Source organism: Perissodus microlepis, chromosome 18 (genome assembly GCF_051167445.1).
Source record: "Perissodus microlepis isolate ML-2025 ecotype Zambia chromosome 18, ASM5116744v1, whole genome shotgun sequence".
NCBI classification, from domain to species: domain Eukaryota; kingdom Metazoa; phylum Chordata; class Actinopteri; order Cichliformes; family Cichlidae; genus Perissodus; species Perissodus microlepis.
The window spans coordinates 22,386,898-22,531,076 of NC_140478.1; the positions used below are offsets into that span (position 1 = coordinate 22,386,898).

The window sequence follows — 144,179 nt, forward strand, 5'->3', positions numbered from 1 at the left end:
CACAAGCTCATCTTTGATGATACCAGCCCAAACCAGTACTCCACCTCCACCTTGCTGGCGTCTGAGTCGGACTGGAGCTCTCTGCCCTTTACCAATCCAGCCACGGGCCCATCCATCTGGCCCATCAAGACTCACTCTCATTTCATCAGTCCATAAAACCTTAGAAAAATCAGTCTTGCGATATTTCTTGGCCCAGTCTTGACGTTTCAGCTTGTGTGTCTTGTTCAGTGGTGGTCGTCTTTCAGCCTTTCTTACCTTGGCCATGTCTCTGAGTATTGCACACCTTGTGCTTTTGGGCACTCCAGTGATGTTGCAGCTCTGAAATATGGCCAAACTGGTGGCAAGTGGCATCTTGGCAGCTGCACGCTTGACTTTTCTCAGTTCGTGGGCAGTTATTTTGCGCCTTGGTTTTTCCACACGCTTCTTGCGACCCTGTTGACTATTTTGAATGAAACGCTTGATTGTTCGATGATCACGCTTCAGAAGCTTTGCAATTTTGAGACTGCTGCATCCCTCTGCAAGATATCTCACTATTTTTGACTTTTCTGAGCCTGTCAAGTCCTTCTTTTGATCCATTTTGCCAAAAGAAAGGAAGTTGCCTAATAATTATGCACAGCTGATATAGGGTGTTGATGTCATTAGACCACACCCCTTCTCATTACAGAGATGCACATCACCTAATATGCTTAATTGGTAGTAGGCTTTCGAGCCTATACAGCTTGGAGTAAGACAACATGCATGGAGAGGATGATGTGGACAAAATACTCATTTGCCTAATAATTCTGCACTCCCTGTATACTAAATTGTATTTTTTGGCACCTTCCAAAGCAGTCTAGGTCACCTTACAACACAAAATTAACAGACATTAAAAGACATATAAAACTAGATGATTACAGCTGATATGCCGATGAAAACAGATGGGTTTTGAGTTGCCATTTGAACTATGCCATAGAGTGGCTGATGATGGTGAAGTGGTGATAAATTCCAAAGACAATGTCCAGCACAGCTAAAGGGTTTGACACACGGTGTTAAGTCTGAAGCGAGGAGCATTCAGGAGAGCAGATGAAGGTGAGCAGGTGACGTTTATAATAAAAAAATAAACAAAGAAAATATCTCAGCAATGTTTCTTTGGTAAAATAGAAACATTTTCAAAATGTTTCCTTTCTTATTGTTATTCTTCTGTCTGTTCCTTTCAGTGGAGCATCTACCTCCATCTCACCCTATCCCTAGCCCCCTCTGTACCCCCACCTTGAACCCATCTGTCACTCCTCACCACTGTCTCAGTGTCATACATGTTCTACACCAACATGACAAACGTCTCTGGCACTCTTGACTTCTTCATGCTGTACCTTTCTCTAGATATACAAAGACTGAAGCTCCTTCTGACCTTCTTTATACTTCTCCATCAACACTCACAGCAAACATCTCATCGTTCATCTTCTCAGCACACTCTCTTCACTCATTAGTAAAGTGATAAATGACAGCCAGAGTGAAATACATCAACTCTGACCATGTAAAACAAATAGAAGAACATAAAGCTGATGACAGTTGACAGTTTTTGCAATTCTGGAATTATTCATGGAGCAATAATTTAAATACGGATTTCTCCTTTCATGCTTGCATCACCAAAGTTATAATTAATAAAACTTCCTACATTAGCACCGTCCTTGACTTATAGCCCTGTGAAACAATGCTTTCTCTAAGTTGAGTATCTTCACTCAACTATGGCTAATCACAGATGTATTATAAAGATCCTGACCCCTATTATACTCATAATTTATCCAGCAGCTCTGCAGGCCGGTGATTGATTCAGTTCATCTCACAGTGAGCATTGTCCATATTAGAGACGCTGCATGACTGATCACTGTACTCACTGGCTGCTCGCCAGCAACGATAGAACCAATTATACCTGCAACCCAGCCAATGGCCCTCCTTAACCTGTGAAAATGATGATCTGGTGCTAATGAAGTGAGTGAATTAGAAATCCCATCTGTTGATGCTTCGGCACCTTATCTCTCATTGGCTGCAGTTTTCAAGGTCACTGTAATAAAAAATTTCAAAAGACAGAGGGGAGGAATAATCTCAAAGCCAATTAGGAATCAGTACTAATACACAAGGGTGTTGTAATTAAAGCTGACTGGAGAATTTTAGCATCATTCTGCACCTTTGTTTTCATCTTATTACTCCCATTTGTTTTGAAAATTGTTTGAGGCTGGCGTAAAAGGTTACAGAGAAGTAAAGCTTCCGGCTTTGGCACAAGCTTGGAAAAGGTTAATAAGAGTGCCTCCCTTATGCTTTGAGCTGAACACTATCATTTCATTTCCATGCACAAAGTGAGTTTAGCAGGACATTCGGATATATTTTTAATCACATGGCTGGAGCTAAATATTGTTCTAACAACAGATGCTGATTTTTTTGTTTTGTTTCAATCTTCAGAAATTATTGGAAAATATCCTTCTCAGTTAACAAAATCCTGACTACACATTGATAATTGAAGCAATTAAATAATTATATGGAAAGACCTCTCAATTCTCATGTTTGAGAAACTGGAAGAATGAAAACATTATACCAGTTATACACTGTTAATTACTGGAAAAATCTTTTCAGTTGTAAATACACTAATTAGCCACATAATTAAAACCACTGACAGGTGAAGTGATTCATAAACTCGTATAGCATAATGACACCTTCTTTAGGGAAACCTTGAGTCATGGCATCATATGGTTGTTACTTGGACATGTACCACTCAGCTAAACATTCGAATAAGAGGGCACAAGGTCTTGAGACTGATCAGTCTGTCCATGAACGATTCCTGAGATGTACTGAGATAAGTGTGTAATAAATTCATGAAGCATATAGATACAAAAATATGTGCTTTAAAGTTCTCTAATTCAGTGACTGTCTCTACCAAAGGTAAAACTACAGAATATCAACCTCATGGGGATCCTAGATAAAAAGTCAGCAGGCTTACCAACGTTATTAGGATTGGACCATACATATCTGTCGAGGTATTAAATCTGGACCGACAGATTTGAAAATGGCTTGAGAGTGGAGGACGAAGTTTTAGATGAGTCTTACAGAAACTTTCTAAATCTGCTACTGGTGTCATAAGAAGTTAAGTGAAAGTTTCTGGAGGGGAGAGTGGGGCAAGGTTAGCTGATCTAACACCTGTACCTATGCAACCCTACACACCTTTTGTTAACTGACCCTAAACTTTAATTAGCACCTTCCTTTTCATCTTTCTTTGAAAGGAAGAACCTTATGAATGAAGCATTTGTTTTTCACAGGTTATTGTGTCCAAGGTTTTTGTAGAGTTATGAGTTATATCAGGTTTGTCAAATGCTTTTTTTTTTAAATCTCAGGTTATAAAGTTCTATATTTTCATAACATGTATCTGCATTATTAAAAAGTTTATCATTAGTTTCTAGACTAAATATTTTATTTTTTTTATTTAATATTGGCTGTGGGGCAAAATGAGCTCGAGGCTTAGGGGTCAGTTTAGTCAGTGGTTTATCTAACAGCAAGACAAATAAGTGGTCTTAAAATTTATGCGGCATCATAAAAATGAATAGATCATAATAACTACATTGGATATTTGCTTGTGCTACATAAGAAAATAAGATAGACACAATGCACCCTTTTTGTCAACACTCATAAGTTCTAGTATTTTTCTTTTTTGTTCTTCATTTTGAGCAACGTTACCTTCAAAACATGTGATGTGCGAGTGTTTATGTCTCTGCCTCCAAAGTTTTCTATTATAAAAATATTTGCAGCATTTTATTCCATGTTGGTGTTTCTCAGCTAAACATGCAGCTGTCTGTATAAACTGAAAGTAGAAAGAAAATCATCTCCAGCTTCTCACAATGTTGAAAAGCATGAAAAAGGCATTCAATTTAAGACTTCAGTGTTTGTTTGTTTTTCTTAAGAGTTGGTAATGCATATTCGTTGTATGTATTTCGATGAATAGGGAGGGAGAGCGAGGTCTGGGCTTCTCTGCTTAGGCTGTTGCCCCTGCGACCCGGCCCCGGATAAAGCGGAAGAAGATGGATGGATGCAATTTTCCCTAAGCCGCGTGCGTACGCAATTGCGCACTGCTGGCACGGTCTCTGCGCACAGAAAATCTGCGTTGCGCACAAAAAAAAAAACATGACACATGAAAAATTAGTGGGAACATTGGATGGATGGATGGATGGATGGTATTACATTTTTAAAATTAGAATACAAATTTTTGGTCACAAACTTGAGTTGTCATATACATCTGTGAGTTTATGTGCACAACAGTATGCTCATGTACACACATGAAGAATTTGACCTTTGTTCCTTAAATATATGGCATTGTTTCTGACTGATATGCTGCTCAGAGTCTTTTGCTCCTTGCTTTTAAATCAAATGGCACTCTCGACATAAACACAAACTACTGCAGCTCAGCTGTCTTAGCTGAGGAAACAAAGGTACAATTGTTCCTTTTTTGTAAAATATTGTGATGATGTTACATTATATTAGGCAGTCAGTTGCCCACATTACACTGTAACTATCACCAGTTTGGTTATCTATTGTGAACACCTCAGCTGGAAAAAATTCTAAATGGTTTGTACAGTTGGCCACAGGTCTGCATGTCAACGGGAGGTAGAAGATTGCTTCATATTTTGCTATATATAACGTTAGTGTTTCTAAAAAAAATTCTTTATTAACAAAGTAAACTAAAAATACACTTTATCATATTTTATAGTTTTAAAATTGGATAACAACTGACTTGAACACAATATGAAATGATGTGTTTTCACTATAGGAACTTTGGATCCATTGATAGGTTTACTAATCTGAAAGCTTTCTAAATTTTATTTTTGTAGTTTTCCATTTGTAGATGTGATTCTCTGATGTGTATGTGTTTCTACCTGTGCTGACACTAGCATGACTAAAGCTAGCTAAGTACCAGTAAATATGTTAAGCAAGGCAGAAGCATGAACTCATAAAATGAACAGAATCATAAGAATATAACATGACGAGCACTGCAAATGTAACAAAAATATGTTGACATCAAATGGTATGTTATTTGAAATCTATATGAAAAAATGGCACATTGATTTTTTCCAATTTATTTTATTTATTTATTTATTTATTTATTTTACCAGTTGTCCAAATGAGTCTGTGATCGGCCTTAATGTCCCTGGAATCAAATTTATATACAACTAAATATGACTTGCAAATGTGTTTTAAATGGATGATTTCTCATTTAATCACGAATCATCCAATCACATATTTGGTGAGTCCTAAATTTGATGCTGGTGAACTTTTCAGTGGTTAGTTTTTAAAAAGCCCCCAAATCCCCTATGAGTAAGCACTTGGCGACAGTGGGGAGGAAAAACTCCTTTTCAATGGGGCGAAACCTCCGACAGAACCAGGCTTAGGAAGGGGTTGCCATCTGTTGTGACCAAGTGGGGATCAAATGTTCACTGACAATTGTTTTTTTGTTTTACACTCTCAGAATGAGAGAGGCATTGAGGCACCGCCTTCTGCCCCCCGGCATCACTGCTGTGCCCCCTCCTTCTTACAGGAACTGTCTACAGAGCAGGTATGAGTGATGCCTGAGTGCACATACACAAGTCATAAGTTCCTGGCTCTCACGACTCCTCTGCAGAGGGTTTCCCTAAGAAGGGGGGCATCGCAGGGGGCGCCAGGGGACGGGGGGCTGTGCCTCGCTGCCCTCCTCGGAAAAACCCTTCTACAGAGGACTGGAAAGAACCAGGAACTTCTGAGGTGTGTATGTCCTGGTGAGCCTCCACCTTTTACAGGTGGTTGCAGCCTGGATACAGACACTTCAAACCTCATCTGAGGACAAAAACTACAAGAACAACATAAAAATGAAGAAAACATACTTTATAAACATGCAGGGTTTCAGGAGACGGCAGCACTGCAGAGGTGAAGACAGGCAGCTGTTTTAAATACACAAAACAATATACACAAACACTTACACAGACACACACACACTCACAACAACAGAAGAGAAACAAAGAGAGAGAGAAAAAGTGGTTATCAACCACATGAGGTGAGGACATGCAGCCAGGTGAGCCTGTCTGATTGTGAATTTCTCTGCAAAATAAAATGCTCACAAATATATTGTAAGAACAGGCTTTTATTTTTTTTTAGTATATGCTGAATTAACAGTATAAAAGCTACTCTACCTGAATTTCACAAAAAAATTAAATAAAATTCAAGTTTTAAAGGAAAAGTTTTAATAAATGATTGTTTAAAAAAAAAAAAAAACTAACCAAAGTAGAAGACAACTGTTTAGTCGAAAAGTGTTAAACATTCAAGATATTCTCACTCATAAAAACTTCTTTCATAATGTAAACTAGGACATGTAGAAAACTTTCATACTTACTGAAAGATATTTATTAACACTATCTAATTACCAGCATATTTTTCTGAGTGTTACTGAATATGTGTAGGCAGTAGGATCTTGGTGGTTGCCTAGGGGACAGAATGTCAGCTATAGTTTGTTTTAAATTCAGTTTCATTGCTGAAACTAAGAATCAACAGGCTGTAGAGGGAGACTTTAATTGAGGTTTACTAACTCTTGCTTTCAAATCCAAGATGGAAAAATCTGTGCAGATTTAGCATATATTAACCATTCATTGGAATAATAATAATAAGTATACAAACTAAATATCACAGGAGAGCTTATGAGGCCACAAACATTGATGAGGTCCAGTTCAGAGACACAGGTTTAGCAGAAGTGAAGCCTAGAGGACAGCTGGCAGCTGCACACGTCTGTCAGTACCCACCTGTCACAAAGAGCAGCCTTTTCATGCCTGACTCTGCATAACTGTCAGCACTAAAAACTGTTAAATGATGAATAAAGAAATCATCATGTGCATAGTTGTTTTAAGGGAAAAATAAACTAAACCCACAATTTCATTTCAACATTATGAGTAAACTAATGCAGGTATGAGACTCAGGCCTATGCTGTTGTTGTCTCATACTGTTATGTCCATTGCTGTTAGCTTGTTAGCTTTCCTCTTTCTTGCTTTTTGCCTGTTGTTCCCTCTGATTTTTTGTGTCTTCCAGCTGTTATTATCCAGACTTTGAATTCGTTATTTAATTTGTTTGTAAGGTGCCGATTAAAAAATTTAGATTTATTTCAAACAAAACCAGCATTTTTGAGGGTTCAATTATCAATATTTAAATCCGTCCTAAAGAAAACTTAGTAACTGTTTTATTTAACAGTAGAAATATCTTGATAGTGTTAGTGCACTGGTAAAGTTTCAAATGTTTGCATTATGCTGCAGTCACACAAGGGAAAACAGTGACTGGTGACCACGGCACAACCGTGCGCAATGAACTTGCGATCTTATTGGAAATGGTTGCTGAGAAGAATGGAGTCACGTTTCTGTCTTGAAAAATTTTTGGTGTATCAAGAATTTAATAATATGGCAATAAGATGATTCCGTCTTTAAGTATGATATTGTATTTAATTGTCAGTTTGACCTCAATCTGGGATGATAAGATGATTAAGTGAGACAAACCTGTGAAAATTGCAAATCTGTTGTCTTTAAAACACACAGAAATTCAAATGAATTGCTTACATTCAGAGTCTAATCAGAACTCAGTTTTCAAACAAATAGTTGCGTAATTGCTGCAGAACAGTAGTTTAACTTTATAATGACATAAGTGCACAGCAACCTTGTTTTAATAGGAATATAACCAGAAAAAAGACACTTGGAAACTAACTTAGATGAACCCCTTTTTGCAAAGAAACATGATACAGATGAGTTGCAATCATCGATGTACACCGACTCAGACTGATTGCAACATGTCAACAATCTGCCTGCATTTCTACATTTAATGGGAAATATTTGTAATTCAGAAGTCTGTCTGACAGCATTTGGAAACACTTCATCTCCCACTAGGTGACCTGTGCAATTGCCTTGTCAGACACATTGAATGCTCATCCCCAGCCAGAGACTGTCCATGCAACACAGACTCTGGGTGGGGATGAGCACTACTTTTCATCAGTTAGCAAATGCGAAAAAAATTAAATGCAATCAGCAGTCAAACTAGATGCAAGAAGTATATCTCGTCTTTCCTTAGCTTTAGGTCCATTTAAATAGAAAAAGAAACAATACATTTACAAAAATGCGAGCTACACCACTCAGTTTTGGGGAAGAAGGACACAAGTTTATGTCAAAAATGTTTATTATCCATGGCTGTACAACAGAGGCAATGAAATGATCCTTGATAGCCACATTTTTAACATGCTGACAGCAAAAATTGCTGTTTAATTTTTTAAAATTTTAAACAGAAAGTAAAGAATTTCAAATACACGTTGTCATGTAGAACAAATTACAAACATGAAATGCATTCAATACCATGTGGCGACATTGTGAATAAATTACATACTGTACATTTGCTCAAAATGAATGAAAACAAAATGCAGAATTAATGAGTGTCAAAGAAAATATGTTACTGTTACATTCATATTTAGCTCTCTGCCAGCAATGCAGCTTTTCACAGTTTTCAATGCACAGAAACAGAAACAAACATCTGAGGTACAACAAAAGACATAAATTTTCTTCTGATAGATCACATAACTGTATTTTTATACACAATACAGACCACAATATAATAAGCACACAATATACTGTATTGTCCGTATTTTTCAGAACAGCAATCAGTCCGAGGGGAAATGACTGACTGCTGGTTGCGAAGATCTTGCAGTCGTCTGGAGAATATTCATACCCAGGATTTTGATGACGTATGCATCAGCAGTGGCATGTTCTAATGAGGCAAACAAGCAAAATACAAGTCTGACACACTCTTCCACTGCTGTCTGTCACTTCCTTTCCTTTAATGTCAAATGCACCTCCTTGATCAAGAAGATTTTGCTGGTATCTGTCCTCCCATCTTCTGTAATGCAAGCTTCATTATTCCCCAACTTGAAAGAAAAAAGAAAATTATTATTTTTTCATCTCTCACAGCGACCTCATGTGAAAAAAGGTAGCTGCAGGTTTAAATTTTCCTGTGAAGCTTGGAAACTCAAGAGGACCAACATTAAAATTTTCTAACGCTGCTGTTATTACCTGCAACCACTCAGATATCCACCAGAGGACAAGCAGTTCATTAAACCATCATCTTAACAATCTATCATGTTCAGACCGCCTGAGGAAGGAGAAAAAAAAAGGAAAAACTTCCACTCGCAGGCACTTAAGGACAGCAGGGAGGAAATGTCAGCCAAGAGGCAAATTAAATCTCATAGCTATTTGTTCTTAAAAAGAAAATCAGGGGAGATTTAAATGTCGTTTGACAGGAAATGCACATGAGAAAGAGTCTCATCTCTGCGGCTGTTCAGTCATCAGCAATCACTGCAGAGAAGCTGCTTTTTCTTTTGCTCCCAGATGCAGAGAATGACCCCACATTTAGAAGAACATTTTGGAGGATTAAACTCCAAGGATGAGCAATGTTTCTTACTCTGTTACTCTTTTTAAAGCAGGAAGCGAAAGATCCTTCGAATTGCTTTCAACTGCTGGACGCTAAAATGTTTCTATGATTCTGTTTTTCGTACGTTATTCCCAAAAATAAATTCAGTTTTGTGCAAAATGTGTGTTGTTAAACCAAGATTAAATACTGACCTTACTCAGTTGTCAATGTCCGATATGTGGTTCTCTATCTGCAGTAAAAGAAATAAGATTGCTTTAAATCAGTCAAGAATAAATTTTTATAACTAGGCAGCAACATAGCCTTCCCTTTTCTAGCTCAATCCACAGTCATTAAAAAAAAGGAAACACTTCCAGTTCTAAGTCTGAAATACACATCAGTACATATTTAAAAAATTAACTGGTCCGCACAAGTTCTGTTATTCATTTAACAAAAACCATAAACATGAAAAAATGGATCCATGCTGCATTTTATTAACAGTTCAAGCTGCTGGTGGTGTAATAGTGTGGGGAATATCTTCTTGACACATTTAGTAACACCTGAGCATTGTTTCAACAAATAACACTCAGAGTATTGCTGCGGACCATGTGCATCCCTTCATGACCAGTGTTCCCAGGAGGATGACGCACCATGTCACAAAGCTCAAAATGTCTTAAGCTGATTTCTTGAACATGGCAGTGAGTTCACTGTACTCAAATGGACTCCACAGTCATCAAAACCTGGTCAATACCTGAGGATCTTTCATGTCCTGATTTTTAAAACCTTAGAAATGGCTGTACTTTCTTTTTTGTTTTGTTTTGTAAATCTTTTTTTTTCCTTTTTGTTTGTTCGAACCCTGAAAATGTGCATCAATTCACATCTCATCCATGTCCTCTGAGACACATTTTATACAGTGTGTTTTCACTAAATCAATATAGGGATTTGGGGTTTTTGTTTATTCTAAGCCTTTTGGCCACAGTGTCTATTGGAATAACGCATATAAGCTTTAATGATTACCAGTAATCAATAGTTTAGTCTGCTTGCAAAATGAAGCCAATAAACCACCCAACAGTGGGTCCAGATCTCATAAAACAGGAAGCAGGTATGATTATATAACCTTATTATTTCTTTAGTGTCAAAGTAAGGCAATAGTTTTGAGAAATAAAACTGTCACAGTAATAAAACTGGAAAGCAAATGTTCAGTTAGATGATTTCTGATTTTTAAAGTAAAAATTGGTGATATGCTGCATGCATTACGCTCTTTTACTGCATTACAGTAAATTAACACCACCCAAAAAGTTTCACAAGTGTATCCAGAGAGTGATGTAGTTAGTAGCAGATCAGTTTCAAACACCCTGTGAGAAACTTTGCTCCGATTTCATTCTGCACACGGCGAAGCGTCTGCAAACAGCAGCCTAACTTCACTGAGGAGCTGGAGGTGCATAGCTTGTCACCTGCAGCTCTTCATCTAACAGCTTAGTGTTGTTGCTCCGTCTTGTTCCGTTACTCCAGCTGTCTTGTTTCATAGATGAATGACAGCAGTAATTGCTGAGGTAGCTCACAGATGTGTCCCATTTCTTGTAAATATCTTGTGAAAGTCAAGTCTTGTTTTGTCAGTTAAATGATTTTTAATGCTTGGTGGCATCAGTAGAAAATGTTTGGTTTGCCATGGCAGGTTTCAATACAGCAGTTTTTCCAAGTACGTCGCCATGGAAACTAAGTATAAACGCTCTCTTCATCAGTGATCGTGCGTTACCTCACTCAGCGATAGATAGTGACTTTAAAAAAAAAAAAAAAGTCTGGCACTTTTAACTGCATAATTAAATTATTTACTCTTTTATTAAAATAAACAATGCTTTCAGAGATTTATAAAACTTCTATGCCTGAGGCTTTGCGTATAACACAGAGAAGAAGTTTGCCTTTGAGTTCTTCTGGCAGATGGGCTCAGTACCACACATTTTATTCAATCTGAGGGAAAATTATAAGGGTCTCTCCCAAACCTAAGTTCTGTTGCCTGAACCTGACCAAACTAAGAGTTTAAAAATGTAAAATACATTTCCGAAGACAAACTCCTCCCATTCAGGTTTGTCTGAGACAGGGTAGGAAAGCCAAAGTATTCACAGACACCGTTACGTGCTGCTGACTTTGGTGTTTTCATGTGATTTGGTCAGTTTCATGGCGGTTTGTGATAGTGACAACCTCGAATTATTTTGTCATTGATGATATTTATTACTTTGTAATACAATATTAATTCAAAACACATTAAGATTAAGCTTTAAAACAACAGCTACTACTTTTCTTGGTTGCCACAACAACGTGTCCCCACTTTGCAGCATGTATGTTGTTCAGACAGAGACAAAATACACCTCACTCAAAAATAATATAAAATAAAAAATTGCCCTTCTGACTTCAACTAATTTAATTATATGTAATTTATCCATGTAATTTTGTTGCATAAGTACAATGTAAAATGTTATATTTAATGGGATATGGTCAAACTAAACTTAATTGATTGATACACATTTAGTTTGTACCAGGCACATTATCCTTTTTTTTTTTTTCTTTTTTCTTTTTTTTTGTGTCCCGTTTGGATCTTTAGCCATCAGAATTGTTGTCTTAAGGCCAAGAAAGATGCCAAGCGGATTTATTTTACCAAGTGGATCATCATGGCCTTGCCATATTGGTCCATTTGATTGACCTTTATTATAATTATGAATTTATTTTATTTTCGGTTGCTACAAACGGGACAGACATGACTGGGGGATAGGACAGGGAGAAAGAATGAAAGAAAGAGAGGGAGAGAAAGAAAACCAAAGGGGAGAAGAGACGGTGAGAAGGGGGGGAAGAAAGGAAAAAACAAACAAACAAACAAAACAAAACACCTGGATCACCTGTATGGAGAAAAAAAACAGAAGAGAAAGCAAACACCAAAGAGCAACATAATAAAAAACAGCACCATCACAATAAACTAGCTAGCAGTAGATAACAGTAGATACTAAATAATAAACGATATTGTGCAGCACGCAAGATAGACAGCGCACAATGTGCTTTGAGGCAGCAGCCAAGAAAGGTGTAGTCCGCGTCTGTGAACACCCGTGTGTACACCTGTGTGCATACCTGTGTGGATCAGCATGCTTGTATTCCAAAGGTTTCTCCATGTAACGATCTGCTAGGGAGTGTGGGGAGCCATAGCCCCGTCCACCAGGGTATGAAGCAGGCACATTATCCTTAATTATTAATTAATTAAATAAATTCAAATGTAATTTTATATATATTTCAGAGTATTGTATTGTGTTTATTGCGGGTGAAGAATCATTTTCTGAGTGTTTTTACTCATATAGTTTAGACTTTTCAAATCATGCTGATTGTCACAAAAGACAACAAAACTTTGTATCCATCACCACGAACAATCTGATTACTTTTTCATGACCATTTCACCTTTTAGTTTTGAGAGAATCCTGTATGACTCAAATGGTTCCATCTAAGGCAAAGTTATTTATACAACAGAGTTGAATGTACATTATACTTACTGTTATTATTGGCATATTATGTCAGTGGAAAACATTTTCCGCATCATAGTATAGATAAACTACTATGCAAGAGTCTTGAAACACCCCTCATTTCTTTATATCTTGCTTGGAAGATGGGATGGGAAACGTCCAAATATACATGGATATACAGAAAAAGAGGCAAAAACAGAGTTTTTAATAATTCTGCTGTGCTTGAAAGTTGATATTTGGTGTGAGCACCTTTATTCTTCAACACAGCCTGAAGTCTCACAGACAGCTTTCATGTAATTTTTTTTTAAGTATTCTTCAGGAATAGTTCTCCAGGCTTCTTGAAGGACAATCAAAGTTCTTCTTTGAATGTTGGGTGCCTTTTATTCTGTTCTCTCTCAAGATGATCCCACACTGCTTCCAAAATGTTGAGGTCCAGGCTCTGGGAGGGGGGTGATTCATGACTGTGTTTCTCCTCAGCTACTATCGGCTTTTACGGCATTGACAGTGTATTTGGATCACTGTCGTGCTAAAAGAAAATGACATCAGCTGTGTTGCAGATGGTATTGGTGGATTGAAATTTGATGGTTCTGTTCTGCATTCATAGTTCCATGTTCCATGTAGATGCTCACCACTATACCTCTCTCCTGACCTCTGTGCATACTGGCCATGACTTACACTAATGATGACAACGATTTGGATTCATCAGTCTACAGGACTTGTTGCCAACGATTTTCTGTCCCCTTCTTGTGTAATTTGGAAGCTAGGGAAGTACTGCCAATACTGTGCCTCTACACAGGGGGGGGAGTGGACTTTGAAAAACTTTGAAGGACCTTCAGAAAGCCTGCACAAATATGAATCAAGACCACTTTAAAAAATTACAAGAAAATCTGTAGGAAATTAGGACTTCTTGTGACTTTTGCAGACACGCACGCACGCACGCACGCACACTTCGCAGCTAAATTGGAACCAAAATAACTTATTAATACTGTACATGGGTACTTGGCCTGCTCACCATGTCGCTTGTGCCTTCATCTTCAAAGTCGTCTTCACCACCGTCTGTCATCTCCCCTGCCTCAACCTCAGCCGTCCCCTCCACTTCCTCCCCCCCAGAGTGGTCTGCTGCATCACCATGGAGACACTCGCACACCTCCTCCTGCTTCCTCTGCATCTCTGGCAAAAGTCATCAAGAGACAAAGACTGGCAGTTAACATCAGAGCATAATAGATTTATTGACTTTCTATCTTGTTTTGATAATAGAAGAACCTGTATTTCAGACAAGCCTCTGAACAAGCATTTAATATGTTCAGTATCATTCCGTCATCTCTCCTCAAAGACCGTTTGTGTGGCTTTTATTTCAGTCAACATGGCGGCCTCTCTCAGCATCTTCCCCATTTTTCTATGCATGCTCATCAGACAGGTCCTCCCCTCCTGGCTGTCAAATCTTACCGGCATCAGAGCGATGTTGCCTCTCTATCTTCTCAAGCCTTCCCAGCAGTGAGTCGATCTTGGTCTTGATTTGCGACAGTTCCTTTTTGATTGTTAGAAGCTGATCTGTCTTCACTGCAAGCATACATTAATAAAGTTAAAAAGCATAATTAATGGGGATGTTCTACAAGAGACACTGTGACAGCAGCAGACTCTTCTCAACAGTCAAGTTCTTCACTGAAAATGTGGCACAACTGATGAAAAGCAGGAAATCTCACTGTGTTGCATTGAGGGGAGAATAATAATAAGCATGCGAGAGTTTGAACAGTACACCAGCTGCTAAAGCCATAATCTCAGTGTTGTTGCTACCAGCCAAAATGTTTCTTTCTTAGCCGTGTTTTACCTCAATTTTTGTAGAGGAAAGATCTGGCTCTTACTATTAGATTTACCACCTTGTTACTAGCTTAGATGATGAGAAAACAGCTGCCTGCCTGCTGTAAAACAATAGAAAGTGATGAGCAATATGATGCAGAAATGCTACACAGAGCAGAAAATAAAAAAATAACCAAACAACTAGCTGAGACTCTGATCTAAGATTTATTCTGTAGAATTTTGGCTTATTCCCAACATTTCTGGTGTGCTTACTTTTGTTTTAACATGAATAAAAACTCTAGTTTAAATGTGTTTCAATGCATCTCAAGAAAAAAAACAAAACAATTTACTGTTTATCCCAGTCATTCCTAAAGTGTGTGGCGGTGGTCTGCAGGAGGTCAAAGTTTCTCATGTACAAACATGCAATTAGCTTGAAGCTACAATGGAACAGCTTAAATATTTGCATTAAAAAGGTCATCAGAACTACTAAAGAAAAGATGTGAGATTCAAATGATTTGTTTTTCTTTTCAGATGGCAAGGGAAGGGAAAGTGTTTAATGAAGATTCAGCCTCAACGAGCAAATCACCAGAAGATCAAAAGGAATCAGAGAAAACACAAAGAAGGAAATACTTCATCAAGTCTTGTGTTTCAATCAGAGTTTTGATTAAAGGTTCAGTCGGCGCAGGTTTAAAACTTGGCCAAGACATTCTTAAGTTTGACAATGGCTGGCTTTGTCACCTGACTGAAGATTAATCAGCAATGATTGTTAAAATCAAATGATAATAAATGCCATAATAAAGTAATTTTTCAAGAAGAAAATATTTAAAACATTCACTTTTCCCAGCTTTTCAAACGTGACAATTTCCTGTGAATCTGTTTGGTTAGCTTAGGAAGTCATTATGGGCATTTTTTTCCTCCCCATTTTATTGCATTATTTGACAGTTTTTGCCTCAACAATCAAAATAGCTTGCACATTAACCTCTTATTAAAATCAAAGGTGGTGTTTTTAAAAAACTGACTCATTTATTCAAAAAAATGAAAATGATTCAGCATTTGGAAATCACTACAGTTTTTTACATCTCCAATGTGAGGATAAGCCACTTTTCTTTGTTTTGTATGAAAATCTCTTATTATTTTGGGGTTTTGGACAGTTTGGTGAAAAAACAAACAAACGAAGTACTGTAAATGTCAGTTTTGGCATCTTAAAAATTACAATAATTTTTTTTTTAATGCAATCACTAGACACATAGTTAGGTACACCTTACTAGGACCAGGCTGGACCTCCTTGTGTCTTCAGAACTGCCTTCATTCTTCATTCTCTGTGTTAATCAACAAAGACTCATTAAGATGCTGGAAACATTCCTCAAAACCTTTGGTTCAACGCTGACATGATAGCATCATGCAGTGCACACTGCAGATTTGTTGGGTGCACATTCATGATGCAAATCTTCCCCTGCATCGCATCCCAAAGGTGCTCTATTTGACTGCAATCTGGAGACTGTTGAGGACATTTGAGTACAGTGAACTCACTGTCTTGTTTAGGACACCCGTTTGAGAAGATTTGAGGATTGTGACATGGCTTTATATCCTGCTACAACCAGCCATTAGACGATGGGTACACTGTGGTCAAAAAGGCACTGGGCATGGTCAATAACGATACTCAAGTAGTCTGTGGCATTTAAACAATGCCCAGTTGATATTAAGAGGCCCAAATTGAGCAAAGAAAGTTTCCTCCACGCCTTGGGGGCGACCGTGGTTCAGGGGATTGGGAAGCATCTGTAACCGGAAGGTTGCCCTTTCGATCCCCCTGCTCTCTCTGTCCTGGTTGTTGTGTCCTTGGGCAAGCCACTTTACCCTACCGCCTACTGGTGTTGGCCAGAGGGGCCGATGGTGCAATATGGCAGCCTCGCTTCTATCAGTCTGCCCCAGGGCAGCTGTGGCTACAACTGTAGCTGCCTCCACCAGTGTGTGAATGTGAGAGTGAAAGAATAGTGGAATTGTAAAGCGCTTTGGGTGCCTATAAAAGCGCTATATAAATGCAATCCATTATTATTATTATTATTATTATTATTATTATGACAGCACCAGCCCGAACCATTAATTCAAAGCAGGATAGATCCATGCTTTGTAAAATTGTGAAATTCTGACCATACCATCCAAACTTCATTGCAGAAATTGAGATTCACCAGACCAGACAATGCTTTTTCAGTCTTTTATTATCTGGTTTTGTTCAGCTTATGTGAATTGTATCCTCAGTTTCCTGTAGTGCATCTGCTTCGAGGTTAGGCATGTTGTGTGCGGTTGTAATGTCGGTTTATTTGATTAACTGTTGTCTTCCTAATACCTCAAAGCGATCTGGTCATTCTCCTCTGTGCTCTGGCAACAAGGCATTTTCCACCAAAGGACTGTCTCTCACTCAATGTTTTCTCTTTTTCAGATTCTCTGTAAACCCTAGAGCTGGCTGTAGATCAGGAATTTCTGAAATATTGAGATGGCTGGTCCCATGATGCCATGTTCAAAGTCACTGAAATCAGATTTCTTCCCTATTCTTAAATTTGGTTTAGTGAAGTTCAAAACCAATTTGTGAATTTGCTTGTAATTACATCTAATACAGTGCATATGTTCCTAATATAACAGATTTATTTTGACCATGTCATGTCTAAAATCTTTGAGTCGCTGCCATGTGATTGGCTGGCTAAATATTTGAGTTAAAGAGCAGTTGAACGGGTGTACCTAATGAAGTGTCCAGTGAGCGTATACTCTAATCAGTTCAAGAGGGACAATCAAGACTACTAATGAAAATAATCAGGAATTGCAGGCCTGACCTTTTTCGATTATTAACCTTTTTTTTTTTGTTTCCAGAGCTTAGCATTTACACTTGCTGAGTACATTTCCATCATAATGGGCAGAAATGATACCCGCTAACATGTGTTCAAAGTTATGATAATAGGAAATGTTCTTTGTAGCGGCTGAATTTATTTTCTTTGCCATTAACTTGACTCAAACCCCAAAAATGGACATGGAGGTAAGTTCAAAACAAACAATCACATAAAAATCACATTTAGAAAACATCATTTGGCAATCACAACATCCTTTAGAGATGGCAGGATACTATAGGAACAAAAAGGGACAAAGAAAAACCACCAAACATACGTTTAGGGCCAGTGATGGAAGAGCCGACATTGAGTGCTCGGGAGGAGGAAGAGGAGGAGGAGGAAGAGGAAGAGCAAGCCCTGACTGGAAAAGAGGATTTGGCTCTGCGTGTGGTTGGGACAACTAGCCGTGAGCGTTTGATGGGGATCACAGCTCGGGTCGGAGGCACAACACGGCCGTGGTACTCAAACAGTCTGAAGACACATGAAGAATAAAGTTGTAGCAACAGAAATATTCCAAGAGTATTACAATGCAGAGAAATAACAAAACAAAAAAAGTGGGGATATAAATCTGTAATCACTATGGGACCTGAACAGCAAGTGGAGTTTTTGTTCCCTTGTTTTTGGTCAGATGTTTTTATTCAAGCAGCAAGGAACACTTACAAAGCACCTAATAGACATGCTGCAAAAGATGTCTGAATGATAGAGGTACACATTGAACAATGCCACAGCAATTCAATCAAAGCCTGTTCCCAGTTGCCTTTGACATATCAAATTGCCAAAATAGCAATAATGACTCAAAGCTGAAGGATTCTGCTCTTGGGGATATTGCAAAGAAGAGGAAGTAAACAAACCAATGAAAATGTCAGAATGAAGATACATTCTGTGCCTTGCCAGCGCAAATGACCAGCCGGGGGACTATCTGACATTCAGTACCCGGCTATACGGATAAAAGCATCATTAGTAAGCCCAACGGAGAGGAATAAAAACCTCCTCAATATGACATTCATTATGCCTGTGATAATGTAGTTACTTTGCCTCAGAAGGAAATGGGGCCATTCTGCTCAAAAATCATCTTTATTCAAGATGGGAAATGGGGAGAAAGGATGTGTATACTAAGGGCAAAATATCGGGAGGAAAGGGACTGGTTGAAAAAAGAAAAGTTGCAAATGACAAAGACATGTGTTATTTACCATTGAGCCAACATTTTTTTTTTAAACATACCTACTGTAGAAGTCATCTCTGTAGTAGTCGTAGTCAAATTCATAGCCACTGTGGAAATAAAAGAGAACATTTCTATTTTTCTTTGATTTTTTTGTGCACAAAAACATAAAACAATAAAGGAAGAAAATGACAGTGCAAATACATTTAGAATGAATTCTTTATTCAGTGCTGTCCTAAAAGACTATTACTGGAAAATTCCTTCTTGTTAAGATTTGATGTGTGGTTTCTTAACCGAGCTGAGCACTGGAATCAAATTTCCTTTAATCCATTTAAAAAATGAAATGCAACAACAACAAGTTTGCCTCATTATGTTGCATTTCTTTCTTGGTTGGCCATAGCGGTAAACTTACCACATTCTCATCAAACTAGAAAGCGAGGTAATGCAGGCTATTTCTACAAACAACTGCTGACAACAGGAAGCTTCCGTTCCCGGCTACAAATTACACTGTGATAAATCTGACACAACAGGAGTGGCCTTAAGACTTCTGCCACGATATGCACGAGTTCCTGATGGTTATATTTTGATTACTTTTCAAAAATTCAGGATAAAAGAAAGCAGGAATCAAAAGAGCTTGAGAGACTGTGGGTAGCTCAACACTGCTCACAGCTACAGAGCTTACTCTTCCATTCTGGAAAAAGAAAGGAAGCAGCGACGGTAAAACTCGAACAAACTTGATAAATGTAGAGAAATTAAAGCACTGTCATTTACAATATTGTGCCTAACGAATTCATTTTCATGAGTATTTTCAATAACTGTGTGTGTGTGTGTGTGTGTGTGTGTGTGTGTGTGTGTGTGTATTAACATCTTCATGTGGACCAAAAATTGGTAGTTTACTATACTTGTGGGGACAAACAGCCCTCGTAGGCATTTTTGAGACTCAAAATGTGGTTTTTGTGTCAGGGTTACAATTAGGTTCTGATTAGTTTTAGGGTAAGATTCAGGGTTAGGCATTCATTTTTGATGGTTAGGGTAAGCGGCTAGGGAAAGCATTATGTCAATGAGATGTCCCCACAAGGATATAAATACACACAGTGTGTGTGTGTGTGTGTGCGTGCGTGCGCGCGTGCGTGCGCGCGTGCGTGCGTGCGTGTGTGTTGCATAGTGCTGCCATCTTCCCGCCCCTGACACACAGGTCCGAGAGAGCGATCTCTTTTCTGGATTTGGAGGCAAACATCAGGCACAAATGTTTGAATTCTTTTGCAAATTTAAAAAGAAGAAGAAAATCTGAGCTCTATAATGATGCAGGCCACTCTGTTCCCGTTGCATTGCTCACTGTGATGTGAAGAGTATTTCATCTATTGTTACCCCAGCACCTCGGTACAGCCTTCACATTAAAGTTGTGTGATTAGAGCGCCTGACTACCAAAAGGCGCACGGTTCTAATCAATTCACAAAAGGCTGAAACAAAGGAAATTTGTCCAGCTGCTAGCTGTCGTCTTCCCAAACCTCCCCTCCTGCCTTTTAATAAGCATCCCCACTGGCCAACGGCAAGAATACAGATGAAAACACTGTGGTTCATGACAGCTTCCTTCCTAATGTAACAGATTTGTGTTGCTGGATAGTTGTTAAGCTTGAAGTACACTTTTACAGCTATTGGCCTAGCAACCAATTAGCAGTAAAAGCAAGACAGCGCACTAGAATCGTCAACTATGATGAATAAGTAGCTCCCTTTACAGATACGATCTACTATGAAGATTGGATCTTTGACACATTTCAGCACGTTTTACACAGGCAACATGTTTGATGTAATCTCTTCAAAATCAGCCTGGCACATAAAACTGCTACAAAACCACAACATGACCGTTTTACTTAACATACAAACATAAAACATGTGTTTTGTCAGATTTTATTAAATTTTAGTGAGATAGTTTAAATAGGTAGAATTTGTTATGTGTATGTTGTGTTCCTTCTCATTTTCAAATCCTCTAGTAAAGGAGTTCCCAAACTCTTGTTCTTATCTTATTATCTTTTAAATAACACATAATCATGCAAAAAAATAATACTAATAAACCTTTCATAGCCTCATGACTCAATACCAGGTTCTAAAATTATTTAAACACACCATCTCACTTATTTAACAACAAATAAGCAGACATGTTGAAGCAGTGTGAGAAAACCAAGGAACACCCAATGATTCATTAGCTTCAAGTTATTATAGCTTGTATAATAAGAGACTGTTGTAGATTTGCTGCTAGGCTTGATATGTGCATTACCCAGATTCAACCAAGCTTTAGCCGTAGGACAGATGGCCTTACATTTGACTAAAACACGTTGGTATACAGAGGAGTTTATGGTAAACTCAGGGACTGCATTTTCAAACCAAGTCCAATTAACCACCCCTTCACTACGGTGCTTGACAGTTGGTATGAGGTGTTTGTGCTGATGCGTTTGGTTTTTACCAAACATGACACTGCATTATAGTCAAACATTGTCAGTTTGGTGTCATCTGTCTAAATGACATTGTCCTAGAAATGGTTTGTTCACAAGATTTCCAGAACAATGCAAACCAAAGCTGTGCTGCTGTTTTCTTTTTAGAGAGAAGACACTTTGTTGTGCAAACCTCCCAAACAAACCATACTTGTTCCATTTTGTATTCTGGTGAACTTTAACATTTTAATAAGCTAACTGAGTCGGAGATGTATCTTGTGGATTTTTTTGATAATCTTGAATGCTCCAGACCAGCAAACTGTCAAAACCTCTGCTCTTATGGGGGCGCTCACACTTGCTGATTATCAGTTAATCAAGTGCGTTTGATTAACAGCACCTGGCTGCTACTTACCCTTTTAATTCTGATTGAAGCAGTAAGTGTGCACTACATTTTTCAAAGAGTCCTGCCAAACCTGTCTGTTTCACACGACTTTGTAAGCTTTTAACAGAGGGTCTGCTGGGTTGATCCTGTTACTTTGGGACAGAATTTGGTCATGTTTCCAGTCTGTGTCTTAAACTATGTAAATCATATTCAAAGCCCCCGCACGAAGAGACATTTCCCAAAACTCTTCCTTTAAAAGCCTGAATAAGGTGTTATTTTGTATTTTTATTATACTGCCAAGCAACTTTGTGTGGACTTTTTTTGGTTTGTTTTGTTGTTGTTTCTTTCAACGAGATGACAAAAGAGCAAAGTGTGTAACAGCAACAGACAAAAAAAATGGCACTAATAGCACAAGTAGGGAATTGGCTGTTTCTCCTTAAGAGCACAGCCTGCCAGAGAGGATCATAAACACATATTTTACAGACAGCAGAGGCAGAGGGTACAACAGAAAAAGTAGGTCAGGAAAGGAACATCCACCTGACACTCTAAAATAAGAAAAACATGTTTCACCTGTAGAGGGATGAGAGAGGCCTCTTGGAGCCCATCTTAGGCCTGTACGGTTTGGGCTCTCCAGCCATGTTGATATCTGGGGGGGAAAATGAGAGTTGAAGTCATGGTGTGATAGAGAAGCAGTTTATAATATAAAGATCATCCACAACATACAGTTGGATCCACATATATTTGGACAATTGCACCAATTTGTGTCATTTTGCCTTTGTACACCATCACAGACAATAAATTTTCAACTTCAGTTCAAGGGCTTTAACAAAAGAACTGCATTAATAGTTCAGGGGACAAATGTTCAAAGGCTCAAAGGTAACTGGAAAATTGTTAAAGAGTTTTATGTCCAGGTGAACACTTAAATCAAGAACACTCCCGAGGAGGTAGGAGTATCACTGTCAAGGTCTACAATCAATAGAAGCCTTCATGAATAGGAGATGAATGCAGAACAAGGTGCAGACTACTGGTTAAACTCAACAAGAAGGCCAGATTAGAATTTGCCAGAAATCATCTGAAAAAGCCTTTAGTTCTGGAAAAATATAATTTCTACAAATGAAGGCAAGATAAACTTGAGTGATGGGGCGACACAAGTATGACAGAGAGAAGCAGCTCATGATCAGAAGCATATTATCTGTCAGACATGGAGGCAATGTTACGGTGTGGACATGTATGGCTGCCAGGGAAACCGAGCCAAAGCGCTGGTTGATGTGACTGCTGGTAGAAGAAGCAAAATGTGCACGGGGCTGTACTCTCTGCTCACATTCAGCCAAATGCAGCCAAACTGCTCAGACAGTGCTTCATAGTGCAACTGGATAATGACCCAAAGCAAGCTGCACCCAAGAAACCCAAGAGTTTCTCAAGAGACAGAAATTGGATATTCTTCAATGACCAAGTCAGTCAGCTGATCCCAGTCTAACAGAGCATGCTTTTCAGCTACTGAAGACAAAACTGAAGGCAGAGACCCACAAACAAGCAGCTACTGAAGGTGGCTGCAGTAAAAGCCAAACAGAGCATCTGAAGGTAGAAAACACAGCAGCTGGTGTTTTTTATGCAAGTATAAAAAAATAATACTTATATCTAAAATTATTTTATCTTGTCCAACAGTTTAAGCCTCTGAAGTGAGAGACTATATAAAGACAGCTGCAATTTAAAAAATGTTCAAGTGGGTTTTAATTAAAAACAACCAACATGATTTTTTTCTGATTTTTTTTTAATATCAATGCAAATATTGTAGATATTTTCTCTGATAAAACATAACTTGATTTTCCAAGCACTGTAATTTTACCTAAATGTTACACAAAAATTAGTTTTCTGCTTAGACTGGAAATATTGTACATGTGTGAAAAAAATAAATATTTATATTGTAATGAAGCACACAGATGCTTAGATCACAATATTATTTTTTATTTGAATATTTGCATAAACACATTTTAATCCTCTATATTCATATACATGTTATGACAGATGGAAGTAAATCTTCAATGTTTTAAGTGCTTATTTATGATGGTCATTCATGAGTCTTGCTTTTTTCCCCCTGGATGACCATAAACTTTTATTTTTATGAAACCAAAAGACTTCAAAGCAACTCACACCCAAAGCTTTTTAAAGAGTGGCAAAAATAAAATTATGTTGCCAAGGAGACAATAGGATAATGGCAAATAAAGGGTAAACATATCTTCATATGTACACTGTAATCATTTTTACAGTTATATTCTTATAAAAGCACTATACCTGCCTGACTCCAGGAGCTATTTTTTAGCCTGTCCTGCAGAATACCACATCATACGATGTAGCACAGTCTTTATAAAGAGGCTCTCTGGGCATTTTCAAGCTCCTAAGAATTTTTGTTTAAAGGTTTGAACAAATTACAAACTGCATTTTTATGAGATTATCAGTGTGACAGTGTTTTCATTCAGAATTGCCATATTATGGGCCAGGACTCATGTACTGTAGCAGTGTACATTCATCCTCACTGAACTAGACATTCAGCAGAAACTGTGAATTTTTAAATTGTATGATCCTCACCCTCAGATCTCATGCATTAAAAGGAAGTTTATTTAAAATTTCTTAGCTGAATGGTCAAAGTGGGTTTTGAAGATGAAAGATTCTGTGAAAAGTGGGCCAACATCGTTTTAAATTAAAGAGCAGCAGTAAAAGTAAGAGGGTGGTTGCTAGCTAAAGCTAATTACGTCTCGTAGCATTTCTGAGTGCATGACCATATCAATGGGATCGAATAAAGAAGAGAGAGAGCGAGAGAGAGAGCAAGTGAGCGAGAGAGAGAGCGAGCGAAGGTCAGTTTGTGTTTGTCATTAAAAACATTTCTAACAGTCAGGATGTTATGGAGTATTCATTGCTATTTTACTGTTCCCGTTTCCTTATTAACGCAGTTATTCGATTTTATATGAAGAACAAGGATATAAAAGTGTAAACCTGCATTCTTTCTAGTGGCCAGGAGGTGGCGATCCTGGGGAAATGAAAAACAAATCCAGTTGTGTAGAAGTCTATCAGAAAACAACCATCTAAGTCATGTTATTTATGATCTCCTTAAATGTTTTCCTGATTAATGTTTAGTGTCTACCTTTAACTTTAAGACTTCTGTAATAAAGCAGAACGTATATTTTTGTAAATTATGTAAATTATGGCCCCATTTAAGTAAAATAGATGATAAACAATGCCATGCTTTGGGGCAGGCCTGCATTATAACTAGAGAGCTGCTGCCATATGAGCATTTGGCATTCTTAATTTGTAGGTCAGATTCAAATTCCTCAATTTAAGCTTTCCAAAAACAGCTGATGATGTCATAATAGCTACGTCCACCCTTTATATACAGTCTATATTTGGAAAAGAGCCACAAATCTTATCCCAAATGTTCTTATAGTTTAATTAGTTAATAGTCGATCAATGAAAATTCATCTTTTAAGACTTATCTATAGATTGTCTAGTGTATAACATGTAAAAACCCATTTGAAAAAGCCTTCCTCTATTTTCTGTTTTAAAAGGTGTGAAATAGCAGCAATCTCATCAGAGATGAGGAAGTACTGAGAGTTTTTCTTAGTTTGAGCTGTCTGAGTGCCTATAGGGCTCTGTGTGATGAAACTAACCAGGTGAACTGGGGTACAAAACATTGATTCATTTAATGATTTCACTTCACTTCATTGTAACGCTCAAACAGACGGTGCATAGTTTGCAAGATTTTGTAAGAGCCTCGAAACAACTGAGACTCTGACTGTGCAAAAAAGGGAATTCAAAGAAATATTAGGACACTCAGCTAAACAAATCAACAAAGAAATCCCCTTCAAATGCATTAGCAGACAGCTGTGACTCATCTGCACACACCTCATGACTACTGCCATGATTGACAGCCCCTTCTACCTGCCAAGAACGCCGGCGCATTAAACCCGGCTGGTATCACACCGCGTTTAGTCTGTCGGCTTTCCGACGTTGCTTCTGCTCAGATTCTGCTCAATCAGCCTCGAGTGCTGCTCAAGGTCATACACAAAAAACACTAACAAAAATCAAAACGCCACCTTCCCACGCATACACACAAACAAACACAGGGGTGAACCGACAAAGCAGCAACAGAGATCCCTTTCTGATGGATGAGTCACCCTTGAGTTGCAGAGATAAAACATCAGCTTTGGGGATCATGCAGCAGCAAGTGTCATGACTGGAGCTGGAGTCAAGTTGTTGTGCCTAAAGGGTTGCAGTCGCAGTTTTTTGGGCTTTTTCTTCCAGGGGTGGGGTAAGCATGAACTCCCTGCTGCAATATTAATGCACCAAGCTTATGAATTAAAGAATAGAAAATATCTCAGATAAATCCAAGGATTCACATTTTCACACAGAGTCCTGCAGCTGCAGATGTGTCTGGATCTTCCATCACATTGTCTGCAGAATCACCATGGGTGCAATGGTTGGAGCCCAGACTGTCTCGCTCTTTCTCATTCTCTTGATTTCCTCCTTTCCTTCCTTGCTCTCCCTAATGGACTAATGGAGTGGGGGGGATGTATCGCTAGCTCTCAGGTGCACAGGGACAGCTGTATCATTATCATTAGGACACAGGAAGACGTGAGGAATGGTTCGCACTGTAAAGCCTGCTCTTCTTTGGGCCCCTGCTAGGGTCATTAAAGAGAGAGTGGAGCACTAAAAAGCACTCTAAAATGAACACTGTCACCTCACAACACCCCTTCCCTCCACATCGCAACAGACACACATAGAGTCTCTGATTAATTACAGTCATTATACTAATCATATACAAAAGTCGCATGAATAAGTATATGTGTGCTTGCAGCCTGACTTGTTTGTGCGTGTATTCATAAAAAGTTGAAGCGGGAGATAGAGGAGATAGAGCCTGTGTTGCTAAGCAATAGCCACTTAGGACTTGATTGATACTATAAACTGCATGCGGCATCGCATTGAAGGGGAATATAAAAATGTACTTTGCTGAAGCCATTATGTCCAGGTTGGCCACAAAAACCTATCACAGAGGTGAACTCAAAGTAGAAGAAAGTCTGTCTCAGACACTGTAAAAACACTGGCCGCCCTCTTAACTCCTGAGAGCATACTCCTATTGGCGCTGCTACAATGCAGAATGCACTGCTGTCAGAATATGATGAACAACGCACATCTACTCACTTTATCAAGTATGCCTGTTCAAATGCTTTTTAAAGCAAATATCTAATCAGCTAGTCACGTAGCAAAAACTTAAGGCATTCAGGCATGCAGACATGGTCAAAACAACATACTGAAGCCCAACACGAGCATTAGAATGAGTATGGACAGTGATTTAAGTAAGTTGGTAAGTGTCATAACTGAAATGGTTGATGCCAGAGAACTGCTTTGAGCTCACAGGAAGGCGACAATAACTAAAATACCAAAGGTATCCAGAAAACCTTCAAACAGATGGTCTACAGCAGCAGAAGACCACACAGTGCCATCAGTGTCAACAATTCACAAAGGCTCAAAATTGGGTGTAAACAACTTGAAAGCATTGATCCATGCTGCCTTGTATCAACAGTCCAGTAATGGTGTTAGGGATATTTTGTTGGCACACTTTGGGCCTCTCAGTATCAGTTGAGTATTGTTTTAAAACCACAACTGGCCTAAACATTGTTGCTAACCATGCTTATTTCTTTATGAAGAGTGTACCAGTCTTCTGACGGCTGCTTCAAACAGGACAATGTGCCTTTTCACAAAGCTCAGATCATCTCAAGCTGGTTTCTTGAACATAACAATGCGTCCATTGTACTCAAATGGCTGCTATAGTCACAACATCTCAATCCAATAGAGCACCTTTGAATTTCCGAGGAATGTTTCCAGCACCCTGTTGCATCTATGTCATGAAGAATTAAAGCTTTGAAGGCAAAATGTTACAGTTTTATTGTTCAGAAATATTTAGTTTCAGTGTTCATGTCATGGTTCACTGTGTGGCAGACAGGAAAAGGACCTCAGTGCAGGAGACGAGACTGACTTAAACTTGCAGCTTTATTGCTCTACTTCAGCAGAAACAAACAAACAAACAAACAAAAAACAAACAAAAAATCTCAAATCAGGCAGAAACTAGGAAATAACTAGGCACTTGGGAAGAGACTTGGAACAATCTGCAAACACAGCTAGAGGGTAGAACGCAACAAAGAACAGGAGGAGATGCATACAATATATAGACAGCAGGAGATACACAAAAGGAACTAATGTAATAAAACAAGAACCAGGAAATAACAAAGTCACATTTACAAACACTTGAAACAGTCACACAGACACAAATTTATAAAATTCTATATTTATTTTATTTTATATTTATTAAATAACATTTTTTATAGCTTTTCTTTATGTTAGCTAGTTTAGTTACATTTTGTTTGGTTACAGTGTGTTTTTTTAAATTTTAATCTGGTTAAGTAAATGTTTTCATTGGCTGTTTTTAGCTAACTAAAGCACTCAACAGACATTTTGTCGTTAAGTGCTCCAGTATGCTCACCAGCTAGTTACTAACTTCAGCTGTCTGCTGAAACAACCAAAGACTTTTATACACTTCATAGGGAGGGTGATAATTATCGGCAGGCTGATAATTCTTATGTTCACTTCACATTTAGACACTGGTTCAAGTGTTAATAACAGAAGGACAAGGACATCTGCCAGGGCCGATGACACTATCTCACTATGTGTTAAAAAGTCATTCAGATCCACACAAAAAATTCATCAGACTTCTTCCTCTTCCTTTCCACTGCCTGTACAACAAGTCTCACAAAATATCATCTTTATAGTCTTTGTGCGATTCTGCTAAAATACACAAACAGATAGTCAAATGGTACTGAAAGCATTACCTCCACAAAGCATCTGCATCCTTTCAGGAAGTAATACGACTACAAATAAAACTACCTCTGTGGATGCTACACAAGTATTTCCTAAACCTGAGCACTGCACAACAGCAGCTTCTCACTAATGTGTAACTGATATTCCCTGTTTACACTTTTTAAGACTTTAAAAATCTGGGAATTTCAGTACTAACATATTTACTTTTTTTGTGTAATTTGGTGCATTTTCTCTCATAAACTTCTCAACTAACCTCCCTCTTCTACAACTCCATATTAACATTTCTACCTACAATGGTACGTCCTATTATTTACTGTACAATGTGAAATATTCCAGCCATGTTTTTCTGTCTCACACAGTCAGTTTGTAAGTCACAGTCTCAAAAGCTGAAGTGGTGTTTTCACACTGTCTTCCTCTTCCTCGTCTGTGTAGAAGATGAAAGGGCCAATAGCCGACTTTACAAGACCTCATTTCAGCTCAGCGTCTCCTACAGAAAAGCTGCGACTGAGCTCAGTAACAGTTCTATCTATCCACAGTGGCTCCTTCAAGAATACAATCATCTGCACCTCAGGGGCCCTCTGACTCACTTTGGATTTATTCATATTAATGAGGCTGTGCTGAATTACCTATGAGTGCTTCGCCGTGTTACTGCTTGCATGCGTGTCTGTTTTAGTTAGATACTGATCCCTCAGCTCACCGTGTCCTTCGTAACTTTCCCCTCCGGAGACATGATAACTGGACTGGGCACAGACAAAGGGAGTCATAGCACAGGCTAAATCTGAATCAGACGAGCCTGCTTTTAAAAGTAAAAAGAAAAAAAAAAAAAAAAAAAAAGGAAATGGATGCATAACCCCTCCGCTGCCTCTATTTAGCCAAGCGTAAGCTGAATCACAGAGCACTTGCAATTTTCCTCTTGAGTGAGGTTACTTTGATATGTGATAATACATTTGAAGAGACTTTACAAAGCAACTGAACATTTAACACTGCTGTCCTTCAGTGTTCTCGCTGCAAAAACAAAACAATTATGACAGAGGAGGTGAGTGCTGTAGTAATACAATATCACCTGAGAAAATAAATGGGAGAAAACATTTCCTTCCTCAGCTAATGCCAAAACATAATCTTTTGGCAAGCAAAGGATCAATTCTGGCACAGAACAAACTCCCATCTCTGCGGAGTCTACACGCATCCTGAGAGCAGGTGAGCGATATTTGATTAAGAGATCATCCAGGCACCTGCATGAATACAAATGTACCACTAAGAGACATCCTGCAAGACAGCGGCCGCAGATTCAATCTAGGCTGTGTTCTCGCGCCCTGTAAATCTGACAGAGCAGACTTGAATAATCTCCGATCGCAGCTCATCGGCACAGGCAGCTCATTTTTTTTTTTTTGCGACACCTGAAAGTGCATTTTCTCAAATGGAGCAGGGTAACTGAAAGGTTGAAAGAGGAGACACGGCGAATGTGCCGCTGGGCGTTTGACTGCTCACACATGCGGACATCATCATCTCTGGTTCACATAATTATATTTAGTGGATTATATATTGTCCTAGAAATAATACCAAGAAATGATGTTAATGTAATTTTCAGACCGTTTTAAGCCAGTTATCCAATAATATTAATATAAAAACAAAGACCTATTAATTCTTAAGGATATTCAGTCTGGAAGTTGATGACCTGATTACTGTAATAGAACGAGACTGCTACTGCTCACAATGAAAATGGAGCGTGATTTACAGTCGCAAGGGATGACAATGGGATTAGATCTGAACTGAATGTTATTACAAACCATCTATTTTCATGTTAGGCTACATATATTGTAGACTACATTACACGATGCAATAAAACACTATTTCTTCTCCCGATTTAACACACATTTATTCAATTTAGAGCTGATTTCACAAGAAAAGTCTCTGAACTGAGTTGTGGATCACAGGGATAGTCATGTTCATAAATGAATCATCTGTGGTGGGAACTTCTTGAGTGTTTTAACCGAGAAAAATTTCATGATGTTAAGCCGTATGAAGCGAAGCAGACTTAATAAGTTGCGGCATTTTAATTTGGAAAGGCTCAAAGCTTCTGCTGAATGGTCAGCCATGTTAAGGATATCAACCTGGTCTTTCCGGGTGGATTTCGGATGCTGTCCTCTCACTGTGTCTGTGTGATTCCCCTCCCACTCTGTTTTTCTCCGACAGTCCAAGGACTGCGAGTGTGTTTGTCTGAATCTCTGTTTGGTGGACTAACGATGCTAAGTTTGAAAAGTTGGAGATAAAAAGAATAAATGGATGTGGTGAGAGTGCCATTTAAAGACAAACTCTACCCAGGCATCACATGCGTTCTCCCATGGATTATACTAAGATACCAACAATCCTGCACACTCATATATTACAGTGGTGACTTGTCAATAACAAAGTATCAATACTTTAAAGTGTACCCTGCTTTATCATTTATTTACCACACCAAAAATTACAGTAGATGACCTTAAACTTTTGCCTGGAAAGCCTAATCTCATCAGGCAGTGTGTAACGAGAAATCACCCACAAACAAGAAGTAGGAACTTTCTTTTGTACAGTTGGACTCTTTTTTGCAACCACAGAAGTCGCCCCCTGCTGGTCAATACTGGCCTCTCTTTTAAGACCAGGAGGCTACATCCTATCTTTTGTATATTTATGACACCCAAATGTTTGCCCTGTTGTTAATACTTTGTTTCAGCCTGTAAACTTTTACCTGAACACCAGGATTCAGGAGTATTCGCCTTTTGTGTCTACCATTTCCTGAGTTCTGGCAATTCAATCAGCGCTAGTTTAAAAAAAGGCACATCTCCATGATTTGACAGCGTGGATTTGTTGTGACAGGCAAGATACTGAAAACGTGTGTACTGCAAAACACAGAAATCGGTGCTGTGTGAACTAATTTTTGAAGGGCTCAGGTGTGACTGATGTTCATTTATATGTAAAAGTCCAGCAGCGTTGATAAAACCATCAAAGCCGGCAAAGAATCTGAAGGTAAACTGATCAGAGATATAAACTGAATTATCTACTGCATTAACATATTCTTAGTATGTATGCAGACATAACACTAAAGCAGTGAATCCTTTCCTCAACACACCTAGGAAGTCTCGGTTAATATCTTGAGGTACAAGTTGTTGATGATGATGACATGTATACCTTTCTACTTTTGTTCTGAAAAATATCGCCATTCCTATAAACACACACAAAAAAAACCAATGCCATGCACTCTCAATAGCATTGCCAAAGCATCAGGTGATGATAAAACCGAAACGTAGGCCAATCAGAAACTTGCAAACATTAATAGTGCACACAGTCTGACCTCAGAAAAAAAATACATAAAGGCACATGCTTTTGAAAGAAAAAAAAAAGTATTTTCCCTAAAATGCTGCTTATATTAGCACAGGGCCTAAAAGAGAAATAATAGGGTGACATCTCGTTATAGATTGTGTTTTAAATGTCCCAGAGTTTACTTGTACTTTTTATTGAAAAATTCATGCCGCCCAGGTGTAGCACTGAGTCCTTATTCTATATTCTATGAGAAAAACATCCATAAATTATCCTTCCTGGACCAGCAGTGCCCAAAATAGCTCCCCCCTCACTCCAAGCTCCATAGCAGCTTAACTAACATAGTTACGCTTGATTTATAGTACCCACATCCAATCTACAGCGTAGGCCTACACCCTATGCTGTAGCTTGACCTGCGCCTCCCCAAAATATGTTACTACATGTCGCAGCGATGCAGCAGCTGTGACAGGTCTGACTGGTGGTAATATGCACACATTGATTAGCACAAGGCTCGTGACTCTGTGAAACAAAATGTAATAGGCTGTAATTGTATTTAGTGCGCCCATTATTCTACTGCAACAGCTAGTATTCTGCCAGTGTGGACACAGGCTGTTTTTCTTGTTGTCACAGCTGTGTGTGACATTATGTGTATAGAATCAAATATGTATAAAGTGTTCTCTCCTCCCTGCACTTGATTAAAAGTAACAGTTGTTCAATATTTACCAGCTCCGAGTTGAAAACGATCAGCCGAGTTTCACTTGTAAGGACGGAGCAATGCAGACGGATCAGCTCACAACGTCACGCACTGTGACAGGGATTCAATGCAGTACTATGAATGAAGCTGTAACTCCACTTTTTTGTTAGATCTGTGACCAGGTAATTACTGGAAGATATCTTTTATCTCAAAATTCCCTGTAAGTCGCTTTGATTTAGCTCATTCTTACTAAGAGGAATTTGAAATAGCTTGTTATATATGTTTCAATGTGAAGTCAAACGCAGTTAGAGTGAATTTAAGATTGGACTGCTTTAATGAGCTACTGACATATATGAATCATCCTGTCAATATCAAATACTTTAGTCTTAACCTGCTTGCAGGACTCCCACCCAAGAAGTGTACTGTAATTAATCTGTCAGCTCTCTTTGAACAGCATGGCTCCGTCTAACCATGTAGTTATTCCAATATGGATGAGGACCTCGGGGCTTAGACAGTTTTTGTTGTGGGGATACGGGGATTAATCGCTCAACAGCTTGTCCTTCCTTAATGAAATCCGTGTACTTTACTCTTTTGCCCTTTTCAGGAAAATGGTTTCCTGGCAGTGCATAAATTTGGCAGCCTGTCTTCAAGCTCCTGAGCATCTAATGAAATTATTTGACCTGCTGATCTATGAGTCATTTAGAAGAATGTGATGTTAGGCCACTGAACTTCCAAGTTGACTGGACTCTAAATATCACATTGGCGATATAACTATTAGTAGGCGGATGTTCGTAAGCACAAAAGGCAATATTCTGATGCCACTGTTGTACCTCCCAACATTGGTATGTGTTAATTTTTTTGCATTAAAACATAATGAGCATACAGCTGTAGCCTGAGGTAAAGATAATTTAAGAGTCTTTCATCTCTCCTGAGCTGCACTCCTGCACTAATGCACTTTCCTCCTTTTCCAGTTTGGCATTTTTTTTTCCCTATGATGTAACTACGTGGCTCTCAAGTGCAACACTTTGAAACACTTTAACCCCTGGAGCCGGTCCATCACTTCCACATAAGCACACGCTTGTTAATCTGTGCAAGCAGCTGGAAAACAAAGCGGCAGCTGCAACCTGCTTGAAACTACTTGAACATCTGCTCCAAAACTTGTGTACTTCATTCAAAGGTGGACTGTAGACAAAACCACCTGCCTAAACTAATACAAACCTCCCGTGAGACATCTTTAGCAAACATGAATTGTCACCAACTCTGTGATGAGCTACTTTGATAATTCATTGTTCAAACCAGTAGGTCCCAACATGTTGGTACTCATCCTCCAATAAAAGGCCAAAGTTTAATCAGACAAGCTGTGTGGAGGTTATTTGTATTTGAAAGGAGAAATATTTTTGTGACATTTTCCTCCTTTGCAAGCTAATAAAAGGTTGAAAACCACTGGCTTAATCACATTTAAGCCAAAATAGAAATACAAAAATTCACATTCACATTTACTGCATGGGTTGATTTTATGTAATAGTAGTGACTTAGATTTCTTTAAAATAGGAAATATTACAATAATAATACTAAAGTTAATGATGCGGTGCCATTTAGCTGCTTCAATTTCAGAGTCCTGAATGCACCAGAGCCTTACGTGACGTTACAAACTCGGGGCTGTGCGTGTGTGAATGAGCATGTCTGATGAGAAAGCCCTGCTGCTGACAAAAATAACGCTCAGTTGCGGGGCACGTTTAATTAATTTCAATAAAATATTAATAGGAGAGTTAGAAACGCAAACTGCAGCCTTTTATAAATAATGGATGACGATTATCAGTTAGTACATATAGAGCTTGGTACATGAGGTTCATTAATGTTATAAATTATTCATGCACCCACAAATTTGCAAAGATGGACCCGCAGCACTCAGCCTCGTACGCGCACAGGTGCGCACACACCTGGAGCTGCGAGCCACTGAGCAGCTCCAGAGAAGACGTCTTACTCGTACAACCGCACTCTTAATTTGTCTCCAGCGACAGTAAAATTAAATCAGATCCCGCATCCTCAGAAATCTCCAAGCCCTCTGAAAAGCAAAGAAATAGGAAGAGGATGTTTTGCTGTATGAAGTACTTAAATGACTCCGAGGTGTTGATCCTGCGCGATTTAGTTACAGTGCGACAGCCCACGCTGTGATATCAAGCGAGTTATTCGAAAAGGTGCATCCACTCATTAAAATACTGAGGATGGAGAAGCAGTGGTTACAAACTTTAATCCGAAAAGTGCCTCAAATAAACACATTTCCAGTTACTTAGTTTATCACTTCCAGTTTAACAACTTTTTAATCATTTACACGACTAAAACAAAAACCACCATCTTCCTATACGTTCTGCACCAGATGTTTAAAGTGCCAGTAATGACCTCCTCATACTCACATCTCTGATTGCGACGCCTGCCTTTGTACATGGTCATGACGAGCGTGGAAACAAAACGGGTGATGCTGTGGCTGAGCCGACTTTGCTTCCTCTTTCTCCTAAAAACCAGACAGACTGGAGCACCTCCAGCTCCAGACTCCGAGCAGAGCTGAGCAGAGCCGCTCCGGACCGTACCATTAATCCACCTATTCCAGGGGGAGCCATAGACGCAAACGCTCCACTAAGCTCCAATAGCAAAAGCACAGAAGGGGAAGTAAAAATCCTGCTTTCACGTCTTTGCGCGGTTTATTTGCTGAGAATTACAATGCGTTAATTATAATGATTATCTAAGGATGGCAGAAAAAAATACTGGCTACTCTCCCCTTAAAGTTTTGCCTAATAGAAGTTGTTGTAATATCTGGTATTTTTTGTGGAGCCCCTGAAGCCAAAAAAAAAATAAAAAATCTTGAAGAAGCTGTATGACTCCAGTAGATAAGTCTTCCAATGTTTTATATATTTTGCCCATGGCTACATTCAAAGTCTCTCCATTCCTTCACAAAGTTTTTACCAAATTAACCGGGTTTTTGTCATTTTTCATTTCTCCTGTAATGTTTGAATATTTTCAAAAGATGCCACACATCATATTTCACTTACTTAGTGGCCAAAATATGCTTTTGTTATTATTAGAAAATTTTGTCTTATATTCTAATTTTCTGTTACATATAAACAGTTCCAGTGTTGGATGTTCTTATTAAACATGGTCAAAGTTTTCAAAAATTAGGTCAGTGTAGATGTGAGTTATCCCCATGAGACAAAAAAAGAGCTGAGGCTCCACTTTTTTCTACTTTCTACATAGCTACACTCACTTGCAGTTCAAACCTTCTCTTTTCATGGGGCAGCCAATAAGAAAGGGGTTGGCTTAAAGTGAGGGTGCCGGAAAGAGAGAGAGGGTTGACCGAGAGTCTGCCCCAACCCGCCATTGTATGTTGAAAATCATTTATTTTGAACTATGCTGATCATGCAAAGCTGCTTCAGTAGAATCCACTTTAATCTAAGACTACTGAATCTAAAATAGCCATGATAGATGCAGAAAAATGTAACTGTCATGTCACAAACATGGCATGTTTAAAAGACTCTTTTCAAAGACTCCACAGATATGTCCTTAAAATATCTTCTTTGGTAATCTGAGAGTTAATGATTGAATGGATGGATGGACGATTTGTTTTTCTACAGATGAAAATAAATTAATAAATTTGGATAACATCAGTTTACATCCCCATTGCATCCGCCATCTCATTATTTCCATCGTCTTTAAGGGTGAAATTAATGGTAATCAAATAATTTAAAGGTTACACAGATTCTTCCTGACTTACAGGGTCCTCGTTGTTCTCAGTTTGATGGTGAGGAGATGAAATTCCATTTTATTTGCAACAACAGTTACCTCAAGGTGCTTTATAATGTGAGGTAAAGACCCCACACTAACATAGAGAAAACCCAGACAATCCGACGCCCCCCTATGAACAAGCACTTGGCGACAGTGGGAAGAGTCAGGCTGAGGGAGGGGCCGCCATCTGCTGCGCCAGGTCGGCGGTGAATAGACCCACTAGGCAAAAAGGGTGGGGTTACATAGACTAATGGGTGTCCATGAGACTCACAGGTGACCAATATGGTTGATGCCAGGTGTATCAAATAGGCTTAGCCTTAAAAATCTTCATTTAAAAAAATAAAAATGAACATAAAATACTTGCATCCAATCTACAGTGTAGGCCTAATATAAAGCGAAAACAGGAGCACTGAGCAGCACTGTTCCAGTTTGCATAATCATGACCAGATGTAAATAAACATACATGTGTGATATTGTTATGTAAACATTGCTGGCAAGGGGAAACATTTTGATAACTTTCTGGGTTCTTGATTTTAGCCGACCTGGTCTGTGACCTAGGAGATTTGAGCAGGCTTAGCTTGCATGCAGGTGAACAGCTCATGGCATTTGTCCAGATAGCCTTGAACTTTCGTCAAATTATGTTTCCACTTATTGTTCTTTTCTAAACAGTGCCCAGCAGAGAGAAACAGCACAGAAAAACTGACCTTTGCCCACATTAGCCCAGACTGGGTCCCCAAAAGAGAAATGGGGTTGTATCAAACATAAAGCTGTAGGCAGTAAAAGCAAGACTAAAAGCTGAAAGATGCTGAATTGTGCGCCCACCTGTGTGAGTCTGCACTTATGAGCGGCCCTCTCTAACTCACTTAACCCAACAATGATATAAAAATAGTGATTGGTACAACAACAAAGATGCACACGTGTGTGCACAGTACACTCCAAATATAGACTTCTGCATTGTGTGAACACTTGCCCAGTCACAGATAATATGTTTAACATGTTTAATTACATACACACAGACTGTTGTATTCATTTTATTACTATATAATTTCAACTGTAAGAACTGTTAAGATGTTATCCTTAGTTCCATGATGCTTTATAGGTATAATGACTACATACAAGCATAAAAAAGGTCATTCTTTCTATTAATCACAGAATTTTAACCAATCTTTTTAGCAGAATAAACAAAACAAAATCTAATCACGGGGGTCACAAATGAACGATTCATTTGATATTTCAGCTACATCTTTAAAAAATGTCCTGATTTTTCTGTCCTCTAAAGCCACAGAAATTTTCTGTTTGACCTCACTATTCAAATGGCATCCAGTCATAAAAGTAAATCAGCCTCCCATTGTCACTGTCTCTCATTCATCAATCAGGGTTTTTAATTCATTTTAAAGTGGATAGCCTGTGGACTTAAGAGACAGATTTAAAAAAAAAAAATCAGCAGTGTGTCTAAAGGAGCCGACTCCCCAGCTGTTGCAGCTCTTAGGCTTGGATGAAGATGAAGCCTTGTAATTGTGATATCTAATTACACTGACATGGGGTTTGCAGCTGCCTCGTGCAAAGCCTGAAGTCTTAATTGTTTCTTTGTTCTCACAAAAAAAAGACAAGAAACTAAAAGCTCGTGAAGAAAACAGGCTGAGTGAGACGATTTGTGGCTTCAAGTCGCCGAAATCAAACTCCAGCGACATCAGCTATTGTCTCAATTTGACATCCCTTAAGAAAGAGTAAAAGTACCGCTGTGTGACTTAAGTGGTGAAAATACTGCATGACAACAACATATAATATATATATATAATTGTGTTCTGGCATATTTTCAAAAAAGTCGCCTGAGGCTAATTTAGAAATAAACCACATTGAGTGGCAGGCGAAGAACTTTCTAACAAACAGAGAAAAATCTTTTTGTGGAATTTAATGATTCATAAATGGAAAAATGTGATTGGATATTCTGTGCAGGATGCATGCAGTCTTTCCCTCGCTGACTACAAATGAATGATACATGCTGAGGGACAGCATGAGATGTCCCAGTTTTGGTCTCAATGCTATTCTCTCAGCACCATCTAGTGTTCATGCAGATGAGAAATTAATAAATGCATCAGCAGAGGCCAACAAACTGCTGGTATTGGAAAGAAAACAGAGGAACCTTTAGATAAAAATTTAAGCATTAATAAATGAATGTCAATGTGGCCTCACAGCAAGAAGGTCCTGAGTCCAGCTGGGGTCTTTCAGTGTGAAGCTTGCAGGTTCTTCCTGTGTCTGCATGGGTTATGTCCGGGTATTCCAGGATCTTCCTACAGCCCAGAGCCGTCCATGTTGTACCAATTGGTGACTCTAAGTGAATGTGAGCGTGAATGATTGTCTGTCTCTCTGTGTTAGCCCTGCAAAAGACTGCCAACCTGTCCACTGTGTACCCCTATGACAGCTGCAATAGGATACCGCACTCGTGCAACCCTGAACTGGATAAGCAGAAGAACATGAATCAATATAAATATCAAATTAGCAAAAGAAAAACAAACAGGCATCTAATCAATCCTCTGTATTGATTTTATGCCATTATTCTTGTGCGTATAACGACGTTTGTTCTCCTTTGTTATCTTTTTTGTTCCTGTGAAGCCCTTCAAAACGTACTATATAAATTGATTTTAAACTAAAGCAATTTCAAAGAAATGTTTCTCCTTGTGGGGTTATTTTTATTTAAGATGGAGTTTCAGTAAACAAGCCTACAATCAAACTATTACTAGCTAACTACTACAATGTAACACCTTTCCTGACTCAAACTCACAAGTGCAGAATTTATTATAGGACCATCCGCTCTTCTCAACTAAACGCCAGGATTTCACAGGTTTTACTGTAGTATCTATTTCAACCACAGGGAGGCACTCAAACACTACAAGACTGCTGTCACCCATGAACGCTCTCAAACACTATAAACCTAAGCAAGATGTGATCACACAAACACTGATTATGAAAAATGAATGTGGAAAATATCAGTACATCTGTGTCCAGATTTTATCCACGGAGACATTACAAGAAGGAAAGCTGAGTGAGTAAAAAAAGAAATGAAACCCTCCCCTATGACCAGCAGACATCTTCATCAGGGCCCAAGAAGCGGTTGCGAGACGAAGAACGCATCAGGGTGATTGAATGTCACTTTTAGTCACATTTAACACTTTAAGTCATTGTATCTGCAATCCGGTCATGTCTGAAGAAATTAAAACAGATAAAGCAAGCACGTCAGTATCTCATTGCTATCAAATCTACTCATGCAAGGGGTGCTGTGGTACCTCAGCAGGCTGAGCTGCTCACTGCAGGATATACAGGTTTGATTCTGACCTTGTAACATTCCTGTCACATATCATACATTCACACAGCTGCATTTCCTGTCATGCTTCAGTGAATATAATTTAATTTAAAAAAAAAAAAAAAGAAAAATGTAAAGGAAAATATCAAGCATTAATATCTTAGGCAGGCTGCAGATGCCTCTGGAGCATAATCAAATATGAAGTTCATGCTGCAGATGCCTCTGGAGCATAATCAAATATGAAGTTCATGTTTAAAAGATAAGGTGTTTAGGGTTAAATTTCTTGGAAGAATAAAGGCAGAAGAGATTACTTCCAAAGTAGGAAGAGACATTACTTTAGGCAACTGCAGAGCACCTCAGACACTTACTACTGTGCATTGTTAATATACTGGATTTAATGTCGGTGTGTGTGTGTGTGTGTGTGTGTGTGTGTGCGTGTGTGTGTGTGTGTGTGTGTGTGTGTGTGTGTGTGTGTGTGCGTGTGTGTGTGTGTGTGTGCGTGTGTGTGTGCGCGCACAGATGGTCAGACAATCAAGAGCAGCCAGTGGAGCCACAGTATGGCACACTAAGCAAAGTTTCACTTTGGCTGCTGTATGAAGCTCAGATGACGTGTTGACCCGAGATCTTCTCTAGACACTCTTTCTGTGTGTTTCTCAGAGAATACAACTGTGTCAGCATGCATAACAATGAGGCGAGCTTCTTTTAGCAGAGCAAAGGGGACGTGGTTTTGTGCTGACATCACTGTGAATATGTCTGTGTTGTGGCAAAGTGAAACAGAGTGGTGTTTATGACTACGACTGTTTTTCTTGGCACTAACTGGGTCTTATGAATGCAGTGATGAGCAGCTTTTATTGGAGATCTTATTATACCCCCAATTTCTGGCCTACATTTAGAGCTAAAATTTTTATTTACACCTGAGCAAAAACTGTGGTTGCTACTTAGACGAAGTGATTGATACCATTTTTTTCATGGTACATTTAACACAAAGCTAGAGCCAGCAGAGACAGGAAGATAGGGACACAGGAGGGATAGCTAGTTAGGCTAGAGCCAGCAGTCACTTAATTTGGAAAGAGAGCTAAAATACTGAAGTCAGTGCCAAAAACTCCCATGTTACAATGCCCAACTTTGCAGCATTAAAAGCACATTTACAGCCTGGTACAAACAGTTTGGTCCTTTATGGATTGTTTAACACATCATAACAACTCTCAGGAGGGTAATTTATTTTTTTATAACTTATCCACCTGGACACTGAAGGTAGGAGCTTGGCTGGTTTGACAGGCAGATGCCTCAACACCTGGCAGCTGTGGTGGATCATCTAATTAGCAGCCTCACCTCTGCTAATTAGAGTCACTAAACTAAAACTTTCTACTTTGTCTGCACTGTTGGTGTCTTTTGGAGCGATTTTAGGAAATAATCTGACACTTAATATGGCTTGCTCTTTGGTGCATCCTTGTGCTTCAGTTTAGGTGAGTGAGATTCTAGTGTTTCATTAGTCTGTTAGCACTAAATAGCAGTTATGCATGTCTATAGATATCTATAGATATCTTGCTAGCTAAGCTCATTAGAATTAACTAATAACTTCACTGCCTTGTACAATTACATGACAACTTCTAGCTAAAAGGAAGCTAACATAAAGACCACATCTATTTTTTAAACACAATCTTTGCTGGAAAACTGTTTAAAACAGTTGATTGGGCTCTGAGCTGAAGCTAGCTGACAGATAGTCTAACTTAGCCATAAAGAGACTGTTCAAAGCTAGAATACTGCTATTTCTAAAATAGACCTATGGTCTTTATGTAGTTTTGTTTTGTTGTTTTTAGTTTTTTCAAACAAAAATAGAGAGAAAATCAAAAGGAGCAAACCCTGGCTGGTCTGTCTTTATTTTATATTTGTTTCCTAAAGACACAGCTGGTTTGCCTGATAAGCTGACAGCTAGCAAGACATATAAGCAGGGATTTGACATTGGGTTTTCATTACTGAGCTTAAGGGTTTAGCTGACAAATGTCCTGCAAACACACAGGAGACACTGTGATACTTTTTCATATGTTGTCTGATAGTGAATTGATGCTAATCTCTGGTGCCCACCTATCAAATTTCACTATACTCTTGAAAATTTTTGAGTCTGAACAGCAACTTGAATTAATCATATGCAAACCACTTTGGCTTTTGTAGCATTTCTATTTTAACTATGATGTAAAAAAAAAACAAAAAAACATCACAGTGCTTACTGTTTTTGCCAGTTTTACTAAATTAAGTATCCCTGAAATGTCTCTAATATTGTCTCTGCCTGAGACAGCTATTCACTTTGAAAAGTAAAGCCTTATAGCAAATGTTAGAAAGGGTTATGTTATCTGAGGAGCTGTCGGTTACCAAATTTCAGTTTTTATATTTTTACCTAACTGTGGTGAGCTCAGGTATTCTTTTAGTTAGTTGGTGGACTGCTTTGACTCTACAGTCCTCAGTTAGCATGTTAAAGTTCCTGACAGCACAATTAGAAAATAACTGGACAAGTGTGGCTCATTTGGAAGTGTTACTAGGAGAAAGTCTCTTCTCTCTAAAAGGAACAAGGCAGCAAGGCTTAGGCTTCCAGAGTCGCATCTGATAAAGACACAAGACTTGTACAAGTGAGACCAAAAGTGGAGATGTTTGGCCATAATGCTCAGAGCCACATTTGGCAAAAAACAAACACATCAGAATAAGCACCTCGTACCAACTGTCACACACGGTGGTGGAGGGGTGATGATCTTGGCTTGTTTTGTAGTTACAGGACCTGGGTGCCTTGCAGACATTGATCAACCTGTATACCAAAGTATTATAGAGTCAAATGTGAGGCGAACCCATCTACCAGCTAAACCTTTGCCAGAACGAGGTCATGTAACAGGAAAATGATCCCAAGCACAGCAGCAAATGTAGAACAGAATAGCTGAAAAAGAAAAGTCCAGACCTCAACCTGATTGAAATGCAGTGGTGGGACCTTAAGAAAGCTGTGAATAAACGAATGGCCACAAACATCAATGAACTGAAGCAATGCTGTAAAGAAGAGTGGGCCAAAATTCCTCCACAATGACGTAAGAGACTGATAAAGCCATACAGAAAATGGTTATTTCAAGTTATTGCTGCTAAAGGTGCTTCTACCAGCTATTCAATCATGGGGACTGAATAGAGGTCTGTGAAAACTCTTTTTCACAGGACTGTAAACTACAGAGTCTTGTTGATGTATAAATGCAAAATTTGGTACAAACTAAAGGACAAAACCAGAAACTTGGTCTTTAAATTATAATGAACTGATAGATTGGGTAGTTCCAGTTAATCATTTCCAGAGAGGTCTGAGATCTGGAGGGTTCCTCACCGTTAGACTTGCACTGATATCTTGGTGAGTACAATAATCATATTATATGAATAATCATCAAAAACACTCGTGTGTTCTTTTTTTTTTTAAAAGGATACATTTTCATTACTGGCTCAGGCTGATAACTTGAGTGACAGTTTCACTAAAGAGATCAGTTATATAGTTACAATAATACCAGAACAGTTCTCAAGTCACGTAATTATGTGTAATAACTGTTAACCTTGCAATTTTACCACTGCCACATGTAATTTCATATCCAGAAATGCATGAAACTGGGCAAATATAAGGTGGAATTACAGATGTGACCCTGCAGCACTCTTATTCATATTTAATGAGAGAACAGGGCTTGGGGAAGACTTTTATTCTCTATGGAGGAGGCTGTAAGCCAATCAATAAGTAATATAAGGAAGACTTAGAGGGATCCACTGAATGCCTATGAGGACTGAGGCCTGAATGCATGTACGAGCTCGCCTTGTGTCCTTCCCGCAGCATCTCCCTTTTTAACTCAGCTGATTAAGTAAAAACGTATTCTGTATTTTAGAAACTTTGCCGAGGCCATACTTCAGTTTATTAAATTATTTCATACTTTTTACAGATCAAATATAAGACTGACAACCAGATACAGTGCAGAACTTTTGACCATGAATGGTAAAAACCAAATGACAGCTCAGGGTCTTCCGGCATTATTGATTAAAAATAAGAGTTGATCATTTGTAAGCTGTTCAGGCTCCATGAGGTTGAAACATAATTCTAGAAGCCCTTACACGGACCAAATCAATCATATTTTAAATCTTAAATTAAAACTGATTTTGTTTAGGTTTCTAAATAAACATTTATTATTGCTAGTTAATTTATTTAAAAAGGGAAAAAACTTTCAGGTCTACTAGTTCATCTCAGAAAATGTAAATATCTGGATGGGTAAGCAGGAACAGATGGATTTATGGATGGAAAATTTCATATATTTTGGATTTTTTCAATGTAAAGTGAAATATCAGGTCTTTCCTGTATTTGGCTTATAGATCATGAAAATCAGAACTCAGGCTTCTCAAATTGTGAAAATAATCATAAGAACATTTCCTAATATTCTGTAAAATATGTTCATTTTTATATTGAGTACTTGGTTGGGAGTCGATGCAGGATGGCATGGAGACAATCTGCTTGTGACACTGCTGAGTTGATACTGAAGCCCAGGTGGTTTTGATAGTAACAGGCCTAGGGAGCTGAATACAGTAATGACATGTCTAGCAAACAATTTGGTAGTAGCTGTGGCATTGTGGGCAGGTACTAAGTCCTGGTGGAAAAGGCAATACACATCTTCCGGTAGACGACTATGTTGACTCTGGACTTGGTAAAACACAGTGGACAAGCCATTCCAGCAGATTACATGGCACCCCAAATCAACCCAGACTTAGGAAACTTTACACTGGTCTGGATTCTGTGCTCTCCACTATTCCTCCAGACTCTGGGACCTTGATTTCCAAATGAAATGAAAGAATGGACCTTCACCAGAAAAGAGGACTTTGGACTATTGAGCAGCATTTCAGTTCTTTTTCTCCTTAGCCCACACAAGATACTTCTGACACTGTCTCTGGTACAGGAATGGCCCCTTTTCTGAATACCCCTGTGTGTGGTGGCTCTTGCACTGATACCAGCCTCAGTCCTTGTGAAGTTCTCTTGACAATCCACTGTTGCTTGTCCACCTTTTCCCATCATACTTTTTCCTTCCAGTTAATTTTAATACGGGAGGGCCCGTTGTCACAAACCCTGCGAGCCTACGTGCGTCACCATCCAGAAGAGGATTTTGCAACAGTCCATCGGGAGGCGTTGCTCCTAGAGGAGGAACAGTTGGGACACCAGGGATTGCAAACTACGTGCTTGGCAGTGGGAGAGTCCAGGTGTGTTAAGCCACCTTATGAACCAGACTGGAAAGAGACATTTAAAAAAGAAATTATGGAGGATGTCAAGGGTCAAATGCGAGATCTTGTCAAAGATGTTGTTAATGAGATTAAACCGCTCTTGCCACAGCAAAGCCCAGCCGGCTCAGCTTTTAATAAATCAAGGTTTAAGCCAAAGCGTTCTGGGTATGCTAATAACTGGACCCGAGAGGGAGAACCCATTTGCCATCGTTGTAAACAAGCTGGGCATATTGCCAGATTCTGTCCGAGCACACTAGACCAGCAACCACCTTTAAACTAATAAACCCCACTGCTGAGGCCCAGGCGGTGGGGACAAGGGACATTTCAAACAATCAGGGGGCCAGTACAGCTTTTGTGGGAGAATGTCCACTTATTGAGGTGTGTATGGGAGGAGTTAAAATGACTGGATTATTAGACACAGGCTCTCAGGTTACACTGGTGCAACAGCAGGTAATGGATCTCCATTTCCCTGAAGTGAATAAAACTGACACACCCCTGTTGTTCGCCTTAAAGGCCGCCAATGGACTTGAGATACCATACTCCGGCTATGCGGTTATGGATTTTGAGGTGGAAGGGGTGGAGATACCAGGAAAAGGGGTTGTGGTTGTGAGAAATGACTGTTCCACACACCCTTTAATTATTGGTATGAATGTTATTAGTGCATGCTGGAATGATGTTTTTGCCAAAGGCAAGTCTGCTTTTCACCCTCAAAAGCTGAAGTCCCGCAGAGCATGGAAAGAGGCGTTTGCTGTCTGTCAACAGACTGCTACCACCAAGACTGATGGCTTTCTAGGCTATGTTCGACCTGCTAGCCGCAGAGGAGTCAAGGTGCCCCCGAACTGTGAAGTGATGGTCTGGGCCCGGACGTGTAAAGGTAAGGGTGGGACAGAATGCGTGGCACTAGTAGAAGCCTTACCTGATGCTGGACCCTGGGGGGTAGCCCGAACCCTGTCAGTAGTCAAAGGAGGGAGGCTCCCTATCCGAGTCTGTAACCCTAATCCATACGAAGTGACTATAGGACGCTACCAGAAAATGGGCCAGTTGTATCGGGTGGAGGAGTCGGATGTGGAGTTGGACAGTGATCTTAGCCTGACAATGGGACCCGATGGTGTGATCGAGGTGGGCGTAGTTGAAGCAGCTGGGGCCGAAGAGCCTGTGATCCCTGAAGAGGAGGTGAGTCAACTGATTAACGGCATAGACTTGACCCCCCAGCAGAAGGCCGAGCTCCAGACCCTGCTGCAGAGGTGGCGAAAGGTGTTTGCTGTAAATGAGGAGGATTACGGAAGAACTGATTTGGTCCAACACCAGATCCACACAGGTGATGCACCACCCATTAAACAAAAATATCGCCCCTTACCACCACTGATGTACAAGGAGATTAAGATACTCCTAGCAGATATGCTGAAAAAAGGTGTCATTCGGGAGAGTAGTAGTCCCTGGGCAGCCCCCATTGTGTTGGTGAGGAAAAAGGATGGCAGTTGGCGATTTTGTGTAGACTACAGAAAATTAAACGCAGTAACTCATAAAGATGCGTTCCCACTCCCCCGAATTGAAGAGACTTTAACATGTCTGACCAGAGCTGAGTGGTTTTCCACACTGGATCTTGCCAGTGGATACTGGCAGGTGGAAATGGATCCTAAGGATCGGGAGAAAACTGCATTTACCACTCCTCTGGGTTTGTTTGAGTTTGATCGCATGCCTTTTGGACTCTGTAATGCCCCTGCCACCTTCCAGCGCCTGATGCAGCGGTGTCTAAGTAGTCACCTTTCTGAATCTGTTTTGGTATATCTGGATGATATAATAATCTACTCACCTGACTTCTCTACTCATCTACAGCAGTTGGAGAATGTCCTGCAGAAGCTGTGGCAACATGGGCTGAAGCTGAGGCTGGACAAATGTAAGCTGTTTTACCGTCAGGTGAAGTTCCTGGGGCATCTTGTCGACCAACAAGGGGTAAGACCGGACCCTGAGAAAATCCAAGCTGTCCAGAACTGGCCTGTTCCCTCTACCACCCGTCAGGTCAGAGCCTTCCTTGGCCTGGCAGGTTATTACAGGCGATTTGTCCCAGGGTTTGCTAGGTTGGCTCGACCTTTAAATGCTCTGCTCGTGGGAATTTCTAGCAGGTCAAGCATGCAGGTCCAGTGGTCTGCTGAATGTCAGGAAGCCTTTGACAGCTTGAAATGTGCTCTTACCGAGCCCCCTATTCTGGCTTATGCAGATTTCCTGGAGCCCTTTGCACTTTATACTGATGCCAGCAATCAAGGCTTAGGTGCTGTGTTAGCTCAGGTGCAAGATGGCAAGGAACGGGTGATTGCATATGCCAGCAGGAGCCTACACCCCACCGAGCGAAATGACAAAAACTATAGTTCCTTTAAACTGGAACTTTTAGCTCTAAAATGGGCCATTACTGAGAAGTTCAAGGATTACTTGACAGGTGCCAAGTTTGTTGTGTATACCGACAACAATCCTGTGGCCCACTTACAGAATGCTAGACTTGGGGCAACAGAGCAACGCTGGGTGGCACAGCTGGCATCCTTTGACTTCGAAGTTAAGTACAGGGCTGGAAAAGAGAATGCTAATGCTGATGCTCTCTCTAGGTTTCCCACAGACTGTCAAACAGCCTACATAAACATCACGAGTACTCCACGTCGGGATCCACAGGGGCTGGTGCCGCAGATGAATGACTGGAAGGAGGCACAAGAAAAGGACATGGATCTGCGCATCCTGAGGGAGTACGTGGAACAGGGAATCCCCCCTGATGCACCAATGAGGAGATCCCTGCCTAGCCCTGTACAGAAGTTATTACAGCAATGGAGAAGGCTGCAGGTTTGCGAGGGTACGCTGTGCAGAGAGGTAAGGGACCCTAACACTAACGAAATGTACCTTCAGATCCTATGTCCTGCAGAGAGACACAAGGAGGTGTGGGAGAAGTATCACGAGGCAGCGGCGCATGCGGGAGTGGAAAAGACACTGTCCAGGATACATCGCTTCTTTTATTGGCCCAGCATGGAAGAGGAGGTGCGCGAATTCCAGCTAGGGTGCGCTGCGTGTGGCCTGCGAGATAGAAATAGGCCTAGAGCCCCTTTGCATCCCATTATTGTGTCCTACCCCCTTGAGGTTGTGGCCCTGGACTTTCTTACATTGGGGAGGCCTACAGACAGGTACCAGAATATTCTGGTTATGACTGATCTTTTCACGCGGTACGCCTGGGCAGTTCCTACCAAAGACCAGACTGCTCAGACTGCGGTGCATGCTCTTTGGGCTCACGTGATTCAGACCTTCGGTTGCCCGACCAGGCTACACTCAGATAGAGGTGGTAGTTTTGAGTCTGCCCTGATGTACCAGCTGTGTAAGTGCTATGGCATTACAAAAAGCAAGACCACCCCATACCATCCGGCTGGAAATGGTGGGGTTGAGAGGATGAACCAGACATTGCTGCACATGCTTCGGTCCCTAGAGTCGGAGAGACAACAGAGGTGGCCAGAATATCTCCCAGAGCTCTTACAAGCATACAATAATACTGTCCATAGTGCCACAGGGTATGCGCCGTCGTACCTGATGTTTGGGCGGCATTTGAGACAGCCAGTGGATTTGAACCTAGGTGTTGAGCGGGATTCCCCATGCCACGACCTGGGAGGGTGGGTTAAGGACCATCACCAGAAACTATCTTTTGCCTATGAGATGGCTAGGAAGAAGATGAGGGCAGCAGCCACCCAAAACAAGAGGGCTTATGACCGAAGTGCGCGGGCCCTGCCGTTGGTGCCAGGCGAGAGAGTTTGGATAAGGGACAGGAATAGGCAGGGACAAGGCAAGTTGCACCCAGGTTGGAGCTCAGAGCCGTATGTGGTAGTGGAAGAAGTTGGCAATACAGGTGTAGTATATAGGGTGCGTCCGGAGAAAGAGGGGGGGGAGAAGGTCCTCCATCGGAATGCACTGAAGTTGTGCGTTACCCCAGCAGCAGACTACCACTCAGAGGGGCAGGAAGTCAGCCTTGAGGGAGAGGTGCTAGTTGAGCCTCCATTTTATGGTTTTGTGCCCAGCGCTCCAGCCCAGCAGCCGGGAGAGTTGTCAGAGGTGCGGCGCTCGACGAGGCCTAATTTTGGTCAGCCACCCGCCCGTTATGGGTCGCTTGACTAGTGTGACAGGGACTGTCACAGGTAAAATGTGGGGGGATGTCACACAGTGGAAAATTGTGTTTTTATATTTTGTTTTGTATCAGACTGTGTGTTGGTATATAGTGTCGATTTTATTTGCATGATTTTATTGTAATAGTGATGTTGCATGTTTGTTTATTGATATTCCTATTGCATGATTTTATCTCCATATTTTTAGTGTGTGTTTGGTGTTGTTGTACAGTATTTTTGTTCCACTGTGGATTGGGCGGACAATTGTGGGCACCTGTGAGGTGGGGGCGTTCCCCGGGGTGGCCTATCAGCCGCCTCTGCCTGCATCTGTGAGTATCGCTTTCCCACTGTTGGGCGCTAGGCGTAGCTTTGCCAGGGAAGGATAACAGCGGCTGCGCCGACAACGTTGCTGGCCCGTGTCTGTTGTTTCAGGGCGGAGCTACGAGGGAGGAAGTGCGCGGGTGGGGAGAGTGGCTGGACTGCACGATCGCGCACCGTCAGGTGGAGATAGGAGCCTCCTCCCTGGTCTTCTGCTGGCGAGATTCCCCATCCCGGAAGAGGAGTTCCTCTCCTGTCTCTTTCAGCTAAGGAACATTTGCCCGCGTGTGGCTGGACCGTGGGAATATAGGACTCTGGGGGGGGAGTTTTTAGCATATGGAAAACATTCATTTAGCTTTGTTTTTTTTTTTTAGTGTATGGTTATTCCTGCCGGCAGGGCTTTTAGCGGGTTGTGAACATTATTTTTATTGTATAGCGGGGATTTTAGCTTGTATTTGGGGTTCTGACTGTGTTTTATCCTGAAAATAAATGGTGTGTTTAAAGCCGGCTTAGCTTCTGTGCTCCGAGCGCTGACCCACTCACTCCCTTTCCGCTTGTATGTATACAGACGTGGTGGTGAAGATTTAGGTCCACCAGTTTAGCGGCTACATATACTTCTATGAAATCGTTCATAACAAGAAAGTCTTTCAAAGATATAATGAAAGACTCAAATTGCTGTACCGTATATGTCATGTGCAAGTGACCTCTATAGCATTTTATTGTTATTGATACATTATTGAGCAGTAAATGAGCCCTGCAGCAGGTCAAGTTGGAGCACAACTATATTGTGTGCATATAACATTATAAGAGTAGTATCAGGATGGATTACTGAATAGGACTGCCAGGCACAGAGCCAGATCACATGGCCTTAGAGATTTCATTTGGCCAGACCCTGGTAAGACATGACTGTTAACATCTCTTGTTGGGCAGTCAATCAAACAACAAAGAGACACAAAAACCTCTCAAACAGCCACACTACTAAGAGGCACAGAACAAAAAAGTCACAATACAGATGAAAATGCCAACAGCTTTAAAGAAACACAAAATGTTTGCAGTCAAAGCAACACAGTAAAAAAAAAAAAAGCACAGAGACAAAGATAAACCACCAGCAGGCTTTCAGTCTGGTTTTGCTGTTGTATAGCACGGATGTGGGCTTTCTGGGTGAGAGCGCCCAGAAGTTTATTCTGTCATAATCAGATCTGTCAACAATAGCAGCTTAAGCTCAGAAGTAAATGTATTAAAGTGTATTGAGAGAATGTAGTAGATTTACTGCAAATCCAAACACTTATACAAGTACCTGAAAATTGTACAGTACGGTGTTGGAGTAAATAATCACGTTAATTTCCTGCTCTGAATTTTCAGATCAATCTGACGATTAAAAGTGGCCATGTAAACTGAAAACTAGAAACTGCTGGTACACCAGCATCCCTGTCCACAGTGCAGCGAGATTTACATGTAGAGGTGTCAATCAAGAAGGAAGCCCCTGCTCTAAAACCTTCGGCATTCCTCGCTTCTGCTAAGAGGACATTAAAGATGTATGTTGTACAATCATTACACTGTGGAAAAGGTTTAAAAAAAATAACAATTAAAAACCCCAAACTACTGTTGATCAGTGTATGGAAACTTCTGACCACAACTGTATGTCCTGACACACAGTGAAACTAGAACCAACTCCGAAGTATTGAAAGTATTTAAGCTGTAAACAAAGAAGTTCTCTCTATTTATACTGCAAGTACTGAATTTACTGCTTCAGTTGATCATATGTTCACTGTAGTATATGTGGAGTATAATGGAAAGTTTCACCTGTTCATGGATCAAAATTGTTGCTTACCAAGTGATTGTCCAGCAACGATCCTGGCGTTCTCTCCAGCCACGGCTGCCCGGGCATTCCTCTCGCTGGCGTACTGAACAAAGGCGTAGCCTTTGTGGACAGAACAGCCCACAATCTTGCCGTATTTGGCAAAGATGGCCTCAATGTCAGCCTTGGTTACTACGGCTGTGTTGAGGTTGCCGATGAAAACGCGAGAGTTGAGGGAGCGTGGATCATTCTTGTTGGTCACGTTGCTGGTCTGGGTCTTCCCAGTCATCCTATTCCTGCAGCAATGCCTGCAGGGAGACACAGTTGAACACTGCTCAGGAAGCCAGGAAGGTTAGATTGCAGAGGTTATACATAGAGAGTCAAACAGCGAGCAGCAGTGGGATGTAAACACTGGTCAGATCTGAGAGCATATGTTGTAAATAATTCCTCAGATTTTCTTTGTGCAGGCTGAGAAACAAATCCCTTCCTAGTAAAACTGGAAAAAAAGGCTTGCATGTTATCCTAAAGGCTGTTTGTAGACAAATCTTTAATGATTTCATATTAGTCATATTCACGTATTTATTTATTCATTTATTTATTTATTTTTACAACTGCCACTTGTAAAAATTATAATACAGCATGTATTTGGTGTCATCTTTCCCTTCTGAGAATTTTTTATGATTAACCAAATGAGCAAAAGGACTGACAAAGAGGAAGACATTGATAGATAATAATTACAATAAATATCAAGCAAAGTTTAAATCAAACTCCAGGCACCATTGAACATAATTTTACAAAGCCAAACCTTGATTGCTGACATTTTCTTTTTCAATCATCTTTCAACTATTTTCTCAATTAATCATTTAAAACATCAAAAAATAAAATAAGGTAAGAGAGAAGTCTTTCCTGCTGTCTATTTTTTTAGTTGATAAAACCCAACAATATTCAGTTTGCTGACATAAAACAAAGGAAAAAACAAGAAAATCTATAATTTAAAAAATGACTGACTAGAAGCAAAAATCAAAAACCCAATGAAAATCTAATACATTTAAAATGTCTGAACAGACTGATTTTGGTTATTTTTGCCTAAACTGCTATTTTAAAATTCTACATTATTTATCTCGAGTATTCAATGAATCACATGGTTACAGCTCATGAGTCGTTATGCTGCTTATGCTGTTATTATCCTTGTCTAAGTGTTCACTTGTACTTGTGCCTACCTCAGTGGAGACTGAGACAGATTGCTGTCTGCAGGAGGGGAGAGGAACTCTGACACGGAGGCGGCTGTGATTCAGGCGTGTGAATCTGATAGATCTCACTATATATGTGAACTGTGTTCCCACATTTGAAAATAGCACATCACACTGAAGTCACAAGAATCCCCACTCACTGTTTTACCCTTTTCATTTTTTCCTTTTGAGTATCTTCTGTATGCAGTGCCAGCGGTGGCCTTTATACTCCAACTGAGTATTTCACATTATAATCACTATGTTCATCTTTTTCACAGAGTTTCAAATGGGAGAAAATGTAGTGTTATATGTTGTTACAGCTATGGTTGACACATTGTTTCTATATACCTGTTCATGTGATAAATAAAGCACACCCTACTTATCAGCACATTAAAAAGTCCTTAGCAAGTCTTAAAACTAGGTAAATATACCAACATTATTTATTTACATCCATTATTTATTTATTTACCAAAAACGAAGTGCAAATGCAGAAGTATGTTAATGTTCATGACAGTACGATTACCTTGTTTGTAAAGGATGCCATGAGAAAGTGTCTTTTTTTTTTTTCTAAAAACAGCATGGCAACACAGCTTAGGATCCCATTATACCTGCCGCTTTGGTTGCTTTGCACATTGCCATTGATGTTGCATTCACTTGAATGATAGGTGTGAGGCCCCAGACATCAGCACTGGTATAGGAGGAGAAATCTAATCTAATCTTTTCAAACTTTTGCAACAACTCTCTCTGTATACACTGTGAATTCTGGGCTTGTACTGATATATCATTAAAATGGTGGTTTAAAAAATCGACACGACAAACTGGCTGTATCGCTAGCAACCAACATACAAGGTGTAGGTAATTGGTGCACAACCGGCCAAAACAAGACTGAAGCAGTGGCTTCGACGAGGAGATGTGACATCAGATTTGTCGTTCGGTGTGGTTCACCAGGGCAAAAACAGCAAATGTAATGGCCACATTATACAAACGACAAAACTTCAGTAAAAACAAATTTTTTTGCACAAATCAGACTAAAGTGGAGATGTTTGGCCTTAATGCAAACCAAACACAGCATACCAGCTCTCAGCACGGCGCTGGAGGGGTGAAGATTCGGGCTTACTTTTTAGTCACAGGACTTGGGAGCTTGGGGGTATTGAGCCATCTCAGTATGCCAAAATAATCCTAAGTCAAATTTGAGGACATTTGTCCAGCTAAAGTTTGTTTCAAATTGGATCATGTAGCACGACAATGATCCCAAACACAAGAGCAAATCAACAACAGGAAGGCTGAAAAAGGAAAAAAAAAATCAAGGTGTTGCAATGGCCCAGTCAAAGTCCAGACCTCAACCTGATCGAAATGCTGTGTTGTTGTGCATAAACGAATGTTGGCAAACCTCAATGAGCTGAAGCAATGGTGTAAATATGAGTGTGCCAAAATTCCTCCACAGCCATGTGACAGACTGATAAATTCATACAGAAAACAATTACTACATGCTAAAGCAGCTAAAGGTCATTCTACAAACTAACACGTTGTTGTATTTAGATTTTTTTTAACAAGTAAAAACACAGATATTTTTTATTATATCCTGATAAACACCTGATAAAACCTTAGACTTGAGAGGTGTACTTTCTTTTTTACATGACTGTATATGTACAAACTTGCTGTGTGTAAAGGTACCAACCGCCCAGGTTATCAGCATTAAACTTGTAGTATGTCATTATATTTGCATCATAATATCACAAATGACATTTAACTGCATAACCACTACTTATTCTTAGGTTAAGTACTCTTTGAATGAAAGATTTATTTGAGTGCAGCATGGTATGTGAAAGGATGTGAATATTTTAACCAACAGAAGAAGAATTGCTTTCAAACAGAAACCAGGTCAACAGAAATAAAGATAATTTAACTGGACTCCTAACATTAATTTGCATTTAAGCATAAAGCAAATAGGTCATCTAGAATTAATCTTAGGGCAATCCTTCTGTAAACATCAGCAGCACATCATGATCTTTTTACACCTCTGTGGAGCCTGCACTGTTTGCTCCTATCATGCCACAGTCCTGGGAGACGAGCATAAAGATGTGCACCACAAGAATCGGACACATCCACTTCAAGAGGAAGGAAGAAACTTTCAGGTTGTTTCTTCTTGGAATTCCCAGTTGGTGGCGGTCTTTGTTTGTGAGTGAGAGTGTGTAATGAGGCTTTCTTAACCCAGATTTCACAAAGTGTAGACACATTGTCATGCAGGATAAGCTCTCGTGAGGCTATAAGGACAGAAGTGAGTCCCAGTGGTTAGCGCTGTTACAGCTACTCACAGAGAGTAGAGAGATTAATTATTAATACTAAGAATTATTTGACTAGATTTAGATATATTTGTTTATATATAGTCATAATCAATTAATTTACAATCTCTGTGGTTTAAGCTTCTTAATTGAGAGGGTGCTCTGGGTTGTTCTTGTGTTATGGAGTCATAAAACTGGAAAATGTCAACATCATAACAAGCACTATTTGTTAGCCAGGCCCAGCATTTTCATAATATATAATGTGTTAATGAAAGAGCTTTAAAAATTCTCATTAGTAGATTTTATTTCCTGTACTGAATCAAGTTAACTGTCTTTGTGCTAGGCTAAGCTAATCACCTGCTGGATGAGCGTCTTCTTCTAATTAAACACTAAAGCTAAGAAATCCAAAAAACTCATTTTATAGAATCTAAAATATTTACTGTTTTCTATATAGTACTTGCTAGCTGAAGTGCCTCTTGCGAATATATTTAATTGCTTGATTTTGCTGCGCAGCTGAAACCAAATGAACTGAACATAAAACATATACAAAAAGAGGTGCAGTTATATCCATAGGTATTTTCTCAGAAATATTTTCCCTGCTGGAGGTGGAGGTGCGAGCATGTCGAGTGACAGTTACTCTAAACATCTGCACACATATACACCAACACAGACACACTGACTGCATTCAATCCTCTCTCAGGTTCCCATCCTCCCCAACCGCTTCTTTACTTCCATCCTTTGCCTCCACCCACACATAATCCACTCTAAATCTCCTCTGCTGCTCTTTAAAAAATCTCCTTTTGCACAACAGAGAAGAGTAGATGAATTAAAACTGGTGCAAGTCCCATATTACGGTAGTGCTGTTAGTTTGGAGTTAATTGACTTAATTATCGGTAGTGAGAGAGCAGGAAGCTGACACTCTATCCAATCAAACCTCAAATCCCATTCACCCCGTCTCTACCTTTTGAATGGTATCGCACCCCCAACACCTTACCCAACCTGCGGAGTGACTGATGGATGTGGAGTGCACTGAGTGGCCTCTTTGAGGCAAATGTACAGAGGTGAGGCCATTAGATGGAAGATAGTTGATTAAGCAGGAGAATAATTTAAATAGATTTAATAAGAGAAAATGTGATTCAGACAAATGCTGAGCACTGAATGAAAGAGGTGGTATTTGCTTATTAAATACTAGTTAAGCGGTTTAAATGCACCGTGCTGGAAAGACTACAGTAGTTTGTAAATAATTTTTTTAGGTATTATATATTTATTCATTACATACAGTGGAGTGGGACATGCTAAATGGAATCTGCTGTTCTTACATTTAATTAATGGACACTCAGCATTAACCCTACGATGTAACCTACGCCATAACAGATGCCATAATTGACATGCAGCTCCCTGGAAAATCGAGCTACACATCATGTCGATGCAGCCTACAACTATTGTGTTTGGCCTGTTCAGTACTGTCAATCCCTCCTGGGTTTCCAGATACTTTTTTCCCACAGTTTTTTCATTTATCAGTGGGAGAAAAATAATCATAGCTTCAATATAAGGATTTTCCGAGGCAGACGGTACGCAAAAGCATGAATACTCGGTCAGTTACACCGTAGCACAAAGAAGATTCACCACAGAAATTTAAATCAGCCTGTATACATAAAGGAGTTTCCTTCCAAACAAACAGGAGAGATTCACTTTAGAAGCGTTTGCATCCATGAGCCTTAACAAATATGCAAAAGGCAATTTCTTTTTTTTTTTCTTTTTTACCTGTGGTATTGTTCACAATCACATTAACTTGTTCGTTTGTAGTATTCTTGTGAATCAACACATTTCTACAGCAGAACAGTTTAAATCACTGCATCCACTCTTTAAAAAGACCTACAATATGTCTGTGAAGGTTCTCAGTCATCCAGGTCATCGTAGTCAAAGGAGCTTGCAAAGAAAAGCGTCTGGACTTCTTTAAGTTACTTGAAGACGTTTCACCTCTCATCCGAGAAGCTTCTTCAGTTCTAAGGTCAAATGGTGGAGAGTCCCAGTTATAAACCTAGTGGGAGTATCCCCCCACAGAGGGACAAAAGGACCCCCTGATGATCCTCTAATCGCCTGAGCCAAGGTGTGAAACTGGGTGTGGGTCCCAATCAGCCAGAGTTGATTGGCTCACAGTGGACATAGATGGCCATCTATGTCCACTGTGAGCGACCATCTTTGAACACAGGCGGGGGTTTACGACACCAACTCTCTGCCATCTATAATCCAGTTTTGAGATCCCTTCCCAGACGCCTTAACGCCCACTCACATCCTGGGCCATCTGACCTCAGGAATTCGCATGATAAGGTGGGGCCAGGTTTCACAATGAACACACCCGAAACTCTGGCTGATTGGGACCCACACCCAGTTTCACACCTTGGCTCAGGCGATTAGAGGATCATCAGGGGGTCCTTTTGTCCCTCTGTGGGGGGATACTCCCACTAGGTTTATATCTGGGACTCTCCACCATTTGACCTTAGAACTGAAGAAGCTTCTCGGATGAGAGGTGAAACGTCTTCAAGTAACTTAAAGAAGTCCAGACGCTTTTCTTTGCAAGCTCCTTTGACTACACAATGTAAAGCCACTAAAAAGGTCAAAAAGAGCAAAAGGCAAAAACTGAACAATTATACATATTCTCTCTTAAAACAGAGAATGAGTTTTCAGTGATCACAAGATTAATCACATGTATTAATATGAGACAAAAGAGTCTTACATCTGCACCATCGCTCATTCTTAAAAAAAAAAAAAAAAAAAACTGCAGTGAGGATTTATTCTTTAAAAAGAATTTTAGCTTTGGAGGTGGGAATGTCGCTTTGGTCCAGAAAATATTCCAGTAAACTACTGGAAGTACAGCCTTGAAATTATAATTAGCAGACTTTACAGCATGCATGGTTGTATTGTTTCAGAGTTAATGACATATTTTAGAGGCTACCTTATTATTTTATTATTTTATTTTCATGCAGTTTGAGGAGTCAGTATATGTGTTCATTATTGCTAAAATCCAACTGTTCCAATATACACTGAACTGTTAAAATATACATTAGAACCCAAATGATCCACACTCTTAGCCACTTATCCAATTCAGAATTGTAGGGAACCTGAAACCTCCACTGGGTAGAAGGTGGGGTACCCAGGGTAGAGCTATGGCCAATTTAGAATGACCAGTTAACCTAACATGGATGTCTTTGGACTGTAAGAGGGAGCTGGAGTACCCAGAAAGAACAAAACACCAACTTCACACATAAAAGCCTGTAGGCAGGTTCAAACCAGGAACCCTTTGGCAACTGTAACCACCTAACCACCGCACCATCCAAACCATAGATATCCAAACTTTCATTAGATAATTGCATAGCAAGTGGCTAAGCTTTCCTACCTGAATATTAGAAGCTCACCGGCCATCAAGAGTAACTTTGGGTTGAATATATGTTGTTCTAAAACTGCCATCTCTGTGACTAGGGGACATTCCCTCTATAGCTTGAGCCACAGCTGCTCAAACGTTAGCATATAAGTAAGGTAATGAGCACGAAGACAAATGCCTGCCCAGCATCAGCAGGTTCTTCAAAGCCTGAGGGAACGGCATCGAGCAAAAACAGCTATATGGACCAGAAACAGTTGAAAACAGCAAATTGCTTCTTAAGTGTTTGTATGTCTGTTTCTGAGTTTAAAGCCTGGTGCAAAGTTGCTTGTAGACACAAGACATTACCTCGACTAATGGCTTGAAGTTTCTTACAATGTCTGCAAACTTGTCAAACTTCTATTAGCAGCTGACAGCATCAGATGGTCACTGAGCAACCGCTCAAGCAACGCTTTAAATAACCGCAGGCTGCATCTGGTACAAAAATACAACCACAGTCAGTCTAAGCAGAAGCTTTCAGTCTCCACATTTTTCACGTAGAGCATCACTCAGTTATCCTCAATTACATGTTTTTAATGAAAGTGATCACAGGAAAAAGGAGTAACATTATTCCTCTGGTTTTCAAAATGGAAAGAAAGAGACTTCAAAGGCCATTTACAATATTCATGAGGCTCTAAGATCCTCAAAGCCTTTTAAGAAGAAGCATGTGGCATAACTGCTGGCAAATGCTTGGTGGAAACGTCCCAGGCCAGGAAACACGCTCACATCGAATTCAAAGCAGTCTGATAGGCAAGACAGGAGGAGAGAGATGGTGCTGGATTCATCTTGGCATGCTTAACGCTCCTGAAATTAATGCAAAATTGCATCTTCATGCATCAGCGGAGCTGTGAATACATCCAAACTCATCACTGGCATGTTTTTCCACACACAGACTTTGTTTTGTCTATTAAAAGTCTTTCTTATAACACAGAAGTGAGTTTCTGACAGTGATGTTTTCCTTTCTTTTTTTTGTTCAGGGCTTCTACAGCATCCTCCCGTGTTGCAGAGGTTCCAAGCGTAAGTATTTCATGGATCCTCTTTGGTCCTTTCACACTGACTGTCAGGGGCTTCAGAGCCTGAATTCTCCTGAGATAAAGAAGCGAGGAACTGGTGAAAGTAATCATTTTAGCACTTCCTCTCTCCCTGATCTCTCCTCACTGACTCACGCTCCTGTCTGAGGAAGAAAGATGAAAACTCCTCATCCGATATGACAAACACATATGGGATGTGAAAGATGCATTCAGGCCACACTCACTCCCCACTGTTTGAATGCTGCACTGCAGCATTTTATCTTTAGCAAGTTGACAGCATACAACCGAAAGTGACTAACCTTGACTCTCATCAACAGAGGAAAGTTTAATTTGCAGACATCTTCATAGTCTGTCTGAACAGAGCCATCGACACACGTCGGTTCTGCTTTATCAGGAGGCAGGTGTTTTTCAGCTGTGTCTCATGTCTCTTGCTTGTAGTGCCTTTCTGGAAAAACGTGGCTGCTCAAGTGAACAAAATATTGGTTTATAATAAGACACCTTTTCACCTTTTTGCCTCATTTCTTTGATGGACAGCCAAACACATTACAAGGGAAATAAATGTGTACTGAAACCTAATTATGCTTTCATACAATCTAAATTTACAAACTGGGCACCAATGCAGCTATGGATTATTTCTTCTCTTTCTACTGTTTAACATGTGTAACGCAAACCATGAGGATCATCATGTAGATTAAAATAGATCAAACAAATGTTAATCAGCCATAAACAACAGGTAGGTTTAAGGTGTTTAAGATAGATTCCACCTTAGCGTATGTTTGATAAAGATGAAGCTGGAGGTTAGCTTAGCCAAAAGAGGCTAAACAGCAAGAGTAGCATGTCTGGAGAATAGAAGTTCTTCAACCACCTCTAAACCTTTTATCAGGGGACCGGAGGTGTCAAACAGGGGTATTTAACATCATGGGCCACTGAACTCTCCTGTCAGTGTGAAAAACTTTGAATCTACTGCTGTAAAATAAATAAAAAATTATTGTCAATTGTGAAAAAACAGAAATCTTTTCCAGGCAGGTTCTGGCCCCCAGGCCTTATGTTTGACATCCCTGCCTTATATTAACACTATATACCCTGAATGTTTAATGTGTAATAAGAACAATAAACACTATGGTGATACCAGGCTAATTGAGTTTTTCTCTTGACTGTTGTTCCGAATTTAACAGACATGAAGAATGAAGCATTCGTGTATTTTAATTCTTTCTGGTATCGTTTTTGTTTTGTTTTTTTCCTGCAGACGCGTAGCACTTTCCATGTTTCTGTTGTGAAGATGTGAGGATTTAACAAAATGCTTCAATAACTTTGCTGAAATCACTCAGTTACTTGGTCTGTGGCTGTCACTCTCAGTCATGGGCCAGTAAAAAAGCTTAATTACAGCAGCAAAACATCTCCAGACAAAAACAGGTTTAATTTTCAAAATTGAAAAACCTTGTTAAAATTGCATGAGGAGTGCATTGAATACAATCTTCTCTGAGACTGTAATGAATTCAACTCAGAAAAACAGAAAAATATTTTGTTGAATATAAACTGATAACACTGTTGTATTTGTGAGTTCAGTATAAAGGTGCAAAGAGCCGCCCTGTAACTTATAATAGAAAAACACAACAGATCAAAGTAACAATTGGATGATGATTAAAAACTATTTTAACTACTCATCATGTAGAGTGATGTAGATTAGTGAATGTTATTTACTAGGACTAAACCTAGTATTATGATTTATTAAATGTTATGCTGGAAATGGGCATTAATGATTAGTTTGAATGCAATAAACTAATCACATCTGGTTTGTAATTTCAATGTAATCGCCGCACATGAAAGGAAGTAACCACTTTCAATCTCAGCAAATGAAACTATCTGAAAACAACTTGACAGCACAGTAAGAGATGTGTTGTTCCCACGGAAAAATTTGTATTCCCCAATCAGTTGCTATAAACTTTATTGGTTGTCCCACATTCATGGAGGCTTGAAAACCATTGGTAACCACCGACTTGTGTGCAAACACTCTACTCGTCAAGCAGCAATGAAACTGAAAAACCAGAAATGGAGAATGTCACCTTCAAAGTTGCACCATTTGAAATGTGGTAAGGCTGGGGAATACATTTTCCATAGCAAGCAGAGGTTGCCAGGGGGTCAACAGCTGATTACTAGACCTATATCTCTGAGGCCGTAGGGAGTGAGAATAATATACCTGAAGGTTATTAATCTAATTTATGTCTCCTTTTTCAAAGACATGCGCATTACAGAGGAATCAGTTTTTATGATACGCCCATTTTCTCCATTCTTTTGAATCACAGCCAAACGAGAAACTAAATGTGGACAGAAAAACATTTATAAACTATGCTGTTTCCATGTATGAGTTTTTTTTTTTCCCCGTCCTCTCTTATGTGAGAATATACACAGCATGAGGTGTGAAGATTTATCAAAATGCTGGGGAAAATGCTGTTAAGAATTTCTCAGTGACCCACCAGCTTTTATTGTTACTGGGAGACTTTGGAGCAGGAATAATGACTGCAGCTGATAGGACCGCCGCAATTTTTCATTGTCTGTCACAGTCAAAGAAAGAGACGTCATCACTTTAAATGCACAAATTCCACAAAGGCACAATAATATGCTTAATCAAAAAATATACAATTAAATTTGCATGTGAGTGCAGAGTCAAATTGCATTACTGCTAAATTAAATTTAATTGCAGAACATAATGAATTTAACTCAGACAAATGGTGAAAATCAGCCAGAAAAAAAGAGCATACCACAGACTTCTGAGCATTAACATAAGGTGGCTGTGTAATAACAACACTATGTGGGCACCAGTGCCCTTTTTTAATAACACTGTCTCACCCTCGTTCATTATTCCATGCTCCCTCTCAGCCATAAATTACTCGGCTAATGCCCCAACAGCAGCAGCTATTGCTGAATCATTCAAAGACCCCAATTAGCAATTAAGGACTTAATGAATAGAGGTCCTTGCTGGGCCGTTTTCCTCCCTGCCCAGAGGAGCCTGGTGGAATCTAATTTCTCCTGCAGGACTTGTACAGTAAATACTGGCTAACAGTGCAGAGGAAATAGAGAATAGCCCATTACTGCACACATTTAACCAGAAACCTGCCTTCCAGTTTCGAGCCCTGTTTACTATGTAGCAGGAATTTCAGTTCTGCTGTGGATCTTAACAAGGAAGGATGACTGTCAGGCACTATTCTTATATTTTTTCCCTTCAGTTCACACCCCATTACCTTCTGCATAATACCTGTCTTGAGTTTGAATTGAAGAAGGAGAGGGGAAATGGCAACAAAAGGAGAGAGAAAGAGAGAGGGGGGGTATAAAAGGAGGTGAGATGGAAGGAGAGAATGAGCGAACTTCAAAAAAGGAAGAAGGGAAAAAGACATTTGCAATGCCAATCATTTTCAAGGAGCTTAGAACTGGGCCTTGGACCGGAATATCAAAGATGGAAAATGCAGGCATACATCATGCGGTTGGTAGGTAGTGCTAGCTTATAAATTATTACTGCGACTCTATCCTTTTATATTACTATCCCATCAGCCTTTTATCGTTTACATATTTTTCATATATTTGATGAATTGACTTTTGAACTGCAAGGCTATGCTTTACTGTGTGAGAGTCCACAAGTATGCGAATATGCAGAGTTTCTCAAAGGAGAATACACTCTATTTTCCATCAGCTTTACCAGCCTCTTTATGGAGTCTCTGTGAAGCATGAAGACTGAGGGCACACGGTCACGTGCCTAAAATGAGCAGTGCCATAATCTGATTTGAGCAACCTATAGCGACGACAGCCGGGAGATAAAGCACAATGTGACCTGTACAGTGAGATGGGATGAAGTCATATCTCTGGAAGACATTTTATCTCGCATCTTACAATAATAGAAGTTCTGATTATCTCTGAAATCGGTGCAATTTAATAACATACCAGAAACGTGATCTGTGAGGTCAGTGTGTGTCTTTCACACTACTCTGTTTTGGGGTGATTCTGATGGTAAAAGCTGCTTACATATAGTCTCACTGATTCCACAGGGACATTGTTTTCAGGCATTTTTGCTTTACTGCATCGCTGTGCACCAATTCATTACATTCAAAGTATTCTTAAAATTTTACTTTCCGTCTTGTTGGGAGTCTACCCTGTTCTCATGAAAACAGAGGATTTCTCCTGCATTACTAATATGTGTATGTGAATGAATGACAGGGGGGGGGAAAGACTCCACCTGCTGTTGCAGCAGGGGGAGTCCACACACAGCTCTGCTCGAGGGCATATGAACATATGCCATGCTTTCCCATATCTCTTGGCACGGACATATTTCTCCATTTCCTTAATTCTCCTCTTGTGTGACTGCCAAATTTAGCTTCCTCTCCAGCAGGCTAAAGTAACTGGGTCACTAGAGCTGTGGGTAATTAGCAGATAACAAAATATGTTTCCGCTTTATGACACCAGAAGGGGGAAGACTGGGGGTTAAAAGGCATATTGAGGTAATAATTTGGGGCAGGAGTTGACACCCAGGGTGAAAGGTCAAACGTGAAAGTCAGAAATGGAGCAAATGAGTCGAAATATGTATGAGGCTGAGGGGGATGCGGATGATGTGGAGGTTCTCTTCCATGAATGTGAAAAACAGCACGACAAAGAGCTGATTATCATTTCATTTTAGGAAGAATTTGCAATTTAAATGAAAAATAGGCTCTCTTCTGCTGCTAAACGTTACGTGCCGACAATGTTTTCAGTTTATTGTGCACAACAGATTTTGTAGGCAGAGTGACGGCATGGTGAATGCATGCTGTGTCACAAACACTAAATAGTGTTCATTTTAATGCAAATACACATCCACTGTGATGCAAGCAGGAAAGATTCAATTAAAAAAGAACAAAAACATTCGGGCAGGAGCCAGTTTTTCTCTCTTCGTGATCCTTCGCTTTCTGGTTTCTGTATTTGTTGACAAAATTTAAAAAAAAAAAAATCCCAATCCCAAACAAGAGTCGTGTGGGAAATGCTACATTTGTAAATATTACAGTTCTTATTTTGTGTTGGAGATGAAAATATAGGGAAGAATGTTAATTAACATCCACCAGCCAATTTTTTTTACGTAGACCTGGAAAGACTGTTCTGATTTTGGTCCATATGGACATGAATGCGTCACACAGCTGCTGCAGATGTGTCAGCTGCACATCCATGATACAAATCTCCCATCCCTGCACAAAGACGCTCTATTGGATTGAGATCTGGTGACTCTGGAGGTCGTGTGAGTACGGTGAACTCAACATCATGTTTGAGAAACCAGTTTGACAGGATGCGAGCCCTGTCACATTATGTATTCTTTTACAGGAAGCAACCATTAGAAGATGGGTACACTTTGGTCATATAGGGATGGACATGGTCACTGACAATACTCAGGTAGACTGTGCTGTTTAAATTATGCTTAGTTGCTACTAAAGAGCCCAAAGTGTACCAAGAAATTATCCTCTGCACTGTTACGACACCACAAGCAGCCTGAACTGTTGCTACACGATGTTTCATGTTTTTACAAAAAATATTGATACTTGCAAGCAAGTTTTTTTTAATGCCTGGTCCCATCTGACCTGATTAGAGCGATGCATTAACAAAGAGCTGAACAGGTGTATTTAATAAAGTGGCCAGTGAGTGTCAGGTAGAGCATATTCCAGCTTTGTTTTGTTTTGTTTTTTACCTGTGGCTTTGAAATCTAACTACAGAAAAGACCAGTCTCACTTATACAACTACATAACAGCTTCTTTCAGCTCCTCATTCACAAGGGGTCGCCACAGTGGGAAGCTCTGCATATTTGATTTGGCAGATTTTTATGTTGCGTGGCCTTCCTGATGCAACTTCCAAGGGATCTGTGTCTCCTCCTGGAATCCTTTGCTTTTTAGGCAAAAGTGTAGAACTCATAACTAATTTACTAAATTACCTGGGTGCTTTAGAGCAGTTTCTGACAGTGAGTGTGCCTGAAATAAACCACATTTTTTTAGGTTTACAGTAATGATGGAGACCGTGCAACAGCTTGATTCATTAATGAGTCATGTTCAAAATGTGTGTCTTTTTAAAGGTTTTAAAGTGGCTGCTATCAAACACAATCAATTTTAAAACAGCTGAATTTCTTTTAGTATTTTTAGATTTACTAAGCCTGGAATTTCCCAAACTTTGAGCCTGGTATGCTGCTGATCTGCTTTTGGTCAAATACCCATTTCAGCTGTAAATAAATAGCAACAAATGGAGTCCTGTGCAGCTTTCACACCGACAGTCTGCATAGCCCCTTGGATGACGTATCCCTGATTGGGAATACTCGGCACGGCGGTATAATCTTTAGGCTTTGCATGCAGACAATACATGTTGTGGGATCAGTCAGTGGTTGGTTTTAATGGGATTTGTGATTAAGGTTCCTATCTAAGTGGATTCCTCAGAGGTGTGTTCAGTCCACAATCTGATGCATTTTGTTTTTTTACCAGAGTTTGACTGTTTATTAAATTCTCGAGTAATTTTTGTGTGTAAAGTAGCAAAAAAAAAATGTATCTGCATTTATTTATTGTCTGTGTGGCTGCAAACGTGTTAAATCTCAGTGTGCTAAAGTTTATTTCCGCCAACAAAGTCCAACTCACAAAATGCTTTCTGCTTCTTCTTCTTCTTTGGTAAAAAATGGTCATAGGGTTACTTCTGTTGGGGTTGGGTCAGAAAACCCTCTGGGAAATGTATAAATGTTCCTGATACTGGTAAAACAGAAATATCTACTCTGCTACACTTCTGTTTATTCTTAGTGCATAAGATTAGAGATTAAATACTAAACACTACAGAATAAAACACAGCAGAAATCATTAAAATAAGTTATTTCGTTAGGTTTTTAAAATTGGGCCGGCTACACTTGAGCTTCTTTAATGAAGCTGGTGTTTAATGTTTGCTGAAGAAGTCTCAGTTAAGCTCTAGAGTAACTTAAAGGGCACAGTGTGTGCTTTTATAGTGCTGTTTATATTTTGTCAACACAAACAGCTCACTGTGGTCCCTTGAAAACACACACACTAAAAAAAAAGAAAATAATGTAATCTTAAATGTCAAGGTTCTGGCTTAATATCTCTAAATTTTGTGTTACTTCTGAGCAAGTCAAAATTTTGCGATACAAACATGAAATTTTGACCAAAACATTTTTGTATCAGCGGCATAAACAAACTTCCACAGATCACATGCAGTATGAGGGGGAATTAAAAGAATCAAGCCCACAAGGATGAGCCAAAATGTGCATTTTCTCTAGTGGCCAATTCCTGGCTGTAAAAGTGAGTCGACCCATATAGACTCATGTTAAAATGTCCAAATTTCCAGAATTAAAACGTACATTTACAGCCCAGTACCTCTATGGATAGTCTTACCCTTCACAAAAATGCCTGAAAGGGATTTAATTTTTTGTAACTTATCCATCTGAACACTAGAATAAAAGGCTCTTTTAGTCACTTAACTGGACCACTGCACTCTGGCTGTGTTGTTGGTGCCTTTAGGAGCATTTTCATGGACAGATGATAAACATTACAGCTTCAATCTATTCAAAAAGTTTGTGCTTCAGTTTTGGTAAATGTAATCTTAGTATTTTAATCTGTTACTTTGCACTAATGATTAGATGTGAGTGTCTGCGCAATGCAGGGATGTAATTTATGAATACAGCTTGCTAACACCTAACAAAACAATCTGACATTAGCTGATAGCTTAGCACTCCACCCTTTCATCCAATCTGGCAAACATCTGGCTCCAAAAAGCCAACATGCCAGCAAGGGCTAATGTCAAAGCTCCAAAATGTATATTTGAAAACCAGCTGTTGACATCTGTCTGTTTATCCTGTGTACAGTCAATCAAAATGTCCAACTCTAAGCACTAAAAAGCATGTTTACACCCTGGTGCTGGAAATGGTTTTAGTGTCGAAAGCTGATATTCTCTTTTATAACAACATAACAATGATCACCCTTGAATTTGTTAACAATTAAATTTAGGGGCGCGGTTGATTTGATTGAGAGGAGCACCGACACAGGCAGCTGCAGGCGATCTGCTTAGGCCTCAATTTGTGGTGTCAGTTCCTTCAGGAGCACATCACTGGAGTTATGTGATAAATAATAAGGCTGACTGTGAAATATGTGCTGTCTAACAGTTTTGCTCTCTGGTTTGGGAGAAATTATTTTATCAATCTGTTACTAATTAGCAGGTTTCTGTGTCTGCGTGATGCACCTGTGCCGTTTATGGGTGAGGATTCCAGGTGTTAACTTTGCACTCAATTCTCTCCTCTAAATATAGTCACTTCTGGGAACAGAAAACAAAGATGGCGTGGGTCATAAAACAAGATTTAATTCCCCAACATGTGAATCCAGAAACTAATTAATTCTATTTCATATAAAGTATTAAATTAAACTTATACTTTAGATTCCTATATTGAAATGGTTCAAGAAATGCTCAAATGTTTAATTTAAACTACTTTCCCTGTTGATAAAACACAAAATGATAATTATCCTTTCTTAGGCTTTTGAATGTGAGGTGCAGAGCTTGAAATAGCTGAGAATAAGACGTCTGCGGTGGAGAGGGCAGGGGTTAGTGAGTAGAGACGCTCCAGACTTCCAGGCAAGAATCATCTCGCTCCAGCTGCCAAAGGAATAAAGTGTTGGGAGCTGTCCATGGTGCTGAAATCAACCACTATTTCTGCGCACAGGGAATAGAAGGAACTGGCCGTGATGCCGAGATACTGACGCTGCAAGGCGAATGGCACGTCTCACAACAAAAGTGAGCATCAGGTGCATGCATACGTACACACTGGCTGTCGTTCAGTCAAGCTGCTGCTATCCAAACACACACTCTGCCCAGAGAAATGTGTTGAATATGACAAATGCAGGCGTAGAAATAGCATCCAAGAGCAGCAGCCTTAATAAGGAGCAGTGGGTATTACCACATGCATAATGTAACACAGAACTGAAGTAGATATCACACGTATGTGCTCATTTAGCCCACTCCTCCACATGAGCATCCCATCATCTTTCTTTCTGTTTCTGCCTTTGCCCATATGCTTTTCTCTTTGGTTATCTCTCACATGCAGGGGATATAAAAAGAGACAGAGAGAGACAGCTCTCCTAATCTGTTCTTTGACCTATAGTTTGAAAGCTGCAGCCGCTCTAAAATGTTTTTCATCCGTAGCTCACTGAAGATGGGCTCTGTGGTGCGTGGCTTCAAGGCAGCCCGCATCGTACACCTGCTAAGGGTCAATGATCATCTCAGCCCACGGGGGCACAAACGTAAAGCCGGGCCTCCGCTGGATACGGGCAGGTTGCTGACCGGCCCAGAAATGCCTGGCTAAACTTTATTCCTTCCATCCCCTCTCTGAGCTCATAGCGATTCAGTGCATGCGTGTATCGGCTGGCTATTCCAGAGTCAGCCTCCCACCCTCATCCCTTGTGAGAGATAAGTATTGTTTGCGTAGCAGCACATTTCATGCTCGGCTTCCCCCACCTGTTCCCTGACCTGCGAAGTCTGAAGGCTGGAAACGCTGTCAAACGTCTCCACACACATCTTTTGAGGCTGATTGAAAGGTTTTTGTCTAGAGCTCTGAAAGTTTCCCTCAGCGGAGCACAAAAACAAAACTTTGGTCAAGGATTCCAGCAGCCATTTAAAAGGGGAACGTCACATGGATTGTCCGGGATTTAGTGTTCTTTTTGGATTTGTTGCCTGCAGGTTTGTGGGTGAGATCTGGCTGATACAGCAAGGTCAAACTATTAATCAAATCTATCAAGCCTGATTTGCATAATGAGCTGTCACAGAATTTCCAGCCAACTCCTTTCCCCTCTTCATTGACTCATTTAGTGAGTTTAAGTTTCCCAGCTTCTCTGCGTAAAGCCTGACTGTCAACCAGTTATCAATCCCACATGCATCAAGGCTTGTGTGTGCAGCAAGACAAACAGGGCAGAGAAGCACAGCTGTGTCTGGTTCAGCTGGCAGGAATCTGTTTCCTTTTGCATACCAGCGATTTGCATTCATAAAGTTGTTTGAATTTTGCACAATGCTGTCACTGGAAGGCAAATGTGAAGAGCAAAAGAGCTGAATGCCTTCACCTTTTCCAGTCGCTCTCTATAGAAACAAATTACACATTTACAATGGAGATTTTTCTAACTGTAGTATGGTGACTGATTTATGTTTCTTCTCTTTTTTCTTCATTAAAAGAGCTCAAATTAGTTCATTATTTAAAACAAATCCAGGTTTGTTTGAGACATTTACTTAAAAAGACAAAAAAAAAAGGAGGAAAGGAAAGTTCAGACTTTTCTCATCTAGGCTGCAGAAAGAAGTACAAAGACAGCACCAAAACAAACTCCAGCAAAGTTAAATTTCTCACCTATTGGAAAAGCAAAATCCTCAAAGATGAAAATCAAAACTGTTATTTTTGCGCCCGAGGAGACGTACAGCCTCGAACACCAGAGAAACACTGTAAGACCCGAGAAAAGCACCAAAACCACACCAAAATAAGCCATGATAAAGGAGGAAAAAGCCAGAAAATAAGCAAAAGGTCGAGATCGGAACAAGTGAGCTCGTGAAAAAGCTGCTTCGGGAAGAGGAGAGGAAGACAGAGAAGAGGGGGAAAAAATATCAAGAGCGTCCGCAAGCACGTAGGGCTATTTCTCAGTGGATGTCACCGGAGCACAAACACTCTGCATCCAAGATTTAAATCATTGCATGCAGAAAACGAGAAAACATTTTCCCCGTGTCGACACCAAGAACAGGAAGAAAGAAAAAGAGGACAAAAATATGCTTAAGAAAATGGCAGTGGGAAATGTACTCACCGAGCGGGAGTAAAAGGTTTCAATTAAAAAGAAATTGGGCGTATAGCCGTGTCGGATTGGCGGTGTGCAGGCTTGTGTACACCGAGGCTCTGCGTCTCTTTTGCGCTCTCCGTTCGCTGCTGGTGGTTGAGTCATGTGACTTCGGATTGGTCAGAGTTTTTGAATCAGTCCGAGCTTTCTTCTTGTATTCGCTGCTGTCTTTTTCTGCTTTTCTCTTTTTTTCTGATAATGTCACTGATTTTTCCACGCAGAGCTTTTCCAGTTTCTCAAAATAGAGACCGGCACCTCTTTGAGGGTCACTGCGGGAGTCCCAGGAGGGTCCATGTGGTAACATAACATCTATTTCCCAATTATTTATTATGTTCATTACATGAAAAAAACACATGCAATGTGATTATTTTAATAATACAGTTTAGAGACAGTTTTCAAGCTCAGTTTGAATTCACAGTCTGCAAACATCTTGTAACTTTTCTGCTGTATAATGTGAAGATTGATTTGATTTGCTGGAGGAACACTGACTTAAAAGGCCCGATAGCTCATCCTCTGATTGGTCTGAGAACTGTTTATTAAATCCGAGTTGACCCAGAAAAGCAGAGATGTATGGAAGCTTGTTGCTGCCAGTGAAATAAATAAATAAAAATAAAAATGTCAAGCAGTGCTAAGTCAAAGTTTGGAGTTATCTCAAAATTTCTAGTTACACAGTTTTGGGTGGATACAGTAAAAAAACAAAAACAGGCTTCTCTACAGAAATGTTAAAGCCCTGCAGGAGCTGCTAGATTCAAAAGCACATCTGCCGCATGAACTTACCTATAAGACATCTGAGCGTCTTTGGGGTCTTTAAATTTTTAAATTCTGAGAATTACTGAGATGTTTGTCTAAAAAAGTTTCTCCTAAGCATACTACTAGTATAACTCCAGCTTGTAGGTCATCATTTATATCCATTATATAACAGTACCCAGACAAAAATTAGGACTGCATCACTAAAATTAGGAGAGATGGGGCAAGAACGTTCACTCTGAGGTAAAACGACCACACCCCAAATCTTCAAAATAAGCTGAACCCTTTTCTATGGCGCTCCCTGAAGACCACAGAGGACATTTTTTTGTTAACTCACCATAAAATGTAGATTTCTTTGCAATGATTTTGCCTTTATGTCTCAGTAATTTAGTCCTAATATGGTTTACATGAATTTTAATCCACATGGATATTCGTTGTGATCCAGTCCAGTAAAAGAAAGGCTGCAGATAACTTGAAGAGGAGAAATGATGTGACATTTTACATGATGCATTTAATGCTCATTACTCATATTAAACTGTAGATGTCCAACAGCATCCAGCTGCAGGTTGTGAGCACAGCTGCAGCTGTTCTTCCTGCTGTGACTGCTGAACTGCGTCTGGATAAGTGGTTATTGTTCGGACTTGTCCTGCTGCTGCGGTTCAGTCTCTAGTGAATATGTAGCAGGAGAAATAACTCAAAAGTATTGTGAGGTTATGTAAATGTTCCATAACATATTCTCATCCCAGGTTGTCGCGCTGTATAATGCCACCCTGCACAAGGTAACAATATCCGAGAAATAATGATCAGGTTTAACAGACCTACAGTATCCAGACAAGAAGGCTGGAGGGGGTGGGAATGGCTAGGAGACCATAGTTTGCACTCACTTTTTGCTTTCATTGTCACTCGTTGGTTAGGTTTACTCACTAAAAACTGCTTTTGTAGCTTAAGGAAAAGCATGGTTCAGGTTAAAATGATCTACAAAACATTAAAAATGCATGTAGAAAAGTGATGAGCTGGAAGTGACCCCTGTTTATATTGCCATGGCATGAGCTCTGCAGCCCCACCAATGTACACTCTGTGTATAATGTGACACACCAAGGACTTTGACAGAACATTATTTTCTGAGGCCGACGAAAATGGACTACGTTTATCTTGAAGTAACGCAAAAACAGTCCTTAAACAATTTTCTGTTGAGCTTAAATCCTGTTCGATCACCTGATGAACTGTCTTCCTCGTTTTAGCCATCGCGGTCTCACAGTGGTGATCTCAGCAGTTTCACAAGTGACATACATGATGTTCAAAACTGGGGAAAAATAGTAATCTTGTCACATGCATGATAAATTGAAGCTCCTTTATGCCGCTGTCAAATGTTCAACATAACAGAGAATTACTTGTGTCACTGACATCCATCAACATTTTTCATTACACCGCTCCTTGTAGCTCATTATGTTATTTACATAAATTCAGTCCTTTTGCCAATTAACCATCATTGCTGAGGGCAGTATCACCCTCTAAGATTTTCATATATCATCAATTTCCAATTCAAGCCTCTTTGTGCTCTCATTAAAATCCGCTTAAATGATTAATCAGCTGAGTTTCTACTGGGCCTTATGAGAATACTGGTGATCAATGAAGATGTCAATGGCAGCGGCTCAATAACAGAGTTTAAAGCTCAGTTAATGTCCACTTTGCCAGTTGGCCACAGGTAAGAAGCAGTATTTACTGAGCTTTCTGCAGGATGTTAATACGACTCGAGGACATGAAAGGTGCAGCATTTCTTAGGTCTGGAAAACTTCACCCCAGCTTATCATCGTGTTTTATTTGATCCTGCTGTGCAAGGTTGACGGCTCCAGGGTTTCTACCCATTCTTGACGGAAACACGAGTGGTCGTGCTGTCAGGGAGGAACAGAAGTCTTTGTTGTTGCTGCAGCATCTGCCGGGCATATGAGCAAAGGGTCTGCATGGATCAATGACTTCTCAAGGCCCTGATAGGCACAGGCAGATAGACGCAGGGGCAGCCTGCTTCCATGCACCTTTGTTTTTTTTTTTACAAAGACAAATAACCTAATAGACTTTGACAAATACCTCGGGACCAGCATTTATCAGACATGTTCTTTGTGCTTCTTTGATTTGATACAGTGTGATTTAGGAAAACTTGTGTAAAGTGTGTTTTGTGACTGATACAGATAACAAACTTTAATCTCTTGGAGCTTCACTTGATATTTGTAAAGCTTAAAAAAACGTTAGTGCCAATAAGAAGAAATTCATTTTTGCAACACGAAATAAACAAATGCCTATAACGCCAGGAGCCACTTTGTTAGGTACACCTTAATAGCCCTGGATTGGAACCTGTTTTTTGTCTTCAGAACAGCCTTAATGATTCGTGGCATAGATTCAACAAGTTTCTGGAAACATTCCGCAGAAGTTTTGGCCCATATTGACATGACGACATCACGCGGGTGCAGATGATTTGACAGCTGCACATCCATGATGTGAATCTCCCTGATTCACCACATCACCAAAGGTGCTGTGTTGGACTGAGTTCTGGTGACTGTGAAGGCCATACACTCACAGTGAACTCATTTTCATGTTCAGCATGGTCAGCAACAATACTCAGGTGTGCTGTTTAAACAATGCTCAAGGGGCCTACAACACTGCATCACCAACAGCAGCCTGAACCATAGTGCAAGATGGATCCATGCTCTCGTGCTGTCTACATCAAATTCTGGCGATGTGAAAGCTGAAGCAGAAATAAAAACTCACTAAGTCAGTGAGACTGTTGGTTTTTTTTGTCTAGTTTTAGTGACCCTGTGTTAACTGTAGTCTCAGTTTCCTGTTTGTAGCTGACAGGAGTGCCACCTGGTGTGGTCTTCTTGCTGCTGTACCGGGTGTGCATTCAGAGATGCTCTTTTGGCACTGGCCATTCTCCTCTGACCTCTAACCTCTAAGGCATTTTCACACAGAGATATTTTCTCTTTTTTCAAACAGTTCTCTGTAAAGCCTGGAGATAGTTGTGCAGGAAAATCCCAGCTGATCAGCAGTTTCTGCAACTTCCTGAGCCCCTGACACTGACAACCACACCTATCTGATGTTCAGCTTGATATTCAGCAGGCTGCTGCTGTGATTGGCTAATTAGATATTTCCACTGAAGTTTGATCAGATGTACCTAACAAAGTGGCCAGTGAATGTAACTATGCATCAGGAGATAATGTTTTTACAGAGACTTAAAATATTTGTATACAAAAACATAACTGATGCTACTTTTGTGATTTCATTCTGTTTCTATTATGATGCTGACACATTTTTTCACAGTTTATCCAAGAGACGGATTTTTTTTAAACAACCGTCAGTTCATGTGTTAAAATATATGTCGTAGTTTATTTGCATATGCTGGTATCGCTTCCTCCATAGATTTTGCTTTTAAATGGGGTTCTGAGTAAGGTTTCGTTCATAGCAGGTTTTATCACTGATATTTGAGACTGTCCTCCCCCAGACAGTTGCTATAGGTTATTTGTAGTTTTATAGTTGTTTTTAATCTTAAACACTTTGACAACCGACAAAATGTATTTAACATTGCACAGCGTGCAGCTGCCAAGCAGTTTAAATTTTGTGGTCAAAAGTCAGCTGTAACATTTGTGATTCCTGCACCCTGCCTGCCCTCTGATTTTTTTTTTCACTCTCTTGAAGTGGAGCCACTCCTGCACTGTGCAGCTTTTCAGTGGTGCTTAGGTGGGTTGCTTTAGATGTCGGGAACAAATATATTGTGTAGCTGGAGGCCTAATTTGTGCAGTCATTGACTCAGTCACTCACTTGCCTCTTCAGTCCCACCTGCCCTGCTGCATTACCTGATGTTTCCTGACCCTCTTCTCACCTGTTTTCACACCGCTCATCAGCCCTCTTCAGTTTATGCAGCACATTCCCACCCTCCCACCTCTTGTTGCCTCAGCAGAAACCAGAGCGTCACCGTGTATTTACGGATTCAGATTTCAGCTCTTAGTTCTTGCTTGTTTCTCTGAACTCTGCCTGTGCTTTGGATTCAGCCTCGGCCTGCTCCCGTGTTGTGTTTTCATGCTTCGTTGTTTTGGAACAGTTAACCTTCTTTTTGTAAGCAATGCTTGCTATTTTTTCTTTTTCTTCTTTTGCTTTTACCAGCTGCCTCCTGTGTGCCATGCTCTTGGATCCTCTGAACACAACCCTGAAATGCGGGATAATGGTGGCCGCAACATGAGGTTTTTTTCCTCCTTTTTATTCCCATAGCAACCAGTAAGTCAGTGGTGTTTTTAGTGCAGCATGGGATGTTGTGTGAAAATAATTATATTGCATGAGACACAACCCCCGTTGTAGACGAGGGCCAGAAATGCTCACGTATTAACGCTACACAACTTGTGAAGGTCACTGTGAAACCTTCGGGGCAGGAATCTTTTACACAGGTACACACAGATCAGCCACAAGATGAAAACCGCCGACTGGTGAAGTAAGTAAAACCGATCTTCTCATTAAAATGCAGCGTTCTGAAGGAAGACCTCAGGTCCTGCTATTGATGTGGATGTTACTTTAACTTGTGACATACACCTAAACACCTATCCCTGTGATCTGAAGGCAGCAGCCTCTCTCAGCAGAGTAATGGCCACAGCTTTGTCCCAAAAACTGCCCTTAACAGCACGGCTGAGATTAAAAACTCCCCAGATCCCAATCTGAGCTGCCAAAACGAACCCACAAGGAGGTCCTACTGTACAGTACAAAGGACTAAAGGGTCCGCTGCAAGTGTCCTAGAGCGGGAGACACGCAGAGTTTCATGCTTAGACAAGGACCTACAAAATGTTAGGAAGCAGGTTTTAATGTTGTGGCTGATCATGCACATCAGATGTGACAGACTGCATAATGGCTACAACTCATCATTTACAATAATGAATGATAAGAGTCAAAGACCAGCTACTCAAAATAACTGTCCCAGTTTCAGGTTTTAGGAATGTATTTTTGTTTCTAGCAGTATCCTTTTGTTCCTCCTTCTGTCTTGTCTCTGTATGAAGGCCTTTGCCCTCATGGTTTTCTCCTCCTGTTTTATTTTGATATATTTCTTTATGAGTCTTCCGTGCTTTTAGTTCCTGTCTTTCATTCAAGCTTGTTTGGAGAGCATTTTGATTTGGATTCATCCAGCATACTCAGTACCAATGTTCCCTCTAAGCTGCGCAATTGCGCACTGCTGGCATGGTCTCTGCGCACGGAAAATCTGCGTTGCGCACAGAAAAAAAATCTAACCTGAATTGAAATTAAAATTAATACTTTAATAATTCTGTTTTGCAGTGTTAGTCAGTAAGTGACTGGCTGCTCCCGTATGGGATTAGAACGATGCCACCTCATCCCATAGTCCAGCCAATAATGCAATTCACATTCGTATATATGCAGCTAATCAACGTCGCTGACAGGCTATGGCAGCGTCCTTATGTGCCGACACATGCTGATGTGGAGTGAAGCCACGTTAATGACAACCTGTACAACCATTGGAGATGTGAGCAGGACAGACGGAACAATTGACGGAAACAGTGTGGACTTTATACCAGTTTTTAAATTGTGTTGATAGGCCACGTAAAACCAGAGTTACAATAAAAATATCTGCAATGTTTGGTTTTCTTCCTGAATACTATCGTTGTTTATATTTACTGCGGGAAGAAATGGTAAAAACGGCGTTTTATAAGGAAAACGCTTGAAAGCACTCTCCGCCTGTGAGCAAAAACAAAACAAAAAAAACCCCCACCCTTTCCTATTGGTCGAAAAAAGTACCATGTCGAACAATCAAAAAATGATATGGCAACATGGCATTTAGTTGTTTAGGAAGGGGGAAGTTTTAGGAGTGACGGCAGTGTTTTGAGATGTGAGAGATTTTCGACGTTTAGCACAAATCTTGTGTAGTTAGTGTGTAGTGTAGTCAATAGTTTTGTTATGTGTGTCAGAACAATAAGGCGACTGCTTAATGTTACAGGAGTGATACATCTCCTGTTGTCATGCAGGTATCAGGCTGTTGTTCTCCTTTATCTCATAGTGGACAGAAATTATTTTTTTGAGTGGCACAAATAATTTGAGTGGTATCAAATTTGATGCAGAACAGCTGATTGTTCTGTAAATAGTTTGAAATGCTTATTTAAAAAAACGCATTTGCCGCATTTTTAGGCAAACAGCTGCAAAAAACCTTTGTTGTTTGCAAAACTCAGTAACTTTTTTTTGAAGAAGTAACTATATAATTAATTGCCCAACATTGGTCGTTATATACTGTATTTTGCAGACAGAGAGTTACAGGACTCTCTCCCAGACCACAGACTCATAATACAAGTCAGAGCTTTATAAAAAATTTAAAAAAAGAAAGAAAGTTGTGTTTTCAAAATTGGAGTTCAAGTTATTTTTACTTCCAATAGTGTTAACATACTACACAGGTCATGAACAAGATTTATTTTTAAATTTTCATTGTAAGTGGGCTAAAGCACTTAATTAAAAGTATTCTAACATAAATGTAAATGATGTAATTTGATTATTTTAATAAACCATGTAACTTGGATGGATTCGATGCTGGCGTGACCACAGTGCACACATGTGCTGTTGCTCACAGTGGTCCAAGGGATCGCTCAGGGAGTTTGTGTGTTCGCTCAGACACATGAAAAATTAGAGGGAACATTGCTCAGTACTACTTGCTATTTAAAATAGTTATTACAAAAAATAAACTACTTTTGCTTATCTCTGTATAAAGAACCCAATTACATTAAAAGAGCAGATTTAATTAAAGATGACATGGATGGGGGTCTACAAGTCATTGACTTTGATGGTTTAAACTGAAAATTATAAATGGCTTAAAGATTAATTTTCAAAAACTTGGTTGGTAAAGTATATTTTTTAATAGATGCAAATTCATTATAATAAATCTCCCAATTAAATTATCCCCTTTTTGCCAGCAGATCATGATATATTGGAAACTCCTGCATAATCATAATGTGATCCATAATAACACACCTTTGTGTGGGATAATAGGTATATCACTGTCAAGAGACTATCACCGTGTAACAAGCACTGGATGGAGAGAGGTATTTATGTTGCACGTGGTTGATATTAAAAGCTGCCATACAATATGACTCATTCTGTACTCAGAATACTTTCCACTCAATATCTAATTCAGTTTTATGCTTATTAATTAATTAAGACAAACTTCAACCTGATCACCTGTCTGCTACAACTCTTTTCTCAAGGCTCTGACTTTAGTATGGTTGAAATGTAGAAAATTAGAAATATGAGTTCCTAAGATGTCTTAGAGAACATCTGTCCTTTACTTCTTTCTAATAAATATCTGAAGTTCCCCATAAATCCCAAAGCCAAAGAAATGTATTTTAAACTTTTAATTGGAATGCATCTATTCAGCGAGTTTTTACAATAGAATAGAAGAGTAGAATTGAAACTAGCAACAGCATATACTAGAGTATTGTGTGGCCAGCAATTTTACTTCTTAGTTACAGTCGGTGCATAATATACCATGCATAAGTCAGGTTTTGTGGATATAAATTATATGTTACTGTCATGAAGTTGAACTGGTCAGATGCTTTCATGAGGCTTTACAGGTGCATAATGTGTCATTTTAGCCTGTTAGTAGGTGGTTGCTAGGAAACACAATGACATCATAATGTGGGATATAGGCCTAAAATGTACCTGTGTGGCAATTTTGGTTTCTCAGCTTCTGATCGTGTAGGAGTTTGCACACATACAGACAGACAGAGATTTCTGTATTACAGCAACACTGTGACACACTCATGTGTGTTTGGTGTGTTTGTGCAGTTGACCCTCAAAAAGTAATCTAACCAAAGCATACTAAATAAAATTATACATTATAAGTTGGAAAAATTATCTCATTTTTGCTTGCTTCCTGCAACGCTTTGGTCTTGCTGTACAATCTTAATGTTGTTGTCTGTTAACCGGTTGTTAGGCAGTGTGATAATGTTATAATACCAATTTAGAACACTGTGCAAAAGTCACTAGGCACGTCTTTCTTTATATTTTGCAAGGAAATTGGGAAATGGTTGCAGTAATTACAGCGTATCAGGCAAAGCCAGAGTCTGTACAATTCTAACAAGCCTGAAAGTCAATATTTGGTATGACCGCCTTTATTCTTCAGCACAGCCTGAACTCTCTTAGCCAACTTGTAGATACAGTTCATCTGCTGCAGACTGTTTTTTAACACTGCCACTTCTTCTTTTATCCTCATTTGTCCAGTTTCTTCATTTTTTTTTAAGGACACACTGCACATAGTGCTAAGATGGGCGAAGTTTACAGCTAATAGCTTTTTCAGAATCACCTCGTTGGTGCATTAATTGTGTTTTATTCCTGTCAAACTGTCCTGTCATTGACATGCTCATTCAACTGAAGAAATGGTACCAAATGATGCATTTTTGCCAAAAAAAATGCCTAAAGATACCATTTAAAATGGATTTATTTCTACGTTGTTTGTTATGTGTAGACATATCCACTGACATAGGTCAGTGTTAAGCGGCTTACCAAACAAACTAAAAGCATTCCTCTGAAAAAAGTCAGGTGCAAGAACTGGACTGAAAGTGAGTGGAAAGCAGCCAAAGTAAAAGCCTGAAGAACGGTTGCTCAAGACCGCTTTAAAAATGACAAGAGACTCAAGGATTTTTCACCACACTGTAGGTGAGAGCCATTGTTATAAGAAGCATAAACTTATTTTTACTGACCATATTTCACACAATGTTAGATCCAATGCCAAAGTCTCAAACAGAAGCCAGAAAAAAGTATGCTGAGGGTAATTTCAGCTTTTTATGGAAATCTGTGGCCTACTGTTCCTAGAGCAACGCATCTGAAAGGTCTGAGTCTTCACTTCTGCAAAAACCTAAAAAGCAACAAAGGGAAAATGCACACCACTCCTTTCTGCTTAGTGTCACACAAATCTCAGAGCAGATGCCATTCCAGCACAGTGTGACTAAGGATTTCTGTATCTATTCATCTCAAGCCACATTCCTCCACCCCGGTGCGCATGGTAATTCTCTGGCTGGGATCCCGAGCTCTGTGTGGATAGACCAACAATATCTGGCATGCAGCTCGCCTTATGCAGCTGATACTTTGGCTGACACTCCCAGGTCCGAGCCACACGCCTGCATTGGGAAGAGGTGTTCGCAGCCGAGCTGTGTGTGCTGCAGGGCCTGATAAATCCAGTTTATCAGGCTCATCCTCAGCCCCTGATAAACTGGATTTATTCCCAGCCTCAGGTCGAGACACGAGTCTGAACTGAGGCAGAGAAAGAGCTGTAATTATAGCAGGGAACGGGACATGTAATGCAACATTAATGGCAGACGGGCTGATGCTTCGCCCACAATGCCCCCTCTTCAAACACGACTAGTGCATTAGCAGCAGGCTTCACTATCCCCACACTGATTGAAGCTATTAAATACAATTTAGGATATGCAGAAAGGGAACAGAAAGCTGGTGGCTGAGTGGTGTATCTATGAAGACCAAATCATTTTTTGTCCTGGTGCAATGCTGCTGCTATTATTCAAGGTTCTTTGGGAGGAAAAAATACTGCATTTTAGTGGTGTCTAAATTACAGCTCTGAGGAAATTTTGAGTGCTTGTCCTGTAATTTTTTTCCCTTCACTGTTGCTCTGTTTTTGCTCATACCCCATTTTTCAGGCATTGCTTTGCACACCCTGCCATTTCTCACAGAAATTACTATGCAAAGAAAAGTAATTTGGTTGTCTCTGAGATTCATGAAAAAGCCATTTGTGCTGCTTACTCAAAAATAAGGATTAGACAAAAAGGTCATTTACTGATGCAGTCAGTCTGTGTGTGTGCTTTTTGTGAATCTGCCTGCATTTATTTATGTGGGGGTTTTTGTTGTCTTTTTTCCTCGAACGTCTAAGAGTGAGCGTCTGTTCGTGTGCAGATTCGTCTGTGCACCTGTCGGGTGCATGTGACTGATGAAGCGTAACCTTTTAATGTGTTTACACATTGACATTTCCCAAGATCTGTCGTGTTCCTCAGAGAAACTAAAACCCTTGACATTCTTTAGGCTCACATTTCCTTGAGCTGCTGGCTCCGTCGGCTCTCATACCAGGCTTCAACATCATAATTACATCAGCTTCACTCCATCATCTGCCCCCTGTCAAATACAAATGAATGTTTTTGCTTTAAAAACATGTTCCACCCACGATCTGAGCGCAGTCCAGGACTGTATCATGGACATCTTCTACACTCGTGACCTCTTAAAGATTTCTAAGGTTACAGAGGCTTTGTGTGTGTATATATACACAGCATATCTGTCGTATATTAAAGTTTATTTTCATTTTGTACTTAACTCTGTTACTTTAAGATTAATTTATTCACTATTTAATTATTTTATATGAATAGAAATGTTCTATAAATATATTTTAAGTGGCTCCATGGTGTAGTCCTTAACCAGCGGTTAACCAGACTTGTTCACCTCACACATCCCTAGTTTGGAACTGGGAGGGCACACAAACCCACCCTAGGAAGGTCACATGCTAGCATTTCTAAGTGCTGGTCCCAAGCCCAGGTAAATGGGAGGGTAGTGTCAAATCAAATATTCAGATCCATGTGTTGTGGTGTCCCCTCGGGGAATGAAAAAGTAACTTTTATTAAACTCACAATAATAATTTTATTTTAAAAATATATGATCATAGTTAATGAAGTTCAAAATAGGTAATTAAATAATTTATTTTAACTGAAAAATCAGTAACTAATTAATAACAGTAGCCCTGTGTCACATTTAAAAGATAAAATAAACCTGAAATAATCTGTTAATCCTTGAGTATATGATTAATTAGAAGTGACCACTGCGTCTAAAGAAACCCCAAAAGCAGCCGAGTCAGCCTTCCTCACCGGTGTTCAATCTAAATGTCAGCGTCTACCTTCCCAGCTGTCTGTTTGCAGAGCACTGTGCCCCTTGTGTTTCCAATTTGAGAAACATGCTTACTTTCATTTGGGCCCCGCTGCTCTTGTCAATGTAAATCAGGTAGGACTCTCAGACCAATCAATACAGACCTGAGAAAGGATTCACTCTGCACACCCCAGGGACTCATCAATGACATGAGTCTATTACACCAGAGCAAACGTGTGAGGGAAGCTGCTATGAATTGCAAATCAGAAACTACAGACTTGCCTGCTATGCAAACTGTGTGTTGTATTAAAGCACACTTGGGAATGTTACTATTGAACAAATCAAGGTCTTACTGCACAGTTGGCTAATCCCTGAAAATATATGCTTTGTTAAAAAAAAAAAAAAGAGAGAGACATACTGGATTTGAAACATGATCCTTATGGAAGTTTGTTTCCACCATTGGAAAAAAAAAAACATTTTGTTTCTGCCACTCAAAGGAAAATCCCATCTATAACTTAAAATGTCAGATTATCAGGTTATTATCTCAAAATTTCAAGTGAGGCATGTTAAGATTTTGACTTACTGACTCCAGCTTCTGATAAAGTAACTTTTGACTTTATTTTGACTTAAACCTGTAGAAACAAGCTTCCATACAGCGGTGGTCAGAAGTTTACATAGGGTTTACATATACTCATTATGAACATGAATTTTATTGTAATTTCACTGCAGCCTTCCCAAAACCCCAACCTCAACCCAAGGGAAATTCGTGACGTATGCCTAAAAGTCTGGTCTGTGCAAAGAAACCGACTACTTTAAATGATCTCTACCAATTCTGCCAAGAAAAGCGGTCCAACAATATCCAACAAAAATTTTGGCAGAAGCTTGTTGATGGGAAGTGTCTGGTCGAGGTGCAATGCGCTAATATTTAACCAAAGATTAACGGGGGAGCATATTTGACCATATAATTTTGAAGCCTGTTCACTGAATTCTTGTTTTTTGAAGTCTGTACAATCATTCCACCATGGAAAAAAAAAACAGTTCACTTAAATCATTAAAAACCCAAAATGATGAGTTTATGTAAACTCCTGAGTGCAGCTTTATGTGCTTAAGATTTATCATTCCAATGGAAATCTGTATGTCCCACTGAAACCCCACTGTAAGGTCATCACTTTGTATTCCACCTTGACTTCAGTCTAAACTTCCACTCTGCTATATGGAGTTTAATGGAAGCGCAATGATATTTTTGTCCCCTCTCTCCTTGTCTGTTTAAAGTCCAATTAGGGACACACTGTGCTCTGACTTGCAGTCATTAGATGTGATGCTAGCCTGTGCTCTGAAGAGTGCTCTCAGGCTCCTGATTAATTCAGCTGATGGAGAAGTTTGATGCTCTTTCTCATTTCCCTCCTTTGTTAGTTAAACCTCAAGGGGTGATTATTAAGCTTCCTGTGGGGATTTGAAATGTTCACAAGTCGTCAAAACCTTTCAGTGCATACTCATGACCAATTACAGTAACCATTGCCAGCAGAGGGTCTGACTCTGCTGAATTTCCTCAGCAGTAATGTGCTTGAAATGATGCTTGTACCCTTGAAGTACTTGCTGTGTACATAAAAAAAAATAGCTAAATAAAAGAACATATCATATTTTGGTGAATGTGCTTAATTTTCAAACAAAGAGCTAGATGAGCTGTTTCAATATTTGATATGAAACTGCAGCCAGAAGTTAGCCTAGTACAAAGAGAGGTTAGGCGAGGACAAACAGAGATAAGCCTAGCACAAATAGAAATTAGCACAAATGGAAGTTAGCCTAGGACATGCAAAATGTGTCCCAATTCATAGGCTGCATTCTTCGGAGGCCGCATTTGAAGGCCGATTACGTCACAGCCAGGCGATGAAGGCTGTCCCAATTCGGCCTACGTAGGCTGCTAAGGCTGGGTCCTTCGAAGGAAGCAGCCTATGAATTGGGACACAGCTACAGAGGTTAGACTAAAACATACAGAGGTTAGCTGGGGACAAATAGAAGTTAGCTTAGCACCTCACACAATCTGTCCGCCTGGACATCAAGAACACCCTGAACAGCATCTGCTATAGTCTTATTTAGTAAAGCAATTTGCTATTTACCAGGCCTTTACTCTTAACTACGAAGTTTCAAGTTTCATTTTTACAAGATTTGCATGCAAATGTGCTAACAATATTAATATTCATTAATAAAACGGCAAAAAGAAATTTACTTGTCAAATTTCTCCCCCAGGCAAGTGAGGTAATTTTTTTTCTTTAATTTTCTACTAAAGTTTTAAACTGGGTAGAGTGCAAAAGAATGAGATCCCAAGCGGCACAAATTAGCTTTCACTGAAGGGTGGCTGGCCTCAGCCTTAAAGACAGGGTGAGGTGGTCAGTGTAGAGCTGCTCCTCCCAATTGAAAGGAACCAGCTGAGGTGATTAAGAAATCTAAGAAGGATGTGTCCTAGACCAGCGGTCCCCAACCCCCGGGCCTCGGACCGGTACCGGTCCGTGAGTCGTTTGGTACCGGGCCGCGAGAGTTGAGGCTCAGGTGTGAAATGTATAGTTTTCAGGTTTTTATCGGTTTTTAGCGTTATTTTGTTATCGTTTTTATCGTTTACTCGGTTTTCCTGGGTCTTTTCACTTGTGTTATGAATAACTCTTCTTTTTTCGGTACCGGTACTAGTTTTATTTTGTTGTATTTATCCGCGACACCTTAAAGGCCGGTCCGTGAAAATATTGTCAGACATAAACCGGTCCGTGGCGCAAAAAAGGTTGGGGACCGCTGTCCTAGACGCCTCCTAGATGAGGTGTTTTGTGCATGTCCTACCTGGTTGAGGCCCCAGGGCAGAACTAGGACATGCTGGAAATATTACATCTGTCGGCTGGCTTAGGCACACTTCGGTGTTCTCACAGATAAGCTGGAGGAGTGGCCAGGGAGGGGGATTTAATAACATGCACATGCACATATCTTACTAGACTTTCCAATAGGGAGTAATATAACTTGTGTAAATGTTCTTCTGTTGGGATAAAACAAAAATGTACAGATTTTTTTTTTCTGTATATTGTTGGAGATCGTTGCTTTTCAGTGAGAGAAGCCCAAACTGCATTGATTCATTCGTTTCAGAACATGATTAGTAATTCCCTTTACAGCCTATTTATAAGGGAAGGAGTCACAACGATCTTTCTTAGCATTTGTTGTGATGTGGTTTCAAAATGATGAAGGCTACTGAAGAAGAATCACAAAAAGTAATGCAAAAAATAAGATTTGTTCTACTTCTTTTTTTGATCAACCATGCAACAATCTATTGTAAATAGAAAATAGTTGTTGCTCTGTGGAGTTCTCCGTGCCTCAGTGGACTACTGTTTTAAGTTTGGCGATCACTGTTTCTACCTGAAACTAGAAGCTCATATTTGTACAACAGGTTGGAGCTGTGATTCAGGATTTAGAGCAGTCATCTACAAGTCAGGAGGTCAATTTTAGCAGACTGCAATGTCTTTTAGTACAGTGGTGCCTCGCTATAACGCGGTTCACCTTTCGCGGCCTCGCTGTTTCTTCGCTGATTATTTTTTTGTGCAATTTCGCATGGTTTTTTTTGTTGTTTTTTTTGTTAACAGCGCATTCTGTTCTGCATCCTGATTGGCTGTATACCCCTGTCAATCAGTCCCATGCCATGTCTCCTGTACAGTACAGAATGCGTTCAGGTTGTCAAATTTACATAAATCTTCGGTCGCTAGTGGTGTGACTCTGAAGTGCTGCACTGTATGTTTGTAAGTTTTCTCTCCAGCAAACATAAAACTGTCGATGAAACATTTTGCACCATCAAAGGCACCTGTGGGTTTCTTTCTATAATACTGAACTTATTTTTCTAGGAAGGTTTGAACTTTGAGAGTGTTTAAACAGGAGAGAAAAGTGTGAAAATGTTCATGCCTGTGTGAGAAAAGTGTATAAAGTGTGCAGTGAGGGGTTCTACAGTCTTAAAACATCTATAATAATTGTAAAAAAAAATAAAGCTTACTGTTATTGCTTATGCGTATTGCTATGCTATGCTTATTTTTAGAACATAACTCCCGCAATAAACGAGGGACCACCATACAGCTGAATCCTAACAAGACAAAAACACCCACCTATCACTGGATGTGATCATGCCCCTTATTCATAACTTTAATCCTGAATGTAATTTAAAATGGTAAATTATATACAATTTTATGTACAACTTTACCTCCTATTTGCAGTTGTGCTAAACGGATTATAAAGCTATAGAGACTCGTTTTTGTTGCCGTATGTAATTGCATTTATTTCTGCTTTAAATTGAGAATATAGTGGGGTTTATCTTACTTGTACGCAGCCTCAAGTGGCCAGTCCAGGAACTGCAGTTCTTTGTTCTTGAGACTCAAAGGCCGCTACTTTCTTTTTCTTAAACTACACATTTTAAGCTCCGTCATTTCATATTTTCCTGGCCTGAATATTTACCCCTGCAGCTGACTAATACATATATGAATATATTGTTTTTATCCATTATATTCTTCGTTTCCTGCTGGAATATGCAATAGGAAAAACACAACACCAGCAAACGGCCTCTCCAATCTTACAACTAAACTGCTTTCTGAGTTATGGTTAGGAACATCGCTGTTGTGGCAGATTCACATGCATAAAACATAAAAGCAGTGCCCATGTTTGTATGTGAACCTTCTTTTCTAACAGTATAAAAGCAAATAAGCAAAGCATCAAACTTACATAGAGGTACCAGTGTAAACCTTCTGAGCAGGCTCTCCAGTCCCAGACGTAATTTTTCTCTCCCTACTCATGTCAGGTCATTTAGGTTCATTACCCGTCAGCAACCGATGATAATTTGTGCGCTCGGCTGGAGGTTAGTGTCATATGCTCCCTCATTGTGTGTGACATGTGGGTCCCAGTTCTCCAGTCCAAGGCTTGAATTATTGAACAGGTTCTGCTGGAATGACCTGACAGTGACCTGGTGCTGCAGCACAGTAAGAGAGGTTGGACAGAGTGTGACTGAATCTTCCTCCCTGCAGGGCAGATGATACAGGGCATGATTGGAGGGCATTAGTGAGAACATATTATTAATTAATCATCAGCTACAACTGGTAGCAGAGCAGGGTTAGCTGAGGATAAGAAATGAGAGTCAAATGTGGGCATATTTATTGCATGCACGAATTTTAATGGCTTGTCGTCTCCCTCTTATTGATTCTGCAGCTGAATATCAAATACTAAAAAGTAAAACAATTTCATATGTTCAGTAAATATAAGGTGGATTTTACACTAACACTCACAAAGACACCACCATGTTAATTTCTAGAGGGCTTTCTTGTCAGTGTCAAGAAGCAAATCAACAATCGCAACCTAGATTAAGACCTAAGGGGGAAACAGAAACACAAGGCTGCAGAGCTGACTCTCCTCTCCAAATGAGCTCAGAAGACCAGTTTGTGCATGTGAGAATAGCTGAGAGGTAATAGTAGTCCCTGCACTAATGGGAGGTCTGTTCTGCTGAGAAGTTGTTACTGTCAAAGATGAAAAACTAGCTGAGGCCTCCTGTCTGTCTGCACGACCGCCATAAATCTCAAAACGTCACTCACAGAATCCTCCCGAAGAGAGTTTATGCCAGAAACATCAGATGGCTTCCGTGTGATTAAACATTACTGAGTCCCTTTTTAATGAGTCCCAGTCTTTTTTTAAAAAATTGACAAATATCAGTTTTGCTTCGAAGTATGTGTTAACTGTGGAAAGTTTAAATAATGCAGCGGGGAAAGTACAACTTTTCTGGAATAAATCCACATGCTTTACGCACAGCGCTGTCAGTTTCAGTCGAGAAATCTACCTTTTTCTTCATTCCCTGTAGGTGCTTCTCTCCCACGTGTGTCCCACGGAAAGATGAGTGCTGGTCTTTTATAAGTTTCAAAAAGGCGCCATCTTAAAAATGATCTTCTTTGTGGCTGGCAGCTGCCTTCAATCTAAGCTCAAGAGTGCAGCAAGAATCATCTCAGTTCATGATTCTGCATACTTTGTCACCGTGCCTTGGAGACTGAGGATTTTCTGTTCTTATCCAACCTTAATACCCAAGGAAAAATTGAAAGCTTTGATTCCAAACGCATACATAGAAAGTCAAAAGGTTTCTCGTGTGTGTGCACGGAAAGAAACAGACACCAAATAACAAACACTTCCAGGGGCTACTGCTAGGGCACGCTTTCAACAGCCTGTTAGACCAAAAACGAATTCCTTCGCACTTGTTTTAACCTTGACATCTGCCAAGCATCAGTTTCATTACGTCCGCCTACGAGCTGCAGACCGGTCAGCTCCATGCTTCAGAGACAGACCAAATTAAAAGCACATAAACTGCCAGATACAAAGCCCTGCTACAGGTAATGATCAGCTCTGCAATTTTCCAGTGTATTTCACATCACTCTCTACCCCAAGCCTCCACAGTGCATTGATTTCAGTAAATAATAAGCAAATAGAGATAAAAATGAGTGCAAGAGGAAAGAAAGTGTACCAACAGCAGCTCAGGGAGTACATTAGGAAACATTGTGTAAGGGCGAGCGATTGAGAGTAAGAGTGGTTTCATGTAATTCTCTGTTCCCGTGATTTAAAAGGGTCTTAAAAGGAATGGTAGGAGAAACTACAGGAAGTAATATCACATCCATCTGATCCTCTCATGGTACCAATTCAGAATGTGGAACCAACATGGACGCTGCAATGATCTGTTGTATTTTATTATTCAAACTAATTGAAGATAACACTTTATTGTTATTACATAAGTCAGTGTCTATTTTCTGTCTTTTTATTAGAGTTACTGTTAAATGTCTAACTAATCTGACTTACTATAAATAGAGAGCAATTAACTATCACTGCCATGTTACAAGTAAAGGGAAAAGCAATTAATATGTGAATTAGCATCATAAATCAAACATTCCTTACCATCAGCCAATTTATTTAATTTCATCCACCATGTCTTATGTATATAGCATCAACAACTAACCGGGAGACGGTAAACTTTCCTCGAAAGAACCTCACATTTATCTCTCACTATAAGATGAGAAGTTTGATCCTACAATCCATCCTTTCCATCCATTTTCTCCCACTTGTCTAATTCAGGGTCACGGGGGGCTGGAGCTTATCCAAGCTGCCAAACACACCCTGGACAGGTTCTTAGTCTGAGACATGGCTAACAAAGAGAGGTAGACAACCATTTACACTCACAGTGGGAGGGAATCCACACAGACAAGCAGAGAAGCTGCAAACAGCACATTGATTCAAACCCATGACCTTGCTATAAGGCAACTATGCTAACCATCACACCTCGATACTGCATCTGTTGCTACCTCCGGTGTGTTACATATTATATGACAGCTTGGAGGAAGCAGACAGCATTGCTCTGTCCATTGGTGACAAAATTAGCCATCAGGGTCTCTAAAGCTTTCCATGAGCATCGAGTCCTTTAGGCCCCGGTCACACAGAACGAGAGACCACTCAGCAACTGCTGGTCACTAAGTTTAAATTAGTACTTCCCAACTGGTTGGGAAGCAGTTGCTGGAGGTTCCTGGCTGTCTATGAATTTAATGCTACAGCCACAGTCATGCAGGTGTAGAGATCAGTTAGTGACGCTCCTGGAAACCAAAGGTTGCTATGGGAAAATGTATATCCCTTCACTGAATGGCGAGTGGGTGTTAATTGATTGATTGATTTCACACAATAAATAATATGGAAAATAACAATAACAATCAAAATAAGCCACAAAAATGTGTAGACTGGTAAACTAAGGAAAAAGGACACAATGTTGTCTCCCACATCACTATACTGCTCACTTTACATGTTTGAAAAGGAGTAGGATATGAAGAGTAAACCTATTTAATCTGTTTGATAACTATCAGCTCAATATTGATTTATGTGTAATCGCATACACACATTTACACGTAAAGAAAAAAAACACAAGTCTGCACACACACATATATTTGTATATATATATATATATTACACAACAATCTATATTATTACACCTAACCTCGCTTCTATATCCCTGTACCTGATGACAATAATATAATTATTTTGATTTTTAAACTTTTTCATGTTTGCACACTGCTTTAGATCCACACTTAGTCTGCTCCACATTTTTCCTCCACATTATACACAAAATCTCCTAGTCATCTGAATGCTGTGCGTCTTTAAACGTGACGCGCCCCTTAAATTGCAGCCCCCACACTATCACATGTCTGAATATGTACTGGCAACAGATTGTTCCTCGCTTGATGCGTTGTTTTTGCTGTTTTGAATTCTACAAGGTCAAAGAATTTTAACAGTTTTGACTGTAAGAAAAGAGAGTTTCTGTGTTCAGTGTTTCTGACATTATGTACAATTCTTATGGCTCTTTTTTTTTTGCAGAATATACTGTGATTATAATGACATTTTACATGTAATTTCTCACTGTGCCTTATGTTAACTTAAATAAGGTATAATAAGAGAACAGTCATCACTGAAATGTTGTTAATTTGCTTTAAACATGTTTTTTTATTCACATTTAGTGATAACTTATTTTTATCAAATAAAATTTTTAAAAATTAAAAAATAAAATTCTTTATTACATTTTATTATTATATTTATTATTGTTATTTGTCATTATTAAACTCAGACTCGCTGTCCTGTAGTTCACCTTTGTCTTGTCTCTCTTTGCCCTCTTTTCCTCCTTCTCACACACAAATGGTCAGGCCGCTCCCTGAGCCTGGTTCTGCAGAACATTTCCTTCTGTTAAAAGGGAGTTTTTTTTCTCCCCACTGTTGCCAAGTGCTTGTTCATGGAAGGTCCTCAGATTGTTGGGTCTTTTTGGCTCTTTACCTTGCATTATAATGCTCCGTGAGGTGACTGCTGATGTGAATTGGGGCGGTCGTGGCTCAAGAGTTGGCAGTTCGTCTTATAATCGGACGGTTGCTGGTTCGAGCCCCGGCTCGGATAGTCTCGGTCGCTCGGTCGTTGTGTCCTTCATCTACCACCTACTGGTGTTGGTCAGAGGGGCCAATGTCGTGATATGGCAGCCTCACTTCTGTCAGTCTGCCCCAGGGCAGCTGTGGCTACAACTGTAGCTTGCCTCCACCAGTGTGTGAATGTGAGAGTGAATGAATAGTGGAATTGTAACGCACTTTGAGGGTCTCGGAAATCGCTATATAAATGCAATCCATTATTATTATATAAATTGAACTGAACTGAACAGATTACTCAAGTGCAGATACCTGAAAATTCAATTTAAGTATTTGTACTTTGTTACTCCCCACCTGTGATCTATATTTTTTAACCTCATGTTGACCTTTTTGTTGTATGTTCTGCTGAAGTTACTGAAATCAAGAGAGAACACCAATCAGCTGGTTTGCCTCTGCACGGCTCTTTATATTAACGAGAAGCAACGGCCTATTCAAACCTCCCTGTGATGACTCAGGACCACTGGATCACCACAGGAACACAACAGCACAGCAACCAGCTAGTCTCATGGTGACACATCTTCATCTAACACGTAACACAAAATATGGTACAGAACAAACACAGAACAGCTCATGATCAGACAATGTGAAAGACTTTGTAGCTGAAGTGCACCAGCTTTAACTTCCCTGATGCACCCTTCCAGGACAATATAATACGAAGACGTTCTTCATTTTGTACCAGCGAGTTTAATGTGAAACATTTGTATGGTGTACCTTATACAACAGTGGCTATAAGAAAACAACAGAACAACCCCCAAAATAAATTTATTTAACACAGAGTTACAGCGTGTCTGTCAGCTACTTGTCCAAACACTGAGATTTTTACACTTTGGTTTTTGTGCTATACTGAGCTATGCTAACTGGCTCTTGGCTATAATACATATTTAATATTTCACTGACAGTCTTCTCAGCTCCTAAAACTATTCCTGAAACACACAGCCACACTTATCATCAACTAAAATTTTTATTTGATCAGGCACGTGGACAAAAAAAAGGCTAGTCTTCCATTTGATCACATTTACTGTTGTGGAATATGTTGGCGTTACAGAGGAGTGTTTCATCAGCAAAGAACAAAAGGCGAGATACGTGATATGTGTGTACCTCGGGGGGATAGAGTAAGCCATCCAGCTGCGAGCAAAACAGAATAAAAACACTTGCTGGGAGTCTGTTCTTCCAAGATTTCTGCAGAAGGCAAAACAAGATGGTTCTGCCAGTTATCCTTGTTTCACAAAGACGGTGGTGTGTTGCTTTCACAGACAAAAGATGTGTCATCTTGTCTCTCCTCTCCTTTCTCTTCCACTCAGCTGCAGCAAACTGACCTTCAGTAAATATTATGTGAACCTGACAAAGCTGGGACTCCTTTCCTTCTATAAAAAAAACGATTTCTTTTCATTTATCTTTTTTTATTTTATTTTAATTTTGTTATATAAAAGAACCACCCAAGGCAAAAAAAAAAAAGCTTATGTTCCTTCATATAGAGCATCATCTATGCCTGAGATTATGACAAGGATGTTGCTTTGGTTTAAACCCCTAAAGCCCAGATGATTGTTTCAATGTGTGACAGGAACCTGAGAGTATTTGGGTCAAAGAGATTTCGAGCCTGACCTGTGAAGTGTCGTTCCAACCCGCAGCCAGAGCACAAGAGTTTAAGATGTAGCAACCATGGGAAATTCATGCTGAGAGGAATATTCTGGATTGCAGATGCTTCAAAGCAAATGCTTAACAGTGTGTGTCAAATTGTGTGGATGTTTGTGGGGTGTGAGTGTGTATCTGTGTGTGAGTGAGTGTGGTTTTCCATTCATAATATGGTCAATATCATTGAACTCTATGACGCTTTGAGTCTGAATTTCACTTCTGAATTTAAAGTAAGAAATTGTACATCTGTTTTAGCAAATTCACTTTAAATATCATTTTTAATTAAAAAAAAAAATCAGTAGCCTCTGTAAGTATTCAAAGAATAGTAACATTAAAGTAAATTAGCTGTGGTGAAAAAAAAATAAATAAAAAACATCTTATTTTATTAAAATCTTAAATTATACTTAAACCCTGAAGCAGAGAAGCGCTTTGACAGCCTCGTCGCCTTTGAACACACACACAAAAAAGTTTGTATCCACCAAATTAAAAAATATAAAGCATTCAACATACTTGAAAGACGTATGCCAAATTCCCATCAAACCATGATAGTCCTCTTTACTTTGGTTTAAATCTTAAGCAGCTGGTTTGCTGAGGGAATATTTCCCCCAAAAAAACACTGACAGTCCTCCAGAGACGAGAAACAGTTCTAAGCTCTTTGTCATACTCTAACATGAATTTAGTGGCACGAAATGAGAGCAACTTTGTGAATTTACAAGCCGTGTGACATCTATTGTTCCAGCTCTGCCAACAAACAAGCTCTGAGCTGTTGACTGTGGCTCTCTCGACAAGCAGTGCATCAAATGCAGCGCTGCATACATTGCAAATAGTCTGTTTGTCGTCTTTGGTGAATGTCTTTATGCAATATTTGCAGATTTTATCTGCAGTGATCCTCATCTAAACAGTAAAAAAAAAAATGCCGTCAATTCTCTAAGTTACATACAGACAGGGTGGATATTTGAAAACTTTGCTTTGAAACAGCAGCGCTCACACTGAAGCTTTTCATTTTAAACTTTTGATGAACAGACTGCAGATGCTCTTCGTGTCCTGAATCTAAAGTGTGGCTCACAGACTCAGGCAGTGCAACGGTTTGGCACTGCTGTGCTGAGGGTGTAATAAATGTACAGGGGAGATAATTTCAGTTAGCTTATTCACCTGCACTGTCTCCTTCTTATTCTTATTCTCTTCATTGCCATTCATGGACTGCAGGTTTGATTGGACGTAATGATATCCCCCCTGCTCTTTGGAAGAGAGGGTGCCGAGGCCTCGCTGAGGCACTGTCAGCACAAACCTCCGCCGTGCTGATTCAAGCACCAGTGAAACTCCCACTCTGCCCAGGTCTCCCTCGCAGCCTCCAAGGCCAAGAAGCTTTGTAGCAAGTCAGCTAAAAATCGCCACCTGCAAAACATGAAGAAATGCCAACTGAATAACAACAGTGTACTTTACTGGTTTTTGATCACTGAACACCCCAGGGTGCCTCCAGCTCCTTTACCCCCAACTCCCACGGTTTGTTTATCTGTGCATCTGTCAACTTCCATCCCTCATCTTTTTTTCTTTCGCTCCCCCTGTCAGCTTTTCTCTAAGTCGCCATCTGTCCATGTGTGTTTGTCTGTCTCCGTCTCTAGTTTCCACTCTCTGTGCTTACTGTATCTTCGTGCAAATATCCACCAAAAACCACAGCTGTCCCTTATTCCCACTCCGTCTCCTCCTGCCTCCCTCATCTTCCCGCTCCCGTCCTTGTTCCTGTTGGTGTGAGTCGACGGTGACAAACAGCCGGCATCCCCAGGTTTACCAGCGGGTTTGATCTCTGCTGGCGGAGCTGCCGAGCTGCGGCAGATCGATGACAAAGCCTGTCAGGGCAGCTCACTGTTATTCAAGGATAGATTGCATCTGAAAGCCCATGCACCATGTGGTTAATGAATTAAAGAAGTGGCCAGCCAACATTGATCAGATCAGCTGACAACCATCAATATCTCCCTTTTTATGGGGTTTATGGAAGGAAAGAGCAGTTGTTGAGAGACGTAACGGATGTCTGTTTTATGGCAATGCTGAACAGGCTCAGTTTTTATTTTGTTTCATGGCTTCGCTTTCAGATTGAAGAAAGAGAGAAAATTAAGTTACTTTTTGAGCTTGCAGATTCATTCATGGCCTTAGAAAAACAAGCACGGTAAAAAATGACAACACAAGGTTCAGTATACTGACTCTTCAGTCACATCGAGTGGATTGTCCTCTTGTACTGAAATAAACTGATTTCAGTGGCTCTATACCGAGCGTCTGAAGCTAAATGTATGAAAACAAAGGCTAATGTTTGTTGAGCTGATAGAAACATTGCATTTGTAACTACTTAAACAAAACATGACTCCCTTCATGCTTCCTCCGCTTCTGTAGTGCTAGCTAGACGCAACCACCGTAACCACCGCAACCACAGCTTATGTATATGGGCAGAACTTTGTGCCATCAGAAACTGAATGCTAAATGATTAATGTTAAACCTAAGGTAACGAGCTTCTTTTGAAAATGTAAGAAGTAGAAAGTACAGATATTTGTTTAAAAATGTAGGGACTAAAAGTAAAAAGTAACAAGTAACAAGAAAACTAAATACTCACGTAAAGTACAGATACCTGAAAATTCTACTTAAGTACAGTAACTATTTGTACTTTACATTATTTCGTTATTTCCCACCTCTGGCCACAACATATTAATGTTTTTTTTTATAATGGCCTGTTAATGGGTGGGAAAAGTGCTCAAGTACTTCATCTTGCATTCACAAAAAGCCGCTCTATCACGTTAATAACTCATTAATAAATACTACTAAAGAAAGCTGTTTTGTGTTCATTATCAAGAAGACTGATAGCATGACTGGACTGAATTGTCAGGGAAGTTTTTACATAATCCATCATTGCTTCAGACTGTGTTTATTTATGGAACAGTCCGCATTGTATGATAATACAAGTCAGGTCAGACACAAACACACAAACTGCTTGTGTGCAGTTTGTCGCACAGCGTGTTGCTGCTGTATTTCACAGGGAGAGAAAAGAGTGCGAGTTAACTTCACTCTGAGGTGAAGAAAAATGTAGGAAGACAAACAGGACAGGAGAGGAAGAAGAGAGGTTAGATTTACTGCTCAGTGACGCTCGATAAACTGCAAATTTTATGCATATAATGTCATCATTTTAATCACATATTGGATCTGTATATGATGTGCTTTGATAAATTATTGTGAAACAGCCTGCAAAACAAACTAAGGATGAACAGTTTAGCTTGCATTAACGTGGTGTAAAGCTCTGTGTTGGACTGGTACACAGTGATTGTGGTGCTCATGGTCAGATTTCGGGTACATCAAGCAAAGCAGAGATGAATTTGCAATTTGCATTCATTCACTGAATTCCACCTTTATACCAACTGTATACTGTTTAATGTAAAGACAGTTTAAACAGTGTAGTGTCAGTGTAGGAGATGGACATCAGCCATGATTGCTGGTCAAACTTTGTGCATCTTGTTGAATTCAGTTGTGTAAATCCACAAAGAGCTACTGGGAGTTTGGGAGGTGTGGAGGCAAAGTCACTCTCTATCATGTAGGCAACTGGAAATAGTAAAAAAAAAAAAAAATCCCTTTTACAGCAGGAGCCATACATGACAGATTGAAGTTTCATTGAAGATTCATGTACTAATATTGTTTTACACACAGATTGTTGGTCCTCTCTTTTCAGATCTGGTTTCAAAACAGCAACAATGACAAGGCTCATCTCAAGGCTTCAAACTGAGACAGCCACTGGAAGTCCTTTTTGATTGAGCTTTTCTTTAAGGCCAGGGCCAAGACACCCTGAAAATCCTTCAATCATGCTCCGATAGGCTGACCGTTTCTTCTTCACTTGTACATCACTGTTGTATTTGGACATTTAACCCAGTATTACTAATTATTAAACTGTAGCCTCCTCCAATGTGTGGATCTTTACGCTTTAATATAAAGTGTCTTTGGGTGACTATTATTGTTACTGGTACCCTATAAATGAATTGAATTGAACTTAATGTCCATTGTTTATACTATTTATGTTTTTATGTTGGTATCCAAATTAAGGAATTTTACTCTGATGAACCTGTTTGCAGAAATAGGTTCATCAGAGTGAATGCACATCATGTTTCATGTGCATTCACTTTCATTTCATTTTTTACAAAATGCTCTGAGCCATCTGATATTTTGTTTGTTTCTTTGTTTCTTTGTTTCTTTGTTGTTTTAGTAAAACCTGCCCATCTATCCATACTGCCAGTCAGGAAATCATTTTAATCTAATTATTGCTGAACAAGATTAGATTAGCATCACAAAGGTTGCTTTTTACAACCAAATGAATGTAAAGTCAGAGGCATTATGAATCTTGTTTTAAAGTAGACTGCAATATTTACATTTTCCATTAAATCAGCCTCCTAAATACAGCAACAGTTGCACAGCTAGCTGTCAATTTCTGGCAACTTTTTGCATGTAGTGCTTTACAGTCTGTAAACTACAGTTAACTGTCGGGAGTCTGAAATCTGCAGGTGGTCACCTGGCTAAAAATGTTTTCATGTTATGTTACTGGTCAGAGCCTGTTCCAGATAGCCAGCTAGTCCTGGAAGTAATTACAAGACTTAACTAAAGCCCAAATCTGTGTTTACGCAATAGAAATTCACCAGAAATGAGCAGGTTAGCGTTCATTGCTTATAGTAGAAAAACTTGAGTATTCTAACTTTAGGAGTAACTGACAGGTTTTAGCTTCACATGCAGACAGAAATTATGAAAAAGTCTTTGAGCGTGTCGTACAGCAGCTGCCAACAGCTTACCGTTCCCTCCCTCTGGTCCCTCAGCAAACATGGTAGACCAAAGGCACAACTGCATAAAAAGTAATACAACTTTAATTCATCAGAGAAAACAAAAATTACCTCTGTATTATAATTCAGAAATGAAACAGGCTCAAACAGCCTTGGCAGGGAAGAAATAGCACTGAAATATCTTAGTGCAATTACTCCCCTGCAGCTGCGGGTCTTTTCTGTGTGACAATAAAAGAGGCTAGATATATCAGGACGAATGTTTATGTAGGAAAATACATTTTAAGAAAAGAAGCAGTACAGCTGAGAATCTCTGCAGGGTTTCTCTTTATGTTTGTGCTTTTTTCTGTCATCTACCGCTGGCTTGAAACACAAAAATGTTTAAGGAAGGATAAGGTGATACGTTTTCATTTAACAGGAGACACACAGAATTAGAAATTAAAAACACAATCGACTTATTCTTTTCATTTCCCTACCAAAATAAAATGGGAAATAAAGTAACATAAAACAAAAACAAAAAGCTGAATTTTCGCACTTGCACTAAAACCAATCGTGTAGCATCTGCTTTACTTCAGTCACAGCAAAAAAAGAAAAAAAAAACACATCGATATGCAGAAAGTTCATCAGATTACTTAATTCAAAAGCACACAGAGAGCTAATACAGTGCTGACCTTTCAAATGACTCACCCACTCTGCTTGTCACACTTGCTTTCTCGCACAACTTTTAGTCTCCCACACTGCTAACCATTAGCATTTCCCATCACCTCTGAAACAGTAAGATAATGCAGAGTGCACAGAGTGGTCCAAAAAAACACAATTATCATCTGTAGCACAAGCGCAGGGCTCCCTACGGGCCGCTACAGTCGAGGCCTTGTCAATTTATGGCTATAGTCTACCTTTTCACTTTATTGCTTCACTCATATAAAAAAGCTATCCCGTGGACAAAGCAAAGAAAATGAAATCCTGTCTTCAAATTGCTACTTTAGACTCAGTTACTTTATTGGTGGGGAGGTTCTAGAGGTTCTAATCCCACTAACCTCAACCAGAAACAGCGCAGGCTAATCGCAGAGCCACTAAAGCTCAGATATCCACCTTTCACTTTAGTTCTGACCAAATGCAGCATGTTTGTGCCTTTGAGTTATTAATAAATATCGTTTCCATTAGTTTTGTCATCCTGCCTCTAAATAAAGGATGGACTCTGGATAAAAATGTCTGCTTTGGAAATGGCGAGCATAAGAAAACCTGCAAGTTAAAGCTCCTTTTTTTAAAAAACAAAAAAACAAAATCTAACCACCAATACTGAAGCTGGCTGTGGACCCTCTAGGGATAATACATGTACGTGCGTTGCACATAGATATAGATTTTTAGATGTGAATAATTCAGAGACAAATCTCAAGGGAATTTATGTGCATTTAGTGCCATATCTGTCTATCTGTCTATCTATCTATCTGTCTATCTGTCTGTCTATCTATCTATCTATCTATCTATCTATCTATCTATCTATCTATCTATCTATCTATCTATCTATCTATCTATCTAAATCACAGGCAGGAGTAGGAGGGGAAAAAAGGGTTTTCATGGCAGATAAACTCATCAGTAATTTAGTAATTAACACAAAACAGGCAGGCATGATAAACCAGTAGACTAAATGCGTTCCGCTGTGACAGGCTGAAAGGCGCTTATCTTAATATCATAATGTTTAAAATCCACAGTAATTATTCTTCACGGAGGCGTGAAATTGATTCCAAACATTTTCTTTTTCTCCTCCTCACACGGTTTGATCTTTGCTCCCCCAAGACGACCTTTAATGAAATTCAATTTTGAGCTTTGACACTTTATGCCGCTCTCACATGTCTCACACCGAAAGATATCAAAGTTTCATCTCTGATGAATTGTTTCGTACAGCTCGGATTTTAAAATGTTTTCACTTGTATCAGCGAGGGGTTGGACTGCTGACATAACCGATGCTGGATAAATTGATTAATTAAGAGAAAGGACTTTTATTGACAATGAAGGCTTTATTAAGGCAGGCCTGACACGCACACTGAGATGGAGAGTGATTCTGTCAAACAGCTGGATAACCTGAAGCAGCTGAAGCAATGAGCTCTGAGAGGTCAGCCCCCCCTGCTGGAGGTGACATGCAAACATGAAGCCTAACACCCCAAAATGAGGTGAAAGCGCCTCTGAAATGTTGTACTTTGTCTTCTTTATCTCAGTTAAACACATTTACACAGGAAATGGTTTACTGGATTGAGGCTTAAATGAAGCAAATTAAATTTTGAGAATTTAATTAGTAGGTCACCTTTAAAAATTGAATTTGTGCTAAAATGATCTGAGTGAAACGGCTTCACAGAAGGGCACGATGAGATCTGATAAAAGCAAGAGTGGCATTTCAGCCAGTAAAAGAATTCACACAGTAGATTTTAGCAAGATGTGTTTATAACAAACAAGTTACAACTACAGTCCAGGACCGATGTTACCCATGTCATGTAAAAGAGTAACACTCTCCGTGTGACAGAACACCCCTAGAATTTATTTTAATGTCATTTTTTACCTAATAATAAACAGAAATATCAAGATTCACATTTTAAGATTCATTTAATTTGCATCATGTATGATGTGTTATCAGGGTGAACAGGCCATGATTGGAGTGGATATTCCAACTTGATAATCTGATTGTGATACCATTGCATCCGTGAATCCTTGTTTTACTTTGTGGTTTCTCTGATGAGTTTCTGTGTTTTGGTCGTAGCAGGGAAGCACTATGCAGCTTCCCTGTTGGCAGCACATGTTTGGAAAGCCACAAACAACAACCAGCTGACCTGAGTCGTGCAGATCATAAATGAGTAATCTACAACTTGTTGTAACAGTAAATAAAGATTTTTCTCAACCCTTCTCTGTCAGACCTTCTCTGGCAAACTTTAGACAGAGCTGTTCACGTGTTTTTTTTGAGCAGGGGGACATTGCAGGGGCTGCAAGATTTCAACCTATTCCCAATGGTGTTTTAGTGACTGTGGTTCCAAATTCCTTTAGATCATCAACAAGCTCCTCCCTTGTGGTTTTGGGCTGATCCACCACCTTTCTCAGGATCATCCTCACGCCATGAGGCAGGATCCTGTGTGAATCCCCAAATTGAGGAAGATTAATGGTCATTTTATATTTTATCTGCTTCCAAATACCGTATTTTCGGACCATAAGACGCACCGGATTATAAGGCGCAGTAAGCAAAATAAAACAGTCAGGTAAGTCAAATTTTACTCAACTCATTCTTCTTGCTTCCGACATTTCCATACCATTGATTCATTAATGTTGAATCCTCTTGCAGCTGCCCATGTTGTTGCAGTATATTAATGACTAACCTCGTATTGTGAATGGATTATGTCAGAGGTTCTCCTGACTGAAGTTTGGTCCGTTTACAGCATCCTGCCATGCAATTGCATTTGTCCCTAACCATCAGGAACCCTCACTTTAACTTTTATCGAGTGGAAAAAGTTAGCGTTCATCCTCCAGCTTCACTGTGTTTATGTTATGCTAACAAAACTGTGTCGCTAGCGATCACATAGCACATCATTATGTACCAGCTAGTCCAACTTCATTAACCCGACAAACGACAAACCCGACACTGCTGTTTAGTTTTCTGTCTTCATTTATGTTGGAAGAGATGGCAGAGCTGTACGTTTTAATTTTTTCAGAAATCTCTCAGTCAGAACATGCTATATCATGTTTAGGTGGAAACTAGCGAGCTAACTTCCTGCTAACTTCTAACCCTGACATCCTTTGATGGCTCTTTGATATAGCCCATGATGGTGGAGAGGTCAAAGAAACTGATTATGTTAAGTGTACTTTATACATAAAGCAAGTATCTGTAACTGATCAACTGACTGCTTGATTGTAATCACCTGTAATCTATGGGTGGATTGTTGGGGATCCAATACTTATTTCACTCAATGATGCCCAAATCAATTTCTGACTTTAATGTAATGTTTTTATTCTGGATTTTTGTTGCCTCCATATAAAATGAATGAACCATAAAATTTAGAGACTGTTCATTTCTTTGTAAGTGAGCAATAATTATTCCCCAAATGTAGATTTTAATCCAGCCTTTGCACGGTGGAGTACATGTGCCTCCCCAAGCCCAGTGAAGTTAAATTGTTGTAACAGCATGTGATAGGCATGTTCCTATGGTAACTGAAAGAGTCTGTGGATTAGTTGGATCTTGCACACATTGTATATTGTATATCAAAATGAAAAAGTTCTGTACAGAAATAAAGCAGTATTCATTTAAAGGACTTGCACTACAATGTATAACCTTCGGTCCTTCACTACACTTAAGAAAGTAAGACCCTTTGAACTCACAGACACAGCAGGGTAAACCACGCTGGTCTGATGCAGACCGTTTTAATTCCAGCACAAGCACAAGAGCTCAGCACAAGTCCAAACTTTACAGGACAACAGCTACAATTAGCAACACACAGCGCTTTCTTGCACACATGTTGCATGCAGGTGGTCATTACAGGACCCAGCTGTGTATTGTCTGCCTTTAAAACTGTCATCGCCAACAGCGTTTGCCTGCTCCAGGTGACTGTTGTGTGCTTCAGCTGCTGAAACGTTTGTTATGGAAAAGCAGTCCTTGTATCCGACAGCTGCAACCCATTTCTGAAATGTGGAGTTTCAGGTTTTGAGGGAAAAACAGCACCAAACGGCAACACCAACTACTTCTTAAATAAAGATTGAGAAAAATGCCTTCATTCATCATCCAAAGTGAATGTTGGGTCTCATTTTTGTTGTGATCAGCTGGTAGACTCTCTGATTCTGTTATGTGTGGAGAGAGCTGTATGATCCCATAAAGAAATTTATAAAATGACCCCATCTATGTGCTGAAGTACACATATTACTTTTTATGGTCTACAGGAAGCTGAATATATTAACATGTACAGCTATTATTTAATAAAAATGCAGGGGGAAAAAAAGCTCAACAGCCCTGTTACAACCAGACAAGCACAGGCACACGAACTCTATTTAAAATAGAACAAGATAAGCAACTGCTAACATTTGTCTTCTTCTGGGGATTAAATTGTGCTCAAAAAATTGAAAACTTTATAAAACCTGAAAACAGAAACTCAAGAAGTTGCAGGAGTCTCCCAGACCTCCTGAGTTAGGATATGCTTGATTTACAATAAATGTGGGGGTTTGTACAGTAACAGCAAAAATGCCAGTTTGCAGCTGCGTACAGGCTAGAAAGCCTGCATTGATTAATATTGCCAGAATAACCAATCCTAAAACAACTACACTAGCAGTTTAATTTCCTGTTTCTCATTACTTCATCACACTGAGATTCTTTACATGTCTAGTGATAAACTGAACAAATGAGGTGACATTGAGTTTAGAAATCTTTAAAATATCTCAAATCATGTGTACCATCAAGATTTCTCTGATTAGGGGTCCAGAATCAGCACGGCAAAGACTCCAGTATTGTATTTTCATAGATTTTAAAGTTTTCCCTGCTGATAGAGACCTCCCCCGAGGTCATTCATACTACATCAAAGTAATATAGTAAAAGATAAATAATTAAATGACACAACAGTTAGAGACATAGAAATGTGTTTTGATTCTTCGTACAGTTTGTCCCCATTAAAATCAACAATTAAAAGTAGGACATTTTCTGTTAATTAACAAAAACTTTCTGTTTTATAATTACAGGACACACAATATTTGACACATTTATTTCTTATAATTTAAACCCAAAGAGTTGTGCTGACAGATTTGTTATTTACTACATCAGCTTTTCTTTAAATATGCTGTTGAAATTGCACTTTTTTCATATATTTAGATCTCTGACAGATTAATTGGAGATAAAGTATCTGAATTTCGGGAGCGGGACCATGAGTTCGGACCATGAGAACCGAACATGCTCCTTTCGCTTCTCATCTATATAAGTTCCCCCATCTCTACAAGCTGTCCGTTCTTGTTTACGTGCCCCACCCTTCCTCCCCTTTTCAATTCATTAACTTCTTCACTTCTATTTAGTACATGGGGATCTGCCAGGCCCGGGAGCCACCACCAGTCCCCTTTGAGGCCTTCCCCAAACCGCAGCTCAATTCATGTCCAAGCCATTCACCTCTATCTACTAAAACGCTGTCAAACCTCAACTAAGGACGTGGGCCCAGCGAGTGAAATGCAGAGTTAAACTTCTTTACACTGGCAGAAAGGAGGGTTTCACTGGTCCAGAACACAAAAGTGGGCTGTACGTGACCCGCAATCTAAAATGAATATGACATCCATGCTCTAATGCATTGAGTAGCATTATTGGCATAACTGGTCCTTTGAGCTTTTAGCTCCATACTCTGGACTTCCAGCTACACAGCAGGTTGCGCTTCAGATAAATGAATTGGTCACCATGGAGCTGTAACCTAAAAATATATATTTTGTGGGGTAAGCCTAACCTTAAAGCAGTCACTAGGTTTTAATCATTGCTAATTATATTTCTGTAAGTTTATGGGATGTCACCGCAGCATGAGCTCATTCAGAGCTTGTGCAATTTGGACTTGAATGAACTGAAGAATTTCTAGCAGCAAACACCTTCACCCACCTCTGATTTAATGATACTTAATGTCTGTTTTAGCTGTTGTTTGGAATTGGGTTCAATCAAGTGAGCATGTCCTGGCCTAAATTGTTACCTGGCCCATCATCTTCATGCATTAGCAGAATGCTAGCATTTTAAAGGACTTACCTTTCCTGTAAGAAAAACAGGGCATTTGTGATTAACTCAGACATATTATGGATATTTTACTTGCCCAAACTAAGAAACAATGTTGGCAGTTAGCTCCATTAACTCCATCCATGACGGCTAGCTCAGGTGCAGCTAGTTTCTATACTATGGGTGTCACGGGAAGTGGAAGGGTTTGCCATGATTAGCCTCATCATTTCCTGTCTGCATTCGTGTTTCTCTGACAATAGAAGCAAAATGAAAAGAAAAACACTGCCTCTAACCTCAAAAACATTCATCAGGGGTCTTGCAGGGTTGCTTACTACCTTTCAAAATATATATTTATATTTATATGTATATTTATAATATGTATTTATGGTAATTGTATTTGGAAATAAACAGCTTATTGTTGCACATGTTGCAGCAATAAGCTGTTTCTATAATGGGCACAAACCGGTGAAAGCCTAACACTGTTTGCCAGCTGGTACAATACACCCCTGCATGTTCACTGCAGCAGCTGGGGACTGATGCATGGAAATGATGTGTATAATCACGGAGTAAGCATCACAGTATTTGGAATAGATTGACTCTGTGTTTTGCTTCTTCTCTTTTTCTATGTTTAGCTGCCAAGCAGATGTGTCTGTGACCGCAGTGTAAACAACAATTATCTAGAAATTAAATTCAAGTGATTTTTTTTCTTTATTTAGAACTTTACAAAATCTAAACAAATGAAGCTCTGTGAGGATCAAAGTTACAGAAAACCACTGAAACTAACTTTAAATACACTCAGGTAAAAGGGAATGTACAACAGAGAGAAAATCCTGCCCACTAATTTAAATTCAAAGTAACCTAACTCTACCACACATCTATACAAACGCCTCTTTTCGACAAACATACAAACATAACACACGATGCTATACGTGGCATGGCACTCTTTTCTTGTTCCTACTTTATAAGACCAGACTAAAACTAGGAAGCCTTCACCTTGTTTGAGAGAGTGAGATGGATTATTTAAAAGCTGCATTGTTTTATGATTGATCTGAAGCTTTGTGAGGTCTTGAGGTTTCTGTCGGAGGTTGTGGTCGAGGAAAATTAGAGACTGCAGAATGAGCTGCATTGCCTGGCAGGTGTTGGTTCTGAGACTGATTTATTTTAAAATCTATTTGTACTGGTTCATGACGCCCCTGAGGAAATCTTCGAAGCGTGGAACAGCAAGCTGTGGACCAGCAGCCTCCTTGGCCGGCTCATCTGCAGCGGAGGCTGCGGCGGCGGGCTTAGCACGATGCAGGCGGCAGTTGTAGTCGTATTCAGGATCGCAGTCTGGATCAGGCAGGATTATGCCATCCTCACTTGATTTCATGGCCTTGGCACCAGAGGGTGGAGCAAACTTGTGACAGTTGGGGTCAAATGGATGGCAGAAGAGCTTGGCTGGAGCCATGACGTCAGCCTTAGCCTCACGACTACTCTCGACTGGGATGCAGTCTCTGTCATAATGCACATAGCAGTCGTAGCCCTCCTTGGTCTTGCCACGGACACCAAGTTTGTAGCGTACCTGGTTGATTGATTGATTGATTGATTGATTCATATGTTTTTGGATCAAAACAGATGCAAAGCAGACCGTGAAAGCATTATTCAACATCAATATCATTTTACTACATTATTAAACAGACCAAATGTTAAAGAAAAGATGAATTAAAGAATTATTCAGTCAGAAGGATTACACTAGATTAGATGAAATGACAGAAAAATTCAAGCCTGTTTACAGGACTTCAGATTCAGACCTGGTGCTCTGGTAGCTGTGGAGGCGGCTTGCGCAGAGCGGCAGCAGCTGCCAGTATGCAGTATGGGTCGTAGCGAGGGTCGCAGGACAGAGGAGCAACAGGATGTGCAGGCTGGTTCATGGGGGCGTACTTCACCACAGGCTTGGTCAGGCTGGCCAGCCTGGTAGCAGTCAGGGGGTTGCAGCTTGCATCAAACAGGGGGTTGCAGTGTTGCTCTTTAGCAACCAGAGGAGCGGGAGCGTTGGTTGCACACAGAGGATCAACAGCTGGGTCACAGCTGGGTTGCATCAAGTGGTAGAAGCCAGTAGGAGATTTCTGGACCAGGGAAGCCATGCAGTAGGGATCCTTTGGGTTGCATTTGAGGGCAGCATAAGATGGAGCTGGACCTTGGGCTGGACGGTACCCATAGGCTGCTCTCAGGTGGTACTGCAGACACTCTACATCTTCAGGTTGGCAGATTCTGAGCAATTCAGCCCTCTGCTCAGCACCCAGGAAGGGCTCCAGGACAGGAGCGTAGTAGTAGAAACCAGTTTGGCTCTTCATTGGCACCGGGGTATAGATAGGCGCTGGCACTTTGGCTGGAGCTGAAGGTGGCTCAGGGACTGCAGATTTGCTGGTAACAGGGAACATGCAGTAGGGGTCAGTATAGGGGTTGCATAGCCTGACATCAGCAGACTTGATGGGGGCAGGCATCGCCACGCCCGCCTTTGGTTTGCTAGTTAACTCGGCGATGCACTCCGGATCTTCAGACTCGGCACAGGTCTTGTAGATTTCGCTGAGGTGGTTGAGGTAGTGGTTAAAAGTCGGTCCCTCCTCTGACCTGTGCTTGTTCTGCAGGTAGGCCACATACAGACGATCCAGGTCCTCAACCTGAAGATGTTTGGAAAGGGGAAAAACAAGTTAACCTCCTCAAATCCAAAAATCAAATCAAATGATACAGAGGCCATAGAGAGTAAAAGTAAAACAAAGAGGAACTCCAAAGATAAATTTGCACAAATCCTCTGTTGAGAAAAACGGTTACTTTTTCACTTTTGTGTAAACCACAGAGCTTTCACGGGTACTACACACTGAACACATTAAGAGGTTAATAGCTTATTAAAAACTGTTCTATAAAAATATCTAGGCAAATTTAGTTCTCTGAACTGCATAAATAAGGAATCTGTTAAAACTAAAAAAGTGGCTGAACCTTTCTGTTTCCTGCATTAAACGTGGCATATTTAATTTTAAAAAGGAGAGAAAAGCTCTCCTCAAAGTGCAGAGTAGTGACGCAAATTGTTGCCTCAATTTTTAAAGGAAAAACAAGCACAGTTTCATAATCGTGACTGGGAGAATCTGAATAATTAATGTGAAACAAGCTCCACTCACTCCCTCCTGGTTGTGGCTGTCCATGAAGTATTTGTACCATCCCCAGAAGTCAGCCACGCGTTTGAACTGGGGCACAGCCACGACGGGGACGTTCCTTCTGTCACGAACCAGCTTTTTTAGGCTGGTCATTGCCTCGGCTTTCACATCATCAGACACGGCGGCCACTGAAGGGACGGAAGAAGAGAAGACATACAGGACTGTAGTTAAACTATATATATCATTTACTGCTTGTTATGAAGAAAGGTTCCATGATCTTTTTTGATTTATTTATTTTTTTTAGAAATTATTAACACACACACATATACATAGGTATACATATATATATCTATATATGTATAGTATGTATAGATATATATGTATAGATAGATATACATCTATATATCTATCGATGTATATAGATATATATATACATATGCATAGGTTGGTGCAAAAGATCAAAACATTAGCCACAGTTTTGTTTGTTAAGTAGGCTGAATTAGAGACTTTAGGTCCAGTGGAGATGTTATGAACCAATTACAGGACAGTAGAACTCATTGATATCAAACTAGAGCCACAGGAATGTTTAATGTAAAATAAAAACGCCAAATCTGTATTTGCAGAGGACACAGTGCACAAAAGTCTGATGAACTAACTGTTGACCTTCATTAAACTGCATCTATAATTGGAACGGTAAATCCTGTTGGCAGCAAAGGATGCAGTTTGTTATAGTTAAGAGGCAGAGTCCATAGATGGGTGACAAAGAGAGATCACCCTGCTCCCCTCAGCTGTAGGTGAAGGAGAGCTTGAGCTGTGAATCTATTGTGCAGAGAGTGGGCAGAGCTTTTTCACACTTTCTTTTAAATAGTCATTTCAAGAACAACACAGTGACAGTGATTCTGTTTAAAAGCTCCAAAAGTTTAAAATACACTAAACACAGTTATTATTTCTGAAACCATCGTTATAAACGTCTGTCTTTGGATTAAGGTGCTGTCCAAAGAATGCACTCAGTGTCCCGGTGCCAGACAGCACAGGAGACCCACAGAGATGCCAATGCCCCAACAGGGCACAATATATTACCGGTAGAAGGACCTTCACTAATTTTAATTATGTTCCTATAGAACGTAATTATATATACTACTATATAGGCCATCACACAACTAACAGTGAGCAGGTCCCTTTCCACTGGTACAGACCAGGTGAAGCATTTTTATCGTAATATATATAAAAGCTGTGTTAAGTTTAAAGCAAACCAAACATTTTCTACTGCTCGAACTTCACACTGAAGCTTTAATCTGGGAAAGCATGGGCTGGCTTTTACAGCCACCAGAAATTCATCCCTATAGAAGGCTGCTGCTGTGACTGGCTGCACCTCCATAAGATAGCCTAGAAGCTCTTTTATATTTAATTTAAATGTGTGAATTGCATCATATTGTTGTTAAATCAGGTTCATCAAACTTTATCTCAAAGGAGAAATTTTCATCAACAAAAAAATGGCATAATTTTAATTGGCCCAACTATTTCTATTATAAGTAGATTAATCTCTTAATCTCTTGGACTGTTAATTATCGTGTATCATAGGCTGACGTAGTTCTCATAGAGCACTTTAGCTTCTTACTTTAATCCATTATCACAATCCTGTTTCTGTTGACTAATTGTTTTAGCTCCAAACTAGATCTCCTCAGACTTTGTGTTTTACTGTGAACCAACATGTGAGTTATTTGGTGCTAATTGGCTGAATGGAAAGAAAAAGTAGCTACGTGGAGCATTTATCTCCCTATAAATAGCAGCGTTTAAGGTTTCTGCAGTTGGTTTTTAGGTTGTTGAGGTTGTTTTGCCCCACGTTGCCACATCATACGTCCTCACCTTCCTCCTGCTTGTGCTGCTCCACTGGAACGGCCCCCAGAAAATCTGTAAAATACAAGCAGCAGCCACATTAGCAGCAGCAGAGACGTTCACTGATTAGGAACAGATGTTCCGCTTTACCACAACATCAGGGAAAACGCTGACCCACTAATAAGCCCCCGGGTGAAACACGGCAGGTGCTGGAGCGCCAGGCAACATCCTGCAGATTAAATCCCCCCCTCAACACCAAGCCCCCACCCAGCCCCTAACTTGTATCGTATATCTTTGAACCAGCCCAGTGAAATTAATGCAGGTACTGGGGGCCTTCTTAAAGTTTACCTGTAAAACTACAAAGTCAGGCCTCACACACACTAATTACAGATACACTGTAAAAATGTCTGGTGGGAGGGGAAGGACGTCTCCGGGTCTCTTATGCTCCTGCTGAGGTTTACAACTACAAGAAAACAGCCAAGTCAGCTGATTATCCCTGGAACTTTCATCTATTAATGTGGAAAATCTTCCAAAGGGGAGGCAGTGATAGATGTGTTTTTTATGACTGCAGAAAGGTTTTTTAGTACTAAAGGGCATCATCATGACAAGCCATTTTACTGCTAAAGAGAGAAGGGTAATAGTGTTCTTATGACTCTGTGGCAGAGATTAACGTGCCCGGGGTTGGACTATACTACCAGGTCAAAATGCTTCTAAAGTATTTTTGTTTAAACCAAAAATAAGGAGAGAAAAAAATCAGTACTCAGGTCTTTAATTGAAGTAAAGACACAGAGGAAATCGGAAAATGTAATTTATTTAAACCAAAACATACTTACAGTATCAAAAGTAAAAGTATCGTTATGTACGTCAATAGACTGTCGGTGTGATAAATAGTTATTGATATGCTGATGTTAAAAGAGCATTGTACTGTTGGTCTTTTAGTTGTGTGATCTCTGTGAGCAAAGGAACTATATGTGTCAGACGTTCAGTATGTAATAAAGTAGATGACATCAAGCTTTAGGAGTTTAAAGGGCATCTAGTTCACCTTCATTGGTCTAATTTAAAAATGTTGTATCTGAAATCTCAAAATTAAAAAAACAAAAAAACAAAAACTGATGTAAATGGCTCCTCGGCTCATTAAATTCTCAGTGAAATATTTCCTAATATCATAGATGAAATTTATGAAAACTCTCACCTGGTAATAAAACAGCTGCTAACAGGAATCCTGTGCGGATCAGGGAAAGCGACGGTCGCCCAACACGTGCCATTTTCTGTTGTTTCTTTGTGCTTCCTGGGGGAAAAGGCAGTTAACAATATTCAGAGTGTCTGCAGGCTGAACTTCTGGAGGCATAGTCTATTATTTCAATACGACAAGAGTCTTATAAGAATTTTATTATTTTTGGGAGGTTTTTTTGTCTTTTTTAAGGCAATTTGTCATGTAACTGATAGATATGGAAATCCTTGAGAAGACAATGCACTTGGAACAAAGAGAGCGCTTTTATTTAACTTTCTGATGCCAAGACAATGGAGAGGATTGAGGACATGCTGTAATAGAGCTTTTCAGAGATTAACGAGAGAAATAAGATGTCACTTCTGAATATCAGAATATCAAATAAAGCAACTGAACTCGACAATTCAAACAGCCAAAAGCTTGAGATGTTCTCTTGGATCGATGCGTGGAGAGCTGCTTAATTACATCTGTTGTTCTCAAAAAGACAGATGGCTTCTAAAAGTTGGACGACCTCACTTTTCTAACAAAGACAAGGCAGATGAGACTACAAGCGACCACTCCAGAATTATGAACTCCAGGGGTTATTATTGGCCCTTACCTGCAAAAGGTGTTGAAGTTGTGGCCTCTTGGTCCAGCAGCTGTCCTGGGAAAGGGGAGGGGCTCTCTGCACACTGGTTATCTGAGCTGTCTAAACCTTCTACCTCTTTGCTCTCTGTATGGGCCGGACACACGCGAAAACATTTTAAAGGCGCTCTCGATCATTAAAAACAAAAAGGCATGTGATACAGTTTGCCCGCTCCAGGATTGGCTCCTGTGCTGCCACCCATCCAACCAATAGGGGTCCTGTAATTATGAAAGGTGAGAAGTATGACAGTATAACTGCAAGGTACCATTTAGAGCTTCTTTCCTCACAGGTTTGGAATTTATTTTATTTTAAAATAAAATAAATGGGAAGGTGTGAATGTGAAAGGTAGTGTAAGTGGGGCACTCACAGAGGTAAACCTTAAGAGACTTTAGAGCATGAGGTACTCCTGGTTTTCCTGGTACTTCCCAAATATACTCTGGAACTAGTAGATAAAATCATCCTCCACTACTAAAGGAATGAGTCTCCTGTGTTTTCTTTTCAAGCTTTCTCTCCCCAGGAACAGCTTTTCTTGCAGAAAATCGACTGCAAATAAAAAAATATTTCTACTCTGTTGCGTCAGTGTATTGAGTAATTTGTGAGCAATATTTGCAGGATGACAGAACATGACTCATTTCACCTCAGTGATGCAATGCAACATCCAAACAGCAACAGTTGCAGCTCATTTGATAATGTTTGTGAACCTCCCGTGAGTCTGTGGTGTCAAAAGTCTGCACCCACTCAGCTGTTTTATACTGGATGTGAAATCTGCTGCTGGAGAGAGAAAAAAAAACCCAGAGCCAAATTCCTTCAGCCAACTCTGAATGGAGATTTTAAATCCTACCAACCAGAGTGATGGTAAAAAGGGTGGTTTCATATGTTAAATACACATCTTTTAGATGATTAAAAATGCTTGCTTTTGTTGCACAGGCATATTTTCTGCTCTGAAACAGCACAGAGGAGATGTAAGCCATTAGGACAGGCAGGTCTCATACAGAGAGCTACTAATGAAGTAATCTGCTTCTGCTGTGAAGACAGAGCCATCAGGGCCAGCATGCCAACAGCACTGTTTGCTACATGATCCTGATGCTTGGATCATGCCACGTAGCCGGCACAGCCTGCAGCCTGTGTCAGTGGAATATATATATACTGGATTTGGGAGCTATGGAAACGGCAAAAATGAGGTTAAAAGAGTCAAACAACATAGGAAGCTAAAAAACAAAACAACTCATTGAACTCAGTGTACTTAATTGTACTTTTTAGCAAGCTTTTTAAATAATTTGTGTGTATCCATGACTTTATGCCCTTTACTTCAATCATTTTTCTGTTTTAGCTAACCCTTAAAAACTGTGACCATCTTCCATTCCAACACATCACTCAGGTGCTCTACTGGATTTGCAATCTGGTTGCTGCTGTGTTAACCTGCTGGAAGCGGCCATTAGAAGATGGATGGGTGCACTGGGGTCATACAGGGATGGACATGATCTGCAGCAATACTCAGGTAGGCTGTGGTGTTTAAATGATGTTTAACTGGTGTACCAAGAAAAGCCCATGGATGCACGGTGGGATCGATCCATGCTTTCATGCCTTTGACATTCAGTTCTGACCCTACCATCCAAACGTGACAGCAGAATTTGACACTCAGATTAAAGTCACCTAAATCGTTTTTCTTACTCATTCTGACATCATATATACATGCTGAAGTGCTATGATTTGCCACCATGTGATTAGATATTCGCTACTTAATATTTGTGTTAAAGCAATTGATTAGGCATACTTAATAAAGTAGCCTGTGATTATATATACATACATAAATATATGTTGACAGAGAGACAGACCGAGACTAAATCAAATTACTAGGTTGCCATTTATTTTCTAAATATTTTCTGCATTCGCACAGTTTGTTCTCAAGGACATGTGACCATCTCGCATGACTGACAGTGACTCAGTCTTGGCTATGATCCATGCAATTTGCACATTTCTGAATTACCAGGTTTGTCACAGTGGGAGGCAAATTGCTGTCCTCTTCATTTTTAAACAGATCTGCCATCACAACAAGTCAATCTCTGTGTCTGTGTGGAAAATATACAGCAACTTAAGAGAAATTTGGGGGGTAGGGGGGTGGGGAGCCCAGAAAGTGCTTCTTGTGAAGAAAAAGCTCATTAAAAAACATAGATCCATGTTAATGATGATGCCTGTCAGAGGTTTTTACAGTACTTTAGCTGTGCTTTGAGTTACTCGTCACACTTAAAGAACAACAGCAAATTTTTGCCATGGTTATTACCACATTTCAAACAGAGTTCATAAGTGCATGCAGCACAAGAAAGAAGCACATTAATGGATGAGATGATACCAACAGCTTCAGCTGTTTTAAAGTTATAGCTCAAAGGAGTCGGCGTTTAAATCGAATGAAACTCTTGAAGCAGTTTTTGGTGAAACCTTTAACAGGCATTATGTCCGGTTAGAACATTTCTTTTTGCTTCAAATCTATGATTTACTGCTAACATGTAATTTCAGCCTAAAGTATCTTAGTAACTATTACCTGTGAAATCTTGCACAAACATTCCTTTACTGGATGAGGAAAAACATAGATGAGCCCCTTAATTTTTTGGTTTGGTTAACCTTTGGCTCCAGGCACAAATGTGGAAAGAAGGCTTCAGAGGGAGCTGTGGGCTCTCAGCTATTGAATGTAATATACATTAAAATATGACCGTTCGATCTACATCATCCTGCACACTCTGAAATTCCTAAATGTGTATATTTTGCAGTGAGTGGGCAGGATAATCACAAATGTGCAAAGGTGTTGTAATAAAGCTCATGATTTCATTCTGAGACTTTTGTTAGTGGCTGTGCCCCTTAAGCCTGTGTTCCATTTCATTTCATTGGAAACTTCTTCAAGCTTGATGTATTTTGCTGCTTAATGCACAATTACCAGTGTCTTGTATATAACTATTGGACATCCCTCTGCTGACAGCACACTTCTCTGTTTTTCTGAATCTGTACAGCCAGCTTTTAAAAACCTGCAGTTTGCATTTTGTGTTCTTCAGAAGCTTCTTATCAGTCTCCAACTTGTGCTGAATAGTAATAAAACCCCATCATGCTGCTGCCCACCACTGAAAGCATACAGTAGGTGACCTTCAGATCAGCATTCTCATCCATGCTTATATTGAGGTAGTCTCTCTTTATACAGCTAATTTTGGAAATGATAAAATCCACATGACATCCATACTGAGAATAATAACTGCTCTGTTCTCTGTTGCATTGCAGTCATTTCTCCAGTCTCTCTCATCTTCTCTAGAAAGACTGTATGTACACACACAGCAGTCTGTGTGTGTACATAAGTATACATGTAAGTGCTTCTCCAGATGATATCATATCTCTGTGTCTTTATTGGTGTGAACTTTGCCTCAAGCTCCAGTTTCCTCAGATTAGTGAAAAACCTCAATGAAGTCCATTTAGTAAATTTGGTGTCTTTATTAATTAATAATAGAGACACTTGATGATGCAAGAGTCCCAGATCTTTCATGCTCAAAGGCATGACGTTGAAGGTAATTCATTGCCAGAGTATGCTTTTGGTTGCTGGATTCATTTCAAAATTACAAGCTTACACTATGTAAGTTGACGTTAACATCTGACAGCACAGACTGTTCCTGTTGAGTCCTGTTAATATTTGCTTCTTTGACCGACAGTCGTTAGGAGAGGGGATGTCTGATGTGAGAGCTTCACCAAATGTGAAAAAAATGAGGTGTCTTACATGGATAAACTGCTTAGCTTGCAGATTAGTGCCACTGCTGGAATGAAACAGCTTGCTACATGCTCAAACATTCATTTTGATCGTTCATATCAACAGCTCACCTTTTCCTGTGAAGCCAAAAATAACTGTTATCTGCAGCTGATGTAGTGTCTGGCTGAAAGTATTGAAGCCATCAATCAAAACAGATTTTTTTTAAATGTCACTACAAAGCAAGGTGGCGCTGGATGCTATTAGACATTGTTTGCTCAGATCTCAGAGCAATCCAAGTAGAGCTCAGGAAGGTACTTTTTAAATGTTACTGGTAAAATGTGCACTCAAAGCTTTTTAGTTTGTCAAAACTGTTTGCCATGTACTGGGATGCACTTACACAGTAACATCTCTGGGTAAAATGATGTCACTATGTATGAAGAAGGTTAACAGTGGGTGCCAATGGCCAGAAAGATGCTTTGGGATATCCTTCAAGAGGTCTAGACGATGATTCTTGGACTACTTACAGAAATTACAATAGAAAAACAAAAAACATAGACCTGTACAAACTCTGTTTTTGCCTTATAAACTGTATTTCCATGAGTGTTTGCACATGTTTCAGTAAACCGCTGCAACTGTTTTTCCTGTTTTCATAGAAGAAATGAGGGGCGCAAGACTGCACATTCCTGTATTAGCTATCCTTGAAAGTCGGCATTCTACTACATGGATTGTACTAACAATCCAACTTGTGACTGAATACTTTAAATGTGCGTCTGTTAAAAATGCCAAGTGTGCCATCAGTACAAAGAAAGAAATCTCAGGGTTGTTTTTGATCAAACAAACAAAGCTTTGTATCAAATGCCCTGCTGATGTTGACTCTTGTTTTTCACTTATGCTGGACCTAGCGTTACTTCACCAGTTCATGTTGTTCATAACCCAGGCTGGCAGCTAGCTGGTACACCTGTTTACATTATCAATACAAAACTACCACCTAAAGTCAAATCCATTTTAATTTTTGCCCTAATGTGGAGTACATGTTGTGGGTCTTTGTTGTGATAAGTGCTTAAGAGATGTACTACATTGTTATTATGTTAGCAGAAGACACAAAATGAGCTCTGGAGTGAGCACAAACGTCACATCATTTGAATTTTCATAGAAAGTTAAGGCTTTCTTTTTAAACTTACATTACAAGCCATTCACACATGGGCTGTAAAAGCTGTTAAATTGAGAAAACCTTCAAACATAACCTTTAAACATAATACTGCAAGAAAGCATGTTTTCATTTTTTAAGCACTTTAAGCATCTAGAAAGGCACAATCAGTACTGCTACAAAGTTAATCGTATACGCTGATGTATATACTGGTTTGTATGACTAAAGTTCTACTTTAGAGGTTTTTGACTGTGTTACACCAAAACAACTGCAGACAATAGGAGACAGATTTAAAACAAGAACAGAATGTGATGATGACGACACACTGTCATTCAAATCATTTAAGGCATTTTGAACAGCTCATCATTTATTACATGCCATCTGCAACATGTTTATGGGTAACAGCGATTGGTGCCGTTTCCTTGTATAGGTGCTGTGTAATTACACCTCTAACAGGTGTTCTCAAGCGCAATGAAACCTGCAATCCAGCTCAGAAGCTGTGAAAGGCATGAACAACATAGAAGCTCATAATTTTAACATACCATATCTCTGCAATGTTAAGAATTTCACAACATCTGGAGGTAGGGGGGTGGGGGGTATAAGGAAACCTGAAACTAAGAGAAATATGGAGGGAAATTATATGTCATTTGACTGTAAATGGTTGGTTTGCGGGGATAAAACAGTGAAAATATTATCTATTGCTTCTTTGGAATCTGTAATCTCTCATGAAATTACAGAACAGAACAGAACATGTCTCTTTATCAGCCCGGTTCCATGAAGCGATCTTGCAGATTGATGTTGGTTTGAAGGACTTCAGGGTGATAAAAGTGAAGGATCTGTTAGGTCGTGTACAAAGTTGCCTTCTGGTGGATCTGATAGTTTGTGAGGGCAGAGGTCGGCAGGAGAACTGAATGAGCAAGAACAGGAATATTCGTGCATCCTTGATTTCTGCAGGCCAGCCAGCCTTATAGTCAACACTCACTAGAACCCAGGTGCTGTTTAGTGGTTAGCAGTTAATGCAGGCAATGCTAAATCTGTCATGAATCCTGGGGATTTGTGCTTGGGTTTGAGTTTTGTATTTAGAACTCTTGTGTTTGAGGTATTTTGAGTTTTATATTCTCTCAGCAGTTGTTCCTGGTTGACCCATATGTGGGTCCTTGAGTTTTAAGTTTATTTCTACCTCCCCTTTGTACATCTGCTATAATGTGAGGACATTTTTCTGACTGGCTCCACTTGCCTCCTTTAAATAAAGGAGCTAATTCTGTACAATAGAGATGGAGACTTGACAACAGGACACAGTTTTGTTTTTTGTTTTTTTTTTTTACTTTAATTTGTCACCTGCTTATACTTCAAAGTAAACTGGACATGTTTTTGTTCTGGATTCTTAGTTCGAAAACAAGAAATTTACATTAATTTTATGTGAATCTAGATTTTTTTTTTTCCTGTAACATCGGCAAGTATCACTAAACTCATAGGCAAAATGAAACCATCACAAGGTTTTTCATACACTGGGCCTTTGTGTGGTTGTTTTGATAAATTAGCCCTACTTCAAGAATCCTATTGTTCAATCCCTGCTAAAAAAAAAAAAAAAAAATGGACATCAGGCCTTTTGAGCGGTGGCTTCGAAACTCTGGAATGAGTTGCCCTCATTTCGGCATTTTATTGCTTCAGAGGTAGCTTTTAAAAAAAACTTTTAAAGGCATTTCTATTCAGACAGGCATTTGAATAATCTGAGTCTGACCTTCTTCATGACCTTGCTCATTTACCTGTTTTATTGTTTTTGTTTTTTCCTCTTCACCCAAGTGACCCAATGCCCCTGCTTGTGAAAGGTAATTTATAAATAAACTTTACTTACTTTAAAAAGTTTTGAACTGCTGTGAACCAACCGAGCTCATGGGCAGATGCCCAGCTTCAACCCTCAACAATCATAAAGTATGGGTAATTATTTGATGAAATAACTCCCTGATAATATTTACTTTTATTTTTGTTAAGGAAAACCTGTGTTATGCGCTGTACCAGTTGTCCTGACATTGTTTGTGTTTATTATTGAGGTCGTAGAGTGTGTGGTGTCACTGTACTGCATTAAACTGAAATAATTTTAGTGTTTTGCTGAAACTGAAAACAGATCAACTTAATAAATAACTACTTATAACAAATTTGTTGTAAAATAATTGTGGTGTGGCTCATAATTTAAATAATGTATGGTTTTCTCTTGAATTAAAAAGTAGAATATTGTAAAGAATATATAAAATATATGCACAGTGATCTTTAAAGATTGATCTGATGTGCTTAATATATTTTGTTTGTGTCCTGGTCCTGTGTTTGGGGGCTTTTAGGTTTATATTTATAAATCACAGTTTTTTTGGTTATTATCTTTGAGTTTTGTTGTTTAGAGTCTTCAGTTTATAGTCCAGGCTTTCATTACTTAATGAGTCTCAAATGGTATTAGGTTCATGTTTTCCTCTGCCTCTGTTTAGTTTGTCTCTAGTTGATGTTTTTCTTTAATATTCCTGGGTTTTTCAGTGCCTTTGCATTTTGTATCAGATTCATTATCATGCCGTGTTTAGTCTTTGGAACTCTTAGTTTTTAATTCTTTCTACTTTTGTGCATTTTTATTTTTTATCACTGAAACAAAATTTAGGGTTATTATCTTGAGATTTCAAGATCTTTTCCCAGAAGTTTGTGTAAGTTGAAATTCTGAGACACCTGACTTAAAAATGTTGAGTTAGTAACCTGAAATTTTGACTTATGGAGTCACAGCTTGTATTTATATCTTCTTTGTATCTTCTTGAGTAGTCTTCATTGTTGTGTTATGTGTTTCTCTTTTATATTCCTACCTGTTGTACATCGTTGTGTTTTGTCTCATGTGCCTTGCGTTTACTTTCCTGTGTCTGATTATCAGATTTGGTTGCGCTGTGTCTTGTTGCTCAGGTGTGTCCACGCTGCCTTGATTGCCTTCGTGTGTCTCTCTTTATTCTCTGTTTATTTTGTCTTGAATGCTCACAAACACTTTTTAATTCTGCTCTTCAATTTCTGCGTTTAGATTTTTGATGGACTGAGTTTCTTCTTTTTTAATTTCTGCCTTGAGAGTCTTACATTTGGTTCCTACCATTCATAATAGTGATTTTTTCTGATGTAAAAATAAGAATACCACAGATTTATTACCTTTTTTGGCCTTTTTTCTGGCTTAAAGATAAAGAAAGTTTGATTACCTGAGTTTTTGAGGCATTGTGTTCTGTCAACACAGACCTGAACAATTTGCTGTTTTCAGGCATCTCATCAAACAGACACAAACACTGAAATCTTAGAATAAGATAGAAAGCAGTGTTAAGCTAAATCACAGCCATCATAATATAGACAAAACACATGGCCTACAACAAGAGACAGATGACAATGTTCCTGTTTTCCCATTGCCAATGCACCAGTTGCACTACTTGCCCAAAGATATGTAGACAAATTTTACTACTATACCTTGAGTCTTTTCCTTTTTCAAAATAACTTCATACGCTATATTGTGCAAAATAGCTCTGCAAACTTTTCACCTTAACTGGAACTAAAGGGAATCACCCAAACCATGAAAACAGCCACAGGCAAAAGCAGCTGTACACTGTCAGTCTGTATCAACCTTTTTCTTAACAGATTAACATGAGCGGCAACAACAAAATTAGATTCATTTCTCCAACCTGTCTAATTCAATTTTAAAGTTGCCAACACAATTTAATCATGCAGGATTAAACATGCGAGAACATTGCTGTCAAACTAGATTTCTTTTCCTCAAAGAAATCTTTGATACTGCTGTTTTTTAAATTTCTCAAATAAATAAAAGCTTCTTGAAAAAAACAACAGCAACTTTAAAGCGTTACAGCCAGACTCATACAACTACAGCACAATTGAGTTATTTTTCCACGGAGCTCCTGTAGCCTGGATATTTCCTGGCAAATTAGCACAAACTGTCAAAGCAGTTTTATTTCTATGAATGTGAAAGAATGGAGCCAGTGTGACACTGATTGTTCAAATTAATGAACATTTAAAATCCCTTTATAAATGTAGGCTGCGGATTGGGAGCTGCTTCAATGGGCCTGGAGACAGTTAAGTGGAACACGTCTCTATGAGAGAGGAATAAAGACCGCCACACGAAATGAGCCTCATGCAAAGCACATCCACAGAGCTCCTGCTGTGAAGTCTGCGTGGAATCTGTGTCGCATATGGCACAAAGTCGTGGCTGTTTGATGTAGCAGCGCCCTGGGACAGAGTTCACGTTAAATTATTAGACACAGTTTGTAAAAGGGGAAGGCGGGGGACAAGGAATGTTTTGAGGCCAGTAAAGAGATTTCCTGCTGTGGAAAGAGCAGCACTCTTGATGCCCAGAGGTGAACGAACATCATGCGCTGCCAGATTCAGTCGGCCCTGACTGACGTGCTCCTCCTCAGTTCCCTCTAAATTACATGACTGGCAAATGCAAACAGTTTTCTGGGAATCGTTACACTAGAAGGTTATCTAATATATTTTTTCAGAACTCCAGACTAATTAAACCATTTTGGATAATCAATACTGTAATCAGAGGTTCACCCTAACAAATTCTCCGTAAGATCAGACCATGCACTAATCAGAAAAACTGCACAAAATTCAAGAACTACATCTTAGATTCTATAGATCTCATTTAGCAGGTTAAAGTTTGGGACAGTACCATTAGAAAAAGACTAAACAAGTATGATTTGTTTGGACAGGTGGTCAGGAGAAAGAAGACAGCAGCACAGCTTTGATTTGCAAAGCTGCATCTGAGTAAGTTCCTTTATACAGATGAGGCCAGAATGGAGATGTTTGGCCATAATGCACAGCACCACATTTAGCAAAAGCCAAACACAGTATATCAGAATAAACACCAACTGTCTGGGGTGGAGGGGTGATTATTCAGGCTTGTTTTGCAGCCGCGGGGCCTCGGCACCTTACAGTCATTGAGTCAACCATAAACTCCTCTGTAAACCAAAGGATTCCAGAGTCAAATGTGAGGCCATCTGTCTGACAGCCAAAGCTTGGCTGAAATTATGTCATGCAACAGGACTATGATCCCGATCAGACCAGCAAATCAACAACAGAATGGCTGGGAAAAGTAAAGCATCAAGGTCTGTGTGACACTGAAGCCTGACGTGCCTTTCTGTGAATCTTCCCTTAGCCACTAACAAAAATGTAGTTTCTGGTACAGAGAAGAACCAGTCTGCATTTCATTCATTTCATATTGTGTTATTTTACCACTTAATATTGAAGTGCACATTATAAGCAGATTTGTTTGCTGCACTTTCTGATACAGAAAATAAGTTCTTTGTTTTCTATTGTCCTCTTCCTCATCCTCTGGGAGTTGCACAGTACTTTATCTAGAAGAATAAAAACAGCATATTGATTTTGTAAATGTTGTATGGGTGATGCGCACAGACACAGCTAACTGTTGACATATGAACCATTTAAATGAGCAAGTTGGTTGGGAGACAGGAGATGAAAAAACATTTAATATTGATAAACTGTAGTCTGTTCCTTCCACCCACAACATGTGCGACTGGAACAGTGTTGTGAAATATCCATATTTTAGAATTCTATAACTGGGTGGATGCTCGATATAACAAATAAATCAAACTTAAACTATGCATATTTCCAGTTCTTTGACTGATATCATAGTACAGCATGAAGGGCAAAAGACCTCGGTATCTCACTGGCCAGGAGGAGATGATTCATACCCTGCAGTCCACCAGGAACAGAGTGCATCATTTTATCTTTTGATTCCAATATAAGCAAAGATTTGTGTGTGTGTGTGTGTGTGTGTGTGTGTGTGTGTGTGTGTGTGTGTGTGTGTGTGTGTGTGTGTGTGTGTGTGTGTACACAAAACCCCACTGGAAGCATGAACTGCCTCTTTATTGGCGGGCAGGTCCATCAGCAGTCCTGTGGTTCCCCCAGCCTGCCAGACAGCAAACATGCAGCTCAGAGGCACAAAGTCAGCCAGCAGCTCACCAGCTGGACAGCTGCTAACGCTAACAAAGTGTTTAGCTAATGTTGTCTTTATAATTCTACTGTGGTAAAAATCTGCCAGCACAGTCCTTTCTTTTAGTTTCTTTTATATGTGATGAGGAGCAAACTAACAAAGCTTTGTTGAATGTTGTTGCTGTATTTCTTTAGTTTTCATCACACTCAGTACAGCACAGTTTCAATGAAAACAGTTGCTTTTCTAACTTTATTGGGACTCACAGGGAAGGATTGTTCATCGATCATCAGCATTAAGCAGTCATCACAAAGCTTTGATTAGTAGTTAGCATTAGCCAAAGCTAGCTGCCTGTTCACATACAGCTGGCTGATAATTAGCCACAGTGACCAGCAGCTACATTTTGATGCCACAGTGCACAGGCAGCCAACTCCCAGACAATGTTGGCATAATGGTCGCACTAGAGCATTTGAGTAAACACAGTTTGATGCTTCTAAAAATGAATTTCTGTCAACTTTTAGCTTTGGGTGCCTTGAAAAGCGCTATATAAATCCAATCCATTATTATTATTATTATTATTATTATATCGGTTTTCAGTCTGCTAAGCTTCAGCTCTACTAGTTCAAGTGACAGAACCAAACTTTTTGGCTGCCATGTCTTCCAAATTAATTTCCAAGTTTTGTAAGTACAGCTCTTTTTTCTTTCTGGCTCTGATATTGTTTGGCAGAGCAGCTTTTTTAGCTTTTTAAGTTGAAGGCTGGAAATGAATCAGAATGGATCAAGGGTGACAAGAGGGTTCATCTCGTGCTGTGGGCAGAGGTCGTCTCATGTCCTTCGTTCTTTAAGGGCTGCACAAGTGTTGTTCTTTCACTCTTCACAGCCGAATGACTGTAATAAAGAGCTTGAAACTAATGCAACACACTGCTGTCCCTCTCTGTACCTTGTGACATCTTTATTTTCTTAGTTTCCACTTCGACTCAGTCTTTAATGTATATTGAGCAAAAGACCGAGTTCTTTATGGAGGAAATCGTTAACAGGGAGCCAGAGGCCTCTGTCAGGACCTATTAGTTATCATAGCACAAACACAGGAAAAAGAATGACAGTGACTGCGTAGTTTGATTCATGGTATCAAAAATGTAGATGTCCTCCTCACACAGGCAGGAGAAAGAAACCCCCTCTTTCAACATAAGTCCCTGATCTTTAACAACAGGGAATACTCATTTTAATGTCTTTATTTCCTCAGTTATAAGACGAAAAAAACAGCCAACAACTTCTTCAATTCTTCTAATTTTTAATGATTAAAATAAAAAACAGAATCTCTGCTACTGTTCAGTAGAAAACTTTCTTACTTCTTTTGCACATCACTGCTAATCTCATGAGGTTCCTTCGACCCTGGTTCAGGAAGAAGCAGCAACACCTTGTCAAAGGAGGCTCTTCGCCTTTGAAAAGGTTGCCCTTTACAAATTCTCTGACATGCCTGTGCGACACTTTTCACATTTAACAGCATTTTTGTTCTCTCTTTCACTCTGAAGTCAAATATTTCTATGTTCTTCTCAAGCTTTTAAGTGTGTGCATGATGTTACTGCAGCGATTCAAATGAAAGCCGCTGCAGTGTCTGACCACATAAGCATGACAGAGGAGGAAATGTATATATTGTGAGAAGTACTTCAAGCACTGAGAATGAGACCACGGGGAAATTTATAAACACATCTTTCTCTCTCAGTTTTGACCTTCTGCAGTTTTCTCCTCAGATTTTTTTTTTATAACTAAAATGGGCTTCAGGGTTTGTTAATCTGTAAATCTGTCAATGGGGTAAATGGTTTAGTAACAATTACAAAAAGCTTTGCAGATTATGTTTTAATTCTATTGTCTCCTTGGTGCTATAATCTGTTGCATTAAATGTATTCAAATGGTAGAAGTTTACCACAGAAATCTGGTTATGATCTTCATTTTCTGCAGCGCTCAGGCTCTCATGGACCCTCTGCGTAAACGCCACAGGGGAACATTTCAGTTACATTAAGCTAACTCATGTCAGGTCAGCACATCAAGCACTTTTTTACTTAAAATAAAAAAGGTAGATATTTACAGAAATGAATCAAATTGAATTAAATTCAATATAGAGAAATGCCTGCTATAAATAACTCGTATCGCTCATTGCTATGCTATTTTTGCTAGTTTCACGATTTTCTAAGGCAACATTTGGATAACTTACACTGAAACTTTCCATGTGACACAAACACACTAGGCCTCATTAACTATTTCCTATTTATTTAAAAAGGGACACCGCCGTTTAACATAGTTCCAGTATGGAGCATGCTTCACAGAGAGTTTATGGTAATTTTTTTCAGCCCTTGTTGGGCTTATACTAACACAGCCTGTTCTTACCCTGCTCAAAAAAATAAGTGAACTGAGCATTGAAACCAAAATAGATTTTTTTTGATATTTAATGAAAGTGGAAGAAATAATAGTACACAGAGGCAGCTGACATCCACAGCATGGACACTAAAAATCACAGTTTAATTCCTTAAACGTGCACACCAGCCTGTTTTGTTCTTACCTGTCTTTTATAGCGCTATTCTACGCTGTACATCATAAATTTGCATGCTAATGATTTGAAATGATTCTGAATCCACAGGTTGTGTCGGGTGCCTGCAATCTTCATAAAACCACACACCTATTTCTATACATACTCTAGGAAAAACACATTGACTTGTAGCCTCCAATCCTAAGCCCAAAAAGCAGGAGAAAATCCAACTGAAGAAACTGAAATAGCTGAATATTGTTTTCCCTGAGATGCTCAGTGTGGCTCATGCAAAAGAAAAAAATGTCTAAGAAGTTAAAAAAATGACTGAGAGACTATAAGAAAAAAACAGAATGGTAGAATTGTGATAAATGATCATGTGAAATGTGAAACTGCCGATATTAAAAGGCAGTCTCTTAAGCAAGACCCAGGAGAGAGCGCTTCACAGTTCAGCTCGTTTATTAACTCAGGAGCAGATGTCTGCGAGGAGGGCTCAGACAGACAGAGCAGGCGGCAGAGAGACGAGTCACTGGGCGAGAGGTAGATTAATCCAGGTAAGTTGGTTCGCAGATATTCTGCAGACAAAGTCCAAAGGTGAGCTTGCAGAGAATAAGAGAGAGCTTACTCACTATGCGCAGGGGGGAGGCTGTGGGAGGGCCAGTTGTTTGCTTTGTGACTGCAGCTGAGGTCATGGGTTGCTGGGTGGGCAAGCGGAGGTCGTGAGTTTTTCAATGAGGGATTCCAGAAGGAATGGACCAGCTCATCAAGGACAGGGAAATGGATCTGAGGATTGAGCTGCTCCTCAGCCACGGCGAGAACATTGTAAAGTGGAGAGACAAGGACATTAAACTCAGGAGCTTAAAGACCACAGGTGAGCCACATTGAGGGATCAGGAGAGCCTGTTTACCACTCTGGTGATGCAGACAATGTTGATGAGGCAGATGTGGAGCAGGTGAGCTTGCTGAAGAGCAGGAGCACAGGACAACACCCAGAGACGGAGCATGGCTGCTCAACCCAACCAAGCCTAGCATGACAAGGAGCTGGAACACCAAAACATCCCAAAAGTGTTTAGTTCAAATTCTAAGCATTTTAACTTTCTTTGTGTGTGTTTCTAAGACTGCTAGGACTTTTTGTCCCAAGACTGTGGGTGTGAACTAATTTTCAGGTAAGAAAAATGTTGCTGACAGAGCTGTCCTAATAAAAAGCTCTTACACACAGTTTGCACACAGATTTGTTTGTGTCCAGTGTTTTTATGATTTCAGTGTGGATGTATTTCAGTTTTAAAATTATATCAAAGGTTTATCAAACAGCTTCTTGGCAGCTACATAGATCCACAAACAGTGAACATAACTAACGGTTTCATCTGGTGCACAATAAATGTGGTGACTGTGGTCACGTTGAGTCTCCAGGCTGGCGTCTCTTGTGCCAAGAATTCAGAGCTACTTTGTTTATATACTGGGCAGTTCACAGTACAATCATCTCAAGCACCTTGAGATGATTGTACAGTATTAGAGGAGCGCAACCATCACAGAGTCCTCTATAACAGGAAAAGTCCTTTGGCAGAACCAGGATCAGGGAGGAGTGCCGTCTGCCTCGATTGGTTGGGGGTGATGGGCGGGGGGAAAACAGAAAAGAGGAACACAGAGAGACTGGGAACAAACCGAGAGCAGACAAAAGTTCTCCAGAGTGCCGTTAAGGATCCAACTGCTATAAATAGAAATGGTTTACTCAAAGTAACACAAGATTCAACAATAATTTCTGAATGCAGGCCACAACATGTGCGGTCAGCTCTAAATGTGAGAAATGTTTAAATGTGTCATCAGTGACTTTTACAGAAAGGCAACCGTCAAACAGAAACAATCACTGTTTATGGCACTTTATTTTCCGTTGGGTAGTTTAATATTTATTACTGTCCTGTGAAGACCACGTAGGTTTTCCTCCTTCCTCGGCTTGAGTGCTGCACGATGTGCTTAACTTACCAACACTTTAAAAGTTACTTAACACTACATCCCGAAGCCTTGTCGTCACAAAACCTTGATAATGAAGATTAGACAACATGTCTGTTAAGATTATGAATCACAGTCTAATTTGTCTGTTTCCATTTTTCAATTCAACTTGGTTTTATTATTATTTAGCATCAATTCAATCCAACAGTTGCCTCAAAGAACTTTACATTGTGAGGTAAAGAGCCTACAATAATTGTCCACATGTATCTGTGCATGTGTAGAATTACTGTAGTTGACGGTGAAGCTGACTAGCACACTTTTCGGCAGGTAGTCTCGCTTTAGTCTTTAATTGCAAAGAAGCAATAAGAAATCTTTTACAGGATGGGATTTCCACAGTCTTGGTGCTAAGATCATGGATATAGTTCAAGCAAAAAAATAAAATGTTCTCCTGTTTAAAAAAAAAAGTTTCTTAGAGTTTTCAGTGGTTTAGTGGGTAAATCGTGCCTGCATGGAAAAAAAAACATGACAATAATAAAAAGAGAGACAGAAAAGAGCATATAAGGTCTTGAATAATCAAGCCTGTCTTATCTTAATGACCTTATAGTACCATATCACCCCATTCTGCAGGATTACTGCTTACCACCCATTATGTATTTATTTATTACTCATTATTAATCTCTGCTTTTCTTCCACAGCAAGTCTTTTGTCCCGTCTTCCTCACGGCACCCCCAACCGGTCGAAGCAGATGGCCACCCCTCCCTGAGCCTCATCCTGCTGAAGGTTTCTTCCTGTTAAAAGGGAGTTTTTCCTTCCCACTGTCGCCACAGCACTTGCTCAAAGAGAGTCATAGTCGCTTGGGTTTTCTCTGTTTTCTTTGTGTTACTGTAGGGTCTTTACCTTACAAAATAAAGCACCTCGGGGCAACTGCTTTGGTGCTGTATAAATACAATTGAATTGAACTGAAATGCTGCGGTAGAGTGCAGTAAGTACACATGCATGCTTCAGGCAGTTTTATCAAGTCTCGAAGCTGGCTTGAAAAAACTGCACTAATCCGCAGTGTTTACATATCCATGTGAGTGCCTCTAGGCAAGAATAATCCTTATCTTTTATCTTGTATTTTGTTTTTTATTCCATATTTCTTATTTAAAATTAACCTCTGCCCCACCCTTATTGTCAATAATTATTACCATACCGTCGATCAACGGGTCTGTTTTCATACATAAATCTCTCAGTCAGAACATGCTATATCATGTTTAGGTGGAAACTAGCGAGCTAACTTCCTGCTGACTGCTCCTGACATCCTTTGATGGCTCTTTGATATAGCCCATGAGTTGGAGACATCAAAGAAACTGATTATGTTAAGTGTACTTTATACATAAAGCAAGTATCTGTAACTGATTGACTGATTGCTTGATTGTAATCACCTGTAATCTATGGGTGGATGGTTGGGGATCCAGTACTTATTTCACTCAATGATGCCAAAAGCAATTTATGACTTTAAGGTAATGTTTTTATTCTGGATTTTTGTTGCCTCCATAAAAAATGAATAAACCATAAAATTTAGAGACTGTTCATTTCTTTCTAAGTGAGCAATAATTATTCCCCAAATGTAGATTAGACCTCAAAAAAAAGCTAAATTTGAATCCAGCCTTTGCGTGGTGGAGTACATGAATGCCTCCACAAGCCCAGTGAAGTTAAATTGTTGTAGCATGTGACAGGCATGTTCCTATGGTAACTGAAAGAGTCTGTGGATCAGTTGGATCTTGCACACACTGTATATTTGTGTGCAACGAAATAAAAAAAGTTCTGTACAGAAATAAAGCAGTATTCATTTAAAGGACTTGCACTACAATGTAAAACCTTCGCTCCTTCACTACACTTAAGAAAGTAAGACCCTTTGAACTCACAGACACAGCAGGGTAAACCACGCTGGTCTGATGCAGACCGTTTTAATTCCAGCACAAGCACAAGAAATCTCTCTGAGCTAACTTTCTGCTAACTTCTAACTCCATTAAATTTAATCAATTCTGTTTTCATGGATGCCTGGATGTTAAACTTAATTGTTGCATCTGGTAAAGCAGCAACCCTGATCATTTTATTAAAGATGAAAGAATTTAGGCAGTTTTTAACTCTCAGTGATGCCGCGGTGTTCATTTGACTTTGGGACCTTTGGACCCAGATTACTCCGCGAGGCTCTTGACTACGGTAGCCTTAGTGCTCTGACAATCCATCAAGCAGTGCAGTTTTGTAACTTACCAAAGTCCTACTAAAATACTTTTCAAGCACCATGTACCACATAAAATTGCTTCAAGGTCAGTAAGCACAACCAGAGTTCATACATAAGGACGCACCGGATTATAAGGCGCACTGTTGATTTTTGAGATAATTAAAGGATTTTTTAAGAGCGCCTTATAGTGCGGAAAATAGAGTAGTAAAAATATCCATGTATTTCAAATTATGTCTTATATATATATAGATAGATAGATAGATAGATAGATAGATAGATAGATAGATAGATAGATAGATAGATAGATAGATATAGATATGTATACATAAGGTATATTGATAGGTGTCCTGCTCCTGTTTATTATATGTAACACCAGCTACAGATCGAGACATCGGTCACCTTCAATTACATCATTAATCGTTTTATATTTTGTATTGACTTCAAAAAACTCTACCTACCTTTCAGTTCGCTAGAATCTCTTTTAAGAGGGCAAAACTCACCTCAGTGAAACACACAAAACCCAAGATAAATGAGGACAAACACACAAAAATCAACAGTCTTCAGTCTTTTTAATGGACACCTGGATGTGGTGTTTTATGCTGTGAAGATACTTTAACTCCCGTCAAGGTCACCTGAATCACCAGGGTTTAAAACTTTTAAGAACATCTTGCTGCAAATACTTTGAATTCCCAGGCCTTTATTCTCATGTTTAGCCTGAAAAAAACCCTCCAATGTCTGTCAATAGGAATCTTTAAAACTTGGACATTTTGAAGGTTTATTTCTAGATGAATTTCATGTTTTACTAAATAATAGCAGTTTTATTGCTGCTTTTAGTTGAAAATGCCTTTCAGCACGCTTATACAGAACATGAGCGTAAATAACAGTTAAAACACTTAGAAAGTATAAACAGATGGTAAACTTCAAACATCGACGCTATTTTAAATACGTTACCTTTAGTTGTCATCATTTTACAGATAAAGCAAGACACCTTTCAACTTTCAAATCAGTTTCTGTGTGTATTGAAGGCTTCAGTGCAGCACGCTGACGATTTCATTAAAAACACAGTAAAGATCACATGAAATGAGATTCACTAACTTTTTTCGACACTAATTAGATCCTTCATGTTTTGAGTTTGTGTTCAGATTACTCAGAATCATCTGCTTGCAGCGAATAAAACATTTCTCTTAACACGGAAAGTATTCCTCTCAACTTGTACTGTCACAGTCGGTGTTGTGCAAAGTAAAAACTGGAGAAAACAGAGAAACTAGTTGAGTTTATCCTGCTGGAAACAATCACCGTAAATTATTAATCGTAGATTCATCGAGGCAAACAAACACTCGGATAATTTACCCCCTTCTGTTGACAGCAACATTATGCCGTGTTGCATTTGTGTTGCCGTGTCGCTGCTCACAGCATTTTTTCACAGCCCATCTGCCTGCTTGGGATCATCCTGCTCACGTCGATGTTGTTGTTTGCAAAGATCTCTTTGGCTTTCTCGATGGTGGATTCTGGCAGGGTGCGTGTTCGCCCCAGGATCCAGGCAAAGTCGACGTGGAAGAGCCTGAGGATGTCAGTGCATGAATACACCAAGGCCGAGTTCACGTAGTCAGTAGACAGGATCCAATAAGGGGAGTAGGGAAGGACTGTGATCAAGACAAAAGTTGTAAGAGTGAAGAGACAAAAGTATCACAGTATTTTATCCTGAAGCTACACATACTGAGAGAAAGTCGTATATCTAATATGTGGCTTATAGAGGCTGATTAACTCATTACATTTCCACTTCATTCTTAACAACTCACAACACAGCCAGTCATTCTCAGTGTTGTCACCAGATGTTGCTCACCGTAGGAATAACTTATTCCCAGCTTGGCTGGATTCTTTATATCCTCTACGACCCCGATCCCTTCAATTTTCTTCACCTCTCCTTTTCTGTTTTATTCCACACAGACAAACTTCATGTTAGACTAAAACGGCTGCACGACATGCAGACATTACCTCCTGGCTCCACGTTTGCACAGATAAATTCAATGGGACTCACAGTATTTCCGAGCTGACCACTCGAATGGAGTTGCTCGTCGTCAAAGTGAAATTGGTTTCAATGCAGCGGCCTTTCTCAAACTGGGCTGGCAGTTTGGCAATTTCAAACCATCTCCCCATGAACTGTGAGGGCAGAAACACGCACGGGTTCAAAGACAACTCAGAGCAATGTGAGTGCAGACTATGAATAAATCTACATACTCTGATATATGGTATGTGTTTTATAAAAACCTACTCTACACCAGCTGAGGAAGTAATTAAACACAATGTTTTGCCAAGTTTCCCCTCTGGGAAAAAGTCTGTCTTCATTTATTCAGTTATTGTACTAATGTATGCACATTTCTATGCTATTAAAGGTACTGAAAAGCTTTACTTACACAATACTTTGGGTACTGAGTTGACTTACAACAAAGATTATGCTGAAATGCTGAAAAAATATATATATATTATAAACTATATAAATAAAAAGTACTTTTAATAGATTAAATTATATTTTTTTTCACATGAAAACAATATATATATTAATAAATTCTTGTTTAACTGTGGTGTAATTATAATTAGTAGTAGTTGTATTTAATTATGTCCATATGCATGTGTCTACCAGCCTCGACTTTTTGGTGCCCACACGACACAGAGACAAATATGATGACAAACACTCCTATCTGCTTCCACCACACACTATTCTGATCTATATCACAAATGCCAGCAATTACTAAACATGTACGTTTTGCTACTTAATAAGAATGTATCATAAACAGTCAGCAAATCTTTGACATATGAAAATATTTAAACAGAAATCTCTGATAATGTTTGTGGTGTCAGCTTTTTCCTTTTCAAGAGAGAAGAAGGATCTCATGACATTCACGCCTAATGTGTTCAGCGTATTCTGCACAGTCTGCACCGTCACTGGTACCTGTTTAAGGCTGAAGGCGGGTTGAACAGCAGGCTCTGGACACGGGCCCCAGTGGGGAACCTGAGCCCTGATGATGGGGAGGGTGAGTGCAAACACCAGAGCCAAAGGTAGCTTCATGGTAAAGATGTGGCTTTATTACCTAAAGAGAGTATGAAAGAAAAGCAGGTAAGGTAACACAAACCAAAAAGAAACATGGCCAACGCAAACAAGATTACTGCTACATCAACTCAGGCAACATTTTTCTTGGCAGAAATATTCTAATATTAACTAATTTATAGTTTAATCCTTCGCATGTATCTCCACAGATTTCTCTTACCTCTGTGTCCCAGTGGTTCAGATATGTGCTCTGTCTTTACCGACTCTGCTGTTTGAGTTGGAGACGTAGCCCTCTGCGAGGTTTTGCAGTTCTGCATCCTCAATGGGCGTCTTTGTTTAGAGCCAGCTTTATTTCAGACATGAAGTAAGCTATTAGCAAATTGGAGTCATAGGGGACATACCAGGAGGAACGTAATGAATGTAATAAAATAATCTGGATGCCCTCCTGCCCCAGATGGACACAAAAGTATATATTTTGTTTTGTTTTTTATCAGAGGATTGCTTTAAATGACAAGTTCCAAGGTTACATGATTTTGTACACAGACACACAAGTACTTTAAGACAGAAATGTTGATCCACAAAACTTAAGAGCAAGCGTGCTATACTCATGTGTGTTTATATGAAGAAAATGTACAAAATGATTAGATTTGATCTGATTTAATAATATCTTGTCTGGCAGGACTGAAACCTTCAGATTTGCTGCATGGCCTCACAAATGGTCGATGGTTTACATATTTACATTTCCTGCTCTTTAATGACTCTCTGTTTCTCTGTAGCACCAACAGCATATAATAGCATTCATGGTTTACACCAAGGATGTCAAAATCACTGTAATTTGTGGGTTACATTCAGCCTGATTTGGTCTTAAGTGAGCCTGATCACTGAACCTATTCCCTAAAAAAAGACACCTGCAAATTCCTTTTCTTTTAGTGTTAAAAAATTTAAGTACGCATTGTATGAACCATTTATTTATAAAACTGATGATGAATACCCCAAGTGTAATTCATCTTCATTTCTTCTGCACTAAGAAATGCTACTGCCGTCAGCACGGCTCTTAGGATGTACACAAAAAAGAAATATTACAGAAAAGTTGCTTATTTCCAGCTTTTATTCTCTTACTAAAAGGCCAAAATTTTCTGTTGATTCAAACAAGTTTTACTCTCTGAGGTGTTTTATGTTGTTGTTACTGAGACGGCTGTTCAACCAAATCTTTGCCTTTCATTCCTTGTACATGCAGGAACTCAGCAGACACACTTGACACATGGGTTCATCCCACCAGCAAACACTTAACAACGGGCTAAAATGACCTGGTTTTGGCACCTATGCACCTGCAACACCTTCCAAAAAGCACTGAATGATTTTTATTTCATGACAGTAACTTCTCCACCAAAGCTGAATTACATATAGTATCATCATGTTGCGTAGCAACCACCAGCAGTGGGGTAAAATGACCCTTTTATGTTGCATTTGTGCACCTACTTTATAAAAACCTGGAATCATTTTCATTTCATTGACTTCAATATTAATTTTATCTCTTTATATGCTCACTGGTGCAGCTGGTGCACAATAGTCCCCGTTTCTCATGTGGCTCCTTGGGAAGATTAAGTGCCCACCTCTGCTCACAGCCTCCAGGTGGGCCAGATTTCACGCTTTGGTGGGTTGGTTCTTTCCCCCTATGTTTGACATCCCTGGATTAAACTGAAATATCTCAATGTACTGAATGGATTACCAAATGATCAGTTTGGTGTTATTTCTGTTATTTCTCTGTTATTTATGTTATTTCTCTAATTCCTTTCATATTTTATCTATAAAACATCTTGGCTCTATCTTGGTTCTGATTTGCTCAAACTGAGATGTGTGGGTTGGAAAAGTTGGAACTACTAGACCTCAAGCATGACCTCATGATGATGTCATCATCAGGGAGACCCCTAATTTAAAAAAAAAAACAATAGAAAAAGTCTGTGAATATCGACTGCCATCTCTTTTGCTTTCTTCCGGTTCCTGTTCAGCCGTTGTAATTCTCATCCTGTCAGTCCCGTCGATGAGTCACAAGCATGTAGCCTGCAGCGTCTAAGGAGGAGTGGACCGTCGAGCTAAAATCTGTTAGAACGTGTTTTGACAGCTTAAATTAACTCGTGTACTTTTTGCATTTTCTTGGTAACATTGACAAACAACTTAAAAACTTAAATTCTTCTGAGTTTGTCTTTGTAACAAAAGATCAAACATACACATACACCCAAAAAACTGGTATTAATAATAATAATAATAATAATGGATTGCATTTATATAGCGCTTTTCGGGGCCCTCAAAGTGCTTTACAATTCCACTATTCATTCACTCTCACATTCACACACTGGTGGAGGCAAGCCACAGTTGTAGCCACAGCTGCCCTGGGGCAGACTGACAGAAGCGAGGCTGCCATATCGTGCCATCGGCCCCTCTAACCATCACCAGTAGGCGGCAGGTGAAGTGTCTTGCCCAAGGACACAACGAGCGAGACTGTCCGAGCCGGGGCTCAAACCGGCAACCTTCCGGTTACTCTTTGAGCCACGATCGCCCACAGTATTGCTGTTATTGTTCTGACTTTCTGAAAAGGATTAATTTTCTCACATGTGCTGATAAAGTAAATAATTTGGCATCTTGACAGTGAGCGCCAAGCCTCTGCCAATCCAGTCAATTGATTTTAATATACACAAGCATCTGTGCGGACTTGGTAGGGCGTTTTCTTTATGCTTAAAACACGACGAAAGCAAAAAGAGTTTATCGTGAGTATCTCTGGTTATACCCCGACATCTAAATATTTAAAATGCTGCAATATTCTGTTTAAAATTCAAAATAGCTTAAACCAAAAGCTGACAGTTACATCTGACGACGGAAGGCTCCCAGACAAAGCGTTCTGGCAACCAACAAGGTTAAATTACAAAAAGGAAAAGATCAAAAGGCTCAATTTCCAGCTAATACACTTCAGAGAGGAATGACTTGTTAGCTGCACTCAGATGCATCAAAGCCTGTTTTCCCAGGATCAAGGCAATAAGCTCGACTGGTCAGAAGATCAAGGCAAAGAATCAGCCTCACTGGCAAACTAGCAGCAAGACAGAGAGGGAACGCTTCAAAAGGGTGCATTAAAGATGCAGAATGTAAACACTGCAAAGCGACAGGACGTTCTGGATTTGATTGGGTGCATGTGATTTAAAGTTTTTGTTCTGATAATCTGTGGAGGATAATCCAGTTTCTATTTTCTGTCTTGAGTAAACTGGACTGTCTTGACGTTTTTCTCTCGGTTTTCACTTTTCACTGTTTACTCATCCTAACACATGCACCTTAACCAGCCACTTAATTGTAGAGACAAACTCACCACCTCTGTGGAAACACCCACCTCCACTTCAGCACCTATCATCCCACATACCCACACACGGGTCTTATAGTTCAGCGGGAATTGAAGCATGTTCCTGACACTGTAAAACTGCATGGTAAAAAAGTTGTTGCTAAAGCTCAAATTCAAAAAATAAACTTTAAATCAATAAAATACATTTTATGATATTTTACACATGTAGTTAAAACAAGCATCTTGGACTCAGTTTTGAGTTTTGTGGGTTTATGATTTCTTTTGGGGGTTGAGATGTCAGGGCTCTGTGTGCGGGCAGGTGGAAATGTGGACTGAAATGTAACTGAAAACCACAGCTTTTATTGCTGGCATGAAACAAACACAGAAACCAAACCAAACCATGAAACCAAGCAGGAACACACAGGCAGGATCTGAGGGTACAACGCAACACTGGGTTGAGGAAAACACAGGGCTAATATACACAGGGTGGTAATCAGGGAATGGGTAACAGGAGGGAGACACAGCTGGGAGAAATTGGGGCTAACGAGACAGGAGGAGCAAAGCTGGACACACTGATATAAGACACAATCCTTCAAAATAAAACAGGAAACAATACACAAGGACGCAGACTAGGAAACACAGACTTAACACGGGCAGAACTAAAAATAAACCAGAATAAGCTGGAACATAGAACATCATCATCAAATAGATCAAGAAGATAACCAAAAAATACAAAATCAAACCAAAACATGAAAACTCAAAATACTGGGTCATAACTGACGCAGAACTGTGACATGAGAGAAGGATTTATCCTCATCTGTTTAAGATTTCATATTCCCTGCTGCAATTAAATCTCTTTATTAATTTTACTATTAGTCCTGGTGATGGTGATAGTTTTTTTCTTTCTTCTTCCTTCCCTTCATGTTTCCTTCTGTCTTTCCATGTCTAGGTCACATGTGTGATTCTGTCTTCTGTTTAGTTACTCCCTGCCTTTCTTTGGCAGTCTTTTGTCTCTTGCTCTGTGGATCTAGTTGAACATACACTGTCTCATCATCTCTAATTTGTTCCCACTGTGTCTTTGACCTGTTGTCCCCTGTGCTCATTACCTTGGAGCAGCCACATACTGAACCACCAGCTTACCGATTAGTAGCTGACAGCTTTAGCCACACAATCTCCCGTCTGCATGCCTATCCTATATCCTTGGGCATTATACTGAACCCCAAGTTGCTCTTGGATGCATTCATCGCAGAGTGAATGTTAGAAAGCACTTAGATAGAAAAAGTATTGAAAGAAAGTGCTTGTATAAATGGGCGAATGAGCCATGTTGTATAAAGTGCTGTGAGTGCCCAGGTAGATTAGAAAAGCGCTGTATCAGAACCAGTCCATTTACCATGTTGTGGGAGTTTCCTCTTGTCCTTTGTCATGTTGTCAGTCTCAGCTGCGTGTTGCCGTGGTTCCCGTTTTCACTTTATTCCCTGGTTCAGACTTTTGGATTATCCTTTGGACTTCATTCTGAAGTACCGGCATTAAAGGCTCGCATTCTGTTCGACTGCCACTTTGCTTTTACTGTTTGCTCCCTGTAAAACTGAAAGACAAATTTAGTTGGACTTCTTCCAAAATAGATAAGATTGAAATATTTGAAAAGGTAAACTGCTATTTTTAACTGTGAAATGTAATTGGCACTAGTTTTGCTAAAGTTGCAGTTGGACTCACACTGATGTCAGAAGCCAAGCAGAGATTCCTGCTTATTTTATTTTTTTTATTTTTTTATTTTTTGTACACTACCTGCTTTGATGATAATTATGGTAGATTTAGGGCCAATACTATTCCTGAACATGCTCTGATTGATATTTTGGCCACTTGGGGGCAGCACGAGGAGCCATAATAAACAAACAGCTGGGTTTATATACAGCACTGACTGCAGAGCTGGATGGTGATGTAATGTGTGGCCATGGTCACATGAAATACTGGCTTACATCTGAGGACGCATCAGAAATGTGCTCAAGCTCATGAGTGTTCAGTGCTTTTAATGTGTTAAAAAGCTGAGCAGTAGACTTGTTTTATAAGAATTGTGTCTTTTATTTTGAAAGGCATTTGTTGTGATGCCTTTTGTGCAGATCTTACCGTTACAAAAGTGAATTTCCGACAGTATAAACAATAAGAAAAGAAATCCAACATGACTGCTTTTTTTGCCTCTTTTTCTTCTAATGTCATGAGTGACAGCGTTACTTTTGTTCATTGCAGAGAAATGCGCTTCTGCAAATGCGTAAGCATCATCTTCAAACTGCTCACAAATAAATATATTCAGCCCAGAAATTATACGCTAATAAAAAATTATAATTTGTACCGCATGTTGCTTCTGACGAAGCTTTACCAGAAGTTACATTAATATGATCTGTCAGCATTGCGTGACAGCCGCTGTTATGTGCATTTCATGTCACGCTGGGGCTCCCGCAGCTATGCACACAAGCATGCTGTGGGTTAAACATGTGGAAGAGAACACACTGCTCTATATATAGTGCAATGTACATATGCACTATACTTAGAGCTTGAGAAAATGTCCTTCTGCTGAAGAACAACAAAGCTCACAAATTCACGTGCAAACTTTCACTGCTGTGAAGCCAGTGCTGTATTCAAAAGAGACTTTGTTTTTAAGTTTGGCAACACATCAACATGACTGGGGACTTTTGGTCTAACAGAAAGAGTATTTATTGAGAGGGGACAATATAGTGAGGGTACACAAAACTGAAATCATTTTCTTTGCTTTAATTGACTGAGTTTGTCTAATAGAGAACAATTATATGGTGTGACATTCACATTCAGGGAAGACTAAAACACTGTCAGCCTCCAGGAGAGTTTGGTGTGGGATCTGTCTCATGCCTCAGGGCCCTGCATTCAGAGCCTTTGTGTGCTTTGACTTCACTCTTCTAGTCTGAAAATCAGTTGAATGATAGAAAACAACCACAAAGAAACACAAATTCAGTTCTGTATACGTGTGACCGAATACGACTGTGTGTGAGTGGGTTGTGGATTAATCAAAGTTTTAATAGCAGCTCAGTCCAAAACCTCAAGCAACAGAAGAACAAACCACAACAAAATCTGTCAGACACACCAAATATTCCTTTGCTGTTGGGCGTCTGTTCTGCTGCAGTAAATTGTCTGTTATCATTATTGTGTCCGACACTTTTTCTCTATCATTAATTTCATGAAATAATTAGAATACGGTCACAGAACATGATCTCAAATCTTCCTGAACAATAATTTAAAAATGAAAATGGCTGCTTCCCGTTGCCGTCGGCTAATTAAGAAATCTGCATGTTTCTTCATGTTAATGAAAATTAAAACAGGCTCGTCATTTCAGGGATTTAATTGGCCTTAAAAAGACTTTTCTCCTTTTTTTTAAGTGTCATGAAGCAGATTCCTTTCATGAAAAATGACCGAATGGAGCATTCACGGCTAAATTAAATTAAACACAAACATCTTGGGGCAAAGTGATAAAAAACTTAATATGTGATATAAGAAAAATAGCAAAGCACCCTTATTTTTATGTATTTATTCAAATGAAAAACAGGATTTTACCAGCACTTATGGTTATTTTGCCTTTATGCATTTATTAAAGAAATGTGTTGTTCACTGCAATCGACACTCCAGAATTGGAGGAATTTGTCTTTGTTATGTGGAAGTGAAATTGTGGAGCTGTAAAGCCTATATATGATAATGTTTTGTGTTTCAAATAGTGAACAAATTAGAAATATGTAGCCTGTTGTTATTCAGATTCCCATCAATAAAGAAGCTGGAGACATAACAGCTGATGATCTGTGGAGATGAAGTGGGATTAATTAACTGTGCACTGCTTCCCACTTTTATTCAAATATGGAAAACCTAAATCATCAAATGTTAATTTTTCCTTTTTTCTGATATACTTTATGTGCAGTGTTGACATGTTTGAAAACAACTTATTTGAGACTGGGGAGTGTTTGGTTAAGCTTATACAGTATGTGGTGTCTTTAACATATCAAACATGGCTGAGATGATGATGATGATGATGATGATGATGATGATGATGATGATGATGATGATGATGATGAGTTCCACTCTCTGCCAAAACACAAACTAACGCAGGTTTACAGGTTATACAGAAAAAAACATCACAGGATCGAGCTTAACTGAACTAAATGAAAACCTTTTTTTTGAGTAAAGATAAGGTAAATCAGTTAAACTGTGTTTCTTTTATTACTTTATGGAAGAATATCATCGTGTTTTGTGGTGCAAGTGTGTAATTAATCCACCTGTTTTATAACATTTCCAGAAAACTAGAAAAGATGAGCCCCAGTTTGCTCTGACTTTGGAGAATAATTTTTCAACTCTTGTGTAAAATACTCTAATATTCACCTCCCTCTCAGGTCCGACTGTCATGACAGTAGATGTTAGTAACACAGGTGACTTTATTCTTCATAATCAGGTCAAATATCCTCCAGGACAAGAACATCTTAAACGTGCCTGCTGGCATTAGCACTTAGCTGAGAGAACCAATGTGCCGAGCATCACCAGCTTTTGGACTCTTGTCTCTGGTTGGATTGCAAAGAATAAAAGTCTCACAGTTTGATCTTTCAGTCTCAGACGATTTAAATGAACAGCTCTGAATCAAAGGGCAGCTCTGCTGTAAAATGCTTCGGACGGCGGTTTGCAAAACACTTTCTCCAGAGATGTGATGCAATTTTTCTGTCTGAAATGAGACTTGGATTATCTCGAGACAACAGTTTTATTTTCTACCAGGCCAATCACAAAGCAGACTGTCGATAAAAGTAATAATTAATCATTTAATATTCCGAAATGAGCGCAGCAATTTATCACGATACACTGCTGTTTTCAATCATTCTTGTGCTCCATGTAATGATCTCTAAATTTTAAATGTTTTTAATTAGTTTTTCAAGCCCTGCTGCTCCCTGTCTGATTCTTTTATGTAAATCCATTTTATGACAAACCCGCAAAAACTACATCAGCCTCAACCCACTTCCTGTCTGAGTGCATTTCAAGGCACTCAAAGCCCTTTGTTAAAGAGATGAAAAGTGAGTCCAGAAGCAGAGAGAGCTGCAGTGGGACCAAAGCGTCCAGAAAAGCGGGGACACCTGAGCTCGGGTCGTGTTTTTCACACACCTGTGTGTGCTTGGCGAGAGGAGATGCAGTAAGCACCGACCTCATGCTGCACTTTTGTCTGAAGGTGGAAAGACTGATGCTGGCTGCAAAATCTGTTTGATGTAGGATGAGGACACAGACACTCTTCATCTTACACGTCATCTCAGGTTCCCTGAAAATAGCCTCTTTAGAGTCTGGGTCATTTCATGTTTCAGTATGATGATATGTGTTTTATAACATCCCAGAGAATCTCTGTCAGGTGTAGTTCAGTAGATGAAACAAATGTCTGCCTGGACAGAGCCACTCTATCACTAAACTTTTAGCTCCGCTTTAAGGGTGTAAATAAATTTGAATCACTGGTTCTTTTCATACAAATCTTCATTGTGTTTCCTCTCCTTGTTGCATGTTCCCACACTCGGTCTCCTCATTTATGACCTTTCAAGCTGTTGCTGGTCCATGCCTTTGTCTGCCACCCTCATAATAATACATATACTGTATTTTGAGCAGTGACTGTGCCCCCCAGTCTCCTGTGTCTCGTTTCTCTTTTCCTGTGAAACATTTGCAGTTGTGCAGGGCTGCAGTTAGCAAGTATGACTTCCTGGATATCAGTTCTTTTCAATTTTTTTTTTGTTTTTTTAGTGCCAGGCAGCCTGTTTCCTCCTCAACTGGAGAGGTTTATCATCAGTTTTCTGTCAGAAACAATAATTTCACAGACATGATCTTTTCCATACCAAACCACAGGGTTGTGCCTCTTTTTGTCTGGATTTAATTAAAGTGAAAATTAAAACAGCTAAAAATCAAACTTTCTTTGTGTCACAGTCGCTGGGCCATTGACACACTTTTGGCTTCATCACTGTTTTGTCTTGAGTTTGTTTCTTAGTTGCTGTGTTTAGTTTTTGTTCCCGTTGCTGCTATGTTTATTGTTTATAATATTCCTTCTTTCAGTTTACCTTGCCTCCTTGGTGTTCCCCATGTATTGTCAAGACTCAGTAAAGGATGTTCCCCAGTTTAGTCACTTCCTGTTTTATTTTTGTAGCCTTGGTCTCGTGCTTTTTCTATTTAATTTTACTTTCCTGTGTCTCATTATCCCTGATTTGTTCCCGTTGTGTCTGCCACCTGTTTGCCCCGTGTGTCACCCTGTGTCAGGGATCCTTTGTTCCCTACCTCCCAGCTCCCCCACGTTTATTCCTTCGACTTGAATAAAAGCTTGTTTTCTTTTGACGCCTACCTGTGAGTCAGCATTTGGGGTCCTTTCCTCCATTACTAAATATGCACGAAGTTTCATGCAGGTTAGTGTCTTTAAAGTGCCTCACAGATTAGGAAGGCAGAAAAATATGAAAAATATATATATTTGAGGAACTTAAAAATGAAACCATGTTAAGTAAAATTAAGTAAAAATGTTAAGTAAAATCAAGTTTATTTCCCTGGGGGATCAATAAAGTATTCTGATTCTGATTCTGATTCTGATTAAAATAACAGCTCAGTTTAAAGTCAAGCCTTGTGTTGTCTCTGTTTCTGTAAAATGTGCAGGAAATTAGGTTTTATGATCACATTTTGGGGAATCAATTTTTTTTTAATATTTATAGGTGCAAATAAGCATCTGCTAACTTATCATTTTTTGAGTGTAACTTCAGTAATTTTGATGTTCATCTTCATATTTGTTGTCTGTCTTTCAGGAAAAAATAAGTGTGAAGGAGGGAGCAGTGATCCAAGAGATCCAACAAACCCAACGATGTGATTACATGACCAACCTGTTACTGTTTGAACAGAGTATTTATTTGAACAGGTGCCAGCTCTCACACTGGCCCCCTATCATGACACAGAGGTGGGACCCATGATCGATAATGAAGTGATGCAAGCATTTGAATCTTTAAAAGTCAAGTCAAGTCAAGTCAACTTTATTTGTCAATTCTGCCACATGTACAGGACATACAGAGAATAGAAATTTCGTTACTCTCAAACCCTAGATTAAAAAATGCAAATAAAATAATTAAAAATAAAAATTTAAATACCTCAGAACCTCAGAGGCTGAGTTCTTTCACACAGCTGATTACCTGCAAATAAACAGTCAGTGGCCGTGATTCTTTATGTTTCTTCTCTACATTTATTCATTCTTTTCACATCTCAGGCTCTTTCTGTCACTAACTGACACTCACATCACGTTTTGTTCAGTGAACTCCAGCATGAACTCTTGCTGTTTGTTTTTTATTCTCTGCAGGTTGAGGTGAGAAGATGAAGCCTGCACAGGTGGTTGCATTGACTCTACTGTCTGTTGTTGCGATCGGCGCTTAGGTCTTGAGGTTGGGCAAATGTCCCCAGCCTGCTGTTCAGGCCAACTTTGACGCCAACAGGGTGAACACTAAATTTTTTCCTCTTCTACTGTTTATGTTGTGGGACATACAGATGATATCTATAGACCTGCTTTTCCTACAAACACAAAATATTAATTGTGGGCTCTCTGAATCTCGTGCTTCCTCTGCAGTACATTGGAAAATGGTATGAGATCCATAAGTTGCCCACAAGCTTCCAGAAAGGCCAGTGTGCCACTGCTAACTACACCCTGCTGAGTCCTGGAGTCATCGAGGTCCTGAACACTGAGCTTCTGTGAGCAGCTAAAATATTTCCGTTTAGATTTGACATTTTGAAAATGTTTTAATTTTTAAGAAAACTTCTGCATAAACTCAGAAGGACACATGGTCCTTGACATAATTGTAATAATCGGAGGGCTTTTTATTCTTCACACCACCACTTCATTCTACTAAAAACAGCATTACCGTACAACCGCTTGCTTCTGCTTTTTAAATCCTCGTTCTAGACGTTTCTGCTTCAGATGTTTTCAACGTCCCTGAACAAAACTCATGCCTCATGAACACGCAGGGTCACTGGCTGAACCTTTGTACTGTTCCAGAGTTATACAAAGAGAGCATTTTGTAGAAAAAATATATATAATTGAAGGAAAGTACACGAGTAGAATTAATTTCTATTTCATGTTTCATTTTATTAGCGATAATGGAACCGTTAACGCCATCGTCGGCTCTGCCAAAGTCAAGAACCCCGCTGAGCCTTCCAAGCTTGAGGTCTCCTTCAACAGTAAGTTGTCATAAATGACTTTCAATTTCAGTCATGACAGATTCAAGTGAGCCACATATCCCTGCTGTTTTCACCTCTCCTGCAGACTCTCCTCCCGGCCCCTACTGGGTTCTGTCCACCGACTACGACGGTCACTCTCTGGTCTACGGCTGCACCGACTACGGCCTGTTCCGTGTGGAGCTGTCCTGGATCCTGAGCAGGAAGCCCACCCTCTCTAAGGAGACCCTCGAGAAGCTCCAAGGCATCCTGTACTCTGTCGGAGTCAGCGTGGAAAACATGGTCCCCACCAACCAGGACGAAACTTACTGCAGCCCAGTTAACCAGTGAACCAGTTAACGTACGCTCCTACTTCAGCCCACAGGACTGTGAGGCAGGGGGCACAATGATTGCATGCAAAGACAATGCAACAATAAAGCTGTGTAAAGAAATTTCATGTTGTCCATTTTGACATTGCAAACACAATCTGCACCTTTTAAAATCTAAAACTAGGATTTAAATTCCAACAATGCCCAGAAGACAAAAGTCCCAATTTCTCTTTCACCTTCAGCACTTTTCTTTTCAACTTTACTTACTGCTGATGGGGCTAAACTCCTTCTTAAAAGCATGTTTTTAGCCTTCTTCCTTTCACTGGTTAATTTCAGAGTTGCAAAGTTAGCTGTCAGTCACATGATGTTTTGTTTTGTTTTTTTGTCTTTTTTCCTAATAAAACTTAATGATACACTTTATTTTTATTGCCACTTAAAAAACAAAGTGCTCCATGAAGGAAAACAGACTTTTTTTAAAAAGCCCAATTTCATCTCCATTAAGCAACAGTGAAGGCAAAGAGGATGAGGATGAAACCTAACAAATGAGCAGCTCCAGTTAAAAGATTTAGACATAAAAAAGCAAAAACTTATTCTATGGAACAAGGTGAAGGAAACTAAAAAAAGAGAGAAAAGTCACTTAAAGCCCAATTTTTCATTAATAATGTGTAAGAATTCCACCCTGACCACCGCTTAAAATCTTTTTTATCCCTTTTTGTCATTCTTGATGTGTGTCACTGACTCCACCCCGGCTCACAGGCACAAATGTACCCCAGTTTGATCCCAGCTTCACTAAAGCACAACTTTAAAAATAGAAAATTGCCTTAAATGAATGTATTTATTAGGTGAAATAAAATTACCCCAAATAAAGTTAATTCACTCTAATGCAGCTGTCCTTAAAGATGTGTGTTGGTTCAGTTGTGTGTCAATGTCAGCTGCTGTATATTGAGACAGTAAGAAAAAGGAATGCAGTGAGAATGGTCCACTTTTATTGGTGCAACAATATAAATATTGAGTTAAAGCAGACATTATATTAGCATATTAATTAATCTTGTATTATATCTGACAGTAGGCCCAATTTTTTTTTTTATTTTTTTTTTTTTGCATTGACCTATCATGGAGACATTCAGTGGTAACCACAGCACATGTTTACTCGTGCATGACTCTGCAGTAATCTCTGTCCTGATTGGTGTCAAGCAGCTTCTCCACACTGGCTCCAAAAGATGACAGGATGGTCTGCAGCTCCTCCAGGGTCTCCTTAGGAAGGGTGGGATTTCTGCTCAGGATCCAGATGAACTCCCCATGTAACGATTCGATTTCAGTACAGCTGTAGACCAGGGCGAAGTTGTCGTAGTCGGTGGACAGAACCCAGTATGGGGAAGGGGGAGTGT

The 144,179-nt window shown here is 39.6% G+C and overlaps 4 protein-coding genes and 1 pseudogene across 5 annotated transcripts in view; 1 reads left to right on the forward strand and 4 right to left on the reverse strand.

The window, feature by feature from the left end:
• Positions 1–8,178: 8,178 nt before the first annotated feature.
• LOC146367865 (RNA-binding Raly-like protein) lies at positions 8,179–69,998 on the reverse strand. 2 transcript variants are annotated; one of them, XM_084912104.1, is made up of 9 exons: positions 69,770–69,998; positions 51,029–51,303; positions 22,128–22,203; positions 18,809–18,856; positions 17,865–18,058; positions 14,361–14,474; positions 13,927–14,084; positions 9,630–9,667; positions 8,179–8,935 (listed from the first exon to the last, which is right to left on the reverse strand). In XM_084912104.1, the coding sequence occupies exons 2-8, from the start codon at positions 51,282–51,284 to the stop codon at positions 9,635–9,637; spliced, it is 879 nt and encodes a 292-aa protein (XP_084768230.1). In that variant the 5' UTR covers positions 51,285–51,303; positions 69,770–69,998; the 3' UTR covers positions 8,179–8,935; positions 9,630–9,634. The 2 variants fall into 2 exon arrangements, with proteins under 2 accessions (XP_084768230.1, XP_084768231.1); XM_084912105.1 differs by lacking the exon at positions 69,770–69,998 and adding an exon at positions 69,325–69,710.
• Positions 69,999–104,382: 34,384 nt separating this feature from the next.
• On the reverse strand, positions 104,383–109,771 carry and2 (actinodin2). Its single transcript, XM_084913285.1, has 5 exons — positions 109,699–109,771; positions 108,537–108,581; positions 106,695–106,858; positions 105,330–106,199; positions 104,383–105,100 (listed from the first exon to the last, which is right to left on the reverse strand). The coding sequence occupies exons 1-5, from the start codon at positions 109,769–109,771 to the stop codon at positions 104,708–104,710; spliced, it is 1,545 nt and encodes a 514-aa protein (XP_084769411.1). The 3' UTR covers positions 104,383–104,707.
• An 18,519-nt stretch (positions 109,772–128,290) lies between these two features.
• apoda.1 (apolipoprotein Da, duplicate 1) lies at positions 128,291–131,230 on the reverse strand. Its single transcript, XM_084912888.1, has 5 exons — positions 131,156–131,230; positions 130,840–130,978; positions 129,928–130,049; positions 129,733–129,818; positions 128,291–129,532 (listed from the first exon to the last, which is right to left on the reverse strand). The coding sequence occupies exons 2-5, from the start codon at positions 130,954–130,956 to the stop codon at positions 129,297–129,299; spliced, it is 561 nt and encodes a 186-aa protein (XP_084769014.1). The 5' UTR covers positions 130,957–130,978; positions 131,156–131,230; the 3' UTR covers positions 128,291–129,296.
• A 10,395-nt stretch (positions 131,231–141,625) lies between these two features.
• On the forward strand, positions 141,626–142,813 carry LOC146367868 (apolipoprotein D-like; annotated as a pseudogene).
• A 966-nt stretch (positions 142,814–143,779) lies between these two features.
• Positions 143,780–144,179, reverse strand: part of LOC146367869 (apolipoprotein D-like) — a 1,785-nt gene continuing 1,385 nt past the window's right edge. Inside the window, exon 4 of the mRNA XM_084913257.1 lies at positions 143,780–144,179. Coding sequence (XP_084769383.1) covers positions 143,938–144,179 — 242 coding nt within the window. The 3' untranslated portion in view covers positions 143,780–143,937.

What these genes read in the sequence shown, in the direction of transcription:
- and2 (XM_084913285.1), bottom strand. Translation starts at nt 109,771, where the DNA reads ATGGCACGTGTTGGGCGACCGTCGCTTTCCCTGATCCGCACAGGATTC. An exon ending in AGCAGCTGTTTTATTACCAG is followed by an intron (nt 108,582 to 109,698) that starts GTGAGAGTTTTC and finishes TGTATTTTACAG; the next exon opens with ATTTTCTGGGGGCCGTTCCA. An exon ending in CACAGCTACCAGAGCACCAG is followed by an intron (nt 105,101 to 105,329) that starts GTCTGAATCTGA and finishes TCAATCAACCAG; the next exon opens with GTACGCTACAAACTTGGTGT.
- apoda.1 (XM_084912888.1), bottom strand. Translation starts at nt 130,956, where the DNA reads ATGAAGCTACCTTTGGCTCTGGTGTTTGCACTCACCCTCCCCATCATC. An exon ending in GTGGTCAGCTCGGAAATACT is followed by an intron (nt 129,819 to 129,927) that starts GTGAGTCCCATT and finishes GGAATAAAACAG; the next exon opens with AAAAGGAGAGGTGAAGAAAA. An exon ending in GGGAATAAGTTATTCCTACG is followed by an intron (nt 129,533 to 129,732) that starts GTGAGCAACATC and finishes TCTTGATCACAG; the next exon opens with TCCTTCCCTACTCCCCTTAT.
- LOC146367865 (XM_084912104.1), bottom strand. Translation starts at nt 51,284, where the DNA reads ATGACTGGGAAGACCCAGACCAGCAACGTGACCAACAAGAATGATCCA. An exon ending in TTCCATCACTGGCCCTAAAC is followed by an intron (nt 14,475 to 17,864) that starts GTATGTTTGGTG and finishes GTATGCTTGCAG; the next exon opens with TGAAGACAGATCAGCTTCTA. An exon ending in GCAACATCGCTCTGATGCCG is followed by an intron (nt 14,085 to 14,360) that starts GTAAGATTTGAC and finishes GACTTTTGCCAG; the next exon opens with AGATGCAGAGGAAGCAGGAG.